This window comes from Salvelinus namaycush, chromosome 26 (assembly GCF_016432855.1).
Source record: "Salvelinus namaycush isolate Seneca chromosome 26, SaNama_1.0, whole genome shotgun sequence".
Lineage (NCBI taxonomy): Eukaryota > Metazoa > Chordata > Actinopteri > Salmoniformes > Salmonidae > Salvelinus > Salvelinus namaycush.
The window spans coordinates 25,989,002-26,093,714 of record NC_052332.1 but is presented as its reverse complement, the minus strand read 5'-3'; the positions used below and the strand labels follow the sequence as shown (position 1 = coordinate 26,093,714).

At 45.0% G+C, this 104,713-nt stretch overlaps 2 protein-coding genes across 3 annotated transcripts in view; both read left to right on the top strand.

Moving 5' to 3' along the window:
- The first annotated feature begins 27,013 nt into the window (after positions 1-27,013).
- Positions 27,014-85,314, top strand: LOC120021433 (guanine nucleotide-binding protein G(z) subunit alpha). Of its 2 annotated transcripts, none has more exons than XM_038965199.1 (3): positions 27,014-27,261; positions 71,040-72,486; positions 84,258-85,314. In XM_038965199.1, exons 2-3 carry the CDS (start codon positions 71,764-71,766, stop codon positions 84,600-84,602), a joined length of 1,068 nt encoding a protein of 355 aa, XP_038821127.1. In that variant the 5' UTR covers positions 27,014-27,261; positions 71,040-71,763; the 3' UTR covers positions 84,603-85,314. The 2 variants fall into 2 exon arrangements, with proteins under 2 accessions (XP_038821127.1, XP_038821128.1); XM_038965200.1 differs by lacking the exon at positions 27,014-27,261 and adding an exon at positions 52,721-52,818.
- Positions 85,315-96,649: 11,335 nt separating this feature from the next.
- LOC120021020 (ras-related protein Rab-36-like) overlaps positions 96,650-104,713 on the top strand; it is a 21,930-nt gene continuing 13,866 nt past the window's right edge. Inside the window, 8 exon segments of the mRNA XM_038964678.1 lie at positions 96,650-96,703; positions 97,230-97,318; positions 97,438-97,514; positions 97,788-97,887; positions 97,998-98,008; positions 98,011-98,061; positions 98,097-98,172; positions 98,284-98,365. Of these exon segments, the coding sequence (XP_038820606.1) occupies positions 96,650-96,703; positions 97,230-97,318; positions 97,438-97,514; positions 97,788-97,887; positions 97,998-98,008; positions 98,011-98,061; positions 98,097-98,172; positions 98,284-98,365 (540 nt within the window).

Sequence of the window (104,713 nt, the reverse complement as noted above, 5' to 3'; positions counted from 1 at the left end):
ATGAGCAGGACTACACAAATAAAATAATTAGTGAAGGCAGCCAAAGACATTCTGGGGATTTCTGAAGTTACGGTAGAAATAATAGGCCTACATCGGATTCTGAATTGAAATTCAAAGGATGACCAGGATAATAAGTAGCCTACTATTAGGCTGTTCCTTGTTGTACAATGGAATGCTAGGAGTTTGATAGCCAATGGACAAGATTTTTAAAAATACATGATTTAGATGTTTTACCAGATATGACGTGTATACAAGAAACATGGTTTAAACCTCAACTGGATTATATTATACCTGAGTTTATCTCTGTAAGAAGTGATATAACTGAGGGTGTGCTACATTTATTGAAGAAGGTGTAGCACATAGAGCAATAACTGGTTTCAAAGAACATGAATGTGTGGCGGTGGAGATTTGTAGAGAATGGGGTAACATCACGTTGTTTAAGTACTATAATCCTTGTAAACCCATTTCTCTATCTGAATTAGACATAGTTGCAAAATCCAGTTTAGGCGATAAGGAGACATGGTGTGGCGATCTCAATGCGCATAACAGCTTGTGGGGCAGCAATACCACAGATGCCAATGGTTTAGTGGTTGACGATTTTATGGAGCGGAAGGGACTAGTTTGTATAAATGATGTTTAGATCTTACATTGGTGTCCTTCTCCATTGCTGGTACTATTATGTGAGTGGGATGTGACGATCGAATCCACAATAGGCTGTGCTAATTTCCCAGTCATGTGCAACATAGATCTTGACGTACAGTATGTTTTCAGAAAAGGGAACCGGTTTCAAATTGGTGGTTTTACAAAGCAAATTGGGTACTTTTTTACACTTTGTGTGAAAATGATGGTTATAAATGATTGTGCTGCATCTGTGAATGTAGTCATATTTGATGCTGCCTTATTAGTTATTCCAATGAGAGGGGGGGGGGGGGGGGGTAAAGGAAAGATAGTTCCTTGGTGGACTGAAGCATGTACTAAGGCCATCATTCATCGTGATAATGCTTTTAAAACTTTGAAGAATAATTTGACATTCGATAGCATGATAGTATTTCAGAGAGAGCATTGGCTAGGAAAGTCATTAAGAATGCAAAGAAAGGTGCTATTGTATTTTCTTGTCTAAGAAATACTAAAGAAAACAATTGTTCTTTAAAACACAAGTTATTCTTTATTCAAGTTAACTGGAGCCATACCAGTATAGTGCGTTGAGCTGGAATCTCCCACTCTCCAACACTATGCCACATCCCCCTTATCAATATATGCCTTTTCCAGTATAAGATAAAGCAATATCTATTCTCTATAAAGCCTGCTTACAATTCTTTGTATAGTGAACACTGCATTTCAATAACACATTTACACTACCTCAATCAGCCTCAGATGTACTTTTACATCTCTACCTGACCGTCTCATTTCAACAGGCTGCCCTGGTGGGTCTGACACAGGAGTGTCTGTGCTTGATGTTGTCTGACTTCTGTCACTCTCTTGCCTGTCTGCCAATGCTCAGGTACATGTAACAAATGTCTCTTATTGCTCCTGTATTTAACTCCCTCAGGTGTCATTACATCATATGACCTGGTTGCCACTTTTTTCACCACGAGCCTCAATGTTCCATGTTTTACCATCATGCATTTTTACTCTATCATTTGGACTGAGTGCACTGAGCACCTTGGACCCTTTGTCATAGTACCTTTTCTGTTCACTCTTCTCTCTGTTAAGAATGACATTGTCATCCTTCTGTTTCTAGTACTGGCAACCTAGTTGAGTTTCCTGTTGAACAGCTCTGCAGGAGCTTTCAGTGGAGTAGCCCTGTAGTTTAACAAAGCTAGATATGGATCTGTCTTTGAGTCGAGAGCTTTCTTAAGCAGTAGATTCAGTTTTGACACCGTTCTCGACTAACCAGTTAGACTGTAAGTACAGTGGGCTGGATGTGACATGCTTGAACCCATAGTTTAGCGAAATCCCTGAAAGCTGAACTGTTCGGCGTTGTCCTACGGACTACCTCTGCGACCCCATGGCGAGCAAAGAATGACTTAATGTGAGTTATCACCTGACTAGCAGTAGTGTTCTTCAGTAAAGTCATCTCTGGATAATGAGAGTAATATTCCATCAGTAGAACATAGTTCTTGCCCTCAAGAGCAAAGCAATCTATTCCTACTTTGCCCCATGGTCTTAACACCTCAACCCATATGGGCTCTTTGCTGTTTTGACCTGTATTTCTGCCGTTTCACAGGCTCTGACTGTCTGCTCTATATCAGCATTCATCTTGGGCCAGAATAACACTGCTTTTGCACGTCGTTTCGACTTTTCCATTCCTAGATGTATTTTGATCAGCATGTTTTCCTGTGACACACTTGGTATCACAATTCTTGAACCCTTAAAACAGAATTCCATCAAGTGCAGATGGCGCACCGCTGTATTGACCATAAGGGTATGGTATAGCTTGTACAGATCACCCGCATGTTATGGCTTGAATTACCTTTTGCAAACACTTATCTTCTGAAGTAGCACGTGAAATAACTGTCCACATTTCATCTGAAACTGGGCAACTCTTTCTGATAAGGTATGTATGGTATCATTCTGCTCGTAAATCTGGTTTGGTTCTGAGCCATCAAAAGCTTTGGAAAATGTTCCTGCCACTAACAATTATTTCCCTGGCCTGTACTCGAGTTGCAAGTAATATTTCAGAAGTTTTATAAACAGTCTCTGTACCCTTGGTGGTGTGTATGCTAGACCCTTCTTTGCAATAATACCCAACGGTTTGTGATCTGTTTCAGCCCACACTGTTTTACCATAGATAAACACATGGAATGTCTCACATGCATGTGACAGTGCCAATGCCTCTTTCTCAATGTGAGCATAGCTACACTCAGAAGTTATCAGAGACCTGGAGGCATATGCGACTGGGCGCCATCTAGTGCCATAGGGCTGCAACAGCACTGCACCTAATCCTGCTTTAGAGGCACCTGCTGAGATTTTGGTTTATGTGCTTTTCATCATAGAACCTCAGTACTGGAGCATGCATGATTAATACTTTGAGCTCCTCAAACGCTTTCTGGTGATTACGGTTCCAACACCACACTGTAGTTTTACACAGTAGATTTCTCATCTGGCTTGTGAGAGCCCGATTAGGTACAAATTTGCCCACATAGAACCTTTGTACACCCTCTTTGTTGGTAGGCGGTGGCATGTTCTTGATGGCTGTCAATTTGCTCTGGTCTATCTGAACACCTTCACATGTTAGTTTTTCACCCAAAAAGGATATTTCTGTCTTTCTGAATTTACAGTTGTCTGCGTTTATCTGTAGCCCGTTAGCTCTGGCTAGATCAAGTGCTGCTTTCAACCTTGTGTTTGTGCTCTAGAGTCTGACCTATTAGCAAACCATCAATGTACACTTTTTTTGCCTGGCACACTCAAATATCTGTTGGACTGTCCTATGAAAGACTACGGGTGCTGAAGTGAGACCAAACGGGAGCCTTTTAAATGAGTACCTACCAAAATGAGTATTGAAAGTACAAAGCCTTGTACTCGCCTTGTCTAGAAGGATCTGCCAAAACCCTGAGGTGTCTAGCTTTGATAAGTATTTAGCCCCTGCTATGTTCCCAAATATCTACCCCCTGGTAGACAGCTGAAAGTGTTCCCTTTTCACATACTTGTTAAGCTCTTCTGGATCCATAGACAGGCTGAGTGAGCAGTCTTTCTTCTCAACTATTACTAGTGAGTGGACCCATTCAGTAGGCACTTCTACTTTGTCTAGGATATCTAAAGACTTTAGCCTCCGAAGCTCTGCTTTTAGCTTGTCTCCTAGGGACCTTTCTAGGTGCATGGATCACTGGTCTCTCAGGCTGCTTTAACTCCATTTTGTGCTGCACCTTGAAGTTTCCTCTGTCCTGAAAAACATCAGCATATGTATCCTCAACATTGGTCATTTCACCATTCACTATATGAACCCATTTCATTAGACCCAGTAAGTTACATGACTTTAACCCATTGATGGGTGGTTTTTCTACCTTTACTATGACAAAAGGAACCTTGTGAGATTTATCCACTACCTCCAGCACCAATGTGCATGTCCCTGAAGTGGCAATCGCTTCACTACTGTAAGCTTTCGATCTTATCCTTTGTTTTGTGGTCACCAATGGTTTTATCTGTAACAGTTCAGTCCCTGGAATGATATTGACCTGTGAACCCAATATCAGTTCCATTAGTCTTGTAAGTAACAGTCCAGTCCTCGGCTAGTCCTGTGAGTGCGACTGTTCCTACAAAGAGGTCACCCGAAGCCTCCTCACTGTACTTGTTGCCACTGCTGCTGTCCTGGTCCTCGTTGACACAGTGTACTGTCTTTTGTTGTCTCCACTGCCTGCATTTTAATGCGAAGTGGTTCTTTATGCCACAGTTTTGACTCTCTTCTATATGCTGGGCACTGGAGAGGTCTGTGCTCTCCTCCACAGTAGCAGTATGAGCACTGGTCCCCTGAAGTGTGCTGCTCAAATCAAGTCACATTTTATTGGTCACATACACATGGTTAGCAGATGTTATTGCGAGTGTAGCGAAATGCTTGTGGTTCTAGTTCCGACAGTGCAACAATATCTAACAATTCCACAACAACTACCTAATACACACACATCTAAGTAAAGTGATGGAATAAGAATATATACATATAAATATATGGATGAGCAATGACAGAGCGGCAAAGGCAAGATGCAATAGATGGTATAAAATACAGTATATACCGTAGCGACCCGCACAGACAGCTGTGTGTTATGTGTTAGGCTAGTAGGTGGTTGTGTTGTACTGACCAGAACCCAGTGTTCGTGGGGTCCGACATGCCAATCAACCTGCCATCTGCCAATCACGGGAATGCCTGGAATGTTCTGATGCCGGGCATCCTGGCGGTTGGCGGAGTGGCGTGGAGGGGGGTTGGGCAGGGGGATGGAGCATTGGAAGTTAAGACCAGGTTTAGCCTTTGTTCTCTCTTTTTACGTCTGGGCTTCACAAGAGAAGGTCACGATTGGCTTGTGGGTTATCTGTCATTTATTTGGCGTGTGCTACGGCCCAAACAGTAGCCTGTGTAAAGTTGGTTTAATAAACCGTCAATTCGCGAACTCAAGCCTCTGTCTGGACAATTGTTCATTTATGATCTTGTCAGGTCATTACATTGGTGTCAGAAGTAAAAACGTTGATAAAAGTTAGCCAGCTAGCTAGCTGACTTCTGTGGCTAGCTACCGTAGGTGAGAACCGGGGTTGAAAATGCTTCGAGGGAATCCGAAAGTGAAGGTGGAGGTAGGGGACGATTATGGCCAAGGAGGTGCGTGTGCATGGACGTCGGAGGTTCTGGCTGAGGAGATCGCCAGGGCGTCGGAGCGCAGAGGCCGCTTGAGGGAGGACGTTAGAGTGATGGCGGCTGAAGCGGGCATGAGCGCCTCGTCGACTGTGTTTCGCGCGGATTCTGGTGGGCGGACCGAAGTGGTGACGTCGACGCGGCGGGACGAGGAATCTGGGGCTCAGGATGTAAACAAACATGGCGACGCCCAGTTCCCGGCTGCGTCCGTATCTGTTAAGACCCCGAAGTATTCCGGTAAGGCGGATTGGGAAGCTTTTCATGCTCCGTTTGAACTGTTAGCTCATTTAGGGGGTGGTCGGATGAAGAAAGGGCACTGCAGTTGGCATTATGCCTCACGGATGAAGCTCTGGCCTGTTTGATATTGATTAGCCCCGAGGACAGACATGATTATGGTGCTTTAGTGGGAGCACTGAGGAGGTGCTATGGACAGTGTGTACAGCCCGGGCTACTGCGCTCCGAACTGAGTAATAGACGCAGGCAGCCTGGAGAGCCTCTACGGGTGCTAGCTAATGACATTGAGAGCCTCTCTCGGCGGGCATATGCTCACATGCCCCCCTCCGTGCAGAGCGAGCTAGCACGGGACCAGTTCATACAGGCGCTCTCTCCTACGGAGCTGCGCATACAGACCCAGCTGGCTCATCCTGAGTCATTGCAGATAGCCTTGGAGATGGCTTTGGAGAGGGAGCTGGTGTGGGCTGGGGCTTCAGCTGGGGCTTTGGTGGGGGTGCAGGGAGACACACCCTCTGTGCGAGCTGGGGGGCAGAGCAGCCCGGAGCCGGAAAAGCCTGCATGGGTGGCTGAAATGACAGAACTCATTCGTGCTGTGTCGCTACAGGCGGCACGAAACACACGCCCTGGTCCCAGGGTCTGCTGGGGTTGTGGCCAGCCAGGCCATCTACGCCGAAATTGCCCCATGTCCCCCAGAGCTCAGGGAAACGGCTCGGGGTCCGCATAGACCGGGTAGTACGGACCCCTGGCTTTCTATCCCAACCACCATCTTCTTCAGGAGGAGCCCACCGGCACAGACGGGGAAGCAAGGCTCCACTTCCCCCAGAAGCAGACGAGAGCAAGCGGATGGAGCCTGTTGTTGTGGTGGGCCGGACCTGTGTTGGGGACTTTTGTCATGTCCCTGTCACTGTGGAGGGGGTGCCCTGCTCCGCCCTGGTGGACACTGGGTCCACAGTAACCCTGGTGAGGCCAGATATTGTGCCAGGTTGGACTCAGTGTGAGCCTACAACTGTGCAGCTCCGCACAGTCACAGGTGAGCTGGCACCCATGAAAGGGAAGGGAATAATGACTCTGACAGTAGGGGGCAGGACTGTGCGTCATCCTGTGTGGGTGGCGGCTGTGCAGGACCCTTGTATCCTGGGGTTGGACTTTCTTAGGAGCACAGGCTGCCAGTTAGACCTAAATAGGGGCACACTGAGCTTCCAGGGAGGGCCGGAAGTCACCATGGCCCCCCCTAATGTCACATTCACTCAACCCAACAAACCCTTTACTCCAACAGTTAAAGCATCAGAGACTCATGGCTGCCCCCCCTCCCCCACAGCTGTGTGTGACTTTTCCCCAGCCCCCCTGTCACCTACGGCGGTGTGTTACATTCCCCCAGCTACCTCCATGACACAGCCCTCTGTGAGCCCGGGCCGCGCCCCCCCAGCCCAGCTACCCCAGATGGGAGAGGAGAGGACACTGTCTGCAGTGAGGGAGATATGGGGGAGGAACTGTGTTGGTCTTGACCCCGAGCAGCAGGAACGGTTGTGGCAGTTGCTGTTTGAATTCAGAGACAGCTTTGCGCTGAGTGAGGAAGAGGTGGGTCAGACTCATCTGGTGCAGCATGAGATCGACACAGGTGATGCTCGACCCATCAAGATGCGTCCCCGCCGTATCCCGCTGGCACGCCAGGAGGCGGCAGACAAGGCTGTGTTGGAGATGCAGCGGGCAGACTTCATTGAGCCCTCAGACAGCCCCTGGGCGGCGCCAGTCGTCATGGTTCCGAAGAAGGGGGGCAAGCTGAGGTTCTGTGCGGACTACAGGCGGCTGAATGAGGTAACCAGGAAGGACTCATACCCCATACCACGTATCGATGAGTCGCTGGACCTGGTTAGGGGGTCCTCCTGGTTCTCCTCACTAGACCTCCGCAGTGGCTACTGGCAGGTGCCCCTCTCCCCAGAGGCCAGAGCCAAAACTGCGTTCTCCACTAACAGAGGACACTGGCAGTTCAAGGTCCTGTGCTTTGGCCTGTGCAACGCTCCAGCTACTTTTGAGCGTTTGATGGACAGGGTGCTGGATGGCATCCCCCGACAGCAGTGTCTGGTATACCTCGATGACATCCTGGCCCATGGCAGCTCCTTCCAGTCAGCCCTGGGGGCGCTACGGCGTGTGCTGGAGAGGGTGGCTGCCGCAGGTCTGAAGCTCCACCCCGAGAAGTGCCACTTCATGAGGAGAGAGGTGTCCTTCTTGGGCCACCGAGTGGGGAAGGAGGGGATCAGCACCATGGAGGACAAGGTAGGGGCTGTCAGAGACTGGCCCACCCCTACCGACCAGCGTCAGCTGAAGAGCTTCCTGGGCCTGGCCTCGTACTACAGGAGGTTTGTACGGGGCTTCTCAAGCGTTGCTGCTCCACTGAACCGCCTGCTGCCGAAGGACAAGGCTTTCACTTGGACAGTGGAGTGTGAGGAGGCGTTCAACACCCTCAAACGTGCACTGATCGAGGCCCCCGTGCTCGCCCCCCCTGACCTCACCTTGCCCTTTATCCTGGACACAGACGCGAGCAATGTGGGCATGGGTGGGGTGCTGGCCCAGGTGGGGCCAGAGGGGGAGAGAGTGGTGGCGTACTTCAGCAAAACATTTGACAAACATGAGCGCCGCTACTGTGTCACCCGGCGGGAGCTCTTGGCTGTTGTGGCTTCCGTCAAACACTTCAAGTACTACCTGGGTGGTCTGCCCTTTACTGTAAGGACTGACCACTCTGCTCTCCAGTGGCTCATGTCTTTCAGAGAGCCAGAGGGGCAGGTGGCACGCTGGTTGGAGGAGCTTCAGCCGTATGACTTCACGGTGGTGCACAGGGCAGGGGCACGCCACTCCAACGCCGACGCCATGTCCCGTCGGCCCTGTACTGCAGACGGCTGCCGCCACTGTGAACGGAGAGAGGGACGGGAGAGAGAGCTGTGTGCAGAGGAGGGGGTCTGTGCCACAGTGTGTCGGGCGAGCGGGCCTGTCTGCTGTGAGCTGCAGACTGTCGACGTGGCTGAATGGCGGCAGCAGCAGGGACGGGACTCAGACCTACAGCCAGTGCTACAGTGGGTAGAGGCGCAGGTGAGGCCACCATTGGAAGAGGTGACAGCGCTCTCACTCGCGACCAAAGGGATGTGGTCAAAGTTTGAGAGACTGCGGCTGGCTGATGGCGTGCTACAGCGGGCATGGAAGGAGTCAGCTACGGGAAAGGAGAGGTGGCAGGTGGTGGTCCCAAAAGCATTGCGGGAGGCTGTGCTCCAGAGTACTCATGGCGGGGTGGGGACTGGACACTTTGGGGTCACAAAAACACTGCGCCGTCTCCGTCAGGGCTTCTACTGGGGGCAGCACAAGAGGGATGTGGAGGACTTTTGTCGCCGCTGTGACAACTGCACAGCGAGAAAGGGCCCCCCAGGCCGCTCTCATGCTCAGCTCCAACAGTTCCCAGTGGGGGCTCCCATGGAGAGGGTGGGAGTGGATGTAGTTGGGCCGTTCCCCACCACAGACAGTGGAAACCGCTGGGTGCTCACGGCCATGGACTATTTCACAAAATGGCCCGAAGCCTATGCTCTGCCTGACCAGGAGGCAGAGACCATCGTCGACGCCCTGACAGCGGGGATGTTCAGCAGGTTTGGAGCGGCAGAGTCCATCCACAGCGACCAGGGCAGAAACTTTGAGTCCCGTGTGTTCGCCACCATGTGTGAGAGGCTGGGTATGCACAAGACCCGCACTACTCCTCTCCATCCTCAAAGTGATGGCCTTGTGGAGCGCTTCAACAAAACGCTTGGACAGCAGCTGGCCATCGTCTCTTCCAAACACCAGCGTGACTGGGACAAGCACCTGCCTATGGTCCTCATGGCATGCCGCTCCGCTGTCCAAGACTCCACCTCCTGCACGCCTGCCCTCCTCATGCTGGGGAGAGAGATCCGCACCCCTGCGGAGATGGCGTTTGGTCGGCCCCTGGATAGCCCTCATGTTCCCCTGGGGCCGGAGTATGCCCGGAGACTCCAGGACCGCCTGGAGACAGCCCACACCTTCGCCAGAGAGCAGCTGGTGAATGCAGGTGTGAGGCAGAAGAGGAACTATGACGTGCACACCCGGGGAAGGCACCTTGTGGCTGGGGAGCTGGTCTGGGTCTACAGCCCGCTAAGGAAAAAAGGCAGATGCCCCAAGTTGGACAGTCACTGGGTGGGACCCTGCAGTGTCCTGGAGAGGGTAGGGGAGGTTGTTTACCGGGTGCAGCTTCCTCCCAGGGGGAGAAAGGTGGCACTGCACCGGGACAGGTTAGCCCCATACAGAGGGGCCTCTTCTCCCCAAACCCCAGGAACCCCCACAATTCCCCTCTCTGGCAATGACATTCTCCAGGCACCCACCCCCAGGTGCCGCAGACAAGGCTCCAGACAGCCCACTCCCCCTGTCTCCCCCCCTGTGTCACTGCGTGGTTCCCCAGAGCCACGGACTGTATTACCCGTTCCCGCTTCCTTGTCCCCCATATCCCTGCCTTCATCCCCTGGTTCCCAGAGGGGCACTCTGCGACCATCACGGCCACGCAGGCAAAGGAGACCTCCGGGTCGCTTCAGAGACTTTGTTTGTTCCCTCGGGGACGAGGGACTTTGTGGTGGGGGGGCTGTGTAGCGACCCGCACAGACAGCTGTGTGTTATGCGTTAGGCTAGTAGGTGGTTGTGTTGTACTGACCAGAACCCAGTGTTCGCGGAGTCCGACATGCCAATCAACCTGCCATCTGCCAATCACGGGAATGCCTGGAATGTTCTGATGCCGGGCATCCTGACGGTTGGCGGAGTGGCGTGGAGGGGGGTTAGGCAGGGGGATGGAGCATTGGAAGTTAAGACCAGGTTTAGCCTTTGTTCTCTCTTTTTACGTCTGGGCTTCACAAGAGAAGGTCACGATTGGCTTGTGGGTTATCTGTCATTTATTTGGCGTGTGCTACGGCCCAAACAGTAGCCTGTGTAAAGTTGGTTTAATAAACCGTCAATTCGCAAACTCAAGCCTCTGTCTGGACAATTGTTCATTTATGATCTTGTCAGGTCATTACAATACATATGGGATAAGTAATGCAAGATATGGAAACATTATTAAAGTGGCATTATTAAAGTGACTAGTGATCCCTTTATTAAAGTAGTCAATGATTTCAAGTCCATGTCCGCAGCAGTCTCTCTGTGTTAGTGATGGCTGTTTAACAGTCTTATGGCCTTGAGACTAAAAAATAGCTTCTCTAGGTCCCAGCTTTGATGCACCTGTAATTACTGACCTCGCCTTCTGGATGGTAGCGGGTCTGCTGCCTGCTGTCCTTTGAAGTTAGCCGTTTAGCTGTAGCTCTTCCTTTGCATACCACCACTGTCCATTTACCGTATGGTGACTCTGTCACATCTCTAGCTTGACACATTTGTATAGCTATTTCTAGTGTCAATTCATTCTTACCAAGTAACTTTCCCCTCTGCCCCTTGTCTTTCACCCCCATGACAATTCTCTCTTCAATTTGACTGAAATTTCGACTGACATTCCAGTTTCAAGCCCATAATAAATTCCTCAACAGTCTCTTGTTGCATTCTGAGATCTGCTGTTGAAAACATACCTCTCAAATGTCTTGTTTCTTCTGGGAGGACAAAAAGACTGGAATTTGGCTAACAACAGTTCATAATCTGCCTGGTCCTCGTCCGTTAGCTGAAATATGTTGTAGACATCAATGGCGTCCGAGCCAACTAGTACTGTGAGAAACAGTGCGACCTTCTGTGAGTCGTCTTTTTCAGCCGCTCCTGTCGTTCTCAGATAGACGGTGAAACGCTGCTTGAACCGCTTCCATTGTTCTTCAACATTGCCGTTAAGTTTCAGTTATGTTGGAAGCTTTAGCTGCTCCATGTCTTTAGCCAGCTAGCGCTGCACGCTCCGTTTGCTCCGGTGTGGTTATTTTTTACCTCAGTCTCGTTAGCCCAGCGCAGTGGCTAGTTAACTAACATTAGCTAGTTGACGTGAAGCTTCTTGGCGCAGTTCAGCATTTTTGACCAAAAGTCGATGATGGATGAGTCAAAGGCGAGTTCTGTCACTCCTGGTACCATGTTGTATTTTATTTTCTAAGAAAATAATTGTCTTTAAAACATAAGTTCTTCTTTATTCAAGTTAACCTGAGCCGTACCAGTATAGTGCGCTGGGCGTACCCTAAGTGGTAACGTGGGCTCCGATACAATATACCACAGGTGCATGGCGGGAATTCTGTTCTTGAATGCATGAAGAATGCATGAAGATATATACAATAAGAACTGTGATTCTGGAGAATCAGTGGATGCTGAATTAACCATGTTTGAAATAAAGAGGGCGTTGGAGGGGTGTGGATGCAAAGCTCCAGGTGAGGATCGATTATACAACATTATGTTTAAACATCTGCCTACAGCAGTTTTGGGAAAGATTTTGGGTTTATTTAACAAAATATTGACGACAGGAGTGCTGCCATCAGGATGGTGTTGCCTTTTCTGTAGCCTGATAAACATCCATCCTGCTAGTTATAGACCTATTGAACTTACATCAAATCTCTGTAAATGAATAGAAACGTTGATTGTAGGCAGATTGATGTATTATCTAGATTAGATCATAGGGGTCTATTAAGTCTGTACCAGAGTGGATTCAGAAAAGGAAGGACTACCCTTCGTGCATTAGTTAAAGTTAGTACTAAGGTGACCAAAGCTTTGGCAATTAAGGAAGTGATGTCAATAGTATATTTTGACATTGAAAAGGCACATGATAAAATGTTGTGGGAAGGTCTACTGATCAAATCAAATCAAATTTATTTATATAGCCCTTCTCACATCAGCTGATATCTCAAAGTGCTGTACAGAAACCCAGCCTCAAACCCCAAACAGCAAGCAATGGAGGTGTAGAAGCACGGTGGCTAGGAAAAACTCCCTAGAAAGGCCAAAACCTAGGAAGAAACCTAGAAAGGAACCAGGCTATGAGGGGTGGCCAGTCCTCTTCTGGCTGTGCCAGGTGGAGATTATAACAGAACATGGCCAAGATGTTCAAATGTCCATAAATTACCAGCATGGTCAAATAATAATAATCACAGTAGTTGTCAAGGGTTCAGCAAGTCAGCACCTCAGGAGTAAATGTCAGTTGGCTTTTCATAGCCGATCATTAAGAGTATCTCTACCGCTCCTGCAGTCTCTAGAGAGTTGAAAACAGCAGGTCTGGGACAGGTAGCACGTCCGGTGAACAGGCCGGTGAACTGATTAATTTGAATGGAATGGGTATCAGTGGGAGAATGTACAACTGGATTATGGATTTCTTGTTTGACCGAACCTTCCAGGTCAGAGTGGGATCAGAGTTATCCAGAGAATATGAGGTGGAAAATGGAATTCCACTGGGTAGTGCTATTAGTCCTATCTTATTCACATTGATCATTGATGATATCGGACAGGGTATAAGGGCGGCATTATATGCAGATGATGGTGCCATTTGGAAAAGAGGAAGGAATATTCCTTATGTTGTAGCAGTAGAGGAATGGTCCTTATCATAGGGTAAAATAATGTATTTAAGTATTTGGGGCTATGGTTTGATGAAAAGCTTACATGGAGACATCGTATTACATGTATTGAGACTAAATGCAAGAAAGTATTACATCTTATGAGGACAATAGTTGGGCATGATGGGGGGGCAGATATAAATATTCAGTCAAAATTGTCTCTTACATTGATGAGAGATCGTATATAGATTATGCATGCTTTGTATATGGTTTTGCGGCTATGACATCACTGTTGCGCCTTGATAGGACTCAAGCGAGAGCACTCAGGATGTGCGATGGTGCATTTAAAACTACACCGGTTGAGGCTTTACAAGTTGATACTGGGGAAATGCCACTATCCCTTAGACGAGTTAAGCTAGCCCTGGCATACAGGTCAAAACTGAAGGGTAGTACTGTAGATAACGGTTGATGAATATGGACTCAGGGCAATTAAACATGTGTGGCAATAGGACATGTGCCACTGTGGTTTTATACATAAATCTTCACGTTATGGTAAGAAAAAAATGATGCTGTTGTTGGGGTTACAAAGAAATGGTATTGAAATTCAGTTCTGTTGGATTCCGCCTCATACAGGAGTTTATGGAAATTATATAGTAGCTATAATAGCAAAAAAAAGCAGTGAAAAATAATATTGTGGATATACAGCTGCAGCTGGGTAGAGGTGAAATTAAAACATTCTGAATATGGGTTAGATTGCTGGCAGAAACAATGGGAGGAAAGTAGTAAGGGCAGACATTTTTACAGTACAAGGAAATCTGTGTGGAAGATTGTGTCATATAATGGGAACAGAATGGAGGAAGTTATGTTGTGTAGGATGAGATTAGGGCATATGGGATTGAATTTCTTTTTGAAGTTGATAGGAAAAACATGGTACTGGAATGTGTAATGGCTGTATGGTAGAGGAAACAGTTGAACATGTATTATTATTTTGTGAAATGTATGATGTAGAAAGGGAGAGGTTGTTTGACAGGATCAGAGAGGTTGGATGGGAATGGGGAGTGGGTGGTATTTTGGGTGGGGGTGATGGGAGTAGTGAGGTTCGTAGAGAATAAATTTAAAAACATTATAAATTCAGGTTTAGTTAAGAGAAAGGTCGTGACCGGCCTCACACTCCAGTACAGTGGGTGGCGGTGTATGCACCTGTCATTTGGTTGCGATTCACCAATATAAACATTAAGAATTTTCAAAAAACAAAAGGTTAAATTGATACACACCTTGTTCGGATTAGTGTTCCCACATGGCCATATTTCCATGTTACAGCACTTGTTTACGGAAAACAGATGGAAGACAAGAAGCGACCGTCTGTACTAATTAGCTATCTCCGAAACACCTGTGTGTAGGCGCAACTCGGGAAGTGTAGCAGAATGAAGTTAATTTTTTTTATTTGAAGGATTATTCCTCGCTGATGAAAGATAAGGGCCATATGTTTCTAAAGCCATATCGCAAGTGATGATTGCTGACGTTTCTAAACGTTAAAACACAGCGTCTGGATTGTAGGTCAAATGAGGGCGAAGCTAATGGCTGAGAATTGTAGGGAGAAGGCAGAATGCTGCCTAGAGTTTGAGAGCTAGCCATAGCCAGTGCCTAGTATGGTCTTTTTTAGCATAAGAGTGTAACAGTGAAGCTTGTGGTACAGCCTGTTAGTTTCACCCCTAGTCAACTCTAAGGAAATGGATGCAATAGCCATAGGTGACCACAGTGACGGGCCTCTTGTGAATGCACAGTGAACATGGGGCCAGGATATTGGGTTTGGTGCCTTTGCTGGGGATGGACGAAGAGGCGATACATAGAGGTCATGGATTCCCCCTCCCCACGATTAATCGAATTCAGATCGAAATTGCAATATTGACGTGCAATGTCCATATCACAATATCCATTCTTTGACACTACAACAAAAACTAGACTAAGGTGCCTCCTCCAATTAGATTCACTATACTCTGTTCATTCACTCTCTACATGCACAGAGGATGCAGACCAATCATAAGCGGGCTCTAGCACTCTGCATGGCATGCATATGCTGGCCAATCGCAAGTGTCCCCGCTTAGAGCTCGCAGTTAGATACTGGTGAGGGGAGAAAGGGCTTCACCCCAGTCTGTTGGAAATTTGAGTGCTGCTAGTGCTAAGGAAAACACATCCCGCAGACAGACAGAAATCACAGAGGCTATCGCCTACACTGCATGGTACAAATTATGTGGACACCTGTTCGTCAAACATCTCATTCCAAAATCAGGGGCATTAATATGGACTTGATCCCCCTTTGCTGCTATAACAGCCTCCACTCTTCTGGGAAGGCTTTCCACTAGATGTTGTAACAGCCACAAGAGCATTAGTAAGGTCAGGCACTGATGTTGGGAGATTAGGTCTCACTCCCAGTCGGCGGTACAATTCATCCCAAAGGGTTTCGATGGGGTTGAGGTCAGGGCTCTGTGCAGGCCAGTGAAGTTCTTCCACACCGATCTTGACAAACCATTTCTGTATGGACCTCACTTTGTGCAGGGGGACATTGATTGTCATGCTGAAACAGGAAAGGGCCTTCCACAAACTGTTGCTACAAAGTTGGAACCACAGTATTGTCTAGAATGTCATTGTATGCTGTATCGTTAAGATTTCCCTTCACTGGAACTAAGGGGCCTAACCATGAAAAACAGCCCCAGACTATTATTTCTCCACCACCAAACTTTACAGTTGGCACTATGCATTCGGGCAATCAGCGTTCTCCTGGCATCCGCCAAACCCAGATTCGTCTCCTGGCATCCGCCAAATTGCCAGATGGTGAAGCGTGATTCATCACTATAGAGAACGCGTTTCCACTGCTCCAGAGTCTAATGGCAGCGAGCTTTACACCACTCCAGCTGACGCTTGACATTTCACATGGTGATCTTAGGCTTGTGTGCAGCTGCTCAGCCATGGAAATCCATTTCATAAAGCTCCCAACGAACAGTTCTTGTGCTGACGTTGCTTCCAGAGGCAGTTTGGAATTCGGTAGTGAGTGTTGCAACTGAGGACAGATGATTTTTACACGCTACGTGCTTCAGCACTTGCCGGTTTCATTCTGTGAGCTGTGTGGCCTACCACTTCGTAGCTGAACCGTTGTTGCTCCTAGACATTTCCACTTCACAATAAAAGCACTTACAGTTGACCGGGGCAGCTCTAGCAGGACAAAAATTTGACAAACTGACTTGTTGGAAAGGTGGCATCCTATGACAGTGCCAGGTTGAAAGTCACTGAGCTCTTCAGTATGAGCCATTCTACTGCCAATGTGGGTCTATGGAGATTGTATGGCTGTGTGTTCGATTTTATACACCTGTCAGCAACAGGTGTGGCTGAAATAGCCGAATCCAGTCATTTGAAGGGGTGTCCATATACTTTTGTCTAAAGCCATGAGTTCTATTTACACCGTTAGCAAAGACAGCTTCAAGATGTTAAACAAGCTGGACAAGAGATACAAGATTTCATCTTGCACATATTTCTCCCAAGTCACCTTCCCCAAACTAGTAGAACAAGAACAACCGAGCCCTAGCTACATTCGTTTGACAGTACACTTTATTGATGACCTGCGTTGTGTCATTTGTGGCCTCAGACTGGTTTCATAGACTAGAAGTATAAACATAGTAAACGTTAATGTGGGACACTGAAATTACACTGAACAAAAATAAAAACGCAACATGCAACATTTAAAATGTTTTTACTTTGTTACAGTTTATTTAAGGAAATCATTCAATTGAAATTAATTAATTAATCAGGCCCTAATCTATGGATTTCACATTACTGGGAATATAGATATGCATCTGTTGGTCACAGATACCTTAAACAAAAAGGTAGGGGCGTGGATCAGAAAACCAGTCAGCGCAACACATCTCCTTCGCATAGAGTTGATCAGGCTGTTGATTGTGGCCTGTGGAATGTTGTCCCACTCCTCTTCAATGGCTGTGCGAAGTTGCTGGATATTGGTGGGTACTGGAAAACGCTGTCGTACACATTGATCCAGAGGCTCCCAAACATGCTCAATGGCTGACGTATCTGGTGAATATGAAGGCTATGGAAGAACTGGGACATTTTCAGCTTCCAGGAAATGTGTACAGATCCTTGCGACATGGGGCTATGCATTATCTTGCTGAAACATGGTGGTTGCGGCGGATGAATGGCACGACAATGGGCCTCAGGATCTCATCACGGTATCTCTGTGCATTCAAATTTCCATCAATAAATTGCAATTGTGTTCGTTGTGCTCTCCGTAGCTTATGCCTACCCATACCATGACCATAACCATGGGCCACTCTATTCACAACATTGACATCAGCAAACCGCTCACCCACACAACGTGATACACGCTGTCTGCCATCTGCCTGGTACAGTTGAAACCGGGATTCATCTGTGAAGAGCACACTTCTCCAGCGTGCAAGTGGCCATAGAAGGTGAGCATTTGCCCACTGAAGTCAGTTACAACTCCGAACTGCAGTTAGGTCAAGATCCTGGTGAGGACGACGAGCACTCAGATGAGATTTCCTGAGACAGTCTCTGACAGTTTGTACAGAAATTCTTCAGTTGTGCAAACCCACAGTTTCATCAGCTGTCCGGGTGGCTAGGTGTAGGCGCTGGAAGTAGAGGTCCTGGGCTGGCGTGGTTACGTGTGGTCTGCGGTTTGACTTACTGCCAAATTCTCTAAAACAACGTTGGTATGGTAGAGAAATGAAGAATAAATTATTTGGCAACAGCTCTGGTCGACATTCCTGCAGGCAGCATGCCAATTGCACGTTCCCTCACGCTTCTTGATACACCTGGATGGATTTTCTTGGCAAAGGAGAAATGCTCACTAACAGGGATGTAACCAAGCTAGTGTGCTTTTTGTTCAATAAGCTTTTTGTTCATATAAAATATCACAGAAATGTTCCATTTCAGCTCATGAAACATGGGACCAAGACTTTACATGTTGCGTTTATATTTTTGTTCCATGTAGTATGATATGGTTACATAAGACAGAAGGTTAATGAAGGCAAAAACAAAAGGAGTGTGGTTGGTCTGGGTGGATAAGTTGGTGTATAACTCGAACATCCAGCAGCCCAAAGGACAACTTGAGCATTTTAGCCATTTGCTACTTTTTTGCTACTTTGCAACTACTTAGCATGTTAGCTAACCCTTTCCCTAACCCTCACCTTAACCTTTAACCTAACTCCTAACCTAGCTAACGTTAGCCACCTAGCTAACATTAGCAACAACAAATTGGAATATAAAATATAAAATATTTACTAAATAAACTTAAGTACAAAATACAGGAGGTACCAGTACCAGTCAATGCCCGGTCAAACTGAGCAATCGGGGGAGAAGAGCCTTGGTCAGGAAGGTGACCAAGAACCCAATGGTCACTCTGATAGAGCTCCAGAGTTCTTCTGTGGAGATGGGAGAACCTTCCAGAAGGACACCCATCTCTGCAGCACTCCACCAATCAGGTCTTTATGGTAAAGTGGCCAGACGGAAGCCACTCCTCAGTAAAAGGCACACGACAGCCCGCTTGGAGTTTTCCAAAAGGCCCCTAAAGGACTCAGACAATGAGAAACAATATTTTCTGGTCTGATGAAACCAAGATTGAACTCTTTGGCCTGAATGCCAAGCGTCACATCTGGAGGAAACCTGGCACCATCCCTACGGTGAAGCATGGTGGTGGCAGCATCATGCTGTGGGGATGTTTTTCAGCGGCAGGGACTGAGCGACTAGTCAGGATTGAGGGAAATATACAGAGAGATCCTTGATGAAAACCTGCTCAGGACCTCAGACTGGGGCTAAGTTCACCTTCCAACAGGACAATGACCCTAAGCACACAGCCAAGACAACGCAGGAGTGGCTTCGGGACAAGTCTCTGAATGTCTTTGAGTGGCCCAGCCAGAGCCCGGACTTGAACCTGATTGAAGATCTTTGGAGAAACCTGAAAATAGCTGTGCAGCAACTCTCCCCGTCCAACCTGACGGAGCTTGAGAGTATCTTCTGAGAAGAATGGGAGAAACTCCCCAAGTAGAGGTGTGCCAAGCATGTAGCGTCATACCCAAGAAGACTCAAGGCTGTAATTGCTTTCAAAGGTGCTTCAACAAATACTGAGTAAAGTGTCTGAATACTAATGTAAATGTTGCAAAAATGTTTAAAAAAACAGTTTTTTGTTTTGTTGTTATGGGGTATTGTGTATAGTTTGATGAGGGAGGGAAATTTTTTGTGATCAATTTTAGAATAAGGCTGTAACGTAACAAAATGTGGAATAAGTCAAGGGGTCTGAATACGTTCCGAATGCACTGTCGGTGTGTTTTTACACTGCAGGTGTGTGTGTGTGAGAAAGAGATGAGCTCAAAGCTCTGTTTGTTTGCACAAGGGTTTGGCCATTTGTAAGACATAAGCACCACATGCATTTGGCGCAGAGTCAAATGCAAGGCAGCTGTAATTTATAGTAGATGTATAATACTGTCCTATTTTTATTGTTGCAATATTTGAAATATACGATATCTTTTTGCCTAACTGTAAAACTGTAATACTGTTGCATGACTTTTGATATTTTTAGTTGAAATTGTGCAGCAATATAGATTTAAAACAATCTGTTATATCAAATGAAGTGCTGTTAATATAGACCACATGGAGAATTAAGTAAATCAGATTTACGAATAAAGGCTTGCTAAAGTGCCAAAATTCAGCATTTAACCTTTTTTTTTTAGCTCTTGAGATGGGAAGACATGTTTTTTTCTGAAGTTGAACATGTGATATTTATGACAGAATGCCAAAATTAGGTGAAATCAAAAACATTCGTTTTTTTTACTAAGTTCCACTTCTCAAAAGGCGCTGAATTGGTGTAACGACCCATTTCTAAATGCCTCTATCTTTACTCACCTTATTCTCATATTTGGCCACTAGATGTCGGGCTATACATTCAAACCATGGTGGAACAGGCCTTAACGCAGAGGAGGATAGCACAGCAATAACAGAGAACCAGATCCATCCAGTGAATGATTGTTACTTGAAATGGTGCCATTGATCATCTCATCAGCCTCATCTACACAAACACAATGCTATCTCAGGGACTTGGGGGAGAGGCACACGTGTGTTGCTGTATCATCTGCTTGTCTGTCTACTAATTAGAGGACTCTGAATATTATTATCCTTTTTATGCATAAATACATGTTTTTCAGTGAGGAAGTGAGTGAGATGTAGGGACAAACAGAGAGATAGGATGGAGAAGATCGAGAGCGCAAGAGATAGAGCGATGCCTGCTGTCAGATTTGATCTAAGTCAACAGGGGGAGTGCTCATTCTTTGATCCACGCCTGCGTACCAAATCTGTGATTGAACATTTTCTGTTACTCAGGCCTGCCACCCACAGCCTCTGCTCTCATTTTATCATGTGTCATCCCTGCTCATTAAATACTCATACATCTGTCCTGGCTGCCATGATGTAGTGCCTCCGAGCTCTGGTAGGGAAGGTGAAAGACTACTTGATTCTCTCTCTCTCTGTGTTCAATGAAAGCCAAGGGCACAGGGATGAATTGGCAGGTGATCAAATGTGTTGGTGAGATGATCACACATTTGACTAACTGCACTGTGCTAATTTCAGTGGTTTGAAAATGAGATACCGATCGAATTCTGCAATGCTTCTCTGAAGGAGAGAGAAAGAGAGCGAGAGAGATCTTTATATCAGGTGTTGCACATCCTGTACACAGCTGGGCCACAGTTGATGATTCAAAGTGCTCGATTACATATCTGAAATGATTCAAATGGGGTCTGAGCACAGTGTCAGTATTGTTGTGGATGCAGGGAGAGCGCTCCAGCCCACCCGCCATTGTGTGTTGGAGTCATCCCTGTTAAAGAGATTCTCCAGTACTTTTGTATACTTTTTAGCCAGTAATTTTGAAAGCCAAAAGGGGTCCCTGAAAATTGCATACTACATCTATGCAGATGCACCACATCATTGAACTCTCTTGCGCTCTGCTGTGTGTGCCTCTTGCTAGCTGTTACTTAAATGGCAAGGGGCTAAAGCTCATTGGATAGAACTCTAATTGCTAGGGGCTGGCCCACATGGGGGAAAATGTAAGGAAAATGGCTCATCACAGCTTCCAGAAAAACAATCATTTCAAACTAGGGATTTTGTAAATGTGTTCATAGATTGTTTGTATGAACTACACAATGACACATCCAGCCCAAAGGGGGAGGTTTAAGAAATACTTACAAGTCGCCAAAGTGCATGTCTTTAACACAGCTAGGCCCTATTTTCCTCTATCTGCTTGTTTACATCCCAGATCCCAGACTGTTAACCTTTTGCGTCATCGCAAGACATGCTTTACCCATTTACAACAGCCTAAACTCTATGTTTGGGTGCCGGACAAAATCGCAGTGATTGGGAGATTAGTTTTCTTTTCCATAGTAATGGTATGTGGTTATGATAAGGACTGGAGTCTGAGACAGTGTGGGTGTTGGGGGAAGCCGTGTCTGGACCTTTCTCTGGTCGATGTCCTTTAAAACCTGTTCTTTAAAAGGAGTCTAGCTTTCATGTTCGTGCCACATTTGTGCCACCTTACCGAGCAGGTGTTGTGACATCCCGTCCACGTGACGAGTAGCAGGTATTATCCTTGGCTGTACCACACAATGCCAGACACCAGTGCCGAGATGCGAAACACATTCTCAGGGACGGGATCGACAACAGACGTTTTACAAGACCCATAAAAATATTAGTCACATTGTCTGTTGACAGAAGATCATGTTCCAAAACAAAGCCTCTGCTTGCCTTAAGTGGAACAACAATGCAGATATCACATAACGAAATGATACTACATGGTTACTCAGTTATCACTGATGCTACTTCCGTGTGATGATGCAATGTTTTGAAATGGAGATGCTGTAGCTGAGGTGGCAGTGCAGGCGGGCGGCGAGCCTGTCTGTCTCCCTGTCTCCCAGGGCAGGCTGGGTGTACTCCTCAGCCCCACTCTGTACTGCTGGGATCCAGAGTTCTGTGGGATCCAGGGGAGCCGACACTGTTACCTCGTCTGATATGAAAGCTTGATCAAAGCTGCCCCGTTCTGCCCGACCGATTTCCACAGGATTAAGGATTAGGGAGACATGAAGCTGGGAGAGAGGCACAGAGACCATCTGAGAGAGAAGGGGAGAAACAGAGGGATGTAGAGAGAGAGAGAGAGACAGAGCAATAGTAGTAGAGAGTGAAGGGGGGGGATGGGTAATGATGGATGTTACGAATCCCTTTGGCCCGACAATCTAGGGGGGGGATGGTAATGGGACCCGTAACACAACTCACGCAAATTATAACAGTGACAAACGGTGAGAACGAAATAACACAGACAACTTAATTACCATCAAACACTCAGGGTTTATTTCTAAACACACGGTAAAGGGGGGCAGGAAAAAGGGGCTGAGCTGGACCCAAGGAAAGAAATAAGTATTCAAAAATACCCCTAAGTTAGACTAGCGTACTTCACCAACAGCTAACTAACCAAAAATACAGTGGGTGGTCCACCCAGTTCTAACTAGTGTTTTTAACAAAGTTTACCTACGGGTAGTGTATGCCCATGGGCGAACTGTCTGGTTACCCCCTTTTTCCACTATCAAAGAAACACTCAAACACCATAACAAAACCAATACTCACAGGTAGGAACAAAGTGACATGTAGTTGCAAACCACACAATGGCTCTACAGACAGATGGCATTGACAGAGAGATTGAGCTCTAGAGAACACAACTGACAGGGTTTTTAAACCAAGGGAAAGGGACTGTGATTGGGTAGGAGAAAAGGAGCAGGTGTCTTCCGATTAGTGACTAATTGATGACTGATTGGGGAATGATGATTGTCACCTGTGAGTAGGGGAGAAGTAGAACAAAAATACACACAGGATACACACAGAATACTTGTATCCGTAACAATGGACAATCACTGTTATGAATGAGTGGTGCTTTATGCAGCCATTTGGACTGGCACGTGCATCTGTTCCTAAATGAAAGTAGGTGTGCACAGCAGGGCCACTGAGGATGGACTCATAGTGACAAACAGGCTGTAAACAGCAGGAAAATGTCAAAACAATGATGATGAAAAGGTTTATCTCTGTCTTTTAAACAATACCAGTAAATTCATGTTTATGACAGTTTGTGAAAACGATGTTTACAGTCTACAAGCGGGCAAGTTGGAAAATGCAATTAATTATTGTCATCAGCCCAATGCTGTGTGCTTGTGGTGCTGGAAAATGCTTCTGTCATTGATATGTCATCAATAGCTGGTGATCATTTGCCCTTTCAGTTCATTGTCGATCACTGGATTTGATGGAAGTGAGAACTCTGTTGAGATGATGAACACAAGATGCAGAACTTGCTATATTCTAGAATTTGGTTGCATGACCTGAAGGTGTCTATTCAGATACATTTCCTGTATATGATCAGATATGCTTATTTTTCAAGATGTAATTTGCATGTCACAGTCTTTTTCCCCACACACGCACCCTCACACATTCTTATGTAATCAAAAGGGCAAATACCTAGACATTCTAAATGCAGTTTACAGGAAATCCACAGTAAATCTTTCAATGACAGTCATTTTGTCTCAGCAGAATCATCAGCATAACAGAGATTTGTCTCTTCAGATTGAGGAAAACCCTGTGACTTTAACTCACACAGGGAGTATGTATGGGCACCAGAGCAAAGATTGTATATCTGGTATTTTCAGGTGGGATTAGAAATAAAATAACAAAGATAGACCACAAAACTGTCTTAGACATTCTTGTAACCTTTATGTACCTTTTGGTCAACCTTGTGTTTTATTACACTGAAAATAAATGGTACTGTACGCTAGGGCTGGGCGATATATCAATAATTATCGAGGTAATTACTTCCCTCAATAACGATATAAAAATGTTTAGATTCATTTTCGATAATGTCGATATAGAATAATTAGGTACAGCAGTCCATTTCACCTCTGACGCAGCAGGAACGTCCGGAGAAGTGACGATGTGCACGTGGAGAGGTATACGCCAACTAAAAACCACTTAGCATCTCGAGTGATGGAGTAGCCACTATTAACCACGAAAAATTAGTGATGTAGGTGAAAACAGTGGCAGTGATAGCCATGGAGAAGGAGCAGCTTCCAACGAAGAAATAAGTGATAAAAAGGGTTAATCTGTTTCATTAATTTGGAAGATTATTGAAGTCCGACAAAGAGCAGAGCAATGTTCGGTGCAAATTGTGCCGTAGACAGGTGGCTACGAAGTCTGGTAATACTACAAACCTTGATAAACGCCCCTCAAGCACCAGCCAATCTAGGGATGTTTGCCTGAAGCAGTCAACACTGACAGCGTTTATGTCCTACAAGCAAACATCGAAAAGACAAAGACACCACAAATGCTATTATGCATTGCATTGCTAAGGACATGTTACCAATTAGCACAGTCGAAAAGGAAGGTTTCAAGAGGCTTATCAATTTAATTGACCCCAGGTACGTACTCCTTGGCCACAAACATGGAACTATTTTCCTTAAAGTATAATTTTATGTGTAGCTCACGTAATATATTTTTTTTAACCTTTATTTAACTAGGCAAGTCAGTTAAGAACAACTTTCTATTTACAATGACGGCCTATAGGAAAAAAGTGGGTTAACTGCCTCGTTGAGGGGCAGAACGACAGATCTTTACCTTGTCAGCTTGGGGATTCAATCTAGCAAGCTTTCGGTTACTGGCCCAACGCTCTAACCACTAGGCTACCTTCTGGTTACTGGCTCAACGCTCTAACCACTAGGCTACCTTCTGGTTACTTGCCCAACGCTCTAACCACTAGGCTACCTTCTGGTTACTGGCTCAACGCTCTAACCACTAGGCTACCTTCTGGTTACTGGCTCAACGCTCTAACCACTAGGCTACCTGCTGGTTACTGGCCCAATGCTCTAACCACTAGGCTACCTGCTGGTTACTGGCTCAACGCTGTAACCACTAGGCTACCTGCCTAGTGGTTTGTTCAGGCATTAGGCATTCTTGAGTCTGAAGCAGATATGCACCTTTTAAACATTATTTGATTAATATCGTGATAATTATCGTTATCAACTGAAAAAATATATAGATATCATGATAATTGATTTGCCATATCGCCCAGCCCTACTGTATGCCACGCGTTTCACCAGTGGCAATGCATCATAAATCAGGATTGTATGTCAAATCAACTGTATATGTAAATGTAGGGAACTTATATATTCAAATCCCTTTAGGTATAAGAAAACAAGACGCTATTCATGCATAAAGATGGTCACAATAACCAGGTTCTTTTGTAGGTGAACGTGTTGTAGTTAAAGTTGCATATGATAGTGGCAATGAATTGGGTCAAGAAGACATTGTTTTCTTATGAGGCAACTTCAGGGAGGCTTTTTCATGCCTCGAGCGAATTAAAGGAATCATTTAGGTGGCAAACTGTGGATTGGACCATATCCCGTCCTTTATGTCTATGGTTTGGCACATCACATTTTGTTATTGGAGGTTATAACCTCTAGGGAATTCTAAGGGGAGACAAATAGGTAGAGCCATTCTCCTCCCCTTGATTTCTATCTCGCTCACTCTCTCGTTCTCTCACTCTCTCTCTACCTCTTTTGACAGATTACTGGTTCTTAAATTGTACGGATTAACAATTCCTCATGTCCAGTCTTCCTTACAGGGTGAGAGTGAGAGAGGCAGACAAAAAGTGAGAGACTAGAGAGAGACTGAAAGATTGAGTAGCTAGCACTAGCTCATTTATGTCCATAACCCAGCAGCCAACAGGGAGGGAGAGAGAGGCTGCGGTGGGACAATGACAAGCTTCCCACCCCCCCCTCACAGCATCTGCCTGTCAGGCTGGATTAACAGGTCTGGTTGAGGGGTCAGGGGTCAGTGGAGGCAGACATGTCTACTAGTACCTACCCCCACCAGATGTGCTGCTCCTCACTGGATCTAGTGAATTCATTGAGCATTTATTTAATAGCATTTATTGAGAGCATGGTGTACTTTAGGAGTTCTAAGAATTACAGTTCTCATTTCCTCACCACATCCCCAGCAATCTGATACGGGGTTTCTTTCTCCTAGCCAGGGGGTGTGAGAAGACTTCCTTTACTGCTATTGGCTCAAACCGAGGAGTCTCCTTACACACACACAGCCCTTGTCCTTAATGATGGATGTGCAGTCAACGTCATGCAGTGGCTTCAGCAATATAACCTGTGTGTGTGTGTGTGTGTGTGTGTGGTTGTTCCCTTGTTATGGGTATAAGCAGAAGGCCTGTTTTTACCAAAGATAGATGAGGTGATGAGAACAGCAAGCACCGCCCCTTCACATCGCATAGTAGTATTTTTAATTTGTTAGCATATCTATCTGTTCTTGGTTAGAGCCAATAGCAGTAAAGGAAGTGGTCCCTCTGTCACAGAAACTGTTGGCACGGAAACAGCACATTACACCATTATCCAATCCCCCTCCCAGTCCCCTAGCGTCATCCCTCCTCTCCCGTCCCTTCATCTCCCCTCCACACTCTCTCGCTCTCTCTATCATGCATGCTATTCTAGACATGAATGAAACCACAGCCAATCCTACTGTTGACTTGTCATAGACCAGAGAAAGAGAATAAGCAGGGTTGTTATACATTGAAAAACACACATAACCAGTCCTTTCTATTGCTGCTCATAGTGGTCTCTGTCTGTTTTTATTTCCATGTTTTACATTTTTCCTTCATATTGCAATGCAACAAACAGATTCTATTGTATTCTGTTTTTGTCACCACTCTGTGTTCTGTTTAGCTTGGTGCCATTTCCCCCTTCTGTTTCTCTCATGATTTAATCCTGTCCGTTTCCCCCTTCTCTTTATCTCTGCTGACTCCTCCCTTCTCTTTATCTCTGCTGACTCCTCCCTTCATTTCCCTCTCCCTCCGCTCTCTGACACACTCAAACACGCACACATGCCCTCCTCCCCCACCGCTGCAGTGTCTCAACTGCCTTGGAGCCAACCAGAGAGGAAATAGAACAGACAATAATAAGAGAGACGAGAAAGAGGGGGAGAGAGAGAGAGAGTATGCGTGGAAGAGAGAGTGTGTTATAGGAGAATGTTTGACTAAGAGTGGATTGCACACTGCTTATCTCTCCCATGCGAGTGTTTGTCTGCAGTATACCTGGTGAACGGACCCTGGACGGTGAAACGGTAAGCCTGCCTGCTTTATTTTCTCACACTCTTTCTTTTTGTCATCACCACTAAGTTGGCCCTCTTTGTTTGGCTGGGGTGAGGAGTTGCTGTGTAATTGGATTCAAGTGGAGGAACAGGATCTTTTTTTCCCCTCATGAAGGTGATGTTCTGAGATGGCACCAAGGCAAGGCTGCTTCTCCAGTTCCCTCCTCTCTGTGTAGGTGGACTAGGAGAGCCAGTGTCTGTGTACATATCCTCCTTGATACAGCCTTCATAGATATAGTATATGGTTATGTTGGGTAATGGTAAATAGGGATGTGTGCGTGCTCTGTCCATCTCATCGATCATGAGCGAACGAGGAGAGAGGTAAGAGAGGGAGAGAGGTAAGAGTGAGAGAAGTAAGAGAGGTGGGAGAGAGGTAAGAGGGAGAGAAGTAAGAGAGGTGGGAGATAAGGAGAGAGGTAAGAGAGGTGGGAGAGAAGAGAGGTGAGAGAAGTAAGGGAGGGAGAGAAGAAAGAGAGGTGGGAGAGAAGAGAGGTAAGAGAGGGAGAGAAGGAGAGAGGTAAGAGAGGTGGGAGAGAAGAGAGGGAGAGAAGTAAGAGAGGTGGGAGAGAAGGAGAGAGGTAAGAGAGGTGGGAGAGAAGAGAGGGAGAGAAGTAGGAGAGGTGGGAGAGAAGAGAGGGAGAGAAGTAAGAGAGGTGGGAGATAAGGAGAGAGGTAAGAGAGTGAGAGAAGTAAGAGAGGTGGGAGATAAGGAGAGAGGTAAGAGAGTGAGAGAAGTAAGAGAGGTAAGGGAGGGAGAGAAGTAAGAGAGGTAAGAGAGGGAGAGAAGTAAGAGAGGTGGGAGAGAGGTAAGAGAGGTAAGAGAGTGAGAGAGGTGGGAGATAAGGAGAGAGGTAGGAGAGGTGGAAGAGAAGAGAGGGAGAGAAGTAAGAGGTGTGAGATGGGGAGAGGGGTAAGAGAAGTAGAGAGGTGGGAGGGAGAGAGGTAAGAAAGGGATAGCGGTAAGAGAGGGAGAGAAGTAAGAGAGGGAGAGAAGTAAGAGAGGGAGAGAAGTAAGAGAGGTGGGAGAGGGAGAGGGATAAGAGAGTTGAGAGAGAGGGAGAGAGGTAAGAGAGCCAATAAAAGTACTGTCACGTAGGATCTGCTGATGACTGGCTTAGCGAGACAATGAATGTGACTGTGCGGTGGGAGGTGCACACACTCCATGGAGTGTTGCTCTGCAGGCAGGCACTGGGCTAGACAGATGAGCAGTGGCTTCACACCGGCATTTTAGCATCTGCCCTTGCAGCGCTCTGCCTGCCATCCCACATCAACAATAACATCAGCACATCGATCGAAAACCATGTTGACCCAGGATGGGTGTGTGCGAGTGTGATTCTGAGAAAGTGACAGAGTGTGTGTGTTTCCTGCTCTCCAGTGGCCACAGCACTGAGGGTCATTTGTGACATTTTGTGTCTCTACAATCCCTCATATCGCAAATGGGGCATTGCTATGACTCGTGGAGTGGGGGTTATTTGGCAACGCAGGTGTGTGTGTGTGTGTGTGTGTGTGTGTGTGTGTGTGTGTGTGTATAAGAGAACCTGCGCAGGGAGTGGTCGAGGGGCTAGGGGGTTTAACAGTGGGGAGGCAGATTGGGCAGAGGGGCAGAGGTTGATGCAGCGGAGAGAGAGCAAAATTAAGAAAGAGAGCAAAGATTGGAAAACAGGACGAGAGAGGAGAGATGGAGAGAATGTAATGATAAACATTGAGGGGACAGGGCTGTTTAGCCGAGTGTCAGCTGGAGATGATGGACGATGTTGACTTGAGAACTGGCTGCGTGCGATAGGCCCAAAGAATGAAGTGAAACAGCCAACATCCAGGCCCTCGGACATCTAAAAATGGAGGCAAAAATTGTGGAATAAAATCCCACAATGCCTTGGGAACCTCTGGAGGAACACAGATAGTGAAATGAACCAGAGGATGTGAGATGAATAGAAACCTCTCCTCTGCTCCTCGCAACCTACAAAAGCAGACCACATTGCATGAATTTCTTTGCAATATTAATGTAAACGGGAAGAGAATATAAATGCACCGACGACGGCAAACTGAAATCAAGACTAGCATTTATTATAGCACTTGATGATACAGGCTGGCTTTAATGTGATTATACCGTATTCATGTCATGAAGTGCCTATTGAGCAAACATTGGAGGAATACAGGATCTGCTTTCACAAATGAACTAGCTTGTCACTATTTAAATGTAAGATTACATACACAGACTACTAACAGATCAGTGTTTTTCTCACCTTTTTACAAACCGTATGGCAATGTTATTTTATATATAATTTTTCTGGCTATGTAACTATAGTGTAACTTCTACATACAAAGGATAGACAGGCAAAGCATGTCTAGTGTCACTCTTGCAATCATTCATCATTGGTAATGGGGATCCCAATAAATCAAATAAAATCATTGTTCAATCTAAGTCCTATCATATTTTTGATGTGATATTATAATAAATGTGATGAATTAAAATCTATAACAATTTCACCTTCAATGTGTAAGGTGTCATAAGGTTAGGTTTACACATAGAATGTGCTATAAGGACCATGCAGAGTAAAAATGTGATGTGTACCAAGCAAACATAACAACAACCAAGCCCAAATATACTATATATACAAAAGTATGTGGACACCCCTTCAAATGAGTGGATTTGGCTATTTCAGCCACACCCGTTGCTGACAGATATACAATTGAGCACACAGCCATGCAATCTCCATAGACGCACATTGGCAGTAGAATGGCCTTACTGAAGAGCTCAGTGACTTTCAACGTGGCACCGTCATAGGATGCCACCTTTCCAACAAGCCAGTTTGTCAAATTTCTGCCCTGCTAGAGCTGCCCCGGTCAACTGTAACAGCTGTTATTGTGAAGTGGATACGTCTAGAAGCAACAACGGCTCAGCGGCGAAGTAGTATGCCACACAAGTTCACAGAAAGGGACTGCTGAAGCGCGTAGTACGTAAAAATCATGCAACACTCACTACCGAGTTCCAAACTGCCTCTGGAAGCAACATCAGCACAAGAACTGTTCGTCGGGAGCTTCATGAAATGGATTTCCATGGCCGAGCAGCTGCACACAAGTCTAAGATCAATATGTGCGATGCCAAGCGTTGGCTGGAGTGGTGTAAAGTTCGCCGCCATTGGACTTTGGAGCAGTGGAAACGCTTTCTCTGGAATGATGAATCACGCTTCACCATCTTGCAGTCCGGTAGACGAATCTGGGTTTGGTAGATACCAGGAGAACGCTAACGGCCCAATGCACAGTGCCAACTGTAAAGTTTGGTGGGGGATAAATAATGGTCTGGAGCTGTTTTTCATGGTTCGGGCTAGGCCCCTTATTTCCAGTGAAGGGAAATCTTAATGCTACAGCATACAATGACATTCTAGACGATTATGTTCTTCCAACTTTGTGGCAAAAGTTTAGGGAAGGCTCTTTCTTGTTTCAGCATGACAATGCCTCCGTGCACAAAGCAAGGTCCATACAGAAATGGTTTGGCCTGCACAGAGCCCTCACCTCAACCCATCAAACACCTTTGGGCTGAATTGGAACACCGACTGCGAGCCAGGCCTAATCGCCCGAAATCAGTGCACGACCTCACTAATTATTTTCTGGCTGAATGGAAGAGTCCCTGCAGCAATGTTCTAACATCTAGTGGAAAGCCTTCCTAGAAGAGTGGAGGCTGTTATAGCAGCACAGGGGGGGACCAACTCCATATTAATGCCCCTGATTTTGGAATGAGATTTTCGACGAGCAGGTGTCCACATACTTTTGGTCATGTAGTGTAGGTCAGACATTTCACATCTTGGTGTGCTTTACGTTATTGGGGTATGGCAACGATTTATACTGGTAACCCTAGAGAGAAGAAACTTGACCCATAGTGATGTTTGTCACTCTCTCAAGTAGCTGCCATGTCAGTAATAGCTCCTTCTGCACTATGGGAGACGTCCACCAAAGACAGAACCAGTAGTCTTTCAACATATGCCTCATCACTCTTACAAGTAAGGGATAATTAACGAGGAGCTATGCGTTCTTTGGAAAATAATGAACGACGTGGAAGGTGTGTTCCACGACGTGCTTGTATCATGGGGTGAGACCATGGTATAATACAATTTTTAAACTGGGTGGTTAAAGCCCTGAATGCTGATTGGCTGACAGCCTTGGTATATCGGACCATATACCATGGGTATGATAGAACATTTATTTTTACTGCTCTAATTACGTTGGTAACCAGTTTATAATAGCAATAAGGCACCTTGGGGGTTTGTGGTATATGGCCAATATACCACTGCTAAAGGCTGTATCCAGGCACTCTGCATTGCGTCGTGCGGAAGAACAGCCCTTAGCTGTGGTATATTGGCCAAATACCACACCCCCTCGGGCTTTATTGCTTAAATATATCCTCAAACAAAAACATCCAGTAGCCTAAGATCCATCATTCTGTGTCTGTATTTTCTGTTACACAATAATAAGTAGCTCTCAGGAAATAACTACTGAACCACAGGTCAGGGATCTTAAAAATATTAACTTAGAACATTTCCCCACTTCTATTTGCAGCCTAGATGACACTCTATTATGATGTGGCTTGATCACCCATGCAATGAGAGTGTGTTTGAAGCCTGAAGTTGGGCTGAGAGGAGAGGGAACGTGGCTTAACCAAAGCAGTCAGGGGCAGAGTGTGTGAGCGGAGTTGAGTGACGCTCCACGGTCTTTCCATTTGCTCTGCTAAAAACCACTCCTCACTCACAGCAAGAAGAAAAAAACTGCTGCTCCAAATTAGCTCCATTCATTAAAATCACATTTTAACCAACACCTATCAATTGTTGTGACTACCTGGACCTACCATTTGGTTTTGAAGTATTGAAACCATATGATTTAAATGAAAAGTATTATAATAAACATGAAAAGGTGAATGTTAGAAGCGCTCATCATTTCAAATAGGTTATATGTCATATTAAACAGCATATCAACACTCTAAATAGGTCAGGAGCCAGACAGGGAGACTAAGAAGGAGCAAAAATGAATTATTCAGGCTATATTATTTAAATTATTTCAAGGCTATAGCCTACAAAGAAATACATTGTAAAGCATTTGCGAGTGCGACAGACTAGGCTGGTAGTCAGGGACATTAAGCGCTCAACATTTAAGCAACATTTCGTTGTATTAAATCATTATAGTCTATACATTGCGCATATAGGCTGTGATTTACTTAGAATTATATATAAATTAAACGATGCCTTATTAGGCTCAGTCTACAGTGACTTTGAATACATTTTTAGAAACACCAGTTTGGCCAGAGTCTGTGGCTTCACACTCATGTGGTGGTCCCAGGCGAGCCGGCCAGCAGCGGAGAATATCCTCTCAGCATTTGCAGAGCCACTGTGGATGCTAAACACCCTTTTGGCCACTTTTGCCAGGCTGGGCAGGGATGCAGAATTTTTTCTTCTATAGGTAGGCCTAAAGGCTTTTAGACAAAATAACCCAATCAAAACAGAAAGCTCCTTGCAAGTTGGAATATGCCAGGCCTATGGGCCAAAATCAATTATGACCTATTATTGTATAGATAATATAACAAAAATGAAGGAAACTTTTCAGAGATCAGATTTTTTTGTTAATAAATACTTTGCTACAATGACACGTAATTAGCTGCCCACCTCGTTCCTTTATTTTAGCATGTGCTAAGTACACCATCATGCTTTCGGGATATGTGTCTTTTCAGATTCCGCAATGATTCTTTAGTTGTGGACACAACATCACCACACTACCTCTCCTGGTCCTCCTCATCTTGATGTTGTCACCTTGATTTTGCACCTGTGTGTTTCTTTATGAAAATATTTAGCGAACTCCATTACAGTAGCTAAAGCAAGGGGCTATAGCAGCACACAAATACATGCTGGGCCGGGCATGCCCTGAGCTCGTGAAGTGAGCGCCATTGGAGCAAAATTGGAGTGGGCTGGAAGGCCGACGCTCCAGAATCTCGCCCTGCGCTCCAGTCCAACTGGGCACGCGCTGCTCCTTGCTCCGCTCACATGCTCTGGTCAGTGGTCACTGGTAACTTTGGCTGTAATGATGGATGACAGGGATCAGCTTGTCATACCAAAGTAAATCACACGTTTCCATTGAGCGCTCTAAGGTTTTTCTGACACACAAATTGGTTAAACTCACACACACACTCACTCACATCATGCCATGCCATTGCCCATGTGGTGCCATACATGACACAATGTAATATAATTGCCATATGGGTCTATATTACATACTTGAAATACTGGCACAGCAGTACTAGCGTAGCACAGCATGTTTCTGCCATTTTGAATGGGGCTTTTAATAACCTGCCAGTAAAGTTCCCCAAAGAACATATCAAACAGGAAAAACAACAGTTATGTTCAGTTTCACCCCTGCTAACCAATCTCTAACATTGCCTCAGCTACTCCATTGTGTGACATAATGGCTTGGGACTGTTCTAGGGACAGCTCCAGCTTTAAAGTGTCATGCCCTTGTAGGGAGTAGACCTGGCTGACTTTACCACTTAAATTGATTATATTATATAGTACAGGGGAAATTATACAATATGCCCCTCTCCTCTTGCACTGAAGTACAATTATTTATGTGGACACATTCATGTTATATCATATTACTCTAGGCCTGCAGGCTGTGGGAATAGCCATCAAACTGTCTTCTATGAAATTGTTCTGCTAATTCCTTCAGCAATTGAATAACTCTGATAACCCACTCTGGAATGCAGTAAACACATAAATAATGCTTACTGTTAACTGTTTTTAGCAGGATACACCTTTCTCTTTGTTATTCTGTTAGGTCAAATACTGTGCCATGTCTTGTGACCCATTGTGCTAACTGGTTCTATCTCTGCTGGCACCTGAACCAACCAGTTTCTCTGCTTTTCTCCCCAGACTCAGAATAGGTGTTGCTCCAGTTACAGTGCCTTGCAAAAGTATTCATCCCCCTTTGCATTTTTCCTATTTAGTTGCATTACAACCTGTAATTTAAAGTAATTTTTATTTGGATTTCATGTAATGCACAAAATAGGTCAAATTGCTGAAGTGGAATGAAAAAAATGACTTTATTCCAAAAAAATAAAAAAAATAAAAACTGAAAAGTGGTGGGTGCATATGTATTCACCCCTTTGCTATGAAGCCCCTAAATAAGATCTGGTGCAACCAATTACTTTCATAAGTCACATAATTAGTTAAAGTCTGCCTGTGTGCAATCTAAGTGTCACATGATCTGTCAGATGATCTCAGTAGATATACACCTGTTCTGAAAGGCCCCAGAGTCTGCAACACCACTAAGCAAGGGGCATCACCAAGCAAGTGGCACCATGAAGACCAAGGAGCTCTCCAAACAGGTCAGGGACAACGTTGTGGAGAAGTACAGATCATGGTTGGGTTATAAAAAAATATCAGAAACTTTGAACATCCCACGGAGCACCATTAAATCCATTATTTAAAAAATGTAAAGAATATGGCACCACAACAAACCTGCCAAGAGAGGGCCGCCCACCAAAACTCACGGACCAGGCATGGAGGGCATTAATCAGAGTCAACAAAGAGACCAAAGATACCCCTGAAGGAGCTGCAAAGCTCCACAAACGAGATTGAGTATCTGTCCATAGGACCACTTTAAGCGGTACACTCCACAGAGCTGGGCTTTATGGAAGAGTGTGGGCATGTGGGAGACTCCCCAAACATATGGAAGAAGGTACTCTGGTCAGATGAGACTAAAATTTAAGCTTTTTGGCCATCAAGGAAAATGCTATGTCTGGCGCAAACCCAACATCTCTCATCACCCCGAGAACACCATCCATCCCCACAGTGAAGCATGGTGGTGGCAGCATCATGCTGAGGGGATGTTTTTCATCGGCAGGGACTGGGAAACGGGTCAGAATTGAAGGAATGATGGATAGCGCTAAATACAGGAAAATTCTTGAGGGAAACCTGTTTCAGTCTTCCAGAGATTTGAGACTGGGACGGAGGTTCACCTTCCAGCAGGCCAATGACCCTAAGCATACTGCTAAAGCAACACTTGGTTTGGTTTAAGGGGAAACATTTATATGTCTTGGAATGGCCTAGTCAAAGCCCAGACCTCAACCCAATTGAGAATCTGTAGTATGACTTAAAGATTGCTGTACACCAGTGGAACCCATCCAACTTGAAGGAGCTGAAGCAGTTTTGCCTTGAAGAATGGGCAAAAATCCCAGTGGCTAGATGTGCCAAGCTTATAGAGACATACCCCAAGAGACTTGCAGCTGTAATTGCTGTAAAAGGTGGCTCTACAAAGTATTGACTTTGGGGGGTGAATAGTTATGCACGCTCAAGTTTTCTGTTTTTTGTCTTATTTCTTATTTGTTTCACAAGAAAAAATATTTTGCATCTTCAAAGTGGTAGGCATGTTGTGTAAATCAAATGATACAAACCCCCCCAAAATCTATTTTGATTCTAGGTTGTAAGGCATAGGAAAAATGCCAAGGAGGGTGAATACTTTCGCAACTCACTGTCAATTGGCTTAGTGTTTGTCTTTGTTTTGGGTTTTTAATCCACTCCAGGTATACTGGGTCAAAGTATCATCTCCCGGCAGCCGTGTGGAGGATACAATAAAATCAGAGAGAGAGGATTTCTGACTGTCAGTTGGACTGAACCGAATTGGGGTGGGGCTTTGTCCGTTCATAGTAACATTACAGTAAATAAGGATTCGATTATCATTGAGTCTTATGTAAATCTACATCAATTAATTTATCTTTCTCTAGTCCCTTCCTCTCTTTCTCTCTAATCTGTGTTGGTGCTCAGAACCAGGCCCTGTGTGTATGCCTGAGGACAATGGGCCCTCCTCCCAGCACTCCTTACTGGGGGCAGAGCAGAGGGACTAACAGAGCATCTTTGTGTTCCATTCCTCACACATAACTGTAGTCATATGACAGACAGCAAGGAGGTGGAGGAGGGGAAGGGTGGTGGCGGGGAGGGATGGAGGAAGGGAAGGGTGGTGGCGAGGAGGGATGGAGGAAGGGAAGGGTGGTGGTGAAGAGGGGGGGATGCTCTGGGCTGGAGGACCATCGGGGGTGTTGAAGAGTGTTTCAGGGGCGACAGTATTTGAGTGTGTGTGTGTGCTGTGACCATAGCTGCTGCTGGTTGTAGGTCAGGAACCTGGACAGCACGACCAAAGTGTCCCAGGAAAATAAATGAAGCCTACCCAGCTAGTGCATTTGGTCCCTTGGAAGTTGTGGGAACATACATTTTTGGTTTCCCATTGATTCTGGGAACGAAGCCATACGTTTCCTGACTGGTAAATCTGAACTTTTTTTTTTAAGTTCTGAGAACGGAAATGAACATTCTGCCTGTTCTGGGTACATAAATATTTAGGTTGCAGGGAGGTTCTGAGAATGTTTTACTATGGTTCCTTGAATGTTTTCCTGGGAGGTTTTATTAACGTTCTGAGAACAGAAATTATAGGTTATTTGAAGGTAATTAAATAACGTTCTGAGGACATTTTTTTCAATAAGATATATATATATATATTTTATATTTCAATGTGCGGGGCTACAGGTTAGTCGAGGTAATTTGTACATGTACATAGGTAGGGGTAAAGTGACTATACATAGACCATAAACAGCGAGTAGCAGCAGTGTCGGAGGGGGGCGGGGGGATATGTAAATAGTCGGGGTGGCCACTTGATTAATTGTTCAGTAGTCTTATGGCTTGGGGGTAGAAGCTGTTAAGGAGCATTTTGGTCCTAGACTTGGCACTCCGGTACCACTTGCTGTGTGGTAGCAGAGAGAACAGTCTATGACTTGGGTGACTGGAGTCTTTGACAATTATTTTGGTCTTCCTTTGACACCGCCTAATATATAGGTCCTGGATGGCTGGAAGCTTGGCCCCAGTGATGTACTGGGCCATACGCACTACCCTCTGTTGCGCCTTACGGTCAGATGCCGAGTAGTTACCGTACCAGGCGGTGATGCAACCGGTCAGGATGCTCTCGATGGTGCAGCTGTAGAACTTTTTGAGGATCTGGGGACCCATGCCAAATCTTTTCAGTCTCCTGAGGGGGAAAAAGTGTTGTTGTGCCCTCTTCACGACTGCCTTGGTGTGTTTGGACCATAATAGTTTGTTGGTGATGTGGACACCAAGGAACTTGAAACTCTCGAACAGCTCCACTACAGCCCCGTAAATGTTAATGGGGGCCTGTCTGGCCCTCCTTTTCCTACAGTCCACGATCAACTCCTTTGTCTTGCTCATGTTGAGGGAGAGGTTGTTGTCCTTTCACCACACTGCCAGGTCTCTGACCTCCTCCCTATAGGCTGTCTCATCGTTGTCGGTGATCAGGCTTACAACTGTTGTGTCGTCAGCAAACTTAATGATGGTGTTGGAGTCGTGTGTCACGCCTGCTCCTACTCTTCCCCCACTGGAGCTCGAGGGCGCCAAGCACCCCAGCATTACGCACTCCTGCCACCATCATTATGCACATCTGCCTTCCCCCGTCACGCGCATCAGTGATTATTGGACTCACCTGGACTTTACATCTCCTATATCTGTCTTTCCCCCCGCTCTGTTCCCCACTTCAGCATTGATTTTCATATGTCCTTGTTTACCCTTGTGCTGACGCTGTTCCTGTCTTGTTCCTTGTTTGTTCCAATTAAATGTTTGACTCCCCGTACCTGCTTCTCTACTCCAGTGTCGGCCCTTAAAGTGTGCTGAAGCCACCAAATGAAGCATCGGGAATGCTGACTTTCCGGTTGGTGGTGACGTCGGGTCCGGGGACCGCCACCGATTGAAACGAGGGTGCCTAAACCAGCTCGTCGGGCTGTCACGCCCTAGCTGGCTCGAGAGGTTTCTTGACCTGGTTGGCTCGGAAGGCGCCCATCCCACGTCAGGCCTCAGCCGGATCGCTAGGTTTTTACGCCCAGCCGGCTCGACAGGCTCTCACGCTTCTTCCGGTTCGTTGGGATTTCACGCCCAGCCGGCTGGTCCAGCGCCTGTGCCTCGGGCGGCCCGTCAGGCTCACCCAGGTGGGACATCGGTTGGCGGGGGTGTGGGGGGTACTGTCACGCCTGCTCCCGCTCTTCCCCCCCTGGTGCTCGAGGGCGTCAGGCTCCCCAGAATTACGCACTACTGCCACCATCATTACGCACACCTGCCTAGCCCCATCACGCGCATCAGCGATTATTGGACTCACCTGAACTCACTCACCTCTGTCATTACCTCCCCTATATCTGTCTGTTCCCTCGCTCTGTTCCCCACTTCAGCATTGATTGTCATATGTCGTTGTATACCCGTGTGCTGACGCTGTTCCTGTCTTGTTCCATGTCTGTTCCGATTAAATGTTTGACTACCCGTACCTGCTTCTCTACTCCAGCGTCGGTCCTTACATCGTGCTTGGCCACGCAGTCGTGGGTGAACAGGGAGTACAGGAGGGGACTAAGCACACACCCCTGAGGGGCCCCAGTGTTGAGGATCAGCATGGCAGATCTGTTGTTGCCTACCCTTACCACCTGGGGGTGGCTGGTCATGAAGTCCAGGATCCAGTTGCTGAGGGAGTGGTTTGTCCCAGGGTCCTTAGCTTAGTGATGAGGTTTCTGGGCACTATGGTGTTGAATGCTAAGCTGTAGTCAATGAATAGCATTCTCACATAGGTGTTCCTTTTGTCCAGGTGGGAAAGGGAAGTGTGGAGTGCGATTGAGATTGCGTCACCTGTGGATCTGTTGGTGCGGTATGCGAATTGGAGTGGGTCTAGGGTTTCTGGGATGATGGTGTTGATGGTGTTGATGTGAGCCATGACCAGCCTTTCAAAGCCCTTCATGGCCACCGACGTGAGTGCTACAGGGCGGTAATCATTTAGGCATGTCACCTTTGCTTTCTTGGGCACAGGGACTATGGTGGCCAGCTTGAAACATGTAGGTATTAAAGACTCGGTCAGGGAGAGGTTGAAAATGTCAGTGAAGACACTTGCCAGCTGGTCCGCGCATGCTTTGACTACAAGTCTTGGTAATCCTTCTTTCCCCGTGGCTTTGTGAATGTTGACCTGTTTAAAGGTCTTGCTCACATTGGCTATGGAGATTGTGGTCACACAGTCGTCCTTAACAGCTGGTGTTTGCATGCATGCTTCAGTGTTGCTTGCTTCGAATCAAGCATAAAAGGCATTTAGCTCCTCTGGTAGACTCACGTCACTGGGCAGCTCGCGGCTGGGTTTCCCTTTGAAGTCCGTAATAGTTTGCAAGCCCTGCCACATCAGACGAGCGTCAGAGCCGGGGTAGTAGGAATCAATCTTAGTCCTGTATTGATGCTTTGCCTGTTTGATGGTTTGTCTGAGGGCATTGCGGGATTTGTTATAAGCGTCTTGATTAGTGTCCTTGAAAGCAGCAGCTCTAGCCTTTAGCTCGGTGCGGATCTTGCCTATAATACATGGCTTCTGGTTGGGATATGTATGTACGGTCGCTGTGGGGACAACGTCGTCAAGGCCACTATTGATTAAGCCGGTGACTGAGGTGGTATATCCTCAATGCAATTGGATGAATCCTGGAACATATTCCAGTCTGTGCTAGCAAAACAGTCCTGTAGCGTAGCATCCGCGTCATCTGACCACTTCCGTATTGAGCAAGTCACTGGTACTTCCTGTTTTAGTTTTTTCTTGTAAGCAGGAATCAGCAGAATAGAATTATGGTCAGATTTGCCAAATGGAGGGCGGGTAGAGCTTTGTATCCATCTCTGTGTGTGGAGTAAAGGTGGTCTCGAGTTTTTTTCCCTCTGGTTGCTCATGTGACATACTGGTAGAAATGAGGTAAAACGGATTTAAGTTTCCCTGCATTAAAGTCCCTGGCCACTAGGAGCACCGATTCTGGATGAGCATTTCCTTGTTTGCTTATGGCCGTATACAGCTTGTTGAGTGCGGCCTTAGTGCCAGCATCGGTTTGTGTTGGTAAATAGACGGCTCCGAATAATATAGATGAGAACTCTCTTGGTAGATAGTGTGGTCAGGCGAGCAATACTTCAAGACTTCTTTAATATTCGACATCGCGCACCAGCTGTTATTGACAAATAGACACACACCCCTGCCCATCGTCTTACCAGACATAGCTGTTCTGTCCTGCCGATGCACAGAAAACCCAGCCAGCTCTATATTATCTGTGTCGTCGTTCAGCCACGACTCGGTGAAACATAAGATATTACAGTTTTTAATGTCCCCTTTGGTAGCATAGTCTTAATCGTAGATCATCAAGTTTTTTTTCATATGATTGCACATTGTCCAATAGTACTGATGGTAGTAGTGGTTTACACACTCGCCTCCGAATTCTCACAAGGCACCCCGACCTCCGCACCCGTTTTCTCCATCTTTTCTTCACACGAATGACGGTGCTTTGGTCCTGGTCTTGAGAAAGCAGTATATGCTTCGCGTTGGATTCATTAAAGAAAAAAATCTTCGGCCAGTTCAGGTGAGTAATCGCTGTTCTGATGTCCAGAAGCTCTTTTCAGTCATAAGAGACGGTAGCAGGAACATTATGTACAAAATAAGTTACAAACAATGCGAAAAAAACAAACAACATAGCACGGTTGGTTAGGAGCCCGTAAAACGTCAGCCATCCCCTCCGGCGGCATTATGCATGAATAATGCCTAAGCAAATTAATTTCCATATGTCCTGTCTGTGCTAGGAGTTTAAAACAGTTAACCCAAACTAAGCTAGCAGTGTTATTCAAACATTATTTAATTACCTTCAAATAACCTATAATTTTCAGAAGGTCAATTAAACCTCCCAGGAAAACTTTCAGGGAACCATAGAAAAACATTCTCAGAATTTCCTTGCAACCTAAAAATGTACGTTCCCAGAAATGGCTTCATTCCCAGAACCAATGGGAAACCAAAAACGTATGTTCCCACAACTTCCAAAGAACCAAATGTGCTAGCTGGGTATGCTTATGAGGATACCTTTGTATTCATGCATTCCAACTATGCCAGTATAATAGGAAACAGAGTGAATTATGTTATGCTGCTTGATGAAGTTAAACAAGTATTCAGACTGATTGAACTTTGGTCAACTACATTATATTTTAGCTGAATTTTCCTCATCCTGGCCCAATGATGAAACCACCAACTGCAGGATGTAACTGAAGGTGGCTTACAGCAGACACAAAATGACGGTTCCCCCACAGTTTCCAGTCTGTTGCATCAACAACATTTTTGACATGACCAATATGAAACTGTGTGTCACGCCCTGACCATAGTAAGCTGTTTATTCTCTGTGTTGGTTGGGGCGTGATAGTGACTTGGGTGGGTCATCTAGATGTTTTGTATTTCTGTGGTGGCCTGATATGGTTCCCAATCAGAGGCAGCTGTTTATCGTTGTCTCTGATTGGGGATCATATTTAGGTAGCCATTTCCCCATGGTTATTCGTGGGATCTTGTCTACATTTAGTTGCCTGAGTGCACAACAGTAGCTTCACGTTTCATTTGGTTGGTTGTTTGTTGTTTTGTTCAGTGAGTTTCGGTTTATTAAAATTATGTGGAACTCTACGCACGCTGCGCCTTGGTCTACTCATTACGACGATCGTGACACTGTGTTTGTGCATGTGTTCAAAGTTTAACAAACCATACATCTCTATGCACGATGACTACTTTTAACAATTTACACTGAACATTTTTCAAAAACAAGTGCAAGAACTATGCAGAAAATATCCCTCTTTTTTCATGTGACCACATTTTCCCACAACTGCTAAGTATCTGAAAACAAGCACATTCTTGCCCTGTCTTTCTATATATGCCTTTTGTTAGGGAGAGAGAATGCCTGTATCTTCAAGCCATGGTAGTATGCAGGCGAGCAAGCATTTCATGAACACTTTCTAGACCGAGGGCAAGAGGGAGATGTCTCTCCATGTAGATGGATCATCTGGAACATTGTCTTTTTAGGGTATTCTGTGGATAAGAGCACCCTTCCATGAGTCAGGTACTTTTCCATTCATCAGACAGACAGACTGACACACACACATACACACAGCTTGCTGGACTCTCTCCACCTTGTACCATCCTTTCCCTTGAGTAGGCTGGCTCACTGCTCTGCCTGTGCACAAACGTGCCATTGTCAGCACCGGCTGGCCTTGTGATTCAGTGTGACCCACTCCATCGGCGGGACAGGGAGGCAGAGGGGCGCAGGCAGGCACTGAGGCGAGGCAAACCAAACACAGACCCTTATTACACAATAGGATCTACTACACTGAGCCACCACCCCCACCCTGCTCCCAACTCTCTCTACAGCTCACTGTTTTGGACAGATGAAAAATGAACACTACCCTTCAGTGTTTACCATGACATACAAGCAGTGTACCGAGGGGTATCCAAGCAGAGACCTCTTAGCTAAACACCCAGGCCCAGAAAAAGAGTAAGTGAGTGTACCAAATGTTAAACAAACACAATGGTCAAGGCCAGATCTTCAGTCTACACTGTAAGTGGCCCATGCACAAATGTTCTCAAACAACTGAATGATTGTCGGGGTTGAAAACCAAAACATTTATCAAATCATTCAGTTAAATAGCTATTATTAGGGCACTTGGTAACGTGTGTGTTGTGTAAAAGACCACAGCATACAGTGGGTTTTTGAGAGAAGCTTAGTCATTGTGCTGGCGGAGGAAGCATTACTTAATACTGTGTGCTTTCTGTGTGCATCCGATTTTGGGATGTGTGTGGTGAGACAAGTTTAAGACATGGGTTTGGTAACACTTTATTTGAATGTTCCCTCTTAATCCCTACATAAGATAATCATAAACATGAATTATATTGTAATTCTAAGTGTAACAATAGTTTACGACAACAGTCTGTGCTGTAAACATGTTATGACAGAAATGTTTGATTAAGTGTTACAGTGAAGAAGAAGAAAAAAAGAGTTAAGAGGAAGAATTCTCATGATAATATTCCCTCGATGACGTTATCCCTGGCAGGAAAGAGTAATTGTGAAGTTGGCCCGCAGTCCTATCCCAGCAGCCCCAATCGGGGAGTAAATGGTTTCACTATGACCCAATCCAACACATCCCACACCCAGCTCCCAGAACAGGGGAGGATGCCTGGGTTTTCCTGAGGCCAATTAAAAGTTCTGGCACGAGTCCGGAAGGAAGAAACTTCTGGGTGTCCTCTGATGCACCCCAGGAGGCTTAGGAAATTAATGATTATAATAAATGACTTGAACTTGCTGATTGAACACAAGGGCCCAGATCTGGTTGCAGCTCTGATCCATTTATCCATATAGAATAAAATGAGACTGTCAGAGGCCCTGAGCTTCACCTCATATGACAGGAATTCTGGGTAATCCTGGGGGAAAGTCAGCTGACACATCTTGGAGTAGTTAAGGTGTTATCTGCTAACCCCCTCTCTCCCCTCTCCCCTTTCCTCTCACTGTCATGTGGGAGAGAGAACTCAGACCCAGAGTTCTGATGATGGACTCATTTTTAGGGCTTTTGAAGACTCATTTGGCATTTGTGATCTAAATGTACAGTATAGATTAATTCAGTGTACTATCTGTGCAAATACCAAGTCTACTGGGTATCTGACAGTCACACTAATGTCTGATAATGCGTTGTATATAGAGGCCTGTTTCCAAGGTTTGATCAAATCAAATCAAATGTATTTATACAGCCCTTCGTACATCAGCTGATATCTCAAAGTGCTGTACAGAAACCCAGCCTAAAACCCCAAACAGCAAGCAATGCAGGTGTAGAAGCACGGTGGCTAGGAAAAACTCCCTAGAAAGGCCAAAACCTAGGAAGAAACCTAGAGAGGAACCAGGCTATGAGGGGTGGCCAGTCCTCTTCAGACTGTGCCGGGTGGAGATTATAACAGAACATAGCCAAGATGTTCAAATGTTCATAAATGACCAGCATGGTCAAATAATAATAATCACAGTAGTTGTCGAGGGTGCAGCAAGTCAGCACCTCAGGAGTAAATGTCAGTTGGCTTTTCATAGTCGATCATTAAGAGTATCTCTACCGCTCCTGCGGTCTCTAAAGAGTTGAAAACAGCAGGTCTGGGACAGGTAGCACATCCGGTGAACAGGTCAGGGTTCCATAGCCGCAGGCAGAACAGTTGAAACTGGAGCAGCATTACGGCCAGGTGGACTGGGGACAGCAAGGAGTCATCATGCCAGGTCGTCCTGAGGCATGGTCCTAGGGCTCAGGTCCTCCGAGAGAAAGAAAGAAAGAGAGAATTAGAGAGAGCATACTTAAATTCACACAGGACACCGGATAAGACAGGAGAAGTACTCCAGATATAACAAACTGACCCTAGCCCCCCGACACATAAACTACTGCAGCATAAATACTGGAGGCTGAGACAGGAGGGGTCAGGAGGCACTGTGGCCCCATCCGATGATACCCCCGGACAGGGCCAAACAGGAAGGATATAACCCCACCCACTTTGCCAAAGCACAGCCCCCACACCACTAGAGGGATATCTTCAACCACCAACTTACCATCCTGAGACAAGGCCGAGTATAGCCCACAAAGATCTCCGCCACGGCACAACCCAAGGGGGGGCGCTAACCCAGACAGGAAGATCACGTCAGTGACTCAACCCACTCAAGTGACGCACGCCTCCTAGGGACAGCATGAAAGAGCACCAGTAAGCCAGTGACTCAGCCCCTGTAATAGGGTTAGAGGCAGAGAATCCCAGTGGAGAGAGGGGAACCGGCCAGGCAGAGACAGCAAGGGCGGTTCGTTGCTCCAGAGCCTTTCCGTTCACCTTCACACTCCTGGGCCAGACTACACTCAATCATATGACCCACTGAAGAGATGAGTCTTCAGTAAAGACTTAAAAGTTGAGACCGAGTCTGCGTCTCTCACATGGGTAGGCAGACCATTCCATAAAAATTGAGATCTATAGGAGAAAGCCCTGCCTCCAGCTGTTTGCTTAGAAATTCTAGGGACAATTAGGAGGCCTGCGTCTTGTGACCGTAGCGTACGTGTAGGTATGTACGGCAGGACCAACTCGGAAAGATAGGTAGGAGCAAGCCCATGTAACGCTTTGTAGGTTAACAGTAAAACCTTGAAATCAGCCCTTGCCTTAACAGGAAGCCAGTGTAGGGAGGCTAGCACTGGAGTAATATGATCTATTTCAAATCAAAGTTTATTTGTCACGTGCGCCGAATACAACAGGTAGACCTTACAGTGAAATGCTTACTTACAGGCTCTAACCAATAGTGCGAAAAAAAAGGTATGTGTGTGTGTGTAGGTAAGTAAAGAAATAAAACAACAGTAAAAATACATTTGAAAATAAGAGTAGCAAGGCTATATACAGACACCGGTTAGTCAGGCTTATTGAGGTAGTATGTACATGTAGGTATGGTTAAAGGGACTATGCATATATGATGAACAGAGAGTAGCAGTAGCGTAAAAAGAGGGGTTGGCGGGAGGTGGGACAAAATGCAGATAGCCCAGTTAGCCAATGTGCGGGAGCACTGGTTGGTTTGCTAATTGAGGTAGTATGTACATGGATGTATGGTTAAAGTGACTATGCATATAAGATAAACAGAGAGTAGCAGCAGTGTAAAAGAGGGGTTGGGGGGGGGGGAACACAATGCAAATAGTCCGGGTAACCATTGGTTACCTGTTCAGAAGTTTTATGGCTTGGGGGAAAAAACTGTTGAGAAGCCTTTTTGTCCTAGACTTGGGACTCCGGTACCGCTTGCCATGCGGTAGTAGAGAGAACAGTCTATGACTGGGGTGGCTGGGGGTCTTTGACAATTTTTAGGGCCTTCCTCTGACACCGCCTGGTGTGGATGGCAGGCAGCTTTGCCCCAGTGATGTATTGGGCTGTATGCACTACCCTCTGAAGTGCCTTGAGGTCAGAGGCCGAGCAATTGCCGTACCAGGCAGTGATGCAACCGGTCAGGATGCTCTCGATGTTGCAGCTGTAGAACCTTTTGAGGATCTCAGGACCCATGCCAAATCTTTTTAGTTTCCTGAGGGGGAATAGGCTTTGTCGTGCCCTCTTCACGACTGTCTTGGTGTGTTTGGACCATTCTCGTTTGTTGTTGATGTGGACACCAATGAATTTGAAGCTCTCAACCTTCTCCACTACAGCCCCGTCGATGAGAATGGGGACGTGCTCGGTGCTCCTTCTCCTATAGTCCACAATCATCTCCTTAGTCTTGGTTACATTGAGGGATAGGTTGTTATCCCGGCACCACCCGGCCAGGTCTCTGACCTCCTCCCTATAGGCTGTCTCGTCGTTGTCGGTGATCAGGCCTACCACTGTTGTGTCGTCTGCAAACTTAATGATGGTGTTGGAGTCGTGCCTGGCCATGCAGTCGTGGGTGAACAGGGAGTACAGGAGGGGACTCAGCACGCACCCCTGGGGAGCTCCAGTGTTGAGGATCAGTGTGGCAGATGTGTTGCTACCTAACCTCACCACCTGGGTGCGACCCGTCAGGAAGTCCAGGATCCAGTTGCAGAGGGAGTTGTTTAGTCCCAGGTTCCTTAGCTTAGTGATGAGCTTTGAGGGTACTATGGTGTTGAACGCTGAGCTGTAGTCAATGAATAGCATTCTCACATAGGTGTTCTTTTTGTCCAGGTGGGAAAGGGCAGTGTGGAGTGCAATAGAGATTGCATCATCTGTGGATCTGTTTGGGCGGTATGCAAATTGGAGTGGGTCTAGGGTTTCTGGGATAATGGTGTTGATGTGAGCCATTACCAGCCTTTCAAAGTACTTCATGGCTACAGACGTGAGTGCTACGGGTCTGTAGTCATTTAGGCAGGTTGCCTTTGTGTTCTTGGGCACAGGAACTGTGGTGGTCTGCTTGAAACATGTTGGTATTACAGACTCAATCAGGGACATGTTGAAAATGTCAGTGAAGACACCTGCCAGTTGGTCAGCACATGCCCGGAGCACACGTCCTGGTAATCCGTCTGGCCCCGCAGCCTTGTAAATGTTGACCTGCTTAAACGTCTTACTTACGTCGGCTACGGAGAGCATGATCACACAGTCGTCCGGAACAGCTGATGCTCTCATGCATGCCTCAGGGTTGCTTGCCTCGAAGCGAGCATAGAAGTGATTAGCTCATCTGGTCGGCTCGTGTCACTGGGCAGCTCGCGGCTGTGCTTCCCTTTGTAGTCTGTAATAGTTTGCAAGCCCTGCCCCATCCGACGAGCGTCGAAGCCGGTGTAGTATGATTCAATCTTAGCCCTGTATTGACGCTTTGCCTGTTTGATGGTTCGTCGCAGGGCATAGCGGGATTCCTTGTAAGCTTCCGGGTTAGAGTCCCGCACCTAGAAAGCGGCAGCTCTACCCTTTAGCTCAGTGCGAATGTAGCCTGTAATCCATGGCTTCTGGTTGGGGTATGTACAGTATGTACAGTCACTGTGGGGACGACGTCCTCAATGCACTTATTGATAAAGCCAGTGACTGATGTGATGCATTCCTCAATGTCATCGGAAGAATCCCGGAACATGTTCCAGTCTGTGATAGCAAAACAGTCCTGTAGTTTAGCATCTGTTTCATCTGACCACTTTTTTTATAGACCGAGTCACTGGTGCTTCCTGCTTTCATTTTTGCTTGTAAGCAGGAATCAGGAGGATAGAGTTGTGGACGAATTTACCAAATGGAGGGCGAGGGAGAGCTTTGTACGCGTCTCTGTGTGTGGAGTACAGGTGATCTAGAATTATTTTCCCTCTGGTTGCACATTTAACATGTTGATAGAGATTTGGTAGAACTGATTTAAGTTTCCCTGCATTAAAGTCTCCGGCCACTAGGAGCGCCGCATCTGGGTGAGTGGTTTCCTGTTTGCTTATTTCCTTATACAGCTGACTGAGTGCGGTCTTAGTGCCCGCATCTGATTGTGATGGTAAATAAACAGCCACAAAAAGTATAGCTGAGAACTCTCTAGGCAAGTAGTGTGGCCTGTAATTTATCACAATATACTCTACTTCATGCGAGCAAAATCTAGAGACTTCCTCAGATTTCGTGCACCAGCTGTTGTTTACAAATATGCACAGACCGCCTCCCCCTCGTCTTACCGGAGTGTACTGTTCTATCTTGCCGGTGCAGCGTGTATCCCGCTAGCTGAATATCCATGTCGTCTTTGATGTCCCGTTGGTAGGATATTCGTGATCGTACCTCATCTAGTTTATTGTCCAATGATTGCACGTTGGCGAGTAATATTGACGGTAACGGCAGCTTTCCTACTCGCCTTCTGTGGATCCGGACAAGGCATCCGGCTCTACTTCCTCTGCGTCGCTTCCTTATGTGAATAATTGGGATGTCTGCCCTGTGGGGTGTTTGGAGAATAATTGGGATGTCTGCCCTGTGGGGTGTTTGGAGAATAATTGGGATGTCTGCCCTGTGGGGTGTTTGGAGAATAATTGGGATGTCTGCCCTGTGGGGTGTTTGGAGAATAATTGGGATGTCTGCCCTGTGGGGTGTTTGGAGAATAATTGGGATGTCTGCCCTGTGGGGTGTTTGGAGAATAATTGGGATGTCTGCCCTGTGGGGTGTTTAGAGAATAATTGGGATGTCTGCCCTGTGGGGTGTTTGGAGAATAATTGGGATGTCTGCCCTGTGGGGTGTTTAGAGAATAATTGGGATGTCTGCCCTGTGGGGTGTTTGGAGAATAATTGGGATGTCTGCCCTGTGGGGTGTTTAGAGAATAATTGGGATGTCTGCCCTGTGGGGTGTTTAGAGAATAATTGGGATGTCTGCCCTGTGGGGTGTTTGGTGAATAATTGGGATGTCTGCCCTGTGGGGTGTTTAGAGAATAATTGGGATGTCTGCCCTGCGGGGTGTTTGGAGAATAATTGGGATGTCTGCCCTGCGGGGTGTTTGGAGAATAATTGGGATGTCTGCCCTGCGGGGTGTTTGGAGAATAATTGGGATGTCTGCCCTGCGGGGTGTTTGGAGAATAATTGGGATGTCTGCCCTGCGGGGTGTTTAGAGAATAATTGGGATGTCTGCCCTGCGGGGTGTTTAGAGAATAATTGGGATGTCTGCCCTGCGGGGTGTTTGGAGAATAATTGGGATGTCTGCCCTGTGGGGTGTTTGGAGAATAATTGGGATGTCTGCCCTGCGGGGTGTTTAGAGAATAATTGGGATGTCTGCCCTGCGGGGTGTTTGGAGAATAATTGGGATGTCTGCCCTGTGGGGTGTTTGGAGAATAATTGGGATGTCTGCCCTGCGGGGTGTTTGGAGAATAATTGGGATGTCTGCCCTGTGGGGTGTTTGGAGAATAATTGGGATGTCTGCCCTGCGGGGTGTTTGGAGAATAATTGGGATGTCTGCCCTGTGGGGTGTTTGGAGAATAATTGGGATGTCTGCCCTGTGGGGTGTTTGGAGAATAATTGGGATGTCTGCCCTGTGGGGTGTTTGGAGAATAATTGGGATGTCTGCCCTGCGGGGTGTTTGGAGAATAATTGGGATGTCTGCCCTGCGGGGTGTTTGGTGAATAATTGGGATGTCTGCCCTGTGGGGTGTTTGGAGAATAATTGGGATGTCTGCCCTGTGGGGTGTTTGGAGAATAATTGGGATGTCTGCCCTGTGGGGTGTTTGGAGAATAATTGGGATGTCTGCCCTGCGGGGTGTTTGGAGAATAATTGGGATGTCTGCCCTGTGGGGTGTTTGGAGAATAATTGGGATGTCTGCCCTGTGGGGTGTTTGGAGAATAATTGGGATGTCTGCCCTGTGGGGTGTTTGGAGAATAATTGGGATGTCTGCCCTGCGGGGTGTTTGGAGAATAATTGGGATGTCTGCCCTGTGGGGTGTTTGGAGAATAATTAGGATGTCTGCCCTGTGGGGTGTTTAGAGAATAATTAGGATGTCTGCCTTGTGGGGTGTTTGGAGAATAATTGGGATGTCTGCCCTGCGGGGTGTTTGGTGAATAATTGGGATGTCTGCCCTGTGGGGTGTTTAGAGAATAATTAGGATGTCTGCCCTGTGGGGTGTTTGGAGAATAATTAGGATGTCTGCCCTGTGGGGTGTTTGGAGAATAATTAGGATGTCTGCCCTGTGGGGTGTTTGGAGAATAATTAGGATGTCTGCCCTGTGGGGTGTTTGGAGAATAATTAGGATGTCTGCCCTGTGGGGTGTTTGGAGAATAATTAGGATGTCTGCCCTGTGGGGTGTTTGGAGAATAATTAGGATGTCTGCCCTGTGGGGTGTTTGGAGAATAATTAGGATGTCTGCCCTGTGGGGTGTTTGGAGAATAATTAGGATGTCTGCCCTGTGGGGTGTTTGGAGAATAATTAGGATGTCTGCCCTGTGGGGTGTTTGGAGAATAATTAGGATGTCTGCCCTGTGGGGTGTTTGGAGAATAATTAGGATGTCTGCCCTGTGGGGTGTTTGGAGAATAATTAGGATGTCTGCCCTGTGGGGTGTTTGGAGAATAATTAGGATGTCTGCCCTGTGGGGTGTTTGGAGAATAATTAGGATGTCTGCCCTGCGGGGTGTTTGGAGAATAATTAGGATGTCTGCCCTGCGGGGTGTTTAGAGAATAATTAGGATGTCTGCCCTGCGGGGTGTTTAGAGAATAATTAGGATGTCTGCCCTGCGGGGTGTTTAGAGAATAATTAGGATGTCTGCCCTGCGGGGTGTTTAGAGAATAATTAGGATGTCTGCCCTGCGGGGTGTTTAGAGAATAATTAGGATGTCTGCCCTGTGGGGTGTTTGGAGAATAATTAGGATGTCTGCCCTGCGGGGTGTTTAGAGAATAATTAGGATGTCTGCCCTGCGGGGTGTTTAGAGAATAATTAGGATGTCTGCCCTGCGGGGTGTTTAGAGAATAATTAGGATGTCTGCCCTGTGGGGTGTTTGGAGAATAATTAGGATGTCTGCCCTGTGGGGTGTTTAGAGAATAATTAGGATGTCTGCCCTGCGGGGTGTTTAGAGAATAATTAGGATGTCTGCCCTGTGGGGTGTTTGGAGAATAATTAGGATGTCTGCCCTGCGGGGTGTTTAGAGAATAATTAGGATGTCTGCCCTGTGGGGTGTTTGGAGAATAATTAGGATGTCTGCCCTGTGGGGTGTTTGGAGAATAATTAGGATGTCTGCCCTGTGGGGTGTTTGGAGAATAATTAGGATGTCTGCCCTGTGGGGTGTTTGGAGAATAACCTGTGAGTCCTGCTTGTTGTTGTTGTTGAAAGAATCTTTGTCTAATCCGAGGTGAGTGATCGCTGTCCTGATATCCAGAAGCTCTCAGTCTAATCCGAGGTGAGTGATCGCTGTCCTGATATCCAGAAGCTCTTTTCTGCCGTAAGATATGGTTGCAGAAACATTATGTATAAAATAATTTTCAAATATCGCAAAAAAAAACCGACATTGGTTTGGAGACCGTAAAACGGCGGCCATCTCCTCCAGCGCCATTTTTTTAGCAGCATTCCATTCCTCAAGGACAAATGACATAGGAATGTAGGATTATGAACTGGAATCATGTCTTGGTCATTATAGGGAAACCAGGACCAGTCAGAGCACCAACCAACCAGGATATTGAAGCAACAACTCTATTTGGGCCAAAGTCCCAATCTTGCATAAAGCAACACTGAAGATCACTCAGTCTGCGACCTACATCTCCTATGGTTCTGACGTAGGACGGTACGAACGAGCTCACCGGCATTGACTCACTACAGCGAGACAGACCATTTTCTAGGTTGGAAAATGTGTACTTCAATTGTCTCCAGAATGCAAAGCATTCTCACTAAATGTCCACATTTATTCAACATATGAATCCAGTCATCATTTTCAGAGGCAGGTGAACATTGTGCTGTCTGTTTGTGATGGAGGGCTGTAGTGGATTTACAATGATTTGTTTCTCTGCTGCCTGCGGGATATTATATCGACTTTTTGGTTCTGGTCTGAGTTTTTAGACCATAGCGGAGCCTGCTGGTTTTGTATGCTTGGTTTTGCTTCAGTTTAAAGCTCTATTTTAACACATTCTTGGGTGAGCATTTCGATCTATTGGATCAAATTCAATACATTTTGAATTATAATAAAATCCAGCACTAATGAAACCCTAAAATTGATTCACGCCTTGAAACATCTAGGGTGGTCATGGGTCATTCCTCCTCTAGTTCTTAACCAAATACTGTAAATCAATCATCTCCAGTTAATGAATTTTGCAGCACAATGCAGGCGATGCATTAATAATTACAGTGATTTCTCAGTGTTCCAGTATCAGCCATGTAACTCTCGCTGCCTCAGTTTATCATAGAAAGTTTCCACCACAATGTCAATATCAGTACTTTTTACTCAATCAGTTTGTTAATCATTATTTAAAATGCCAGTTTTGTGACTATGTATTGTTTTCTTCTAGCTACTTCAGTTTAGCTCATTCTAAGTTCCCGGGATCCAGCACTTCTACTATTAAACACTGATTTACAGCTACTATCAGTTATTAAACTGTAGGTTAATCCCTCAACTGTTAAATATGATTCTTAGCAGCATTATGCTGTTAATAATCCAGACCTTTTGGACCTTTAAACACAGTGACCACCCACTTGTCCACTGAGAAGGTGTTTTTCCCCACCCAGGCTCTAGAACGAAGACCACTGCTTACTGTCTGGCAAGGTTAGTGGGATTTTCTCAGTTTCAATTGCATTTGTGTAAGTAATAGGTTAACTTCTTAATGGTAATTTGGCAAGCAAGTTAGCTACTTGAGTGAACAGAGACTGTACTTTAGATAGATGTGGGAGGAGGGAGTTTTAGGATTGTTAAATTATTGTAAATATTTGCCATTCTATGTCGTACATGCGTCACTAAACAACTATAGTAAACACTCCTATTAAAATAAGTGCTAAGTGCTACTAACTTTACCCCTCCTCATCCACTCCCTCTCTTTCTCTCGCCATCTGTCCTTCTCTTAACTTTATATTTCTCTTCCTCTGCCTCCCGGTCCCAGAGTACTTTGCTTTGAGCTAAGTTCTCAGGAACAATTAAATGGCTGATTTAAGTCATGTGTACCCCATCAACCAGTCAGACGTCACAGTGCGCCTCAGAATCTCTAGCTTGGTGCGAGAAAGATTTAAAACTCGTGTCTTCAATACAAATTAGTAATTTTCTACAGAACAGGAAATTCCAGGGCCCTGCTTTTTCTAAGTAAATTAACAACACATATGTGGCTCAGTATTATTGCATGGCCTCATCCCATTGTTCACTAACTGATTTATTGGAACAAAAGGCTTGTGTTGGCTAAATAAATTATTTAGGCCCAGAACCGTCTCATGGTAAATGTTTTGATTTACCATTTTTATTGCATTACTAGTTTGTTGACAATGGTTTCACTGATCAGTTGGTTGGTCACAAGGCTGGCAAGCCATTGTCTCTGTGTCCTTGTCTGTCTATTGACACGTTCACCTGCAGCCCTCCCATCCAACCAGCTAGAATTCACAGGAATATTAGGTCCAGATTTAGTCCACTCTAAGACAGATCCTTGAGTTTCTTGCAGAGGAGGCTGGTGGGAGGAGCTATAGAAGGATGGGCTCATTGTAATGGTTGGAATGGAATATATGGAACGGTATCAAACACATAAAACATATGGAAACCACATGTTTGACTCCATTCTATTTATTCCATTCCAGCCATTACAATGAGCCCTCCACCTAGCTCCACCCACCAGCCTCCTCTGGTTTCTTGGTAGCCTAAGAGAAAGAAAGATGCTATGATTTTGACTCTCAACATTTATTACTTTTAAGGTGGTCTAATTCAATCACTTTAATTCAATATTAAAACAATCTGATTGGCATCCTACTTTTAGTTTGGCAATGACGACAAAGAAGAAGAGGTAAAATTACATGTCAAGCGGCATGGATCTAATTTCTTAGTGTAACAGTATAACTTTAAACCGTCCCCTCGCCCCGACCCAGGCGCGAACCAGGGACCCTCTGCACACATCAACAACTGACACCCACGAAGTGTCGTTACCCATCGCTCCACAAAGGCCACGGCCCTTGCAGAGCAAGGGGCAACACTACTAATAGGTTTCAGAGCAAGTGACGTAACTGATTGAAACGCTACTAGCGCGTACCCGCTAACTAGCTAGCCATTTCACATCCGTTACATTAGTATAACTGCACCAGGGTCGTTGGCACACATCCACATGCAGCTGTATGAATGCCAAAGGCAGTTTGGACAGCCTCATGCACACCATTGATCGGTGTAAGTGATCAGGAGTCCCATCAGGTCAGCTCTTCTTTCACTCCCACCTTTCTTACCATAATCTCGTTCACCAAGCTAAGCTTGGCACCGCATGTGAGCCTACTCACAACATATTTAGGTTGCACTGCATTTCTCATTATGGTTGAAAACGCTATAGGCAAATGTGTCGCTCAACTCAATTGTCTCCATGTCTACCAGGGGAGCCAGGTTGGGAGGGTAACTAACTGTAACTGACTGACCAGTGAGTCTGGTGTTCTCAGTACCCCCAGTCTGCCAGGCTGCTCTGTCACCACAGGAACACCAGCCTCCGGCAGGGAGTAAACCCTCTACCCTCCATCTCTCCCAAAGCATTGTCCCTGCACTGCCATGGACCAATTGGTAAATGGAACATTAAAAGCATAAGCATTGTGCAAAATGATATGAGTGCTATTTCACACAGGTTTTTTTGGAGTGGGGTTGGCTGAGAGAGAGAGAGCGAGATGGGAGAAAGAGGGGGAGTTGTAGGGAGAGAGAGAGAGCGAAATGGGAGAAGGAGGGGGAGACGTAGGGAGAAAGAGGGAGAGATGTAGGGAAAGAGAGAGAGATGGGAGAAAGAGGGGGAGCTGTCGGGAGAGAGTAAGTGAGAGAGAGGGGGGGATAGAGAAAGCGAGAAATGGGCGAGAGAGAAATGAGAGGGAGAGGGAAGAGAGGAGGGGAGGTAACCTCAGCGTGATGTAAAGTAACCAGTGACTGATTGTTGGGAAGAGGCATGGGGTGTGAGTGTGTGTGCATGTGTTATGCGTGTGTGAGAGGGAGACGGGGGTATACATTGTGAGGGGGAGAGGTTGGTATGCGTGTGTGAGGGTCGTATGCGTGTGTTTGGGGTGAGGGGGGTATGCATGTCTGAGGGAGAGAGGGGGGTATGCGTGTCTGAGGGGGAGAGGGGGGCATGCGTATGTGTAGACATGAGTGAAGGGGGAATGGGGCATATTGCAGAACGTAACTGCTGTCGAGCTGCTTTACGTAACAACGGCATTCATTAATAAGACAGAGATGCCATTGCGCTTTTTTTCAGAACTTACATAACAATCTATTTATTGCACAAAGCCAGGCCTGTTCAGTGGCAGGAGAGATGAAGTGGTGGCATACTAGATAGGCCTGGTAACCCTGGGGCTGCATGCTGCATGCACTCAGGACCATAGCGATAAAACTGCCCACGACTGCTGTCTACAGTTTATCATATCTAAAACACCACATCTATAGATGTATTTCTGAATTTTAAAACTGCACTTCTGTATACCAGTATTTTGCTTATTTAGAGCGTTGGGCCAGTAACCGAAAGGTTGTTAGATCAAATCCCAGAGTTGACGAGGTAAAAATCTGTCATTCTCCCCTGAACAAGGCAGTTAACCCACTGTTCCTAGGCCGTCATTGTAAATACGAATTTGTTCTTAACTGACTTGCCTAGTTAAATAAAGGTTAAATAGAAAATAAAAAAGTGTATAGTATATTTCAAAACATATGAGCCTGGCTGTTGTCTCAGAAATGGTTGGAAAATGGACAGTACAGTAGGTTTGCCTTACCTTAAACACCTAACATGATCTCTCTTGAAATACAAAATTGTCCCCTAAAAACATGAACACACACAGCTGTACAACTCATTTATAAACTATTGGTACTTAAACAAAAACCCACCTTTTTCAATACTCATCACACTCTCCACTGTGCCTCCTTCATTTTTAAAACATAATGACCTGAGCAAAAACATTACTCCTGTGTCTAGCAATCACTAAGCATGACACTAGCACAAAAATAGCACCTGCTTGTGCTTCAAGTCTGGCGTGGTTTTCATTGTTTTTGCTCTTCAACCTCTTTTTAATTCAGCCCAGCCAATTGGATAAAGGTAAGCTAGCAGACAGATTCCTTTGCAACCACTTTCAAAGTCCTCGTTATTTGTATAATAAAAAAATACAATGACCACACTACATGTGAAAAAGAGTGAGAAAAAGATGGCTCATTCAGAAATTGTCATGTGTAGATTGACTGTACATTAGGACATGGACCACAAATAATACAATTGCTTCAAGAATATCGTATACAACATTTTTCCATTTCCATAAAAAAAGAAAGAGTCTTGCTAAGCCCTGTATAAACATCAATCCACCTCAATATACACATCAATATTAACATCAATACACGAAAAGCAAAACACAAATAATATTAATAGTATTAACAATAATAATCTCCAGAGTTAGCATCCCCCGAGACCGGAGCTGTGTTCGAATACTCATACTAACCCCACTAACTGTACTATTTGTGACGTAAATTGAGTATGTAGTATGCTTATTGGTCATAGTATGGATATAGTTAGTATGCCAAAAGTTGCCAGATGTCCAGGCCCATAATGCAATTCTTCTGAAAATGGGTGTGGCTTCACAACGGTTTCAGATTTGAAGAAAATGGTGGATAATATGCAGACCAAATCTGACGAGAGTGGATACAAATTCATTACTTTAACTAATTATGATAAATGTTAAGAAAATGTTGAGCAATGTAATAAAGTAATGACTTTTCAAATAAGTTACGTTACGTTGGCTGACAATTTGTTAGCTACGCTATCCTTACGAACAGCATAGCATATCATTACAGCAGTATGTACCAGCATGTTAGCTAGCTACCTAATGTTAGTTGGCTACTAATACATCGAACTTGCCAGTATATTAAGTATATGCAATCTAACTAACTACCAAATGTTTATTGACTTGATTATTCATGTCATTCTTAGCTTAGCTAAGTGGTATAGTCGTTGTGCATTCTTAATGGACATTGTTAATTAGGTGCGTTTGTAAATATCTACCCCGATTTCAGAGCACTCTCGTCTGGTGTGCCAGAGCACAGAATAACTGATGAATTTATGAACGCTCAACACCCATTGAATATGGCCGGTGTCAGTAAAAATGCATTATTAAATTGTTGCCATCTGCACAGTTACAGTCACCAACGCACTGGATAACATGAAAACATCCTAACGAGCTCTGCAAGTAAAATGGTAAGATTGAGTTGTTGTCTCATTTGTGTCTGGAGGTAGCTAGCAAGCTAGCCAATGTTAGCCTGTTAGCTTGGGTGCTTGACTGCCGTTGTGAGGTCAGAACGCTCAGATCAACCCTACTCCTCGGCCAGAGCTTCCAGTGTGCACTCTGAACGCTCCGTGAGCGTAATGCTCTTAATTTACTAACGGACAATCTGACAGTGCTCTGAATTTACAAATGCCCAGAGCGCATGCTGGCACTCCAAATGTAATTTACGAATACTGTAAGTTAACGCACTTCTGTACATCGTGCTGTAACGTACAATTTACCTTATTTTAGCGCCCCAAAAACATAATACTTTCAGGTCAACTGTAATATGAATACAATTATGAAGCACAATTTATCCCCTTTCCAGCTAAATCAATGACGAGACCTTCATGCTGCCCATCTTTGCATGATTGAAGGCAATGAGCTCCGTCGGGTCCATTTAAAAATGACGGATGGGGAAGCAAAACCTACTGCGTGATAGGGAAAGATGAGATAAGCCGTTTTGGGAAACGGCTTTTTTCACCCGATCTGTCCAACTTATCACCTCTAAAATGTAAATAAAACACTATAAAGAGTTTATATAACGTGTCATTACATACCTATTTGAAGGTTTGTGTCGAATTTGAATTGGGTTTTTAGGACGACGCTAAAGTTATCTTCAGAAGTAACGGCTTTTGAGAGTCATGATGGCTTGCAGTGATGATGCAAAAAATGAATGCATTCAGTTGTACAATTGACTAGGTATATCCCCTTACCCTGTCCCTGATGACACGTCACAATTTAACGTACAGCGTCGGAGGGGTCAGTTTTTCAACCTTTCTACAATAATATCGGGCCATTACCATGTCAATCAACGCTTGAATAGAAACGTAGTTCACACCCCAGATTGATGCTAACACAGTTGCTACAGTCCCATTAGTTTTCATTGCAGCCTCATTTGAATACCGCGGATGCGTAAATTTGTACAGAATGGGGTTAGTCAACAGTACACCCTTCATAAGATGTCTAGCAAGTCATTTCTTATGCTAACAAGCTAGCAAGAGGTTGCATAGCAACAGCATCAACTTCCGGTAGACAGGCATAGCGCTAGTACGCTCAACTGAAAGGATACCTTTCGTTTACAGTATACTAAAATCAACAAATTATATATAGTATGTAATATATACTCATTAAGTATGTAGTATACAGTATACAGTTAGTATGGGTATTTGAACACAGCTCGGGTCTGGTATCTCGTATGTTTGTAAGTTAACGGAGTAAGGTTTGACAGAAGTTTATGCAGGAGGGCTTCAAAGAGACTTCAAAGAAGGCCAGCCTATTTTCTGATACAGAATGTATTTTATTTATTAGGATCCCCATTAGCAGACGCCAATGGCGACAGCCAGTCTTACTGGGGTCCGACACATAACGAAAAAGAGATAATTTACATACATTATTGAAACTATCGCCCATAATAAAGCGTAGTGCGCTGTGATAAACTCTGTCCAATTGCTTCAATACAGTGGTACAGTAGCTGCATTCATATAGACAATATCGCTATAATCTATAACCGGTATGGATGTTGATTGAATGATTTGTTTTCTGCTATTTAATGAAAGGCATGACCTATTCCTATAAAATAAGCAAATATTTATTCCTAATTTCTTAATTAACTCATCAACATGCTTTTTAAAAGATAGCTTTTCATCACCCAGATGTCCAGATATTTATAAGCAGAGACAAGATCAATGAGGGCATCATCCAATGTACGTATATGCATAAATCATCAGATACATTTTTACGTGATACGAAGAATAACATATACTTGGCTTTACCTGCATTAAGTACCAATTTCAGTTTAACAAAGGCTTTTTGCAAAGCAAATAAGGCAGATTGAAGTTCCGAAAGAGCCTAGTCAACCGTGGGAGCAATAGCATACTGTAGCGGTTTCCCAACCGTACTAAGAAGGAAATATTAGTACGGTTAGGAGTCACTGTCTCTTTGAGCGCTCAGCGGTTCCATACTTCCACGTATCTACCCAAGAAGGCACCCAGGTCACAGATGTTTGACCTGGTCCACCTAGCAAAAAAATGTCTAGAACCCGCAACCCTCTATACTGGGGTCATCGTGGAAGGAATAGATTGACCACTACATCCGGGGCTTACCTTACGAGCTAAAGAAGGTTGTCAGCCAGGGCAATCCCACCACAGCGGATGGAGTGGTGAACCTCGTTTAAAGCCATGTCGAGCAACTGACAAACTGCTCAAATCCAGCCGACTGGACAGAAACACCCAGGAAAAGGGAGGCCTCAAATAAGGAGCAAGACATCCCAACTGCAGACTCCCCGGGTTTGGAAAGAAAGAATCCAAAGAGCGGCTGGAGAATGTGGGCGCAAGGACCCTGTTTTACAACCTGAAGCAAGGGCTAGGAATAGAGGGGTTGATACCGACACCCGGGAGTGCTACCGCTGTGGAGAAATAGGACACATCGCATGGAACTGTCCCAAGAAGGAGGAACCCATGCAGGTCAACATTTCTTATCTACACAACTGCCATGTCGTTTCTGCCCATGTTCAAGCCCACTGCCATTCCCCGCACCTCAGTCAGATACAGGTCCAAGGTAAACAAGTAGATGCTCTTCCAGACTCCGGGAGCATTGTCTCCCTTCACTACTAACCCAGTTGCAGAGGACTGCCGCTCCAACCATGGACATCACCTGTGTACATGCTGACACCAAAACGTATCCAACCGCAGATGTAGAGATTAACACCACCAGAGGGCGGTTCAGAGGTAACCTAGAGTTGATTGAAAACCTACCATATCCCATGCTACTGGGTGGCGACTATCCATATTTTCAAGAATTGTGTAAAGGACTACAGGACAAATGAGATGGCTGTGCTAGTAATAGGGCATAACCAGGTCCATTTACATTTTCCAGTGAAAATAAAATAGAAGAACAAGAACTCCCTGACCTATGAAAGGAAAATTAACAAATTGGTTCTTACCTGCCCGACTCCCGTAGCCGATATTCGATTTCTCCTGGGAGAAGAAGGGGAAGGAAACGACGAAGAGGTAGGAAACCCAGTGGGGATAAATGGGCCAGAAATGGTGGAAGAGGAGGAAGAAGAAGCGCACGGTGAGGGTCCTGTAAATTCTTATGCCAATGAGATTTTTTCTCCCGAGTTAACACAGTATAGAGGAAAGTTTCGTACTGCTCAGCTGGAAGACCCCACGCTACAGAACGCCAGACAGAATGTCAAGGTAATAGATGGTATATAAATCCTGCTAATGTACTCACTTTCCCTAATTTTTCCATGAGAAACAATCTCTTATACCAGGTCACGATGTCCAATTACATCACAGTGGAGTAGCTGTTGGTTCCAACCCCGTTTCGGCATACAATGCTGAGCCTGGCCCATAGCCACTTGTTGGGAGGACATTTACAGAGAGACAAAACACAAGAATGGGTGTTACAAAACTTATTCTGCCGTGGGTGTATGCGGATGTGGTAAGGTATTGCCAGGGGTGTCCTGACTGTCAAAGAACCTCACCCCTTCCTGATTTACGAATTCCCTTAATCCCGTTGCCAGCAATGGACACACCATTCGATATAATTGCTATGGCTTTAATTGGACCATTTACCATGGTCTGCGAAAGGTTTTCAACATATACTGGTCGTGGTGAATTATGCCACCAGGTATCCCAAAGCTATTCCCGTAGTGCCAACACCAAGAGCATCACCAGAAAGCTGCTACAGATGTTCTCCCGGGTAGGTTAACACCGTGAAATCCTGACGGGCAAGATATGGTGTCCAAGTCCAAGGTGATGAAATACACTGCTCAAAAAAATAAAGGGAACACTAAAATAACACATCCTAGATCTGAATGAATGAACTATTCTTATGAAATACTTTTTTCTTTACATAGTTGAATGTGCTGACAACAAAATCACACAAAAATGATCAATGGAAATCAAATTTATCAACCCATGGAGGTCTGGATTTGGAGTCACACTCAAAATTAAAGTGGAAAACCACACTACAGGCTGATCCAACTTTGATGTAATGTCCTTAAAACAAGTCAAAATGAGGCTCAGTAGTGTGTGTGGCCTCCATGTGCCTGTATGACCTCCCTACAACGCCTGGGCATGCTCCTGATGAGGTGGTGGATGGTCTCCTGAGGGATCTCCTCCCAGACCTGGACTAAAGCATCCGCCAACTCCTGGACAGTCTGTGGTGCAACGTGGCGTTGGTGGATGGAGCGAGACATGATGTCCCAGATGTGCTCAATTGGATTCAGGTCTGGGGAACGGGCGGGCCAGTCCATAGCATCAATGCCTTCCTCTGGCAGGAACTGCTGACACACTCCAGCCACATGAGGTCTAGCATTGTCTTGCATTAGGAGGAACCCAGGGCCAACCGCACCAGCATATGGTCTCACAAGGGGTCTGAGGATCTCATCTCGGTACCTAATGGCAGTCAGGCTACCTCTGGCGAGCCCATGGAGGGCTGTGCGGCCCCCCAAAGAAATGCCACCCCACACCATGACTGACCCACCGCCAAACCGGTCATGCTGGAGGATGTTGCAGGCAGCAGAACGTTCTCCACAGCGTCTCCAGACTGTCACGTCTGTCACATGTGCTCAGTGTGAACCTGCTTTCATCTGTGAAGAGCACAGGGCGCCAGTGGCGAATTTGCCAATCTTTGTGTTCTCTGGCAAATGCCAAACGTCCTGCACGGTGTTGGGTTGTAAGCACAACCCCCACCTGTGGACGTCGGGCCCTCATACCACCCTCATGGAGTCTGTTTCTGACCGTTTGAGCAGACACATGCACATTTGTGGCCTGCTGGAGGTCATTTTGCAGGGCTCTGGCAGTGCTCCTCCTGGTCCTCCTTGCACAAAGGCGGAGGTAGCGGTCCTGCTGCTGGGTTGTTGCCCTCCTACAGCCTCCTCCACGTCTCCTGATGTACTGGCCTGTCTCCTGGTAGCGCCTCCATGCTCTGGACACTACGCTGACAGACACAGCAAACCTTCTTGCCACAGCTCGCATTGATGTGCCATCCTGGATGAGCTGCACTACCTGAGCCACTTGTGTGGGTTGTAGACTCCGTCTCATGCTACCACTAGAGTGAAAGCACCGCCAGCATTCAAAAGTAACCAAAACATCAGCCAGGAAGCATAGGAACTGAGAAGTGGTCTGTGGTCACCACCTGCAGAACCACTCCTTTATTGGGGGTGTCTTGCTAATTGCCTATAATTTCCACCTGTTGTCTATTCCATTTGCACAACAGCATGTGAAATTTATTGTCAATCAGTGTTGCTTCCTAAGTGGACAGTTTGATTTCACAGAAGTGTGATTGACTTGGAGTTACATTGTGTTGTTTAAGTGTTCCCTTTATTTTTTGAGCAGTGTATGTATGTAGATTGCTTCAAATCAAACAACTGCACACTTCTGTGCACACCCCCAGACCGATGGCCTAGTCGAGAGATTTAATAGAACCCTGAAATCTATGCTCAGGCGGACCATGGAGCAGGATGGGCGAAACTGGGATCAGCTGCTGCTGTTTTTGATGTTTGCCATAAGAGAGGTACCCCAGGCATCCACTGGCTTTTCCCCATTTGAGCTATTGTTTTCCCACAGGCCCAGAGGATTGCTAGATGTGACGAAGGAGAACTGGGAACAGCCCAGCCCCCACAACACTGTCATAGAATATATAAAAGAAATGAGAGAACACATAAACAGTGTAATGCACATCGTGAAGGAACATTTACAGCAGGCCCAAGAGTCGAGTGTATAACCACAGTCCAGCTCAACCCCGAGAGTTTACCCCAGGGGATCGGGTTATGGTGTCAGTACCCAGGACGGAATGTAAATTCCTGGCCACATGGCATGGATCCTACAAGGTGCTGCAGAAAATGGGGCCTATAAACTACCTCATCCGTCAGCCAGGGAGAAGGAAGCCAGAACAGGTGTATCATATTAACCTGTTAAAAATGGTGGGGGTGGGGGGGAGGGGGGGGAAACAAACATACAGACGTCAGTACTTTCGGCCACTTCCCCTTCTTCCGAGAACCTGCTGGAAGATATTACCCTCGGAGATGTATCACCTTCCCAGAGTTACGTTTGTTGGTTATGAAAAATAAAGATGGGTTTTGTCCTTACCAGGACATGCCCATCACATCCAACATGACATCACCACGCCTCCGGGGATAAGGGTTCATCAAAAACCTTACCGGGTGCCAGAATCGAAGAGAGCTGCAATAAAAGAAGTGGGGAATTTGTTGGAGCTGGAAGTCATTGAAGAGTCACACTGTGCGTGGTCCAGCACAATAGTCCTGGTGTTGAAACCAGATGGTACAGTACGATTCTGTAATGACTTCCGTAAGTTGAATGTCATTTCGGAATTTGATGCTTATCCCATGCCGAGAATAGATGAGATGTTAAAAAAACGGGGAAATGCCCAGTTCGTTAGTACACTTGACCTAACCAAGGGGCATTGGCAGGTTCCTCTGACCCCTGCAGATTGTGAGAAGACGGCATTCTCGACTCCAGACGGCCTGTTCCAATATGTGTGACTGCCCTTTGGACTTCATGAAGCCCCCGCCACGTCTCAAAGGCTGATGGACCGCATTCTGCGCCCACCTCAATCGTATGCTGCAGACTACCTGGATGATGTGATAATCCACAGCCACACATGGGAGGAGCACCTAATCCGATTTAACAGCGGTCATACATGCCCTTCGGGAAGCAGGACTCAAAGCCAATCCAAAGAATTGCATGCTGGGGGTAAGTGAAGCAAAGTATCTGGGCTATTCCATAGGGCAAGGGTTGATCAAACCACAAGAGAAGAAGGTCACTGCGATCCAGAATTGACCTCGACCAGTGAATAAGACACAGGTACGGGTTTTCCTGGGAATAACCGGTTATTAGACGTTTCATCCAGGATTATGCAATCATTTCAGGACCCCTATGTGACCTGACCCGGAAGGCCCAACCTGCCATGGTACAGTGGAACCCTGCAGCCGAAGAGGCATTTCAGAAACTGAAAACTGCCTTATGCACTGCTCCTGTATTCGCCAGATTTTTAGAAGCCTCTGGTTACACAGACAGATGCATCAGACACTGGAATTGGAGCTGTACTCTCGCAATAAGTTAATGAAGAGGAATACCCTGTACATTAGCCGTAAATTGATTCCCTGGGAAACCAAATATGCAACAGTGGAAAAAGAGTGTTTGGCAATCAAATGGGCTCTGGAGACCTTGAAATATTATGTTCTGGGCCGCAAGTTTTTATTGATGACACATCACACTCCCCTTAACTGGATGAAGCAGAATAAAGACATTAACGCCCGGATCACCCGGTGATTCCTCAGCCTCCATTCTTTCCACTATCGGATCGTCCACCGTTCGGGGTCTAAACATGGTAATGTTGATGCCATTTATCGTATGCATGCCATGTTTTCTTCGACCACTCTGACCACAGGGTCAATGCTGAGGGGGAAGGTATGTAGTGGTTTCAGGGGTTGTGTTGTGGATGGACGTTATGTGCCTGCGAGGTTTCTTTGTTTTTTGGCTGCCAGGACCATGGACAGCAATGTGAATATTCCCCAGAGGCAGGACCACGGACAGCTCAGGGGAAACTTCTAGACTGCAGCAGAACAGCCACACCTGTCTCTAGTTGTAATTATAGCCAAACTGCAGACAGGTGAAACCAATCCGTTCCTCTACCTAACCGTGCCCTGAGTTTTCTTTCTTTGACCCCGGCAGGTGAAGGAGTAGGAGGTTATTGAAGAGACAGAGCGTACAGTGGAGAAGGAGGTTTTATAGAAGGAAATTATGATTTCAACAAGGATTGGACCCTCAAAGACAAAGCTTGGAGGACCTTCCACTGGTGGCGAAGTGTTTACTTTGTTTGTTTTGGGTTTTGTATATCAAGAATGCTGCCAAAGCCTGCTAGTAATAAACCGGTTTAACCCTTCACTTGGACTGGTGTTGTGTGTTTGTAAGTGTAAACCCTGCCGGCGCCGAAACTGCTACAATACACAACAGTGTAATCTGCATGTTACAATTTTTACCAGATAGACCAACATTGTTTATATAGACAGTAAAAATTACAGGACCTAAAATGTATTTCCTTTCATAATATCAAGGAAACCTGATTTAACACTGTCAGAAAAAAACATTGTCCTGTCTGTCAAGTAATTTTCAAACCAATTACATGATGCCTGATCCATACCGATTGCAGACAATCTTTAACTGTATGGAAACTGCTGATGTTGCTATGGGGTGAAACCAGACTGGTGAAGACTTAGACTACATCTCGTAGCTAGGAAGGATCTAAGCTGCCAATAATTGCTAGGTAAGACAATTTCTAGTTGGGCAATAATTATTTGGTCATTTGTGGAGAGGGAGCACATGGGCCACCTTTCAAACCCTTGGGATAGCACCCGAGATAATCGTCAGATTTAACATCAATCTTAAGCAAGGTGTCTAGCACATCACAAGTAGAAAGCTGTTGAAATGAAAACAAAAATTCACTCGAAGTTGACTGATCTTCCATCGAGCCAAATGGAGGCTGGGAGAGGGAAGAGCAGTCGACTGACTGACCAGGGTCAATTAAACCACAATTTCTTTCAAATAAAAAGCCTGCCGAGATAAAATGCTATTTAGAAGAATCACTTCTGATTTTTCTCAGTAATGATGCCAGAGTGCTGACAATGAAGGTGGTCATGATGGAGTAGAAGGGGGGGAGCGGAATTGGACTGCCTCAGGCAGGGAGGGTGGGGGCTTCGAGCTAAGGCTAGCTTGACTCCACACACCTGCAGCAGTGGATGGCATTGGGAGGCGCGGTAGGCTGGTGGTATGGACAGAGGTTGTAGCCACTGGCTGGCTACCGGCTGTTGGTAAATTTCCAGGATCAGAGCTGTCTCCCAGGGCCGTTAGGTCCACCTCCACTGGGGTAAAACTGTTTGATAGCCGGATCAGATCTTCCAGGATAGATGGAGGCCAGCCAGACTGCCTCCCTCCCTCCCAACTTCCGACGCCTGGGTAGTGACCAGTCTCCCCTGGGCATCGGAGTTAAGCTTACCATCTGTCCGGTGGAGTGGAACAGATCAAAGCTGCCCGACTCATTGGCACCCTGGCTGTAGGAGGCACTAAAGTCCAAGATGCGATTTGCTTGGGATGCAGCTAGGTCAGTGAAGTTTGAAAGCAGGTTCTGCTTTTGTCGCAGCTGAGCTAACAACCAGATAATCTCTTTTCGTAGCTGCTTGATGGTGATGCATTTAGAGCAGACAAACCCTCATCCATCGATAAGTTTCACCCTTTCTCTCTCCTCTTGCATGGAAATCATCTCGCACCTATTGCATTTGGGCCTAGTCATGTATAAAAACACTGGTAGACACTCGTGCCTGCTAGCTAGTAGGATCCAAGCTCCGGTCAGGTTGGAGAGGTTCCAGCCACAGGGGCTAACCACGATGCTAGCTTGTAACTAAGGGTGTGTGGTACAATGAAAACGCTAATCCAAACGCTAACCCAAAATGATATGAAAAAATAAAAGCGCCATAGATTAGGCTTAAAACAGACAACAAATTCACATGCCAAACAAATTGAAAAACACCGGCAACACACCAATCGGACGTGATGTATTCTGCCTCGAGTGTTGATCTGAACACGTACACATGCTGATGCAATGTCATGCATGTATGGGTTTTACAGAATATGCACATATTGTACAAATGTACTATTTTAATTTGATCACTCTGTTGTCCGGGATAATTTTCCTGCGCAACAGGAAATGCAAATTGTAGTATATTAGAGGTTTAAAAAGTTTAATTTAATTTATCCTCACCAAAAATGTACTAACCCCTACAACAATGTATATTTATTATTTTAATTTAATAATTCATGTTGTTGCAGGATTATTTTTCTGCTGTGAGAAACTGGTCAAATTAAGATATGCCTACGAGGATATAATATAGACATGTGCATGCATTATGTCTGTTAACCAGGAATCTTAGATTACCCAATTGTTTGAGGATTAACATCACCTGCCAATCTAATATGATTGACCTGTATCTGATGGCAAATTGGTGCTTTCCTCTATCATGAGAGAAATACCCCATTATACAACAGTGACAGACCTTGACTACAGTACAGTACATGTGCTAATTTCTAATAATGATTAGATATTGTAATTATTTGCGGCACAGTGAATTAGAAATACGGGGAGAGCTCAGGGAGAGGAATCTATTGTGCCGTGTGCAACGAGCGGTGAAGGAGAGGCGAGAGTGACAGAGTTGGTCTCACCCTGACTATCACATTACCTCAGTGCTCACCATTAAACATGAGTCTGGCCTGGCCTCTCTCCACGACCCCTTCAGCGCTCCCTCTCCCTCCTCTCTCTTACTCTTAAATGGACACACCCTCACTACAGCACACAACGGCATTATTTTCCACATCAAAACTACTGTCCTTGATTCAGTGAACTGGTGACGTGTGCTCTGGGTAATAGGGTTTGAAGAGCATCCAGTTATACAGTTTCAAATACTACAGTTTCATATGGATTAGAAAGGGTAGGTTTATTGTACTTGACTGATATCATTTTTGTGAAGTGATACTAACACTTAACACATGCCTTGCGAGCAAAGGTGCTCTTCTGTGTATCAGAAAGCAGTTCTGTAGTTCCGTAAGCAGAGGGGCTGCAGTGTGCCTATTTTATACCTGACTAGCTGCATGTTTGGAATGGAAGGCCTGCCGACCGACCTCGTGCCTCATCCTTCCCCTGGTGTTTATGCATTCACATTAGCACAATGCATACCTTGTCATGCCATCAAGTCAGTGGCCTACATGTACAATTAACTGGTCAACTGAACAATGTCACCTTTTATTTGAGGGTATTTTCATACATACCTGTTTTACCGTTTAGAAATGCATGCACTTTATGTAACTGAACAAATAAACCCAACCACCCTCCAAACACACCACGATAGTTGTGAAGAGGGCACGACAAAGCCAATACCCCCTTAGGAGATTGAAAAGATTTGGTATGGGTCCTCAGATCCTCAAAAATGTCTACAGCTGCACCATCGAGAGCATCCTGACTGGTTGCATCACTGCCTGGTATGGCAACTGCTCGGCCTCTGACCACAAGGCACTACAGAGGGTAGTGCGTACGGCCCAGTACATCACTGGAGCTAAGCTTCCATCCAGGACCTCTATACCAGGCGGTGTCAGAGGAAGGCCCTAAAAATTGAGCGGTATCTGAGTGCCAAGTCTAGGTCCAAAAGGCTCCTTAACAGCTTCTACCCCCAAGCCATGAAACTCCTGAACAGATAATCAAATGGCTACCCAGACTATTTGCATTGCCCCCCCACCGCTTCATTTACGCTGCTGCTACTCTCTGTTTATTATCAATGCCAAGTCACTTTAACTCTACCTACATGTACATATTACCTCAATAACCCCGACTAACCTGTGCCCCCGCACATTGACTCTGTACCGGTACCCCCTGTATATAGCTACTGTTATTTTACTGCTGCTCTTTAATTATTTGTAAAGTTTTCACTTATCTATTTTTACTTAATACTTATATTTCTTAAAACTGTATTGTTGGTTAAGGGCTTGTAAGTAAGCATTTCACTATAAGGTCTAATTGCTCCTGTAAGCAATTAGACCTTACAGGAGCAATTAGACCTTACAGGAGCAATTATTCGTATTCGGCGCATGTGACAAATACAATTTTATTCGATTTTTGATTTGATTTTCAAGTGTATGACAGTCTGTACATTCAGAGGGACATGGGTAATATCATTCACAAGAGCCTGAATTAAATGTGGGGTATTGTTCCATAATCATGAAAAAATACACATCACACCACCTCAGCAGTTATTTTACATTTTTAAGTTTTAGTAATTTAGCAGATGCTCTCATCCAGAGGGACTTACAGGAGCAATGAGGGTTAAGTGCCTTGCTCATCTTTTTTTAAAGTCGGCTCTGAGATTTTGAACCAGCAATCGTTCGGTTACTGGCCCAACACTCTTAACCTGTAAGCTACCTGCCGCCCAGTGCCCAGTTATCTGAAGAGACATTACCTCAGAGGAGGCAGTACGGCGACTACAACGAAATTAGCTCTTGCACCGCTTGTTGTAATAACTCCTTTTATGGCCTCTGAAAAATCAGTGATGTGCAACTTTCTAACTGGTTTGGCTGGCTCTGCCGTTTTGAGAGCTGGTGCAATCAGGTGCCTGAAGCAGAAGAACAATACTCTTCTCTCTGTTTGCGTTGTGTGATGCTTTGTTGTGTCTTTGTTCTGCTGTGTCGGACATTCTTTCCAAGAGTGGACCTCACTGACTGACAGCTTTGGGAAATGTGGTCTCTCTCGCTCTCTCGCTCTGTGACAGGTCCGAGGAGTGTAGTCTGGCCAACAAAACCAGGCCACAGCGTGATTTCACATTTGTTACACAGCCAATACCATACGGCCTGTCCTGTCACAATGTGCATCTATTTATCACAGAGTCCCATGGGTGTAAGCTCACTCTCAACTTGTCCGAGCACTGAATGCAGCCCTTTCACTGTAATATATGTGCAGTATTTCAACACATTACATGCAGTGTATTCACACTAGAATTTCAAAATGTAAGCAAATGTTAATAATCCATAAAAATTGTGCAAATGTTTTCAGCATTTTGTAGACAGTATTTTTGAAGGCAATCTGTTTGTTTTCTGTTGTAGGCTAGATATCCAAAGCTGAGAGAATTGACTGTTTTTATTAACCGTGCTCCTGTAGGATCACAAACTGGAGGTTAAGGCACAGATCATGCTTCGCAGTGGAATTAAATAGTGAGGGGCACCTGTCGACTTGAGGCAGTTATCTTCCACTGTGATAGTAAATAAATATCAGTTTACCAAGGTAGACAGGAGAGGCCAGGGGAGAAGGGAGGGGAGGGGAGAGGAGAGGCCAAGGGAGAAAGTAGGAGAGAGGCCAAGGGAGAAGGTATGAGAGAGGCCAGGGGAGAAGGGAGTGAGAGGAGAGTGGATAGGGGGAGAGACATTAATCTTGTATCTGTTTCCGTTTCACACCCTGGAAACCTTTTGTGTTTGCTTTTGTGTGTGTGAATGCGTGTGTGTGAATGCACGTGTGTGTATGCATGTATGTATGTGTGTACATGTTTGTGTGTGTGTTTGCTTGTGTGTGACTCAGCTCTGAATGGGTCTATGGTAACACAGGGCTGCATGGGGAGATAGATGAGAGAAACTTCTGTTCGAAACAAAAAGTAAAGAGGAAATGAGCACAGAGAGGGACACTATGGCAACACAGCTGGGGAGCCGAGATACAGGTCAGGGCTTTGACCAAGAGAACGTGTGCTGTGTCCTCAAATGCCTTTTAGCGGACACACACGGTCAGCTTTGGGTGACAATATTTTGTGTTTCACTGTCTACATGTTTATGAGTGTGCATTTGAGTATTTGTATTTTGTGTGTTTGTGTTGAGACGTTTAGGAAGCAGCTCACCTCTTTGTTCCTCTCAGGCTCCTATGCTCTAATTCATCATGACTCTGTGCTCATTGCTCATGTCTCTCCTCTTCTTCTTTTGTTGGCAGGAACGGGGGCTTTCAGTTGCCTGAGACGAGGAAACAGAGCAGAATATAACCCAGAGAGAAGGAGGCAGACAACGCGGGAAGGACTGACGTGGATGGCTGCAGTCACAAAGATAGGGAATGGCGACGTGAGAGCCATGAGGGAGGAGAGCGAGGGGAATTTGCTACACCTACACATCATCCCTGAACACTGTCTCTACTAACACCTCCCTCCCCCATCCTGCTCCGCAAGCTTCCTAAGGGGGGTAACCCCTGATATGACCCCCAGCCCCCGTGGCATCAGGTAGTCCAGCCCCAGCTCCAGGCTCTGTGTGGGCCTCCCAATATGTCCTGGTAGAGCTCTACGGCAACGCTAGTCGCAAAGCCTGGGATAAACCCACAGAAGACCAACGGACAGACCCTAGACCACGAGGATAATTAAATATTCCTGAGTCATTCCTGCTCTGTGGTTCTCATTTCTCTCTGTGTGCTCTGAGTGGCAGGTTTGAAGGAAAGTGTCTCTCTCTCTCTCTTCCCATCAAACCCCTGCAGCATTAAGGATTCAAACATAATCCTATCCCTGCTCTGACATACATTCCTTTTTTCTTTTGCCTAGTCTCTCATCTCTGCTCTTTTTGATATTTTGGATTATTTCGGTTTGATCCCAGACACGCCATTTTTGCCACCCGGCACGTTCTCTTCTGCGATCACCACGTTTTCCTCAGTGTTCACCGCGTGGCAGACGACCATGGGTTGCCGGCAGAGTTCAGAGGAGAAGGAGGCGGCCCGGCGCTCCCGGCGGATTGACCGTCACCTACGCTCAGAGAGCCAGAGGCAGCGGCGTGAGATCAAGCTCCTTCTGCTGGGCACCAGCAACTCTGGCAAGAGCACCATCGTCAAGCAGATGAAGATCATCCACAGCGGAGGCTTCAATCTGGACGCCTGCAAAGAGTACAAGCCCCTCATCCTCTACAACGCTATTGACTCGCTCACACGCATCATCCGCGCCCTCGCCACGCTCAAGATCGACTTCCACAACCCTGACCGCGCCTACGACGCCGTGCAGCTCTTCGCCCTGACTGGGCCGGCCGAGAGCAAAGGGGAGATCACAGCGGAGCTGCACGGGGTAATGAAGCGCCTGTGGGATGACTCAGGGGTGCAGGAGTGCTTCTGCCGCTCCAACGAGTACCACCTGGAGGATAACACTGCTTACTACCTGAACGACCTGGACCGCATCTCCTCCAACGAGTTCATCCCCACCGTGGAGGACATCCTGCGCTCCCGCGACATGACCACGGGCATCGTGGAAAACAAGTTCACCTTCAAGGAGCTCACCTTCAAGATGGTAGACGTGGGGGGGCAGCGCTCAGAGAGGAAGAAGTGGATCCACTGCTTCGAGGGCGTGACCGCCATCATTTTCTGTGTGGAGCTAAGCGGCTATGACCTCAAGCTCTATGAAGACAACCAGACGGTAAGGGAAGCCATAGGCAACACACGCAACATTAGCCATTACACAACCAGTCAGTTCCTGTCCACACTCTGTCATCACACCCTTGGGGTGTGCTGTTATCTATGACACTGTGGTGTTCTCCTCTTCACACTTCTCAGGGTGGATTACATTTAAGGTCAATTCTTACCACACTACTTATTTTTGCAGAATTTAATATACTGTACATCATAATATGATTCAAAATGGCAGAGGCCCAAGTTGACCTCTAGCATGTTGACCTCTAGAATGTTAGAGGTAAATGATCAAGTAACAACCCCTATCTAACGATTCAAAGAGGAACATGTATCTGACATTCTGTGTAGATATGATATCTATACCCAGTGAAAGCATGAAAAGGGAAGACTTTATTCATAGATAGAGGGCTAACTGTTGCGAGAAGCATTGCGAGCAGATAACACATGCCACAGCACATGAGTCTGATGTTATTTCTGCTGCTTCATTACCACTTCTATACAACCTTCTGCATTCCCCTGAATGCTACTTCTCATAAAACAATATAGAATGCTTCTGTCATGGTCTACAGGAAGTCTAGATTCTCCTTATCCACAATATACACTGCTCAAAAAAATAAAGGGAACACTTAAACAACACAATGTAACTCCAAGTCAATCACACTTCTGTGAAATCAAACTGTCCACTTAGGAAGCAACACTGATTGACAATAAATTTCACATGCTGTTGTGCAAATGGAATAGACAAAAGGTGGAAATTATAGGCAATTAGCAAGACACCCCCCAAAACGAGTGATTCTGCAGGTGGTGACCACAGACCACTTCTCAGTTCCTATGCTTCCTGGCTGATGTTTTGGTCACTTTTGAATGCTGGCGGTGCTCTCACTCTAGTGGTAGCATGAGACGGAGTCTACAACCCACACAAGTGGCTCAGGTAGTGCAGTTCATCCAGAATGGCACATCAATGCGAACTGTGGCAAAAAGGTTTGCTGTGTCTGTCAGCGTAGTGTCCAGAGCATGCAGGCGCTACCAGGAGACAGGCCAGTACATCAGGAGACGTGGAGGAGGCCGTAGGAGGGCAACAACCCAGCAGCAGGACCGCTACCTCCGCCTTAGTGCAAGGAGGTGCACTGCCAGAGCCCTGCAAAATGACCTCCAGCAGGCCACAAATGTGCATGTGTCAGCATATGGTCTCACAAGGGGTCTGAGGATCTCATCTCGGTACCTAATGGCAGTCAGGCTACCTCTGGCGAGCACATGGAGGGCTGTGCGGCCCCACAAAGAAATGCCACCCCACACCATGACTGACCCATCGCCAAACCGGTCATGCTGGAGGATGTTGCAGGCAGCAGAACGTTCTCCACGGCGTCTCCAGACTCTGTCACGTCTGTCACATGTGCTCATGTGCTCAGTGTGAACCTGCTTTCATCTGTGAAGAGCACAGGGCGCCAGTGGCGAATTTGCCAATCTTGGTGTTCTCTGGCAAATGCCAAACGTCCTGCACGGTGTTGGGCTGTAAGCACTACCCCCACCTGTGGACGTCGGGCCCTCATACCACCCTCATGGAGTCTGTTTCTGACCGTTTGAGCAGACACATGCACATTTGTGGCCTGCTGGAGGTCATTTTGCAGGGCGCTGGCAGTGCACCTCCTTGCACTAAGGCGGAGGTAGCGGTCCTGCTGCTGGGTTGTTGCCCTCCTACGGCCTCCTCCACGTCTCCTGATGTACTGGCCTGTCTCCTGGTAGCGCCTGCATGCTCTGGACACTACGTTGACAGACACAGCAAACCTTTTTGCCACAGTTCGCATTGATGTGCCATCCTGGATGAACTGCACTACCTGAGCCACTTGTGTGGGTTGTAGACTCCGTCTCATGCTACCACTAGAGTGAGAGCACCGCCAGCATTCAAAAGTGACCAAAACATCAGCCAGGAAGCATAGGAACTGAGAAGTGGTCTGTGGTCACCACCTGCAGAATCACTCCTGTTTTGGGGGGTGTCTTGCTAATTGCCTATAATTTCCACCTTTTGTCTATTCCATTTGCACAACAGCATGTGAAATTTATTGTCAATCAGTGTTGCTTCCTAAGTGGACAGTTTGATTTCACAGAAGTGTGATTGACTTGGAGTTACATTGTGTTGTTTAAGTGTTCCCTTTATTTTTTTGAGCAGTGTATTTCCCGGAAAACATGTTAGTTACAGAGAGGTTTGGATCTTAGCTGTTAGAGAAAGGGAGGGAAAGTTGCTGCTGTAACATACAACAACGTGCATCGTGTTCTTGTTTGTTACCTCTAGCTATACTCTACCTTCCTGTGGCAACTGTGGCCTGATAATTCACGTGTAACATAAATAAGACAAGATGTACTAGGTCCTGGCTGAGTTAGTACATGAAATCAATTAGTTTTAGCGAGTTATAAATACATTCTTCAGAGGAAAATGCAGTTAGGTGTTAATTGAGTTCACAGTGTAAGGTGTGAGGGTGTACCTGTGAGAATTAGCAGCTTGCGAGGGCACTTTTCAGCAGTGGGATGTCGCAGGTGCAGGAACAATTGACTTCCTGGATGAAACGGGGGGAAATGAAGAGAAAGAAGGAGAGGAAGTCAGGAATGGAGAAGGAAAAAGGGGATTGTTAAGAATTCAGAGCCCCGACTGCTCCCCTCCCCTGTCTTTGAGAACTCAGCCAGTGGACATTATTTATGAACTCTGGGTGTGGTTGGCAGCCACAGCTGATTTGGGACCTTATCAGTAAAGTGTCTGTTGGAACAGTTTACACAGCTTTCCCCTTTATTATAACAGGCTTTTTCAACCCAATGTGTTTTGAAGGTTTGAGAGATGGGCATGAATAATATGAATACTATTTTAATTGTTAATTATATACTATGGAATGTTGATAGGCCTACACAGTGGTTAGTATTCCAATCAACATCATATGACGTATTTTGTTTAGAGAAACATTTTGTTCTGGTACAAACCAAGTTCTGGTGTATTTCAAACCTTCATGCACGTCATATGATGTACGATGTTTGAAATGACGAAAACAGCTCCAGCAGTAGTGGTGTCTGACTCTGACGCATGTTTTTCTGTTAATATACTACATGGCCAAAAGTAGGTGAACACCCCTTCAAATTAGTGAATTTGGCTATTTCAGCCACACCTGTTGCTGACAGGTGTATAAAATCGAGCACACATCCATGCAATCTCCATAGTCAAACATTGGCAGTAGAATGGCCTTACTCAAGAGCTCAGTGACTTTCAACATGGCACCGTCATAGGATGCTACTTTGTGGTAGGCCACACAAGCTCACAGAATGGGACTGTCGAGTGCTGAAGCATATTGAGCGTAAAAATCGTCTGTCCTCGGTTGCAACACTCACTACCAAGTTCCAAACTGCCATCGGAAGCAACGTCAGCATTACAATAACTGTTCGTTGGGAGCTTAATGAAATGGATTTCCATGGCCGACAGCCACACACAAGCCTAAGATCACCATGTGCAATGCCAAGCGTTGGCTGGAGTGGTGTAAAGCTTAGTCCCACGGACTAATCTGGTTTTGGCGGATGCCAGGAGAATGCTACCTGCCCGAATCCATAGTGCCAACTGTAAAGTTTGGTGGAGGAATTATGGCTATTATTGTAGACAATTCTGTGCTTCCATCTTTGTGGCAACAGTTTGGGGAAGGCCCTTTCCTGTTTCAGCATGACAATGCCCCCATGCACAAAGTGAGGTCCATACAGAAATAGTTTGTCGAGATTGGTGTGGAAGAACTTGAATGGCCTGCACAGAGCCCTGACCGCAACCCCATCTAGCACCTTTGGGAGGAATTGGAACGCCGACTGTGAACCAGGCCTAATCGCCCAACATCAGTGTCCATCTCACTAATGCTTTTGTGGCTGATTGGAAGCAAGTCCCCTCAGCAATGTTCCAACATCTAGTGGAAAGCCTTCCCAGAAGAGTGGAGGTTGTTATAGCAGCAAAGGGGGGACCAACTCCATATTAATGGCAATGATTTTTGAATGAGATGTTAGACAAGCAGGTGTCCACATTCTTCTGGTCATGTATTGTATCTTGAAGCCATAACTTCAAATCCACACAATGGACACAGAATCCCCGGGTAACATTATGTCCCAATGTGTCTAATAAACCTTTGGAGCCAGATTAGAATGCGTCTGAAGAGGCAGGGATTGGCAGGGAGGCAAGCAGGGAGACATGGAGGGATTCGGAGACAGTTAGGAAGTCAGGGAGGAAGAGAGTCAGGGAGGGAGTCAGGGAGAGAGACAGCATTAGGGCTGGCCCAGATTCTCAGTCGCTACCTCCCTGAGATCCCCCATACCTCCTCTGAGGGAGTTGACGCCGCTCATTCTCAAATAGCAATCTCTCTCTCCCCTCTCTCACGAAGGACGGAATGACTCGGTCTTAAACAGGAATATATTTTGAGGTATTTCTTTTTTTGTGTGTGTATCGGTGCAGAAATCTTTCTTTGATTCACTGTGAGACAAGAAGGAACCCCTGGCATTATCTCTAGGCAGTTTACTGATGCCAAAGTTTTTTTTGTCAGTCTATGGGACAGCTAAGGATAGAGGAGTCTTTAGGTTAGAGATAGGGAGATAGCAGGAAACAAATGATCAAGATAAAGCTTCCTAGAGAGCCATAGCAGAACTGGGAGAAGAATGACTGAGAGCTGAGGTTTCTCCACAGAGAAAAAGCACCGGATCTACAATTACATGAGTAATGGAGTGGGTATGGCTCTATAGTATAACCTAATCAACTCACTAACCACAGTCATCATTCAGCCATGCCCTTTAACAAAATGGACCCAGTTGCAATGGTTACCTTAAACTGCCAACATCCTTTGCGCAATCGGCTGATGTTGAATGTCCAATTTTTTTTTATTTTTTTTTGCCAAGGCACCTGATTGGATTAGATAGCTCATGGATGTTTCTCAGCCATTGACAGACAAGAACAAATGATGAACAAACTGATGTAACAATAGCACAGCTAATTGTTCAGCTTTGGAATATTGGTTTCTGTGAGCTGTAATGACTTATAATGCTTGCCTAGTGCTTGATCTAGGGGAGAGGTGAGAAGGGGAGAGAAGATAAGAGAGAGTGGGTAGGGTGTGTGTCTGCCTGTAGATTTGATCTGCAGCGAAAGGACAGGACAGGTCCAGAGGTAATTTCAAGGAAGAGTTTGAATACAGGAGGCTGGGGAACACATGATGACCTTTGACTATGATATGCTAACATGTAATACAAGGCTGAATGACAGCAAAGAGGACATGAATGGGCAGAATCATGAGTACTGTAACCATAGAATTAGGAATTAGATCTCGACTCTCTCTTATTCCATCACATGTAGTGTAGTGCTGAATCACTGGTAGGGCATGCTACACAGGGATTTTAGACCCACCAGCCCATATTCCCTGATGCATTTACCCTGTCCCATCTCTGTCTTCATAATGAATTGGTTGCCATGGCTTCAGTTGCCTAGCAACAGACCAGTCAAACGCTCCTAATCCTGGGCTGTTGACAGTGAGCTGTGACTAGGGGAGGGGGAGGAGGACTGTACAACACACAGCAGCACTGGAGAGAATAGATATGAGGTGTGTGTGCACGTGCATGCACTTCCGCGTGTGTGTGTTCTGCCTGCATGGGTGCGTGTACTGTAAGTAAATGAATGTTTGTATGCGGGAGGGAGCGCTCAACAACTGGGTTACATACTGTGTGTATGTGAGGTGAGAACAAAGTACAAGGGCTTGTTGGTGGAGTGGTGTACAGTGGACATACATTTCAAAGAGCTGTTACAGTGATCTGTGATTGCACTCTAAGCCCCATAGACATAGTAGAGATGTTAAATTAAAGTGTCCAGTGACTCCAGAGAGGATCCAGAATAGGACCACACTTATCAACAGGTTTAACATATCCTAAGGAGCGTAGGCATACTTTCTCACGCTTCAATTTAACAAGTTAATATGAAAGTCCTAATTAAACGAGTTAAGGTAATACAATTTTATATTAATGATTAGGGAATTATGTCTAATTGGAAACTGGGTTTCACAGCAGATAGGATGATATAGAGCAGGGGTATTCAACTCTTACGCTATGAGATCTGGAGCCTGCTTGTTTTTAGTTCTACCGGATATTGCACCCACCTTGTGTCCCAGGTCTAAATCAGTCCCTGATTAGAGGGGAACAATGAAGTGGAATAGGCTTCAATGTCCAGAGTTGAGTTTGATGGACATATAGTGGCTTGCGAAAGTATTCACCCCCCTTGGCATTTTTCCTATTTTGTTGCCTTACAACCAGGAATTAAAATAGATTTTTGGGAAGTTTGTATCATTTGATTTACACAACATGCCTACCACTTTGAAGATGCAATTATTTTTGTGTGTGAAACAAACAAGAAATAAGACAAAAAACCAGAACTTGAGCGTGCATAACTATTCACCCCCCAAAGTCAATACTTTGTAGAGCCACCTTTTGAAGCAACGGCAGCTGCAAGTCTCTTGGGGTATGTCTCTATAAGCTTGGCACATCTAGCCACTGGGATTTTTGCCCATTCTTCAAGGCAAAACTGCTACAGGTCCTTTCAAGCTGGATGGGTTCCCTGGTGTAAAGCAATCTTTAAGTCATACCACAGATTCTCAATTGGATTGAGGTCTGGGCTTTGACTAGGCCATTCCAAGACATTTAAATGTTTCCCCTTAAACCACTCGAGTGTTGCTTTAGCAGTATGCTTAGGGTCATTGTCCTGCTGGAAGGTGAACCTCCGTCTTAGTCTCAAATCTCTGGAAGACTGAAACAGGTTTCCCCCAAGAATTTCTCTGTATTTAGCGCCATCCATCATTCCTTCAATTCTGACCAGTCTCCCAGTCCCCACCACCATGCTTCACTGTGGGGATGGTGTTCTCGAGGTGATGAGAGGTGTTGGGTTTGCGCCAGACATAGCGTTTTCCTTGATGGCCAAACAGCTCAATTTTTGTCTCATCTGACCAGAGTACCTTCTTCCATATGTTTGGTGAGTCTCCCACATGCCTTATGGCGAACACCAAACGTGTTTGCTTATTTTTTCTTTAAGCAAATGCTTTTTTTCTGGCCACTCTTCCGTAAAGTCCAGCTCTGTAGAGTGTACGGCTTAAAGTGGTCCTATGGACAGATACTCCAATCTCCGCTGTGGAGCTTTGCAGCTCCTTCAGGGTTATCTTTGGTCTCTTTGTTGCCTCTCTGATTAATGCCCTTCTTGCCTGGTCCGTGAGTTTTTGTGGGCGGCCCTCTCTTGGCAGGTTTGTTGTGGTGCCATATTCCTTCCATTTTTTAATAATGGATTTAATGGTGCTCCTTGGGATGTTCAACATTTTTAACCCAACCCTGATCTGTACTTCTCCACAACTTTGTCCCTGACCTGTTTGGAGGGCTCCTTGGTCTTCATGGTGCCACTTGCTTGGTGGTGCCCCTTGCTTAGTGGTGTTGCAGACTCTGGGGCCTTTCAGAACAGGTGTATATATACTGAGATCATGTGACACTTACAGTAGATTGCACACAGGTAGACTTTATTTAACTAATTATGTGACTTCTGAAGGTAATTGGTTGCACCAGATCTTATTTAGGTGCTTCATAGCAAGGGGGTGAATACATATGCATTATTTTTTAAATTTTTAACAAATATTTTCATTTCAATTCACCAATTTGGACTATTTTGTGTATGTCCATTACATGAAATACAAATACATTTATATTATAGGTTGTAATGCAACAAAATAGGAAAAACGCCAAGGGGGATGAATACTTTTGCAAGGCATTCCACTCTTGGCGTAGCTCTTGAAACACTCACCGACTATGCAAGAAAATGTAGTCAATATTGAAACAAAATTTAAGATCTCAAACTCAGTTAGTCCTTGCCTCTCCTAATCCACATAGAGCATTTCTACAAAGCCACCATGTTTTCTCCCAACCATGCATGTATACCAGGAGTGTCAAACTCATTCCATGGAGGGCCTAGTGGCTGTGGGTTGTAGTTTTTTTCCTTTCAATTAAGACCTAGGCAACTAGTTGAGGGGAGTATCTTACTAATCAGTGACCTTAATTAATCAATCAAGTACAAGGGAGGAGTGAAACCCGCAGACACTCGCCCCTACGTGGAATGAGTTCGACATGTGATGTTAACCAACACACAGCAAAGTGCACTGTGTTGTAACCCAACACTTTTGCCTATAAATGATAGGGGTGTCTAGCAAGCAGTAGTAGTCATGTGAGTTAGACTTTAGAGTCCTTGATGAATGTATACATTATACATCATAATTATTATGGTATGGAGAATGTATAGGGGACATCAATGACAGTAAAACATTGAAACATAAAAATTACTTGTGGAACCTTCTTGAATTCACATCATCCTGGAATTAAATGTTGTTTATAGGCTGCACATTTAGTTGAATCTTGCAGAACCCAGAGCTTTTGATTGGATGTTGCAAAGAGCAGCAACACAGTGTACAGCCAGCGAGAGGAGAGAGAACTGAGACAAGAGAGAGAGTGTATGTGTATAGAGAGCCCTTTTCTTTGAGGCTCTGCCAATTATATGGTAGTGCCATATGAAGCGAACCTTAATGAATTGAATTATGGAGGGGTGGCTCTTCACTCACTCCAGGATATATATTTACTGGAAACAAAGCATTAACACAGGGTTAACCCTCCTCATTAATACTTAAGCGTAGGCTTGTGTGTCTAGAGTGCTCAGGGAGAAGGGGCACTGCCAGGAGGCCATGGAGAGGGAGGGTGATGGTGTGTGCAGTGTCTATGGGAGGGGGGAGCTTCATGCTGTGTGTTGCTACCCTGGTACCCACTCCCCTTTCCCTCCTTGCCACTCTCCCTCAGAGAAGCTGTAACTCTTACTATGATGGAGTCGGCAGGTACGGAGTATAGAGGATCCCAAAGCACAGTGAGTGGGCTTCTGCCTTCCTCTCCACGCAGCAGGGCTCTGGCGTAGAACCTCTGAGAACATGTGGAGGGCAGGAGCCACTGGCTCTGACCTTATTTAGTGTACACAGCTTAGGGCCCTGAGCTCAGTCCCTATTATCAAATCAAATTGTATTTGTCACATGCGCCGAATACAACAGGTGTGGACCTTACCGTGAAATGCTTACTTGCAAGCCCTTAACCAACAATGCAGTTTTAAGAAAATAGAGATAAGAAAATATTTACTATAAGCTAAATTAAAAAAAATACTAAATAAAATAACAATAATGAGGCTATATACAGGGGGTACCGAGTCAATGTACAGGTTAGTCGAGGTAATTTGTATAGAGACTATGCATAGATAATAAACAGCGAGTAGCAGCAGTGTAAAAACAAAGGGGGGGCAATGTAAATAGTCCGGGTAGTCACTTGATTAATTGTTCAGCAGTATTATGGCTTGGGGGTAGAAGCTATTAAGGAGCCTTTTGGACCTAGACTTGGCGCTCCAGTACCGCTTGCCATGCGGTAGCAGAGAGAAAAGTCTATGACGGGTGACTGGAGTCTTTGACCATTTTTTGGGCCTTCCTCTGACACCGCCTGGTATATAGGTCCTGGATGGCAGGAAGCTTGGCCCCAGTGATGTACTGAGCCGTACGCACTACCCTCTGTTGCGGCTTACGTTCTGATGCCAGGCAGTTGCCATACCAGGCGGTGATGCAACCGGCCAGGATGCTCTCGATGGTGCAGCTGTATAACTTTTTGAGGATCTGGGGACCCATGCCAAATCTTTTCAGTCTCCTGAGGGGGAAAAGGTGTTGTCGTGCCCTCTTCACAACTTTCTTGGTGTTTTTGGACCAAATAGTTTGTTGGTGATGTGGACACCAAGGATGCCTACTTATACCAGAGAAAAGAGCCTGCGTCTCACGCCACTGCACCGGTTCCTGTTTGGAGAATCTCTAAGCTCCACCAAGAGCTGCTTTAGATCCATAACAAGTCCGTTTATTGATGATTGGTTCATAGAATTTATAGTATAAAGGCATCTGAGTTTATTTGCCTAGTCCCTGGTTTAACATAGCACACATCTCTCTCTCTCTCTTTCTCTCTTTCTTGATCTTGTGATTTGCTCAGAGCACCATGATATTTTGTGTAACCTTTTAAACAGCAGCCCAGTCTTCGAAATGAGCTCCTCCTTCAGTCACAAGCTACTGGATACACACCACATGCCTGCAGCCTCTCCATTCCCATCCATATTTCTCCCCCCCCCCCCCCCCCCCCCCCACACACACACACACACACACACACACACACACACACACAGACAGACAGACAGACAGACAGATAAAGGCACATTCTTGCAGTACGTCTACTGTTAATCATTTTAAAACTGGGGGGCTTTAATGTAATATCAGATCTATCAGGCCTAAGGTTTTTGTTAGTCACATAGATATTGTACATCTTTGGAAAAGCATAATCCATTACCGTGCTCTACTTCCTGCATCTGTACTGATGATGTCAGTCAGATTGTTCATCTTTTCACATTTGGCTTCACCAACTGCCCAGCATGATCAGCAACTGTTTCCTTGTTATTCTTCTATGACAACTACACTACCCATTAACATGTGCAAGTATTTTTCAGTATGCCAGTATTTTAGAGAGCTATTAATGTCCTCTTTGTTTTTACATTTAATGGGTTTTAGAGGTTTGAAACACAAACATTCACCAAAAGTTGAATTGTTTTGCTAACAGAACTGGCTCCGTTTCAGGAATTTGGAAAACATTTTTAGGAGAAAAATACAACTTATCCTAGGGGTTTAGATAACGCACAGCTGACATCTCTGAGGCAGCACAAAACAAATGGGTCTTAGTCTGGTGGTAAAAAAAACGAAGAACCACAAGATACGCATATTGCGTAATTTAAAATGAGTCCAAAAAATAGTCATAAAAAGAGAAAAGACAGTGAAGTTGTGTTTTGGGCAAAGGCAACGTCAGGCAGGCTATGCTTATGCTTCCATGACTAAAGCTGAAGGGTTGCGTAAATATGTCATCACTGAGTATATGTTGGGCTTAAGAGATGTACTCAACCTATCAAGTCTATTCTGTCGCTTAGTCCAACTGTTCACACTGGCAATTGTTCCTGTACATGGTTACGTTCAGAGTAACACACGGTGGAGATTCCATGAAACGTAATACCTTTGTTTTGTGATACATTTCATACTCATCTGACCTCAAAAACAAGTCTTTGATGTGTTATTTTACTGTGCATAGTTCCAGTAACTCAGTTAGTGTTTATGTGGGCAGTAACATTTCTCTACTCATGCTAAGGTTAGTGACAGAGAGGAGACATGTGCTCTGTTTTCCTGCGGGATGACAGTTTAAGTGCAGGTCTTTGTCTGACCAAGTCGTCAGCACATGTTTACACAACATAGAAGACACACCTATGGCTGCTCGAGTGGAAATCTGTGACGTGCAGAGCAACAGCCACAAATATTTTTTTATCTACACTATAGGTTCAAAACCTGTTCTTATTTTCAATGAGTTATTGCCAACATTGTATTACATTTTTTGGCAGATATAACAGTTGAAGCAAATCATTTTCACAATCAATAAAAATGATAGATTAAATACACTCCAATTAATTTAACACAATCAAGGCTAAAAACAGCCTGTATGTAAAATAGCATTCAAAGGATCCTGTTCATTGTTCATTGTTCACTGGTTCATTGTTTGTTGAACAGCCATTCTCTCACATATCTATAGGCTGTGTCTCATGTCAGTACGCAAACGAAAATTCTCATTATTGACTCTTCTTCCTCTCTCCCTCCCTCCTCTCTACAGAGTCGTATGGCAGAGAGCCTGCGTCTGTTTGACTCCATCTGCAACAACAACTGGTTCACCAACACCTCACTCATCCTCTTCCTCAACAAGAAGGACCTGTTGGCCGAGAAGATCAAGCGCATCCCTCTGACTGTGTGCTTCGCCGACTACAGAGGTCAGAACACCTACGAGGAAGCAGCGGTCTACGTGCAGCGCCAGTTTGAGGACCTCAACCGCAACAAGGAGACCAAGGAGATCTACTCGCACTTCACCTGTGCCACAGACACCAGCAACATCCAGTTTGTGTTCGATGCAGTCACAGATGTGATCATCCAGAACAATCTCAAGTACATTGGGCTGTGCTAGGACTGGGGATAGGGTGGGGGGAGAGCGGGCTGCTTGGCAGCAGTAGGCCCGCTCGCTACCAGGCACGGTACACACAAGGTCTGCCTGTCTGTCCGTCTCTTTGAGGAAGTGGAAGAAAGAAAAAGCCTGCAAGGGGGTTGGGATTGTCAGGGACAGGCTATAGGTTCAACCGACCTGCTTGAAATGTTAGAGTGGAGGGTCAAAGGTCAAGATGGGATTCACCCAAGGTCAGCATAAATGTGTTTGCACTGAATATATAAGTATGTAGAGACACACAAACACACATGTACACACACATCCTTATTTTTGCTCACACACAAGGACTTGGGATCAACTGTCAAGCATTTGTTTGACATGGAAACACTGGAAACTGAAGACCGTGTCCCCTACCCTCTGCCTGCCAAACTTGGGATTGAGCAGTCCGAGTTCTTTACTGTCAGTTTCAAAGTTACATTTGTCTTTTTAGGTTGTTTGATTTACCTGAGTCAATGAATGCTGCTTTGCGAGAAGAATTTTGAAAATCAATAATTTCCTTTGGATTTTTCCCCCTTAAAAGGTGGGTTCACCTGGCAAGGTATAGGGAGATGATGAGTCACAGATGTCCTGGGAAAATCGTACGAGGACATGACTTACTGTATGTCACAGGGTTTCCGTCCATGGGAGAAAACGTCCACAAAACGTCTAAAGCTGAAGTAAAGGGTATTTATCTACACACATTGGATCTCATTTTTTGAGGGCTGAATGGCTCTTCAAGGTTATTCTGTTGGTCTTTCTTTATTTGTCAAAACCTGCCTTTTAGAGCAGGTCTCTGACTTACCAGGAGAGTGTTTCACGCCATAGAGTCATCGAGTGTTCTCTAAGATCATTCCAGTAACAAAGACTTAAAAAACAGTGCCAATTTTAGTGTAAATAAAAACAGATCCCATCAATAATATTATCTTTTGGGTTTTTATTGACAGAAACAGTAAAACATGCATGATTTTGTTACTTTGGGATATTGATACATTTTTCTTTCAGATATGATTTCTTTTATTTTAGGTTTAACTAATATATTCCCCAAAAATATATATAAAAGTCAAACACTGTCTACAATTGTACAGCTGTTGTCTAAGAGGAATATATTGAAAAGAGTTCTATAAATTGAGATGATGATGATGATGATGATGATGGTGATGACACCAATGACAAGCTCATTACAAACCCAGCATGAGAACATAAAGTGGATGGAGGATTAAAGGAGAAAAGTTAAGACTGCAAAAAATATGAATTACAAAAAACAAACGTTTCAGTTTAATCCTCCTTGCGTAGTCTATGTGGACGTTGTTATACAGTGGGTTTGATGTGTAAATATGCTGTAAGGTTCACTGTTAAAACAAATTATCAATAAAAGGTTGAGTTAGAATAGAGAGAGAGAGTGAGAGAGAACGTGAAAGAGAGAGAGAGAGAGAGAACGTGAAAGAGAGAGAGAGGGATGAAAGCCCCGCTCTACTCTCCTCCAACCCTCAACTTTTCAGCTAAGAGGATGATGTGCAAACTCAGCTAAGGGCTTCAGGCTTGACTTTACAGGATGTCCAGTTCAACAAAAAACAGCCAATTTAGAAGAACTATAAAAAATAATAAAAAATAAAATGAATTATGCAAATCCTGGTTGTGCAGAGAATGTGTTTTTGGGTGGTGGTCATGGGTAGGGTGGGAGTATACAGGGAAATACATGCTGCTATGTTTCAGATCTGCATGAGAAAAGTTTCCACAAATATCATTCCAGACACTGTGGCTGATGAAGCACTTATGCCACTAATTCTAATCTCACACCACGCTCCCACTATTTCCCTCCATAAAGTATTTTCCAATTTGTGAGTGGAACATGCAGTTCCTAAACCATCTCTCTCTCTTCTCTCCTAAATAACCATAAAAAGAGCCTGTTCTTTTCTGGGCCACCATGCTGCACTACCAGGGAGGGACACATAATTAACACACAATTAGAGTAGGCAATTCAATTACTGGTAAATTGATTTATGTAATGAGAATTGTGTTGCAGCAGAGACGTGACAGGGTGGCAGAGGCGATTAGGATGACCACACATTCCACTCTAATTAGAGCACAAACCCTGTATGACCTTTTCCTACTGCGAATGGTTACACAGGTCACTGTTCGGCCAGCCACAGAGCCTCCTGCTTATTTAGAATGTATAGCAGAATCTATGCATTATTGCTTCATTAAGTTAGCTTGCATGGAATGATCGACGTGACTGAGTAAAAACAAAGGACAGTGTCTGTCAGAGCCGTGGCGGATTACTCAATCTCAACCCTGACCTGCTGACCCTTTAGCTGGACCTGGTTTTAACCTTGTTGACATCTAAGCCTCAGAGAGAGAGAGAGAGAGAGAGAGAGAGAGAGATCCACCAAGACTCCTATTTTGTGAGTATGGTTATGGAGTAATAGTAACAGTAACAATGGGCATTTGTTTGAGTTGTAAAATGTAAATGAATTCCAGTGAAAAGAAAGCAGAGGCCTGCTAAAATCACGCCTAGTGGCTGTCATGAGGAGTGATACGAACTGAGCAAGAGACTACAGAATACTTTTGAATTACTGGATGGGAGGTGAATTTAAAGACATGGAGATCAAACAGACTTAAAACCGTCAATGTTTTCAATCATTCATCCATCATGGAAATATAATTTCAAAAGCTTCAGTACAAAATATATCTGACATCACATGGCAGAGGCAATTACCACTGAGGTGCTGTGGACACAGTATGTTTTTTAATAATGTTGTTGGTGGGTGAAGTGGAAACAGTGTGGAACAAAGCAAGCGGCAGCCATACATGGAAACAAGTTTTGCACTCACAAAATTGTTAGGAATTATAACATTGAGGGCCAGAGCAATGTTTCTGGAGCATGCTTTGTGTTTCCACCAGAAATGCTCTTAAGGCATCTACTGGTGTTGAAATGCATTGTGTGCTCACTTGTAAAGCAAATGGTTTTATCTCTATTTGCTTTGTATCTTCTTGCTGTAACTCAGTGGGATCACAACTCGATTTTTATAGATTTTTGTGCAATTTGCAGCATATGACAGACACCTCAAAAGACTTCAGTCGAGTTTCTCAAGTGTATTAGTAATAGAAGATGCCTGACGATGCCCTTTGCCAACAGAGGTGTTGAAAATACACAATATTTTTGATAAAACAAACACAATGACAGGCCCAAATTCCATGCTGAAAGTCAGGGAGGACATGTGAATGTCTATTCAAACGTCATCATTCAGCACAACTGTAATATGATCCTCTGCTAAAGTGCTTAACTGTCATATTTGTCTGTCTTGTCTCTGTCACTGAAAAGCCCAAATGGCTTTGCAACAGGATAGGATTAATGTTAGGGAGGTGAGGGGTGCAATTAAGCCTCATACACTGTTTTACAGTCAATCACTATTGATCAGGGATGAAATGGAATTACACCTTGGGTGAGAAGGAGCTATTAACTCACATGCATTCGGGTTAGTGGACATTAAAAGGACATTAGTTGGCACTGACAAAACGTTGGCACACGGTGGCAGACAGTGATCCTGTTAAGACTTCCCTCTCAGGCACCAGGCCTGGGACCTATTTGACAGTTGGACAATCCTTTATAATTATAAGATAGGGGAATAAGGTTTTATGTAGGTAGGATGTGGGGAAAAATCAAACCTGTTTTGCATGACACAGCAGTATGCATGGATGGCTCTGTATCTGGACCTATGCTGCCTCCCTGTGGGTGAGAGTGGAACTTGCAGCAGCAGTGACAGATTCACCGCATACTGAGAAGACACCTGTCTGAAAACAGAGGTGGGATATTTTTTCATAAATATATCTAACATTGCCCACTCCCCACCAGACAGATATTTGCCCACTTCAAACAGTGCATAAGCAGAGAGGCCTCTACATGTCTCCCCCTGAGACTTTTTCCAGCTGATGAGAGACTCTCTGTAGCCAATCAATTCTTAATGAGAAAGAGGAATTAAGCCTCTAGAGCTATCGATCATTTCAATGATTGGTCTTATTCACTTCCATCACACAGACAGCATCATCTGCAATAATTTGGAGGACCTTGGCAATCAGTTTCATTTTTCTCTGTACACTTTTGAGAGCTTGTGTGTTCAAACATACTGACTAGAGAAGAAAGGGGAGGAAGAGTGGGACCACTGTTCTTACTAAAGAATAAAAAGTAAACACATACTTCAGTTTCATTACTGTAACTTTCCAGGATTTCTCATCATTGCATAGATGGAATAGACTGCAGCTGGTTTCACATGGCCCTATACCCCCTTCATAGACGCGCCTACTGATGAAGGCATCTTCTTCCGGGGGGGGGGGGGCTTTTGTTAAGAGCCCCGACGCTCGGTCTGAATTTGAACACGGTAGCCCATTCATAGAAGCTAACTACCTTTACCGTTGATGAAGGTATCTTCTTCCCGGAGTCCTTTTGTTCAGAGCCCCGACGCTGTTTCTAGAACTGTATAGCAATTGAGAATCGATTCACGTTAAGATGGAGTATTTGGCTGTTTTGGCTGCCAGAGCGAGTCTACCTCTGAAGAGAACATCGGTAGCCTCACCTGCACTCTTTACAGGCCCAGTGCAGTCAAAAACGTAATTTTCAAGTGTTTCATATACAGTGGGGAGAACAAGTATTTGATACACTGCCGATTTTGCAGGTTTTCCTACTTACAAAGCATGTAGAGAGAGGTCTGTAATTTTTTATCATAGGTACACTTCAACTGTGAGAGACGGAATCTAAAACAAAAATCCAGAAAATCACATTGTATGATTTTTAAGTAATTAATTTGTATTTTATTGCATGACATAAGTATTTGATCACCTACCAACCAGTAAGAATTCCGGCTCTCACAGACCTGTTCGTTTTTCTTTAAGAAGCCTTCCTGTTCTCCACTCATTACCTGTATTAACTGCACCTGTTTGAACTCGTTACCTGTATAAAAGACACCTGTCCACACACTCAATCAAACAGACTCCAACCTCTCCACAATGGCCAAGACCAGAGAGCTGTGTAAGGACATCAGGGATAAAATTGTAGACCTGCACAAGGCTGGGATGGGCTACAGGACAATAGGCAAGCAGCTTGGTGAGAAGGCAACAACTGTTGGCGCAATTATTAGAAAATGGAAGAAGTTCAAGATGACGGTCAATCACCCTCGGTCTGGGGCTCCATGCAAGATCTCACCTCGTGGGGCATCAATGATCATGAGGAAGGTGAGGGATCAGCTCAGAACTACACGGCAGGACCTGGTCAATGACCTGAAGAGAGCTGGGACCACAGTCTCAAAGAAAACCATTAGTAACAAACTACGCCGTCATGGATTCAAATCCTGCAGCGCACGCAAGGTCCCCCTGCTCAAGCCAGCGCATGTCCAGGCCCGTCTGAAGTTTGCCAATGACCATCTGGATGATCCAGAGGAGGAATGGGAGAAGGTCTTGTAGTCTGATGAGACAAAAATAGAGCTTTTTGGTCTAAACTCCACTCGCCGTGTTTGGAGGAAGAAGAAGGATGAGTACAACCCCAAGAATACCATCCCAACCGTGAAGCATGGAGGTGGAAACATCATTCTTTGGGGATGCTTTTCTGCAAAGGGGACAGGACGACTGCACCGTATTGAGGGGAGGATGGATGGGGCCATGTATCGCGAGATCTTGGCCAACAACCTCCTTCCCTCAGTAAGAGCATTGAAGATGGGTCGTGGCTGGGTCTTCCAGCATGACAACGACCCGAAACACACAGCCAGGGCAACTAAGGAGGGGCTCCGTAAGAAGCATCTCAAGGTCCTGGAGTGGCCTAGCCAGTCTCCAGACCTGAACCCAGTAGAAAATCTTTGGAGGGAGCTGAAAGTCTGTACTGCCCAGCGACAGCCCCGAAACCTGAAGGATCTGGAGGAGTCTGTATGGAGGAGTGGGCCAAAATCCCTGCTGCAGTGTGTGCAAACCTGGTCAAGAACTACAGGAAACGTATGATCTCTGTAATTGCAAACAAAGGTTTCTGTATCTAATATTAAGTTCTGCTTTTCTGATGTATCAAATACTTATGTCATGCAATAAAATGTTAATTAATTACTCAAAAATCATACAATGTGATTTTCTGGATTTTTGTTTTAGATTCCGTCTCTCACAGTTGAAGTGTACCTATGATAAAAATTACAGACCTCTACATGCTTTGTAAGTAGGAAAACCTGCAAAATCGGCAGTGTATCAAATACTTGTTCTCCCCACTGTATATTTCCACACTATGAGGTTGGGATAATACTGTTAAATTGTGAAAATTATGATCAATGCCCTTTAAGTGTAAGAGCTGTTTGAAAAGACTACCTGAAATGTCAGCTTGTTTTGGTGGGACGAAGTTTTGACCTTCCATGGGGACACCACCATGTGGTAAATTAGTTTATAGACCAATAAGAAAGAGTTCCAAACCTCTCTGTCAATAACAGCTAACTTTCAGTTTCCCCATCCCCACTCAGACCACTCCCAGACAGTCCAAGCAAAAATCACAGTAAGGTGATCGCTCCGCCATTTCCTGTTTGCAAAATGTTTATGTGACAAAACAAGCAAGTACAGTGTAGAGAATCATTGTACCATCTAAACCGCTGTGAAATATATTTTCCATAATAAAAAATATTGTATATTCAGCTGTTTGAAGCTGGTGTAAAAAAACAAAAGTAAAAGATGCAAAAACAAAACTTAAGATAGGGAAGCATAGGAATAGCGCACATAGAACAGATCTACCGCTTCTTAGACTTCCTTTCAATGAGAATGAAAGATCACTAACTCACATTTCTATGTGAATTTGGTCAGGTAGCCCAAAAAGTTACATATTGCAGCTTTAATTGTTACCCAGAAAGGATTTGATTTTGAGATAAAAATAAAGGGCTGCGTTGTGATTTAGAATTCTTCATGATTCTAGCTATGGGAACACACAAAACATGTTGTTGGTTGGAATGGCCATATGCACTAGATATGCAGGTAACTGCCAAAATAAAGGAAACATGAACATAAAGCGTCTTAATAGGGCATTGGTCCACCACAAGCCAGAACAGCTTCAATGCACCTTGGCATAGATTTTACAAGTGTCTTGAACTCTATTGGAGGAAGGCAACACCATTCTTCCTCAAGAAATGACATAATTTGGTGTTTTGTTGATGGTGGTGGGAAATGCTGTTCAATGGCGAACGTGCATAAAGATGGCAGAATTCAGATATGATGTCATTGTTTTAGCACTATCCACTGAGTTTTATAACAACGTTTTTTTTCAAATTGCTTGTGTCTAGAAGCAAAAATTGGGATCATGTATACTCTGCTAATGACCATACAAAAAAAGACTCACAGAGAACAATGTACAATACAGCGAACTAGCAAAATGAGGAATTTGTGATAAGTGCATGGGGGCCGCCATCTTTATGCACCTCTGCTAATAGGTTGAGATCAGGTGACTGAGATGGCCATGGCATAGGACCCTAGAGGCTCCCGAGTGACGCAGCAGTCTAAGACACTGCATCTCATTGCCAGAGGCGTCACTACAGTCCCTGGTTTGAATCCAGGCTCTATCACATCCGGCCGTGATTGGGAGTCCCATTGGGCGTTGCACATGAGGGGTGGCAGGCAGTCTAGTGGTTAGAGCAGTGGGCCAGTAACCAAAAGGTTGCTGGATCAAATCCCCGAGCGGACAAGGTAAACATCTGTTGTTCTACCCCTGAGCAAGGCAGTTAACCCCCTATTCCCCAGGTGCTGATGTTGATAAAGGCAGCCCCCTGCACCTCTCTGATTCAGAAGGGTTGGATTAAATGCAGAAGACACATTTCATTTGAATACATCCAGTTGGACAACTGATTAGGTTCCCCCCTTTCCCAATTGGCCCAGCACTGTCTGGGTTTGGCCCGGGTAGGCCGTCATTGTAAATAAGAATTTGTTCTTAACTGACTTGCCTAGTTAAATAAATGAAAAAGTACAGTCAATGCTTATGAACTTAAGTTTTTTATGTGAATTTCCATATCATTGACACTAACAAAAGGGTTGAATTGTTCAGCAACATGTGCAGTGAACATGGCTTTGGTGATGAAAGGTACATCATGTACTGACTTATATTCACTTTGTCCCATTCTTTAATCTTGTCTGGGATATAGGTGAGAAACCTGTATGATATATATTAACACAAATGTATTCACTGTAGACACTTGAATTTATTTTAGACCTTTTAAATCATAAACTCTAAGTATATTTGTCTGGATGTTTAAGTAATCACAAAAGTTAGTAAAAATGTGAAGACCAACATGACAAACATGCTATGAAAAAGTTTGTGTTTTGTTATCTTAAAATAAAACAATGTAAATGACTTGTTCATACAAAACTATTGCATTTGGTCATCCCCAAAATGTGGCCATTGAAAGCCTGCGGATAGCTGACAACAGGGTGGCAGGTTTGATGCTGCTCCAGAGTTCCAGAGTCCAGCAGTCTCACCTGGAGTGAAGGGGGATGGACACATGTTAGTTTGGATAAAAGTCTGGGAGACTTACAGGGAGGAGAGAGCATGAGTTGGAGTGAGTACAGTAAATCCAATCCAACCATTGGCCCTGGATAATATGCCAGCATCACACAAGCAGACTGCCATAGTATACCATTATGAGTGGTGCTTACTTCTCTGTGCTCTGGAGAGATCGCAGGAAGTTGGTCAGAAGGCTCTGGAGGTACTTGGACCAGGCTGTCTCTGTAGCACCTAGAGAGAGATGGATAGATGTAGTGAGTGTACTTGAAAGAGAGTGCCCTCACTCCATGACCTACCACTGGTCTAGGGCCTCCTGCCTTGCCTTCTTATCAAAGTCTCTTTGACAGGGAGTTACTCCAGGAGTAGACCATTGTATTAGTTCTTGAAATTATATAATACGATGTAAAGGAAAAAATGATATCATGACTTAATGGCATATAACATGGAGTGCTCCATGTTCCTGCTGATTGCAAGTCTCAACCTGGATGAATGATACATGCCTGTAAATGAGCGGTCATCACTAGTTACCACAGCCACAAAGTCATATATCCTGCCTACTTCTCCAATTTCCCTTCTTAAAATTTGATTTTAAACCTAAGCCTAACCTAAGCACACTGATAAATGTATACCTAACCTTAAATTAAGACCAAAAAGTAACAGTTTGTTTTCATGATTTTTTACGATTTGGCCAATTGACTTGATTAAAAAGAATATGCACTGCATTTTGTGATAATGGTTATGACAAATTACATGGCATCCATGTGAATTTATAGATACGCTATTATTTATATTATGGCACCACGTATCATTTCACTAACAATTGCAACCTCGACTTATTCCATAATGACATCAACGACAACATGCTCCTATACATCAACACCATTATCCCAGAAACCCTAGACCCACTCCAATTTGCATACCGCCCCAACAGATCCACAGATGATGCAATCTCTATTGCACTCCACACTGCCCTTTCCCACCTGGACAAAAGGAACACCTATGTGAGAATGCTATTCATTGACTACAGCTCAGCGTTCAACACCATAGTGCCCTCGAAGCCCATCAATATGCTAAGGACCCTGGGACTAAACACCTCCCTCTGCTGAATCTGAATCCTGGACTTTGTGACAGGCCGCCCCCAGGTGGTAAGGGTAGGTAACAACACATCTGCCACGATGATCCTCAACACAGGGGCCCCTCAGAGGTGTGTGCTCAGTCCCCTCCTGTACTCCATGTTCACTCATGACTGCACGGCCAGGCACGACTCCAACACCATCATAATGGCAGAACACCAAGTTTGCCGATGAAACAACAGTGGTAGGCCTGATCACAGGCAACAACGAGACAGCCTATAGGGAGGAGGTCAGAGACCTGGCCGTGTGGTGCCAGGACAACATCATCTCCCTCAATGTGATCAAGACAAAGGAGATGATTGTGGACTACAGGAAAAAGAGGACCGAGCACGCTCCCATTGTCATTGACGGGGCTGCAGTGGAGCAGGTCGAGAGCTTGAAGTTCCTTGGTGTCCACATCACCAACAAACTAACATGGTCCAAGCACGCCAAGACAGTCGTGAAGAGGGCACGACAAAACCTATTTCCCCTCAGGAAACTGAAAAGATTTGGCATGGGTCCTCAGATCATCAAAAGGTTCTACACCTGCACCATCGAGAGCATCCTGACTGGTTGCATCACTGCCTGGTATGGCAACTGCTTGGCCTCCAACTGCAAGGCACTACAGAGGGTAGTGCAAACGGCCCAGTACATCACTGGGGCCAAGCTTCCTGCCATCCAGGACCTCTATACCAGGCGGTGTCAGAGGAAGGCCCTAAAAATTGTCAAAGACTTCAGTCTAGACTATTCTCCCGGAGCGCCAAGTCTAGGTCCAAAAGGCTCCTTAACAGCTTCTACCCCCAAGCTATAAGACTGCTGAACAATTAATCAAAATACCACCCGGACTATTTGCATTGCCCCCTCCTATTATTTTACACCGCTGCTACTCTCTGTTGTTATCATCTATGCATAGTCACTTTAATAACTCTACCTTCATTTACATATTACCTCAACTAACCGGTGCCCCCGCACATTGACTCTGTACCCGTACCCCCCCTGTATATAGTCTCGCTATTGTTATGTTACTGCTGCTCTTTAATTACTTGTTACTTTTATTTCTTATTCTTATCTTTTTTTTAAACCACATTGTTGGTTAGGGGCTCGTCAGTAAGCATTTCACTATAAGATCTACAGCTGTTGTATTTGGCGCATGTGACTAATAACATTTGATTTGATTTGACTATAGTTAGCTGCTAGCTTAGCCAGATGCAGCCTGTGAGGCCCGGGATAATTTTGCAGCCAAACTGCTTCAAATAGGGTGATTAGCCTAGGTAGCTAGCTAGCTAAATGAAAGTATCAACTATTGCTTAACTCAGAAAGTAGGCTTCACCTCTGAGTTACATCTGTAGGCAATAGCTTGCTAGCTAGCGGGATCTAGCTAATGTGAGCTAGCTTGCATTGTTTCTGACATGCCACAGTCCTGCTTACTTTACATCTGACAGATATGTAACTACTGTAGCTAGCTAGATAAGAATGGTTAATGATAATTGCAGTTCATTATCTAGCAGTTAGCTGGCTAACCAACTATGCAGTTATAAAAGACACTCACTCTGTAACTTACCATACTTTTCTGACCAACTAGACATAGTTGCAGAAGTAAGTGTGTTGAGGCTGCTGCAGCTTTAAGATTTCCTTTCACTGGAACTATGGAGCCTGAACCATGAAAAACAGCCCCAGACAATTATTCCTCCTCCACCAAACTTTACAGTTGGCACTATGCATTCAGGCAGGTAGCGTTCTCCTGGCATCTGCCAAACCCAGATTCGACTGCCAGATGGTGAAGCGTAATTCATCACTCCAGAGAAAGCATTTTCACTCTTCCAGAGTCCAATGGTGGCGAGGTTCACAACACTCCAGGCGACACTTCGCATTGAGCACGGTGTTCTTAGGCTTTTGTGCGGCTGTCGGCCATGCAAACCCATTTCATGAAGCTCCTGACGAACAGTTCTTGTGCTGACTGACGTTGCTTCCAGGGGCAGTTTGGAACTCGGTAGTGAGTGTTGCAACCGAGGACAGACGATTTTTACGCGCTTCAGCACTTAGCTCCTAAGCCATTGTTGATCCGTTTCCACTTCAATAACAGAACTTACAGTTGACCGGGGAAGCTCTAGCAGGGCAGAAATTTGACAAACTGACTTGTCGGAAAGGTGGCATCCTATGACAGTGCCACGTTGAAAGTCACTGAGCTTTTCAGTAAGGCCATTCTACTGCCAATGTTTTGTTGTTTCTTTTGAGATTGCATGGCTGGGTGCTCGATTTTATACCCCTAACCTAAATCCACAAATTTGAAGGGGTGTCCACATACTTTTGTATATATAGTGTAGCTATTCAGTACATTGCAGTAGTCATGGCCAGGATTCTCGTTCACAGGTTGATCATCGCACAGCCCTACCATAATGCAGGAGACAAGGTACGGGATGATGCACTTCCCATCACCTGTGAGCAGAGACAAGGTCATATCCAAATTCCCAAAGGTACTTAAACAACACACCATCAGCCTGCTACCAGCCAACTGGCCATCTGGACCAACTCAAAGCTACCATAGTGTTTTAGTGGCTCGGGAAAGCCGCACTGGCGTACACCCCCCTCAGGGCTGCAAAGGCTTCAGAGGATGTGGCAAGACAGACATATTCCCAATACGCAATGATTTGGCTACATAGGAATACTTTCCCCTACAGTCTCTTGGCGTCTTTTCAAAAATATATTAAATTAAAAGTTCAGGGGAGTTTAAGTGACATTTTATAATGCTGGATATGAGAAGGGCTTTTACAGATGTCAACAAGAATAAATGGAACACCGAGACTTCAGAGACAGCTGGTATTTTCATGGAACACAATAAAAAATGCCATCAGCATGTCAGATGGACGCTCATAACAAGATCAATGTCAGTGCTGCATTATTGTTTTCATTACAGATACCAAACAATGCATAAACTCTTCTGTGTGATTGCATGTCATTGAGAGTGATGTGGGTTAACGTCGATGCTACAGTTGTTTCCAGTGTTATACTCTACAGGCCTGTCTGCAGATGGAGGACTGGAATACTCAGGCAAAGGTTGTCTGTAAAGGCAGCGCCAACAGACATCAGGGGTGAGTTGCCACGTTAGGGGAATTTTTTGATTAAAGTCTGACTGATTCACTGATTGATTAATATTGAATTCATCTGGAAAAGCAACAGTGGTTTCAGATGTTAAATATTTCGTTTGAAGATGGGACAGACCGAAAATGTTCAAAGCAGTGGTTGTTGGTGATCTGAATGTGGGCAAGACCTGTCTAATCAACCAGTAAAGTATTCAGCTTTTGACCAGACTACTTGGGGTGGCAGGTAGCCTAGTGGTTAGAGCATTGGACTAGTAACCAGAAGGTTGCAAGATCAAATCCCCAAGGTAACAATCTGTTGTTCTTCCCCTGAACAAGGCAGTTAACCCACTAGGCTGTGAAAATAATAATTTGTTCTAAACCGACTTGCCTAGTTAAATAAAGATGCAACATTTCATCTTCCTTTTAGGTGGTAAACAGCCTCCTAACATGCTTGTATATTCTGTGCTGCACTTTCAGGTTCTCAAAGATGTATTTACCAGAGACTACAGGGCCACCATTGGAGGTGACTTTGAGATTGAGAGCTTTGAGCTCTCAGGAGCTCCATTCTCCTTTCAGATGTGAGAGAGGGTCATGGTCTGGTTTGATTTTGTGCTTTATTATTTGATTAGAGACATTATACTTATTTACTTGTATGCAGGTAATAATTTTTTTCCCCTCCTCTACATAGCTGGGACACAGATGTCCGGAAAATGTAAAATGCATCGCTTCAGCATACTACAGAGGAGTTCAGGGTAAAACCGAGACAGCCAGTGAAATACCTTTGTAGAGTAGAATATGGAAACCCTGGGGGGTTCACTGTTGCTGTTTGACATGGCAGACATTAAGACCCTGCAGCACACATGGTAAGTTTATTTAATAGATTATAACATCAAGAGTGAGCACAATACAAAGATAAATCTGAACAATCAAAGTCAAATTGTATCTCAAATTAAATGTCTATTTATCTCTCGCAGGCAATGGTTAGAGGAGGCCATGAGGGAGAATGAACCTGGCTCGTATCAGGTTTTCCTGGTCGGAACCAAGAGTGACCTACTTGTGAGTGCACATACATGTACATGGTTCATGTTAGGTAGATAGGCTACTGTAAATAGATATTGTAGAAAGGCACACATGCACTTCCCTACGTATTTATTTGTACAGTGAAGCTAGAATGTTTAATTTAGCTTTATACTCCAGCATTTTGGATTTCTTTTATATAAGGTGACAGTTCAGAAAATCAGCTTGTATTTGAGGATATTTTCGTACATACAGTGAACTCCAAAAGTAATTGGGACAGTGACAATGAATTCCGCTCTGTATCAGAGAATTCTACAGGAGAACTTCAGGCTGAGGCACAGCTGGGTCATGCGGCAAGACAATGATCCAAAACACACAACCAAGTCTACATGAAAATGGTTAAAAAGCAACACATTTGAAGTTCTGGAATGGCCTAGTCAAAGTCCAGACCTAATCCCAATTGAGATGTGGTGGCAGGACTTGAAACGAGCAGTTCATTGTTGAAAACCCACAAATGTCGCTGAGTTAAAGCAGTTCTGCATTCAAGAGTGGGCCAAAATTCCTCCACGGTGATGTGAGAGACTGATCAACAACTAAAGGAAGCATGTAGTTGCAGTCATTGCAGCTAAAGGTGTCACAACCAGTTATTGTGTAAGGGGGCAATTACTTTTTCACACAGGGGCATTGGGTGTTGCATAACTTTGTTAATTAAACAAAACAGGTTCCCTCTAATATTAGGTTTTGGTTGAAGATCTGATTACATTTAGTATAAAAAATATGCAAAAAAAGAGAAAATCTGAAAGGGGGCAAATACTTTTTCACTGTATGTGTATTAAAGTATTTTAAAGTTTTGTATTTGGTCCCATATTCTTAGCACGCAATGATCAAACTTGTGACTCTACGAACTCGTTGGATGCATTTGCTGTTTGTTTTGTTTGTGTTTCAGATTATTTTGTGCCCAACAGAAATTAATTGTAAGTAATGTATTGTATAATTTTGGAGTCACTTTTATTGTAAATAAGAATAGAATATGTTTCTAAACACTTATACATCAATGTGGATTCCACCATGATTACAGATAACGTCCAATTAGAGGACACAGGGATACACATGTCAGAGAAGATTGGAAGAGGAGAGGGAGATGGGTAGAAAAATGATGAAAGTGGATTTCAAAAGTGGAAAGAACTGTGACTGACACGAGCCTCCATATCTGTCTTAACTGGTATCATTCGTACGTACCTCACTGTCTAGAATGGACACACAAGAGTCTACAGCCTTTATAATCATAATTTAGTACTGCCATTTTGGGATGTAATGTATCAACATGCTTGATTTTAATATGGTCATCAATGACCTTTATTTAATACATTGTATTTTATGAATTCACAGTATTTTGTCTAATTTTGTGCGAGATTACTTATCAAAATAAAGTTTTCTATTTTTGTATGGGTCTCCATAGTGTAACATCTACATATCTCAGTTCCTTTCACTGGATGGCTCTTACTTTATAAAATGCTATAGTGCTTTTTACAAAAGACAATCACCTCAATGGAGGACGTGTTCAATATACTGCTTCGACCACCATACACATCTCTCCAAACACAGAATAAACTGCAAACAAAAAATATATTACTGCAGTGGAATAACTTTCTATAAATATTCGGTCAAATTTGAATGAACAAATACCGATACAGAGAAACAAGCATAACTTCTGAGCAGATTTGACCGAAAACAATTGCTCAAGACAGCATGGTCCCCAAAATGGTCACCTTCAAACAGAATACACACCAATGATTTGTTTTGAAGCCACAGTGCCTCCATCTTGGCACTCCCGCACCGTTGTAAAAAATATTTTGGAAGCTATAAAAATGCTTTTCTTAATGTCTACATTTGTTTTTGACATGTTTATTCTATTACAGACACGGTAATGCATACTTTTAAATTATATTATGTGAGCTAAACAAAAATTTAAATAAAATGTTTTATATAAAAAAATCATTAAAGTTCTATTTTTTGAAAGTAGTAATGTTACTGTCCCTACTACAACAACAAAAATACTTAAATACATGTTATTTTGTCCTTAAAATTACATTACATTTAAATACTGTAGAATTTCATTCATTCCTATGGAGGACTGCCTCTTCTGGGGAGTGCCAATGTGGCCGAGCGGTGGCTTCAAAGCCTCTGATTGGCCAATACATAGCATCAGCAATCCAGGATTTATATACAGTGAGATCCAAAAGTATTGGGACAGTGACACATTTTTGGTTGTTTTGACTCGGTACTCTAGCACTTTGTATTTGAAATGATACAATGACTATGCGGTTGAAGTGCATACGGTCAGCTTTAATTTGAGGGGTATTTTCATCGATATCAGGTGAACTGTTTAGAAAATACAGCACCTTTTGTACATAGTCCCCCCTATTTTAGGGGACCAAAAGTATTGGGATGAATTCACTTAAAGTATATGTATATTAAAGTAGTCAAAAGTTTGTATTGTTCCCATATACATGCAATGATTTTACCTTTATTTAACTAGGCAAGTCAGTTAAGAACAAATTCTTATTTACAATGATAGCCTAGGAACAGTGGGTTAACTGCTTTGTTCAGGGGCAGAACAACAGATTTGAACCAAGTCAGCTCCGGGATTCGATCTAACAACCTTTCAGTTACTGGCCCAACGCTCTAACCACTAGGCTACCTGCCGCCCCAATTACATAAAACTATACAAACTTGTTGGATTCATTTGCTGTTTGTTTTGGTTGTGTTTCAGATTATTTTGTGCCCAATATAAATTAATGGTAAATAATGTATTGTGTCATTTTGGAGTCACATTTATTGTAAAAAAAGAATAGAATAGATTTATTAACACTTCTACATTAATGTGGATGCTCCTATGATTATGGATAGTTCTGAATGAATCGTGAATAATGATGAGTGAGAAAGTTACAGACACACAAATATCACACCCCCAAGACATGACACCATGACAGTAACAGGGAAGTTAGCATTTTGGAGGGGTATGATACTTGTGTGTCTAACTATCTCAGTTATCAATATTCACGATTCATTCAGAACTATCCTGCTAGGTAGCAGAATCCACTGCAGCCATTTTGGATTGGCAGTCAGCCATTCAGGTCCTGTGTTGTCAACACAAAGTGCCATTCCATAATGGCTGCTGTGGCTACTGCTAGCTAGCATGAGGATGAAAAGGACCATTTTCCAGAGAAACTAGCAGTCTTTCCATCTTCTCAGTGTAACAGTTGGGATAATGGGACAATTCGGAGTACAACACATTTTCATCCCTGGATTGAGGTACATTTTCCGAGACATACAGTGCATTCAGAAAGTTTTCAGATCCCTTAACTTTTTCCACATTTTGTTACGCCATATTCAAAAAATGTATTAAAACTACACACAAAACGAAAATAGGTTTTTAGAACTTTTTGCAAATGTATAAAAAACAAAAACAGAAATACCTTATTTACATAAGTACTTTTATCTAACCTTTATTTAACTAGGCACGGCAGTTAAGAACAAATTCTTATTTACAATGATGGCCTACCCCGGCCAAACCCTCCCTTAACCCGGGCGAAGCTGGGTGAATTGTGTGCCGCCCTATAGGACTCTCGACCACGGCCGGTTGTGATACAGCCCTGTATCGAACCAGGGTCTGTGGTGATGCCTCTAGCACTGTGATGCAGTGCCTTAGACCGCTGCGACTCTCGGGAGCCCTTTGTATTCAGACCTTTTGCTATGAGACTCGAAATTGAGCACAGGTGCCTCCTGTTTCCATTGATCATCCTTGAGATGTTTATACAACTTGATTGGAGTCCACCTGTGGTAAATTCAATTGATTGGAGATGATTTGGAGAGGCACACACCTGTTTATAGAAGGTCTCACAGTTGACAGTGCATATCAGAGCAAAAACCAAGGCATAAGGTCGAAGGAATTGTCCGTAGCGCTCCGAGACGCCAGAATTGTGTCAAGGCACAGATCTTGGGAAGGGTACCAAAATATTTCTGCAGCGTTGAAGGTCCCCAAGAACACAGTGGCCTCCATCATTCTTAAATGGTAGAACTTTGGAACCACCAAGACTCTTCCTAGAGCTGGCTGCCCGGGCAAACTGAGCAATTGGGGGAGAAGGGCCTTGGTCAGGAAGGTGACCAAAAACCCGATGGTCACTCTGACAGCGCTCCAGAGTTCCTCTGTGGAGATGTTAGAACCTTCCAGAAGGACAACCCATCAGGCCTTTATGGTAGAGTGGCCAGATGGAAGCCACTCCTCAGTAAAAGGCACATGACAGCCCACTTGGAGTTTGCCAAAAGGCACTTAAAGGACTCTCAGACCATGAGAAACAAGATTCTCTGGCCTGATGAAACCAAGATTGAACTATTTTGCCTGAATGCCAAGTGTCACATCCTACGGTGAAGCATGGTGGTGACAGCATCATGCTGTGGGGATGTTTTTCAGTGGCAGAGACTGGGAGACTAGTCAGGATCGAGGGAAAGATGAACGGAGAAAAGTACAGAGATCCTTGATGAAAACCTGCCCCAGAGCGCTCAGGACCTCAGACTGGGGCAAAGTTTCACCTTCCAACAGGACAACGACCCTAAGCACACAGCCAAGACAATGCAGGAGTGGCTTCGGGACAAGTCTCTGAGTGTCCTTGTGGCCCAGCCAGAGCCCGGACTTGAACCCGATTGAACATCTCTGGAGAGTCCTGAAAATAGCGTTGCAGCAACGCACCCCCATCCAACCTGACAGAGCTTGAGAGGATCTCAATCAATCAATCAATCAAGTTTATTTTATATAGCCCTTCGTACATCAGCTAATATCTCGAAGTGCTGTACAGAAACCCAGCCTAAAACCCCAAACAGCAAGCAATGCAGGTGTAGAAGCACGGTGGCTCGGAAAAACTCCCTAGAAAGGCCAAAACCTAGGAAGAAACCTAGAGAGGAACCAGGCTATGAGGGGTGGCCAGTCCTCTTCTGGCTGTGCCGGGTGGAGATTATAACAGAACATGGCCAAGATGTTAAAAATGTTCATAAATGACAAGCATGGTCAAATAATAATCAGGAATAAATGTCAGTTGGCTTTTCATAGCCGATAATTAAGAGTTGAAAACAGCAGGTCTGGGACAGGTAGGGGTTCCATAACCGCAGGCAGAACAGTTGAAACTGGGACAGCAGCAAGGCCAGGTGGACTGGGGACAGCAAGGAGTCATCATGCCCGGTAGTCCTGACGTATGGTCCTAGGGCTCAGTTCCTCCGAGAGAGAGAAAGAAAGAGAGAAGGAGAGAATTAGAGAGAGCCAAGATGTTCAAAATGTTCATAAATGACAAGCATGGTCAAATAATAATCAGCAATAAATGTCAGTTGGCTTTTCATAGCCGATCATTAAGAGTTGAAAACAGCAGGTCTGGGACAGGTAGGGGTTCCATAACTGCAGGCAGAACAGTTGAAACTGGAACAGTAGCAAGGCCAGGTGGACTGGGGACAGCAAGGAGTCATCATGCCCAGTAGTCCTGACGTATGGTCCTAGGGCTCAGGTCCTCCGAGAGAGAGAAAGAAAGAGAGAAGGAGAGAATTAGAGAGAGCATACTTAAATTCACACAGGACACTGGATAAGACAGGAGAAGTACTCCAGATATAACCAACTGGCCCTAGCCCCCCGACACAAACTACTGCAGCATAAATACTGGAGGCTGAGACAGGAGGGGTCAGGAGACACTGTGGCCCCATCCGATGATACCCCGGACAGGGCCAAACAGGAAGGATATAACCCCACCCACTTTGCCAAAGCACAGCCCCCGCACCACTAGAGGGATATCTTCAGCCACCAACTTACAATCCTGAGACAAGGCCGAGTATAGCCCACAAAGATCTCCACCACAGCACAAACCAAGGGGGGGCGCCAACCCAGACAGGAAGATCACGTCAGTAACTCAACCCACTCAAGTGACGCACCCCTCCTAGGGACGGCATGAAAGAGCACCAGTAAGCCAGTAACTCAGCCCCTGTAATAGGGTTAGAGGTAGAGAATCCCAGTGGAGGGGAACCGGCCAGGCAGAGACAGCAAGGGCGGTTCGTTGCTCCAGAGCCTTTCCGTTCACCTTCACACTCCTGGGCCAGACTACACTCAATCATATGACCTACTGAAGAGATACGTCTTCAGTAAAGACTTAAAGGTTGAGACCGAGTCTGCGTCTCTCACATGGGTAGGCAGACCATTCCATAAAAATGGAGATCTATAGGAGAAAGCCCTGCCTCCAGCTGTTTGCTTAGAAATTCTAGGGACAATTAGGAGGCCTGCGTCTTGTGACCGTAGCGTACGTGTAGGTATGTACGGCAGGACCAACTCGGAAAGATAGGTAGGAGCAAGCC

What these genes read in the sequence shown, in the direction of transcription:
- LOC120021433 (XM_038965199.1), top strand. Translation starts at nt 71,764, where the DNA reads ATGGGTTGCCGGCAGAGTTCAGAGGAGAAGGAGGCGGCCCGGCGCTCC. An exon ending in TCTATGAAGACAACCAGACG is followed by an intron (nt 72,487 to 84,257) that starts GTAAGGGAAGCC and finishes TCCTCTCTACAG; the next exon opens with AGTCGTATGGCAGAGAGCCT.